The 124,729-nt window shown below is 42.2% G+C and overlaps 6 protein-coding genes across 10 annotated transcripts; 4 read left to right on the plus strand and 2 right to left on the minus strand.

Annotated features, from left to right (window-relative positions):
- Nucleotides 1-4,047: 4,047 nt before the first annotated feature.
- On the minus strand, nt 4,048-38,688 carry trpc5a (transient receptor potential cation channel, subfamily C, member 5a). The gene is made up of 17 exons (XM_088348431.1): nt 38,232-38,688; nt 23,049-23,090; nt 22,621-22,974; nt 20,557-20,673; nt 20,425-20,487; nt 20,228-20,365; nt 19,914-20,120; nt 11,727-11,864; nt 11,449-11,647; nt 11,010-11,149; nt 10,315-10,515; nt 9,909-10,030; nt 7,956-8,151; nt 7,679-7,888; nt 7,269-7,310; nt 6,724-6,813; nt 4,048-6,204 (listed from the first exon to the last, which is right to left on the minus strand). The coding sequence occupies exons 2-17, from the start codon at nt 23,079-23,081 to the stop codon at nt 5,239-5,241; spliced, it is 3,216 nt and encodes a 1,071-aa protein (XP_088204557.1). The 5' UTR covers nt 23,082-23,090; nt 38,232-38,688; the 3' UTR covers nt 4,048-5,238.
- A 3,558-nt stretch (nt 38,689-42,246) lies between these two features.
- LOC148356465 (uncharacterized) lies at nt 42,247-44,035 on the plus strand. Its single transcript, XM_088348150.1, has 2 exons — nt 42,247-42,387; nt 42,462-44,035. The coding sequence occupies exons 1-2, from the start codon at nt 42,265-42,267 to the stop codon at nt 43,290-43,292; spliced, it is 954 nt and encodes a 317-aa protein (XP_088204276.1). The 5' UTR covers nt 42,247-42,264; the 3' UTR covers nt 43,293-44,035.
- Nucleotides 44,036-44,739: 704 nt separating this feature from the next.
- Nucleotides 44,740-63,594, plus strand: LOC148356466 (GRB2-associated-binding protein 1-like). 3 transcript variants are annotated; one of them, XM_088347242.1, is made up of 12 exons: nt 44,740-44,913; nt 49,723-49,851; nt 49,929-50,100; nt 51,126-51,267; nt 51,871-52,331; nt 55,367-55,449; nt 55,515-55,624; nt 55,691-55,920; nt 59,909-60,005; nt 62,023-62,152; nt 62,234-62,368; nt 62,434-63,594. In XM_088347242.1, exons 1-12 carry the CDS (start codon nt 44,839-44,841, stop codon nt 62,614-62,616), a joined length of 1,947 nt encoding a protein of 648 aa, XP_088203368.1. In that variant the 5' UTR covers nt 44,740-44,838; the 3' UTR covers nt 62,617-63,594. The 3 variants fall into 3 exon arrangements, with proteins under 3 accessions (XP_088203368.1, XP_088203367.1, XP_088203370.1); XM_088347241.1 differs by having other exon boundaries at nt 51,871-52,376; nt 62,434-63,592; XM_088347244.1 differs by lacking the exon at nt 49,723-49,851 and having other exon boundaries at nt 51,871-52,376.
- A 2,717-nt stretch (nt 63,595-66,311) lies between these two features.
- On the plus strand, nt 66,312-70,228 carry LOC148356467 (FH1/FH2 domain-containing protein 1). The gene is given in 9 exon segments (XM_088347487.1): nt 66,312-67,041; nt 67,044-67,213; nt 67,288-67,470; nt 68,844-68,963; nt 69,041-69,202; nt 69,277-69,527; nt 69,597-69,807; nt 69,880-69,988; nt 70,059-70,228. Coding segments are annotated over 9 exon segments (1,878 nt in total). The 5' UTR covers nt 66,312-66,398; the 3' UTR covers nt 70,088-70,228.
- A 2,317-nt stretch (nt 70,229-72,545) lies between these two features.
- On the minus strand, nt 72,546-93,225 carry aco1 (aconitase 1, soluble). Of its 3 annotated transcripts, XM_088347556.1 has the most exons (21): nt 93,164-93,225; nt 90,026-90,159; nt 89,687-89,855; nt 89,470-89,607; nt 89,335-89,404; nt 87,390-87,573; nt 87,154-87,293; nt 86,004-86,175; nt 84,112-84,212; nt 83,914-84,030; nt 83,131-83,290; nt 82,924-83,059; nt 82,763-82,847; nt 80,508-80,664; nt 79,364-79,488; nt 79,195-79,299; nt 78,714-78,856; nt 76,908-77,055; nt 74,789-74,911; nt 72,841-73,026; nt 72,546-72,769 (listed from the first exon to the last, which is right to left on the minus strand). In XM_088347556.1, exons 2-21 carry the CDS (start codon nt 90,132-90,134, stop codon nt 72,653-72,655), a joined length of 2,685 nt encoding a protein of 894 aa, XP_088203682.1. In that variant the 5' UTR covers nt 90,135-90,159; nt 93,164-93,225; the 3' UTR covers nt 72,546-72,652. The 3 variants fall into 3 exon arrangements, with proteins under 3 accessions (XP_088203682.1, XP_088203680.1, XP_088203681.1); XM_088347554.1 differs by having other exon boundaries at nt 87,154-87,573; XM_088347555.1 differs by lacking the exon at nt 93,164-93,225 and adding an exon at nt 92,526-92,545 and having other exon boundaries at nt 87,154-87,573.
- A 5,911-nt stretch (nt 93,226-99,136) lies between these two features.
- Nucleotides 99,137-120,550, plus strand: frem1a (Fras1 related extracellular matrix 1a). The gene is made up of 34 exons (XM_088347391.1): nt 99,137-99,412; nt 99,546-99,640; nt 100,631-100,923; nt 100,998-101,188; nt 102,741-103,064; nt 103,148-103,256; nt 103,959-104,090; nt 104,167-104,511; nt 105,355-105,497; nt 105,566-105,762; nt 105,866-105,965; nt 106,061-106,228; nt 107,169-107,377; nt 107,445-107,538; nt 108,624-108,876; nt 108,998-109,189; nt 109,260-109,445; nt 109,579-109,775; nt 109,847-110,048; nt 110,230-110,374; nt 110,550-110,691; nt 110,777-110,972; nt 112,564-112,828; nt 113,542-113,956; nt 114,037-114,241; nt 114,298-114,442; nt 115,261-115,390; nt 115,605-115,677; nt 115,883-116,032; nt 116,118-116,290; nt 116,581-116,712; nt 116,794-116,906; nt 118,156-118,241; nt 119,202-120,550. Exons 1-34 carry the CDS (start codon nt 99,137-99,139, stop codon nt 119,402-119,404), a joined length of 6,279 nt encoding a protein of 2,092 aa, XP_088203517.1. The 3' UTR covers nt 119,405-120,550.
- The last annotated feature ends 4,179 nt before the right edge of the window (nt 120,551-124,729 follow it).

Below are 124,729 nucleotides of genomic sequence, written 5' to 3' on the forward strand. Positions count from 1 at the left end.
CACCGTATCTCGTTATCACACTATTTTTACTCAAGGTATCAGAAGCACTTATTTGCACGGTGCATTCTGATAGGTTAAACAGTCTGTTCTCTTCTTTACCTGTGTGTCAATAACCTGTCATGATTACTGATGTGACTCACCTGTGCCCACTCATTTGGCGCCAACCGCCGCGGATTCTGATTGGCTCCCTGTCACTTTTTGAACCCAGTCCTGTCAGTCCCCTGTTGTCAGTCCATCTGTGAACCTCGGTGTATACTAGGCAAGCCTTTTTCGACCCTGACTCCCACATGTCCCATTTTTGCTTTCGTCTGTCTCCGGCTACGACCCGTTTTGATCCTGACCTCGTCTGCTCTCCCGTCCCGGCTTATGACCTCTTTTTGTCCCTGACCACGTCTACTCTCCCGTTCTGGCTCACAACTCGTTTCTGACCCCGACCACGCCTTGCTCTCCCAGTCCCGGCTAACGACCCGTTTTTCCGTCCCTGACACCTCGCTACGGAAGATCCACATCCGTGTTCAGTTCACAATCCGAGTACGAGAGCGACTTGCTCCCCGCGTCCAGCGAACACCGGATCGTGGGCGTAGCCCTTCCTCTTTCCTTCAATAAATCTTGTGAGAAACGTAACGCAATTGGATCCTGTTTCCGTTCTGGTCCTGACATAACCTCTCGGTTAATTTAAGTATACCTATGTGAAAGCCTGTGTAGTATTTTGTTGAAAAACTATGTTTTCTGTTTATGCCTTTTGCAACATTATTGACTAAGTGAAGTGGTAGGGCTGTTTGTCTTGTCAGAATGCACTGAGCAACTGTCCTTCTGGCATCTTGAGAAAAAAAAGAGTTACAATGAACTAAGCTCTAAAGCATTTTCATATTTCATCTGTACCACTTGAGATCAAGTGGTAAAGTGCCATCGCCACCCAGAATCTCGTTGCATACAATAAATTGCGATTTGGACCAGCAATGATAAGCAATTGATCAATCATTGCTCAAATACGGAAGAATACCATAGAACCTGAAGGTAACGCACACCCAAAAAAAAACTGCATACATTTCCAATCGTATCTGCTGTATAAGGCGCACTTTCAAATTTCTGGCCAGTTTGGGGTTTTTAGGTATGGCTTAAAGTCCGGAAAATACGGTTGTTTTCATTTAGCGCAGGGTCTATTTAAAATACATCCCCCCAAAAAATCATAAGAGTAACAATAACCAGACATTTTTAAAGGATGCCTTTATTAAAGAGTCAATAACGTGCGCCAGCTGTCCGCTTCTAGAAAAATAACAATCGTACAATCTTTCATGTGGAAAAAGATAAATGTTTTTGTCTCACTTTTAAAGCTAGAAATCCCCCTTGAGGTCGGATAGAGCAACCTGACACCTCCGTGTGTGTGTGTGTGTGTGTGTGTGTGTGTGTGTGTGTGTGTGTGTGTGTGTGAGCGTCGTTGTGATTTGGTAGGAGAGAGCTTTGCTATTGCAAAGGCTGAAATTTTGACTTCAGAAACGCCACATTTTATGCTTTCGATATGGGTCCTGGTAAGGGAGGGGTGGGGGGCTGTAATAGAGATCTAAACATATATATTTATGTTACTACTTATTCATCATAAGTAAACACACACTTTTCACTCGTACACACACTGGTTATTGGTCCTGTGTGAGGCTGTTTTGTTTCTTCATTTCGTAGGGACATACATTTTCATTGGAAAATAAAGATACTGTCCTCTGTGTGCATGTGTATTTTTAAGAATGTGAAAGAGAGTGGGGACATGCGTGTTTGTCTCAGTTTTTATCCGCACTGTACTTGGCACGCCCCCCAACAATTGTTTTTTTCATATAGTAGTCGCACCAGATTATAAGGCGCATGGAAAACAAAACTATAGTAAAGGCTAGGGTTGCACAACAATTAAAAAGTACTTAGTCAGTCGGAATCTATGACTGATCACAAATGCATAACATTAGATGCAATGGGACTCAAACCCGGGTCGCAGCCGGAAGTGCGCCAAATTCTATCCACTAAGGTAATAGACGACACATGAAAAGGCATAAGGTTTAATCTCAACATCAAACTGTGTATGTTATTGTCTGAATAGAATAGAAGAATAGAATAGAATTTACTTTTATTGTCATTCTTTGTAACCATGCACACAGAACAAAATGTCGACGCACCGGACCAGTACAGTTAATCTGTAGCGAGCCGATGCAGCCATTTTAGTCATTAGGTGACCTAGCCCCTCAATTCCAACCCTTAATGCTGAGCGCCAAGCGATGAGTACCAATGTTGTAAGTCCTAGGTATGACTCGGCCGAGGCTTGAACCAGCGACCTCCCAGTCTCGGAGCGGGCGCCCTACCCCTAGGCTACCGAGCTGGCCCAGTCATTGGAATATTGGGTTCCTAGTAGAAAAAAGGTTGGGGATCACTCAACTGCGATATTGTATTGCCGACTCGCAGTCTTTATGAAGGCCAGAAAATTCTTAACTGAATGAAGAGCAGTGCAGGATGTTTTTCGGTTGTCTTGAGAGATATAAATAAAATGCCTCGCTGCGCTTATTTAAACGTATTTCACCTACAAGGCTTAGTTTGAGCTGAGAAAAAGTACAAGATTTTACACTGATTTTTAATCGATTTCTGTTTTCCCATTTCTCTAAGATATCTGGTGCCGTGACTAAAAATTGTGTGATAATGAGATGTGACCGAATGCCTTGTCACATGTCATTTGTATACCTAATGGTCTTCTGGTAGGATCTGGCGCTATCCAGGTTTGATTCCTGTTGAATTCAATGTGATGAAACTGTGAACGGTCTAGTGGTCAGGAGATAGTGCTTACCATTGCCACAATTGTTGCGTAATGGTGGTTAGCTACGATTATAAGGAGAGCATTCAAATTCTCTGGCTATTTTGGGGATTTAGGTGCGTCCTACAGTAATGAAAATACTGTAGATAAAACATGACGAACCCTCTACCTAGAGACTCAGTGTTGTGTCACTGAATGAAATTTGTCTTGTCTGAGAAACAGATGAGACAAAACAAACACACACACACACTGAAGTGCAGGCGTCAGGGAATCAGACATCCATTACTAATATTGACCCATCAGAATGATTGAATATCAGCTTTGTTCGCCCGCCAACCAATTAAAGGAGTTTCTACAAGCGATCGCTCCTCGTCAATAAACATTTTCAGCGGCATCCAACTGAGCTGTAACACGCTAATGTACGCTCGCTGTGGTTATGGCACGCTTTGTGGCATGCCGCTGTGAATGGTTTTGAGCTCTAGACACCATTGCAAGTACATTTGTTTAAAGGATATCGGCTTTTAATTCACCCCAATTATTCGTAAAAAAAAGGTTTATAGTTGCCTTTAAACGTCTCCAGTTGACAGCCAAACATTACATGTTATTAAACAGGACTGTTATGTGTGTAAAAGAAGCTCTTCCGTCTTCATACCATAAGAATCGAAGCAATACTTTTTAGACAGAAGTTTGGCCCGAATACAAAAACAGCAAATGGATCTCGCAAACAGGGATTACTTTAGCAGAACAAATATTATAAATTCACATAAATTTAGTAGGTGTAAAAGGCAAAAAATGCTGCGGAGTGATTACATCAGAGGTTATTTGGGATAAGGATAAAGTAAACTGCTACATTTTATTTTATTTTTTATTAATGATATATTGTATGCCTATGAATTTTGTGGTCAAATTGTTGTTTTGCATTGTGATACTATACTTATATATAACTGTTTGCCAGGTTATTTTTAGTTGGGTCACTTGTATCTCAAGGTAGACCGAATCTTTTGGCATATTCTGGTTTTAAGTGACATGCTTTTCTTATTTTCGATGCACGCTACTTCCATTCCATGAGTGTGTGTTGTGTGATGCGGTCAATCATGCAATACTTGATCTGCTCCATGCTGCTAAATTTGCTGGAACTTCTGATTACCATGTAACATGACCCTTTGGGTTTTGGTGGAAGAAAAAGAATACAAATATATATATAGTTTCCACTGGCTGCAGGTTCACGCTCACACCCTTCACATCACCATTTCCTGTCCAAGTCCAACAAAGTTAATTTATTGAGCAGCTCCTCGAGGGACAAAGTCAAGAAGAAGCTGTCTGAGGAGCCGCAATCATGGAGGCAACCCAAGAAAAAGAAAAAAAAGACAAACCAGGCTAGTCCTTAAGAATATTCATATGATTATTATTATTAGTGTAATTATTACTAGTATAAATGTTATTGGGGTAGAATGTCGTTCCTTGGCCCTGGTGGGTGCAGAAAGAAAAAGGGAAAGGGTGCAGGTTTTCACAACGGTGTGGTGGGGATGCATGGGGCCGGCGGGTCCCTTTTGTCCTTTTAGTTCTTCTCTTCAGGCTACGTTCAAACTAGTCCCGTTACTTCCTTTGCCTTGAATCCGACAGGCCCTGTGAGTGGTTAAAGGGAAATTGGCCTCATTCTTGTCATTCCATTCCTTCCACCTTCTCTGGCTTTAACTTTGTCCACTTTGCACTGCTCACACAGAAGTTACGCTCATCAATTTCTGTCTTATTTCCCATCAAATCTAAGAAAAGCTATTCCGTGTGTATTATGCAGTGTTATTGCAAATTGAAACATTAGGAAGCCAAACTTAAAAAAAGACAAAAGATGGCAATCAGTTATATGCTTATGGCAGGCACATGCACTGATATGATGATCACGGATGTTGGTAGAACATTTCACAGTGTAGCTCTTCAATGGCAAAACTGCAGCTACTCACAAAGGCTGGCTTCACTCAATGTGACTGAATTACAACAGTTTTGGCTTCCAAGTGTCATAGAAGAGGAGAAAAATGTATGGAATGAGATATGAAATCAAAATCGGGCTTCTGTGATATCTGCCAATGACTTAACAGCTCTGCCGTCATTGATTGATGAGCACGAATACGTTGACAAAAAACTGGCTTTTAAGAACAGTAAAAGCACAGATTGTGGAATATAGGGCATGATGTAAACATACTGTACATTTGCTATGAGACATTGAAGCGTGAGTTAACATGCGTGTGCAGTGTGCGCATGCGGGTTGGTCATGTGTTCAGTTATTGTAAACACAGTGAATTAGGGTATGTAAATAAATTGATGCGATTTGGCCATTAAACCCATGAACTAGGAACCGGGCACATGTACCCACAGTGGAAGTCAAGCTTGGGCTGTTGGACGTTATCCCTGCGCAGCGTGCTGGAACAAAATAAAAGTCAGTTCAGTCAAATGTGGCTCTATAGTTGCGTGCTGACTGAGTCCTCGATGACTTCGCAGCTATCTTCAATGACATCATCGCAGGGTCCTACCCACCCGCCCATCATCATCATTACCCTACCACCACCTGCTGCCTCCAAGCTACCACCTTGAAAAATATCCTCGCTGGAGTCCAGGAGGTTCGAGCTGGACTCAGACATGTTAGAGGTGCAATGCAGTGACTGGCAGGGGCACGGTGGTGGCGGGGGTAGAGTCAGAATGGCATCCCGGCCATTGCTTCTCCGTGGGGAGAAAGAGGAGCTGTTGGCGTCCATAGAGTGGCCCACCTCGTTCAAGTGGGTGTCGCTCATGGTCACGCGGTCCAGTCCCAAGTCCGAAGGGGCCTCCCGTGGGAGGAGCAACCCGTCAGAGATGGTATAGGAAGGTGGGGCTTCGACGGGCAGGGGTGAGCGCTTGGAGCGGGAGAAAAGGAAAGAGAGACGTTTGAAGGAGTCTGTCTTGGCCGCCGGTGCAGACAGACGCTGCAGGTGGCTTCTGGTCCGAGCAATTGAGGTGGAGAATGAGGAGGAAAATGAGGACGGAGACGGAGAATGGTAGATGCTGCTGGCAGAAGGCGGGACTGCTGCACTCTTAAGTCCGTTGCTCTTTGGTTTCTCTTCCTTTTCCTGGCCCCAGCCCACATCTTCCTCCTCCCCAATTTCACACTCGCGCTCCACCCGGCTCATGCCAGAAATTGAGCGCACCAAGGCAGAGACACCGAGCGCAGGCGCCGGCCGACAGTCCTCCTCTTCCTCCAGCGGCACAGTGAAGGTGACTTTGGATTTCTGTCCGGAATCACCCGGCTCACTGTCATCCTCTGAGGCGGCGCCACCACCATCATCACGTGTCATGTCACTGGATGAGGAGTAATGTCGCCGTGGAGGGCGCCGGTTGCCGAGGAGATCGAGAACCTCGTATCGGAAACTGGAGATGTCCTGCTTCAGCTCCTGAAATCACCCACAAAGAAATTTAACCGAAATTAAAACATTGTTATAGAATAAGTGAAACCGTCTCCATGAGTTCATAACTTTTAGGTTTCATGATTCTGGACAGAAAATATATTTTGCTTAAAGATTTTCCCCAATTTTGTATTTATCACTTCAGTCATTACTATTTGGGCCACATAATGTTAAACCTAATTATTCTTATCATTTTTTACCACGTTTGATTATTTCTGACGTGTGATAATTTGTTGTGATTAATGATACTCAAAATTTTTTGTTTTAAAACCTGATTACATGACATGTGAAAAGTGTTCCGGTTGTTAAGGAGACAGGAACAGGATAATCTCTGGGTTTTCCTCCCTGCTCTTTTTTTTTCCTTCTGCTTTGCAAATTGTTAATCAAAGCTGTTTATTTCAACTTTTATAACATCGCATATGATGACCAGTGGGGAAAAAAACCTCAATCACTTGGCCTGATGTTTAGGTTATTCACCAGTTCTACATTGAAGGTAATGATGCCCACCTTAAAATTCTCCTCTGTCAGGCCCTCGTCAGTCTTGGCACTACGAATCATGGCTGCCACGTATCTCTTCACCAAACTCCGGATCACTTCCTGTTGAAAGCTGTGTTTTAGTGTTGAGTGACATACGCGTTTGCCGCCTTTTGGTACAATGAGATGTCCAGTGTGCAGTGAATGACTCTTGTTTGAGGTATCTTGCCAGGATTTTGGGAAAGTGGGCGGACAATTGCAAGTTCGACCTCAGCGACAATGTAATCGCTGGCCCAGTGTCCTCCCACAAGCAACACCTGTATTGGCTGAGCGATCTCAGCTCTCCGCCTCTGTCAGAATGCGTGGCTACACGCTCATCAGCCACCAGCCAAAAAGTCTTTGAAAACATGGCAGCATTTCAATGCGGTACCGCCAATGACAAGGTACAGTTGCTTGAAGCCGACATTTGGGTGATAAGCTTAATTTGTCAAGCACATCATAGCAAGAATCTCAGCATTTTTTGTGTAATGTAGGCTGCTTTGTGGGAAAATATGCTTTATGAACCTTAAATCGCATACCTGATAATGCTGGTTTTGCAGTAAACAGTCGGCGTGACGTTCCTGCAGAAAGACAGGTCAATTGAAAAAAAAAATGGAATGTTCTTTGTTACATTTACTGCTACAGTTTGTACGGCAGTTAAGGCATGCATGGTTGGATTGGTTTAAAAAATGCAGGAACACATTTGAAAACACACTCACACACACACATACGAACACTCGCAATCAGATATCTGCAGTGCTCTGTGAACTTATGTGGGCTGTCTGGCTTATATAACACAGCCGACTTCAGATGAAATGAACATGCCTTTGCGAAGAGAGGCGGGAGGCGGACTGAGCAGCCTGAGAAACAGGTTCATTTGGACTCGTTCAGCTGATGGCCACTGACGTCCACTATTTCTGTAAAAGCTTACAGCCTTAGGTCCACTCACCGTAAACTCCCGCAGGTTCTCGCACTTGTGCGGGTCTTCCCTGGGCGGCTGGCCTCTGCCACAAGTCTTGTTGTGAAGCCACATGAGCAAGTACCAGATTGACTTGGGGCTAGGAACGATGTTGAATGGAGGCGGCAGTGTTCCTCCTTCGTCAAAGTAGCTCATCCACAGCTTGGTGCGGGCAAATTTCCACTCAATGTCGGCATGGTCCTAACCGGAGAGAACGCACTGAGATGTATTGTATTCGCATGCACGGTCTGTAAGCATTAGGACTCACAGCAATGAGTTGGTATGAGTTGTTCATCATGGCGATGAGCATGTTGAGAAGGACCACTAGCGAGATCACGTTGTAGGTCCCAAACATGGTGGCCCCCACAAACTCTGTGAACTCATGGCGGGCCTTCACATTGGTGACGTAGAGGTTGAGCAGACCGAAAATTGACCAAAAGAGCGACTGCAGAGTCTCAAAGAGCCTGGAGACGGAAAAAGAATATTTAGTGCCTCAAGCTGACGAATCCAAAATTTCCGGGTGTTTTTGTGCTATAAGCTCTAAAATAAACAGACTTAAATAGACACAGAAATTGTGACAGCGCTCTGACGAAGGAAACAATGACTCAAAAATATCTGACTCCCTATTGTAAAAAACCCCAAGGCATTTAAGTTCAGACTCCATTATTACCAGGTTATGAGGAGATATGTGTCCTCAAGCGAAGACACAAGAAGAGAAAGTTTATTACCCAATGTGCGAAATCCACAGATACATCCTTATTATTTATAGACCGGGCACAGTCAGTTCCTTCTGCAGGGCAACTGATGGTTTGTGTCTCTGATAGAATAAAGCTTAATATACTCCACTTTGCCAGACTCCAGGATTTATCCTTTACAGAAATAGTGGACACTGAAACTACTGCGACAGACCAAACATTGTTGCTCTTTTGGACACATAAAGACTGTAACCCTTCTCACTTTTTTTTCTCCTCAGTATTTGATCCACATCACCGATTCTTCCATCATTTCTGGTCGCCTGCTCCCCCCAGTGAGGACAGCAGATCGTTGAATCTTTGATGAAGCAACAATTGGTGGCAGCGCTCGTCCTCGTCTCAGAACCAGTGAGTGAGGGTTGGCCTGCGGGTGCTTATATTTGTGCTGCATTAAATATTCAGGAGCGACATTTATTCTCATGGCAGCTTGTGCTCGCGTGTGTGTATTTGTAACCAGTGAGTGTAAATGAGAAGAGGAGTTGACTGGCCATGAAAGAGGCAACAGAGCGCGACTCTACGACAATGTCATTACTGTGAAACCAGAACTGAGCAAAGTGATGAAGAGTTGGCCTCTCCTCAATTTTGTGAAATTATCCTCATCAGGCACCAGAGTCCAATGTGTTTGCTGCCGGTAGCGTCATCCGTCAGTCATGATGTAGGTGTTCTCTAAGCCAGTTGTTTTCACGCCTCCCCGTGTGCGACTAACGCAGATGCGTTGCATCACAGTGTTAAACGTTTCAACACATTCATGCGAGCCGTACAGCGTGATGGACAGATGAGATGCGGGGGTTGTTGCACACCTGAAGGCACCCGGGAATACAAAATTCTCTCGTGTTTGCATCCCAAACAATAACAAAAAGGATGATCTTCGAGCAACGAGGAATCATGTTGTCTTTAAGTTGAGGAATGCTCACAGACAGACAATGTATAGCAAATAATGCATGCATCGTAAACAAACACAGCCCTCTGGGCCATCATAATTCTGTTGCAACTGTTCTACTCGTGAACATTTGGATTTCTGCACAATGAGAGTTGTGTTAAAGACCACTTCAAACAAGTCTAAGACACTTTGAGGCAGGGATTTATCTACTTTTAAAGATTGAGACTTAAACAAGTTCAAGATCAAGATCATGCAAGATCAAGACTGATTCTATCAAAGAAAACTCTGACACGTTTGCCAACTTCTGAATAATATTTCTCCCGGCAGGAGGCATAAAACAACAAGTGACACCAGGAAGGCAAAACACCGCTGGCATTTTGTGTTTCTCACTGTTTTCCGACCACAAAAAAAAAAATGTCGACTGTGTCTGAGACGAGGACAATATCAAGGAAAATGCCCGAGAGATTCAGATGAAAAACCAAAAAATATGGTTTTGAAAGCAGCACCACTCTGAAATGTATTCCTTTCCTCTAAATGTGGTTCCAGAGTGTTATTATATCACGTTTGAATGAATTGGAACAGAGCTTACGTGGAGAAGGCATTGTTTTGCCGTTCGCAGCGGATCCCCTTGCAGTTGTTGGGCTCTTCCGAAGCTGTGGTCTCGTAATAGAAGTAAAGCTGGTTCAGGCCGTTGGCAAAAGCCAGCAACACCTGCACAAGGAAATGCCAAAATGTGTTGTTGTTCACCTTGAGGTGAAACGAGGTGTAGCACGGAACGAGTAAAGATGTTGCCTCCCCGAGATTGATTTTAGGACTTGATGTCAATTGTGTAGTGGGAAAATAGCTCCCTGGAGTGTTAGGGTTAATGAGTTGTGATGTAATGAAATAGGCCTGTAATGTCCTAGCCTGATGAAGTGTAGCGAACACTCCCAATACTATCACAAGGAACTGTGTTACCAGTTTTTGTTTCAGGCTAGAGAAACCTCTTTAGTTACCAGGCAATAGATGAACAGGAACTTGAGGATGTCCAGCAGCATCCGCCCCAGTGAGATCTGCAAGGGCCCCAGGTGTGAGTTTGCTGTAAACAGCGAGATGAGTCGCAGCGAGCTGAAGATATTGGCAATGGCGAACAGCGCCTCAGCTATCAGCGTCGGATGCCACATCTCCCACTCCTCCCTGGGTCGAGACGAGTTGTACTGGCAGATATTTGAAAGAGTCAACAGCACGGAAAATTTAGAGGCGGACCCATCTAAATCTTCCTGTGATGCGCATGACCTCTCAGAGGATTTTCTGGTTGTCAGCAAGGAAGGCAAAATTATCGCAGTAGGTGACAGATAACCAATGACATAAATGCAGTAATATGATATCACTTTACAGGTTCCATAAAATCAACTGGAAAGTCACGAAACGGGGGAAAAGCACTAAATGCTGCATTTGTATCTAGCATGTATATACATGATGTATGTTGCACATGTGTGAGCGTAGGAAGATGGCTCGGGATGATCAGTGGCTCACAGATGCTGCAGATGGCATCGCGTCTGGTGATCCACTGCGTGCTTGTTTTCTTGAAGGCAGGGCAATAATACAAAGTACGCATCCAACAAGCAATCACATAATTTGACTAAACTGTCAAGCACACAGGGACCGTGGTTGCTGACAAACACAAGCACACGCTCGCTCTCGCCGTTACCTTAACATAGGCTACAATTTTTAGTGATATGGTGGCCAGGTAGAGAGAGTTCATGGCAAAGTCCATCAGGTTCCACCAGTCGTGGATGTATTCAGTGAACCCTCCGTCCCACATCTCCTTTATCTCTGCCCAGATGAAACCTAAAGCACAAATGCACAAACACAAATCTAATGCTAAATATCCTAAATCCATCTTTTTTGGAACCGCATCCTCTCTAGAATCATAGTTAAGCGAACCCAACTAGCTTTGGGAATGGCTGGAGAACAGCATTGGCTGGATGTGATAACCTTTCACATCTATGAAAATAAGTAGTCCGTCTGTTCACTTATAGTTCAGTCCCTTAAGTAATACTTCCAGCTAACTTCCAGCCAAATGCACATTTGTCCAAGTATGCATTCGGTTGTCACAAGCGAGTCTGGAGCTGTTCATATGCACGTACCCAGCACCCACGGCAGAATCATCCACTCCACAATCGTTGGCGGTGGGCCCTGCATGTGCAGATTAGTGCGGGCGATGTGCTGCGAGGCCAGCAAGAGCATGAAGAGGAAGGTCAGGTACGAAGCCGTGTGGCAGATGAATTTAATGAAAGGCTTCTTGATGAAGCGCCCTATCGCGCCTTTGGGAGCCAACAGGTAGATCTGCATTCAGGAAAGAATAAAGCAAATGACAAGAATAAGCACGGTATAAATACCCCTGGAGTCCGCCCGCCCAACTTACCAGTGAGAAGACAGGGAACAGGAGTCCGATGATGAAGCAGGTGACCAGCTTGACCACCCAGTGGCGTCGCCTCCAGCCGGGGAAGCCATCGTACCACAACGTCGCCAACAGCTGCTGGCAGTTGGGCTGTGCCACAAACTGTAGAAACGCACAGCGGAACGTTATGCTGGCACTCATGCTCGTGTGTCTCACACTCACCCAGACAGGAAATTGGATCACTTCATCCTATTATCAGCCTTCGTCTTCATCCCACCCTCTCATTAACCTTAACTTCAACCTTTTTGTTGGAAGCCCTCTAACGGGAGAAACAGGTCACAATAGCTGCACAGAATCAGGTTTCCTCTTTCGCCCAGATTCTTGACTCCAGGCAACATAAGGGCTATACAAATGAACATGACTTGACGTGACTAGAACGACATCGTAAATTCTGAACATAGTGCACATAAGATGGAACTAAGCAAGTATTCATTCCTCTTTAAATGACGCTTCAAATTTAAATCTCTTTTGGTTGACCATGGCATGAAAAAAAGGTTGATTCATCAGCATGATGGGCAGTCTGTTAGTCTCAATGGCACTTGATGATTTTTGCATTCGGTCTATTTTGCTTGCTTAGCTTTTCTTGGGTTTCTGTCTCAAGTCCCCCAGTTAGCCGCCGTTGCTTTTTTGCATCTCTCGCAAAGGCTCCGGTTGAGTTTCCTGTTGCTATAGTGACTATATGCTAATGAGGGTGCCCGTTTCTCGGCTCCTGCTCTTTTTTTTCCTGGTTTTCCGTTTCACTTGGAAATTGTTAAGTTCAAAAAGTGTTAACAAAAGTTGTGTCTCGGTCTGCCACTGAACGATCGGAAAGCCAGAACCAGGAACGAACCTGTTCGCTTGAATTGGCTCACACAGTGACCGTCAAATCGGAGCTGCTAGCAGCCAACATTGGAGCGACATTTTAAATAACACGTTCCTGAGCACACACGAGGATGATTCAGAGAATTAGAGCATTGCCAGTCCAAGAGCATGAAACGTTTTTGGTTGCAAACATTCCCGGCAGCCAGTTTGTCAGCCGCAGAAACAAAGCAGAGTGGATTAATTTGTCCTCCTTTGAATAACTGTAATTAATAAAAGCACCCAGCCGTCATGCCATGACTCCAGGGAGTCGTATCGGGCGAGAAAATGAGCTAAGTGGAAAAGCTGGCTCTCTGTTGATGGCCAGAACTCACTTTTATTCTTCTGGCCTTGATGACTGGTGTTAACCTACTGACATTTCTTCTCACTTAGTTGCTGAGTAGGCATGTTAACTCAGTTTCCTCCTTACAAGGAAACACAAGATTGAGTCTGTACAACGAAAGCAGGAAAATGATTACACACCTTTGAGTTTCAAGGACCTGTTCATAGACTTTTAAAAAAGATAAATCAGCGCCATAATGTTAACTATGTTACACCGGTTATTACTCTTGGCTAAAGCAAATCTTGTTTCTCTTTAGTACCTTAGGGTGTCAGAACCAGAACGGAAACAGGACCCAATTGCGTTGCGTTTCTCACAAGTTTCATTAAAGGAAAGAGGAAGGGCTGCGCCCACGATCCGGCGTTCGCTAGGAACGGGAAGCAAGTCGCTCTCGTACTCTGATTGTGATCAGAACACCGAAGTGGATCTTCCGTAGCGAGCGATGGCGGTGTCAAAAACGGAAAAACAGGTCGATAGCCGGGACAGGAGAGCAAAAACGTGGTCGGCATCAGAGACAGGTTGTAAGCCAAGACGGGAGAGCAGATGTAGTTGGGATGAAAAATGGGTCGTAAGTAGGGACGGGAGAGCAGACGTGGTCAGAATCAAAACGGGTCGTAGCCGGAGACAGACGGGAGCAAAAACGGGACAGGTGGGAGTCAGGTTCGAAAAAGGCTTGTCTAGTATACACTGGGGTTCGCAGATGGACTGACTAAAGGGGACAGATAGGAGTGGGTTTAAATAGGGACAGGGAGCTAATCAGAGTCCGAGGCAGTTGGCGCCAAAGGAGCGGGCACAGGTGATTCACGTCGGTAATTATGACAAAGGGTTTTGGATCTGTACACATTCAAAAATATTAACCTTGTACTATGGTCATACATTAAACTACAATAGGTTTCAAATCTACATAAATAAATCAGAGTAACTTTTGGGATAATTTTACCCCGAAATATTATTCCAACACAACCCATTACAGCATATTCCTACAATTATTGAGGTTGTATATTGTTATATTTGTTGATAAATGTGTTCATAACCAGTTATTGAAGCTGGGGTCAATTCCAGAAATGTTTTGTTAGAATTAAATTCATGTTCTATTTCTGCAAAAGAAAATGTGGCATTCCAATAATTGTTTCATTTGTGGAATAGGAATTGAGAAGCAAAATTCACATGCTGTATCTATCTTAGAGTGTCTATTTTGATTTTTGATCAATATTCTTGGTCCTCAGATAAGGACCAATCACTGTTCTGCTTCAGAAAAAAAGTAAACTGTGATTTGTTTGTTTTGGGGTGAATATCATACAGTAATTTTTTTTAAATTGGTAATTCTCAAAGCTAAACAAATTTAACGGGATTCTTTCTCGTATCCCGGATCGGAAACATGGCTCTTGGACCGAATTTAAAAATAGCGTGATGTTAGGCATACTTTTCCTACTCATGGTTAAGTCGTAGCTTCTTTCCAGCTCATTTGATTGCTAAGCCATTCAACCTTAAGCAAGCACTATGCTAACCGAGGCTACCCGTGTGGCTCTGGTCAACTCAATTACACCTTGTGGTACTTGACACCGCAATAGACTGAGCCAAAGCTATGCTAACTCTTACTCGAGTTAGTGATTTATATGCAAATCTGAACGATGCTCTTTGGGCAGCTAGACGTCCGCACCGCTATCACTATAAGAGGCATTCAAAGATTGCTCACTTTGTAGTCTGATGATCCTTCAACAATATTATAGAACTTGTGTAGATAAGAACATTCATGATGCACTTGTGTCGACACAAAGTCACTCACCCACACCTCATGAATAGTTAAACAGCTAACATTCATTGGCTTAAAAACGAAAAGAAGACATATTAAATAATTTACACACAAACACTGTATGTATGCACGAGAGTTTGATGATGGGTTAAATTCATGACAATTCGTGAGTACGGACGTGGAGACGCTGGACTGTCAATCAAAACGTGTGCATTTTGAGAAAGACATGCAAAGTTATAGTCGGGCCTTTATGCAGCAAGCGTCAATTTGACCTCCACTTAGTCTTGCGTGTATGTTTTACATGCGGCTGTGCTTATCCGCCTTATGACCGCCTTAATTATTTAGATTGAAAACACAAACCAAACAACACGGGCATGAAAAATGCTTAACCCACATTGTGCATGTGTTCAGTGTCGGACATTTTTTCCAAAACTCAAAAGTCGATCCACCTCTGTGTGTTTAAAATACTGGCGCTAAACATGAAATAACTCGCTAAATAATATTATAATCTCATAAGCGTCCCATTAAATTACTGTCGGATCCTTGTTAGAAGCCTTATGAATCATGATGTTGATGCACACAGGAAAAAATATTATTTGGGGCTGTTTTTTGTTTGTTTTCCTTTTCAACACATTTGATTTTGTTCAGGGGAAAAAAGAGAAGCACATCTTATCCGATTGTACAAAACGACATTAGCTTATTGGAAATATACAAATATATGACACTTAATGCTTAACTTTAATTAATGCTTGACTTTTCAACAGTGGGTATCTTGAATGAAATTACTAAATTTTGTGCAGGCCTGGGGAGTAACGGAATACATGGAACGGCAAAAATGATGTTGGCAAGCTGTTTGGATTTATTTTCATTTTGTTTCTGTCGCATTTTATGTTAGTTTTGCCGGAGATTAAAGTGGTCAAAGCCAGGAGAGAAAGCTTACAACGTGTTGTGAGTCATCATTTTATTCATATTTAGTTTCTTTTGTAAGGGCAGCATGGCGGCGCAGTGGTTAGCGCTTGTGCGGCACAGTTCATGTCATGGGAACCTGTCGTGGGTTCAAATCCAGCTCCAGACTTCCTGTGCGGAGTTTGTATGTTCTCCCTGTGCTTGCGTGGGTTTCCTCCGGGCACTCCGGTTTCCTCCCACATTCCAAAAACATGCATTTCAGGTGAATTGGCCGGGTCCAAATTGTCCCTAGGTGTGAATGAGCGAATGAGTTGTCTGTCCCTGTGTGCCCTGCGATTGGCTGGCAACCAGTTCAGGGTGTCCCCTGCCCACTGCCCGGAGATGGCTGGGATGGGCTCCAGCCCCCCCGCGACCCTAATGAGGATAAGCGATACGGCTGATGAGATGAGATGAGATGAGTTTCTTTTGTCTTTTATTAGCATATTTGGTATTGGAGTAATCCAAAAGTAATTGAAAGTAATCAAGTTAAAGCAACCCTACCCAACCCTGTTTATATAGAAATAGTTACACTGAGATCAGAATTCTCGCTTTTGAAGAAATCTATCCATCCATCCATTTTCTGCACCACTTATCCTCACCAGGGTCATGAAGGGGCTGGATCCCATCCTAGACATGTTCCAGCCAGTCGCAGGGCACACAGAGACAGACAACTCACTGGCTCAATTATACCCAGGGACAATTTGGACCGGCCAATCAACGTCACATGCATATTTTTGAAACGTGGGCGGAAAACGGAATCACAGGGAGAACACGCAAATTCTCCACGGGGAGGCTGATAGCTGAAAATTGAACACTGGACCTCTGCACTGTGGGGCTGACACGCTAAACACTCAAGGGACGTGCTGGCCTCTGCTTTTGAACAAATCAAAATAATACATTTACATAACATAACTAGTTACACATGTTAATAATCCCACTGAAAGGGGCACGGTATGAGTGACGTCATTACAAAAGTACATGTCATTCCCACATTCAGCCTAATACATTTAATAAACCACGATTTCATTTATAGGACAGCAAAGCAGCTGAGAGGTTTGCACGTCAGCCCCACAGTGCAGACATCCAGGGTCCAATTCCAGCTACCGGCGTCCCCTGCAGACTTTGCCTGCTGTCTCTGTACCTTTGTGGGTTCTCTAGTTTCCTCAATCATTAGAAAAAAAGCATGCATGTTAGGTTAATTGGCCAGTCTAAATTGTCATTTAAGTGTAAATGAGCGAGTGATTTGTCTGTCCCTGTGTAGCCTCCAAAGGACTGGAAACCAGTTGAGGGTTTGTAAACCCTTGGCCACAATTGTACAACTTCTTTTTAAAGTAACATAAATAGTTACTGTTGATGGTAACTATTTATTTTTTCTGCAAAGTAACTTAGTTACTTTTTGGACAAAGTGGTGTGTAATTTTAACTAATTAGTTTCAAGTAACGAGCCCAACACTGTATTTTAGTAAATTCAATTTGTTTTTGTAATACAGTGGAACCTCGGTTCTCGACCATAATCCGTTCCAGAACCCTGTTCGAAAACCGATTTGTTCGATCACCGAAAATCGTTTTTCCCATTAAAAGTAATGTAAAATCGTTTTAATCCGTTCCAACACCCTGAATGTTTACCATGAACGTAAACAAGCTAACCCAGGCTAATCGTACGTTCACGTTAGCGTAATCTTCCGTCCGAAAGATTACGCTAACATGAACGTGTAAAAATAAAAAATCGGGCCGTTTACAAGTCATTTAGCACCCGGGTCTCCACAAAAAGTGCTGAGCGGTTCATTGAAAAGGCGGCTCCGTTCCAACTCCCTGAATGTTTTACGTAAACAAAGCTAACCCAGGCTAATCGTACGTTCGCGTTATCGTAATTTTCAGCACGAAAGATTACGCTAACATGAACGTGTAAAAATAAAAAAAAGGATAAAGAAAAGAATTATGAATAGGATTTCTTACCTTTGTGGTGCTCAGCAGAAGCCATGCTGTATGTATAGCAAGATCGGAAACTCGCACACCTTTCATATTTAGCTATTATCTCATCTCATCTCATCTCATTAGCTGCACCGCCTATCCTCAGTAGGGTCGCGGGGGTGCTGGAGCCCATCCCAGCAATCATCGGGCAGTGGGCAGGGGACACCCTGTACTGGTTGCCAGCCAATCGCAGGGCACACAGGGACAGACAACTCGCTTGCTCGTTCACACCTAGGGACAATTTGGACCGGCCAATTAACCTGAAATGCATATCTTTGGAATGTGGGAGGAAACCCACGGAAGCACGGGGAGAACATACAAACTCCGCACAGGAAGTCAGGTAGCTGGATTTGAACCCACACAGGAGGTTCCCAAGACCTTAGAACTGTGCCGCACACGCGCTAATCACTGCGCCGCCGTGCTGCCCCTATTTAGCAATTATGTCTTTCTTAAAAGCAATAGTTGTACGAACGACTTTTGTTTTTTTCACCTGTCCTGCTTGCACCGACCTTCTTCAGAGGCATAATTAGGGGCTAAAACACTCCGTTCACCGATATTAAAAGCGAAAGCGAAAAGAAGTGCGCGCGCACGTGATAACAGTTCTTCACGAGGGGTGGGGGCAATCTACACGATCTACACCCGTACGCCGCTCAGCATCGCACCCTAGCGTACCGGCGTTCGAACTCCGATTTTTTGAACAAAAAGCGAAGCAAGAATTTCTTGAAATTTTTGGTCGAGAACCGATCTGTTCGAACTGAGAGGCATTCGAAAACCGAGGTTCTGTAGCATGCAGTTCTGTAATAACTGTAATTAATAAAAGCACCGAGGTTCCACTGTACAAGATCTAGGTTTAATGCGGCTCCTAGGAAATCGACAAAGGCATTGGACAAGCCGTATTACCATGAATGATAATTCCGCTAATGAAAAGAATAACTCAAGTCTTTCAATCAGACCTCCAAATCAGAGTATTATCTGATTGATGTGGCCTTGCAAAACCTAAATATTGTCCTCTTCCCTCTTTGTAAACATAATGAGTGAGCAATGGCTTAGTATACATCTGCCCGAAAATTGAAAACTCTTCAAGCTACAATGAGTGCATGAAAATGTAAGAGAATAATAAAGCGTTCTTTCCTGCATTAAAAGCGCATCCTCCACACTTGAATAAAAGTGTCCAGGTAGATGCAAAGCACGGTAGAATAATCTATGCACACAATCACAATATTGCATAAACCCCATTTGATGGCGCCACTTAGCGTGACCTCGTAAACAAGCTTCCGTACAAATAAAAGGGATCCAAAACCGAGCGGTGTTGAAATGAAAGCTCACAGCGGCAGATAAATAGACTCGCGTGGTCGTAGTGGGGGTTAGCAACGGGGGTCCTGATGTAATATCCCTCCTTGACAAGCCAGCATGCTCACATCACCGAGATTAGCCCTCGCGACAGGGCGTATCCAAAAACAAGGGAAGCTAATGAGGCATCTGTTTACCAACATGCATCACCATGGTTACGGCACGAGACATCCCGCCTGCACCCGCTTCCACCGCGAGTCTGCCTCCACCCCAATTGTTACCTCCCCAAGGCAGTGCTTCCGCTACATGGGGATGAAATATGAATTCTTTATAGTCTCAGTGCTTGCTCCTCGCTCCCTTAGGAACGGCAGCTACAGTACATTTACCCGAGATCACGTTTACCCATGCTGATTTCTCAGGTGACAAATAAGCCCAAGCCCTTGTCTCTGTCGTATCAGTGTTTGTTTTCCTAATGACCGACTTCCTTTCCCGTCACTTGAGAGCTCTATCATACTCTTGACTGCCTGCTCTACCGTCGCCCACCCGCCTCATCCCCTCTGCTGCCATCATGTCTTTCTGCTTTCATCTGTCTGGCAGCACCCGTCTGCAGTAGGACGCTGCAGGCGGCGGCAACGGGAAACATGCTGACGGACCAAGACATGCCTAGGGCGCCTTCTCTTCACACCGTTAAATCTTCCCTCTTGCTCGCTTGATCCCCCAAGCTCTCGTTTTTCTCTTCCTCTTTCTGTCCCATTAAACATCTTTCTCTTTCAATGGAAGTGCGCCAGATGCAGCTTGTTAACACACTATGTCCTCAGCATCACCGCTTTACTGCTTCATTTCTTCCTGCTACACTTGCAGAAAACAACATGCTTTTCTCCAGGGTGTTACTGCTTTTGTCCATTCCACACGAGTGTAGAGCAGTGTGGCAAGAAATCGCAATTAGGAATCCAAAGCAATTCATCTAGCGGTTCAAGACTATGAAGGTTATCAGAGGCAATGAGGTTTTACTGCACCTCTTTTTGGTGGTATTTGATGGCCAGTTTCAGCTTGGCCAGGTCGTGGCACTGTTGAGGGTCCAATTCCTCACTCTGGTCGTTGTCACGGTGGTTCAAAATGGTCTCTAGCTCTCTGGAACTCCTGGCCTGGTCTAGGAGATCTTTGGCAAAACGTTTGCACTGCTGCGACAGCTCTTCGTACTCCTGGCGGAACTCATTCTCTACCTGCAGGGAAAAGGTTTTTGTTAATTGTGGACTTGGGCAAAACAGTTGAGACCCAATGAGCCCTGGAGAGTCATACCAAGAAAAGCAAAGTAAAAAAGAAAGCAAACCTTGCTGAGTTCTTTCAGTTCCCAGCCTAGTCTGAAGGCAGTCAGTATCGGGTCTTCACTAGAGAGTGCGATGAGAGAAGGGGACGCCAAAGCTTTGTAGATGTTGAGCCGAGACCGCGAGTGTCTAAGGCTGTCCACCTGCGGCCCAGAAAGACTAACTTTAGCTTGTGTATTGTATGCTTGCCATTGTGACACACCTCTGAGCTAGAGACACACTCCACACAGTCGCATCGAATCTGGTGAGGCCTGGGAATGGTGACCTGGGAGAACACACATGTAACAATCAAACACAGCTACCTGATTTGCTCAGGGTGCTTGGCTACCATTACCTTTCTCTGCACCAGCAGCTTGATGATTTCGTAGTTGTTGGTATGGGCAGCGAGCATGATGGGAGTGATATCAGGGGTGAACTCTGAAAACTGGCTGTCCATCATCAGTGAAGGAACCTGCAAGACAGCCTGAAACTGAGTCTAAAGTGTGGGTCTGAAGAGTCTGAGTACCAGCATTTTGCAAAAGAGAGTGCGGAAAACATGCTTGAGGAAGGGAGCACACATAATGATCTCTTTCATCTTTTAGAAAGAGCATCAAACACCACCACTTGGAACTTTTCATCTTATTGCCACTCGCTCTGTTTCCTCCTCCTCTTTCAGTGTCCCACTTTCTCCTTGTGTCTGCGTCATGTGTTGTCCTCTCCACAGCCCTCTTGTCACCCTGCAATCGACGCTTCCAACCTCTCCTCTTCTAAACCTTCCTGTCAGCTCGTCTCTCTGGCAAATCCCTTCTTTTCTTATCTCATCTTGCACTTTTCTCCGGATGTGATAAGGAGTCTGAGAACAGCTACCCCCAGTGGGCACACAACACGCACACTCTTGCACACATACATTCAATAAGCCCCTTGATGGAAAAGTTTTCCTTGTCAAATTTCCAGCAAAAATAGATGTGCATTTGCATATACAAACACATGCACCCACTTTTCACATCAAAGACAAATGCGGGGCTTCACTCATCTGCCTCTATCCGTTTCTCCTCATAACTTGTTCTCACTTTTTCACACTTTCTGAATTCTCTCAATTCGTATCTCCGCCATCTTCTTACAGTGTATCTGTATTCACTAGTTTTATCAAATGCTTTGCCTCAGTCCCACCACCCTCGTCTTTTTATATGGATTCCAAATACTTTGCTTGGAAGAAAATGCGTTCGAGACCGTTTGTTGGCATGTCACTATGATTTATGAACTGACAATGTCGCTTATTTACATTGTTTGGTGGTAAAAATAAAAATAAGTCGCACATGGTAATATGTTGTGTTCCCTCGCCAAATCCTGTGTTGTGCGGCCGACTTAGATGCTTTTGCTAGTTTTCAAATGTCTTAAGGGTCTTTAGCTATGTTATCGGTCTGATCTGCTTTTATTTTATCAGACTCTGCGGTCCTTAAGGTCCTCTGGCATCAGTTTATCAACTGTTCCAAGAGTAAAGACCAAACTAATGGTGAGGCAGCATTCAACAACTTTGGTCTGCGCCTTTGGAACGGTCGGCAGGAGAACATGAGGCCCGGGAGGACCCTAGATATTTTTAAGAGGAGGCTCAAGACACACTTTTTTAGTATGGCTTTTAATCAATCATTTTTATTTCTATCTATCTATCTATCTATCTATCTAACTTGGTCATATCCCTCAAGAGGGGTGACCGACAGCAAGACAAACATACAATAACAAGGAAAATAAAAAAGGGAAAAAACACACACAAACATTTTTGGACCATGCCCAATCTAAATGCCCAAACACACAAACAAGTTAGGCACCGCGGCACCTAAGTTGGTCATACTTTCGCCCCTCCAGATGAAACGGGACACGAGAAAGCGGCCATGTCACTCGGGTCAGGGTGGTGACACAACACACTCTTTTGTTCAACAGCAAGGCCCGACAGCTTTCACTGGTTTACCCCTGCTGCATCATATACATCTTTACTGTCACAGCTTTTTACTTCCATTTCACAGTTGTAATTTTTTATCGTCACTAGTCTTTTGTTATTTTTATTCTTTATTTTTTTAGCTTTTCCTCATTTTAGGCCCACTGGTCGGGCGTTGTTCAATGGCTGAAAATCCTTTCCAGAGGCCATCTGCTGCCTTCTCTATCAGTGTGGCTCAGCCTCATTCAGGTCCCTTTCCTCACATGGTTAGTCTGGTCGTTGCCATAATTGTATTTATTGAATTATTTGTTCATGTATTTTTTGGTGTTTCTTGTTGTACACTTGATGTTTTTATATGGCACTTTCAGTGGCAATTCATTGGCTAAAATTTGCTTTACAGATACATTTTGAATGGTTTTAGAGTGATAAAAAGCATAGAAGCAACAAAAAAAAAAAAAGTACAGGCAGGCAGGCCGGCGCAAGCACCTGTTTTTCTCCGCTCGGCCGCCGGTGCGACAGCAACAGCTCCACAGCACCCACCACCTCCTTCCTGATAGCGTACAGCAGGGCGTCGCCGGTGTGAATGCCATGGTCCAAAAGCAGCTCCATGATCTCTAGGTTCTCATTCTCGATGGCGATGAGCAGTGCGCTGCGGCCCAATGGGTCCAGGCAGTTGACATCCATGTTGTAATAGACCTCGGCCTCGCGAAGCGCATGCTTGACGCCCGCATAGTCGCCCTTTTCCACCGCTGTGAGGTAGGCACGCTCCTCTGCCGACAGCTCGACTTCTGCCCGCACTATTTGTAGCGGAATGCGGTCGCGGTACGGCGAGTAGGTCGCCTTTAAAAAACAGAAACATGAGCGGGACCGGTATTGATTAAGGCATCAGATGATGTCCATGTGATCACCCTCACCTTTTTGTAGTAGAGCTGAGTCATGGGATTCATTTGGACTATCTGTTGAAATAAAGTGCATCTGATTAAACAATCCTCGCGCACTTCACACAGTAAACAATCACATCCCATTGTATAAAAGGCGCTGATCTTCAAGCATTAGATGAAGCAAAGGTCCTAAATGTAACAGATCTGGCTGGAAAAGATCAAAAAGTAAAGTGCAAGGATTCTTTCTACTTGATTGTGACAGCCCGACAGTGGATGAGGTTACAAGTGAATAGAGTGAAGATCCAAAGGCTCCCGCAAACACCTTTACTACCTTTGGTGTGTTCATTTTCACCTCCTACACTGATTGGAACTATGTTGACGTGTTTTTACTTTAGATTTCTTGATTACTACATATTTCTTATCACTGAAAGTAGATTGCTCCGCATGAAAAAGTGGAGGAGATTAAGATCTGCACTCGTCTGCATGTTGGTGAAAATCCGCCAAGCGTTCTTCACCGATGGTTACTGAAAGGCGGCTTTGCCAGCACAGAATCACGGAATCTGCATGCTGTGGGACTTTTTATGCTGACGATGTTACACTCTGCCGTACAGCAAAGCAGATAAACTCTCCACTTGCATTCCATTCCCAACATTAGGTCATCTTTCTTAAAGAACTGCATGCTTGCCTGTATAGGACTTTGGAGTTGAACATCAAATAGATCGAAGAAATGCTGTCACCTTTGGAGCTCTTATCTGTAAAGATGCGGGTAGATGCACTCATGATCATTTCCACTAAGCGGTGTTGAACTTTTTTGAGTGTGCGTTACTGACTTTGCAGATGGGCTTTAGACTTGCCACGGCACATCTTTTTTATCTCTTTATATCATCTGTTGCGGCTCCATCACCCACTGCCATCATCCCACTTTTCCCACACTTTAAAACTTCCACACTCCCCACCTTCTCTTCAATCTTAATCCAATGAAATCTTAGCCTGGGGGAAAAGGGGTGTGTCTGGGCATTATTTTCAAGTTTACCTCGTTCATTATTATCTTTTGCATTCTCGTCACAACCCTCCTCATGGTTCGCCCAACATTTTCCACTTGATAGCTTCACATGAAAAAACAAAGCAGCGGCAAAATACTCTCCGCTCGACTGATTTCCAATCGAATTAAGAATCTAAAGTGGCATAGACAGAATGTACGTTTGCTAAATCATCCATTTAGCCTTCGAGTCATACTGTTGAAGCGAATCCTCATAGCGTCCTGTCTGTCCCCTATCCCGCGCGCAAGATGAAAAATTCCGCCCAAACAAGTGAATAAATAAAATGACTTTGACGCGTCTCCCAGTACTTGCCGCTGATTATAAACAAACATTTTTATGAGCAGGGCCAACAGATGAAAATGGGTGAGGGAATAGCAAAAGTACGTTGGCAGATGATGTAACCCTTTTGTTGTGTAACGCTCTAAATTTAGAACCGAAAGGCATTTGGGGAGACGAGGCCGCCAGCGGAACTGAAGATATTGCAACCCCACCGTTACCGTCAATTCCTGGGGGGCGTCGTCCTCACCCCCACTCTAATACTTCCATGAAATGGTCGCCCCGAATAACTTACTTTCTTTTACCTTTTGTCTTATTTCTCAGGCAACGTTTGCCCTTTGCATGTCCTTCAAAGCTTTATGACACTTAAGAGTCTGAGACTCCTCCTTGGCTGGATTCTATTCCACACTCGTAGCCGTCCTCTGCCGCCTTCATCTTTGCCATATGCTCTCTGTCATATTCGTTCCTATGGCGCCTGATCCCTTCTTCACCTCTCCCACACCTTGCCTACCCCTCTCCCTCATAACTCTTTAATTCCTCTCCATTTGTGCTCTTTGAACCTACAAAGAAAATGACACTAGCTGAGATTGTGCAGTCGTCGAGGCTCCCGGGTCTTTAACAACTATTGTGTCACCGCTTAGCTTACCCTTCCTTCCTTCTGTCCTTCCTGCCTTGCTTCTTTTTTTCCCTTCTTATCTTTTTTCCATCCTTCCTGTCTTAGTTCCTTCCCCTATCCTTCCTTCCATTCTGTCTTCCTCCCTCAGTTCCTTCTCTTTTAATTTTTGCTTTTTTTTACCCTTCTTTCTTTTATTCCTTCATCTGCCCTTTCTTTCTGTCTCATACATCCCTTTTTCCTTCCTACCTGTCTTCCTGCTCACCTTGGATTTACTGTTCTAGAATGACGCAAAAGGGCCATAATTGAATTTGCCACGCGACATCAGTCTTTTTAATTGTCCTCTTTTCCATGTTTAATGGTGACACGTTATGTGGCTTTGAATACAAATGTGAACGTGTGTGTTCTCTGATATCGCAATTTAATCTGCATTGCCGAGATCTGACAACACACAAGTGCTGTTACTCGCATCGAGGGAATTTGCTCCAACGACGATAATGTAACCATTATCAAGTTTGTGTTGGCAGTGTGTACCTGTGAGTAGCACTCTTACATTATTAACGCTCACGTGTAAACGTATTTGCGCGCGAGCACTCGTCTGTTTCTGGCGGTACTTAGTCATGACAGAACGAGGCACAGGCATCACCATGGTAACAGTACTAAGGTTTGGTTGCAAGCTCCCTCTGCAGCGGGTTAAAGGTTAACGTGGCTGGCCTGCATTCACGAGTCTGCTTGTTCGAGTCCTTGGAGGAACTAAAAATTCCCAAGATTCACAAGAGGGGCAATTATGGCTGCAGAACATGAGGATTCCTCCAGGCGATGAATGTGAGGAAGCAGTTAAGCATTTTGAAAATCTGTTTATGTCAATAGCTGTTAAGATAATATTAAAATCATTACTTCTTAAACAGATGCAGCACGGAGGCTGAGTGGTTAGCGCGTCTGCGGCACAGTTCTGAGGTGATGGGATCAAACCTTTCTGTGTGGAGTTTGCATGTTCTCCCCGTGCTTGTGTGGGTTTCCTCCGGGCACATTCCAAAAAACATGCATTCCAGGTTAATTGGCCGGTTCGAATTGTCCCTAGGTGTGCATGAGCAAGTGAGTTGTCTGTCTCTGTGTGACCTGCGATTGGCTGGCAACCAGTTCAGGGTCTCCAGGGCCCACTGCCGAGGACAGCTAAGATGGGCTCCAGCACACTTGCGACTCTATTGAGGATAAGAGGTGCAATAACGGATGGATGGATTTCCTAAACACACATTTTTTAACTTAATGAGTAGAAGTTGAGCTAATGAGCGCTTCTCTGGCAATTCATTTTTGATCCGAGTAACACAAGATATATGGTAACTTGCATAACTGAATATTCTCAATTTGATTTAAACTACGTCTTTGAAGCTGAGTGTTGGTAGGTGTGCTTTCGGAACACACAGCTGAACATCAAAAAAATGCAAAGAGATAAATTGCGGGCCCGACTTAACAAAGTCAAGCTAATTGATCTTCCTAAGTAGTCGGTATTCTATCTGTGTGTGTGCTCGGGTTAATAAGCCTTGAAGCCAGCTAGCAGATGTTAGATGGCTCCGTTTGATCTGACACCACTAAGTAGTTCCCAGGCGCGCAAACTTTCTAATGTGGCGAGTTCTGTGTTGTGTTTGCGTGCAAAGGGTCGAAGTCAGACGTAGGCCGGGAGAATTCTTGAAAAAATGAAGAGGAAGCGCTTTCAAAAAAGTTAGGTCGGTCAACAGAAAAGAACAGCCAAACGCACTCAAAAGGAGCGAGATGCAGTCGGCGGACATTCGAAAAGACGAGGGATGCAATGGCAGAGATGGTGACAGATGGAGACGCTCCTCCTCCTCCTCGCATGCTTTAATAAGTGTGAGTACATAAGCGGGACATGGCTTCAGTGACACACAGCAAGTGTAAATATTCATGGGGCAACGTTTGGCAGCCAGCCAACACTTTAGGTAAAACTCGAAAACACGCTGGCCTGACCTTCCTTTAACATCCCGTTACATGTAAGATCATGAAATATTTCAAAGAATTCTCGCTTCTAATCGTTTGTTTTTTCACGACTAAATCATAGTTGCCCGGAATTCAAATTCTAAGGCTCTTCCCTTTGCTGGACAGTCATTCTGATACCGACCACGACAAGTTGTCAGGCTATGACACATCTGGCACATACTGTAACATGATTGGGAGCCAGCGATAGAAGACATGGCCCGATAAATATTCCAAAAGGAGTCTGTCGGGCGGTCATGTGACGTCATCAGAGCTCCCATGACGCTACGAGGCGGGCACGGTAGGTTGCACGTCATTCAAATATGTCCGCTGAGGACGCATTCAGGCCTAAAGGGGCGTCACATTCAGTGCTTTGCTAATGATGCTTGAGGGGACTGTGGTTTTTTGAGGGGAAGACGGGGGGACATTTTTATATCGTTTTTCCTATTTTCTAATTTTTGTCAAAGCTGAGAAAAGACATTGTCTTCTTTAATTCCATCCAATCGACTAAAACAGGGATGGCCAACCCGGTCCTCGAGAGCCGCATGTCTGCATGGAGATTATAATTCATGCGTTTGTTTTCTCCCGTCTCGATTACTGTAATGCACTACTCTCCAGTCTCCCGAAGTCCAAGATCAAGAGCCTTCAGCTGGTGCAAAATGCTGCAGCGAGGCTTTTAACTAAGACAAGAAAGTTTGATCACATTACCCCGATTTTAGCTAACCTGCATTGGCTCCCTGTTAGCTTAAGATGTGATTTTAAGGTTCTGGTGGTAGTATACAAAATCATGCATGGACTTGCTCCCTCATATCTTTCAGATTTAAAATCCCCCTATGTTCTGGTCCGGAGCCTTGCTCTAAAAATGCTGGTCTACTAGTGATCCCAAGAGCCAAGAAGAAATCTGCAGGTTCGAGAGCGTTCTCCATTCGGGCCCCGGTGCTGTGGAATGCTCTTCCCCTCTGAGATTCGATCTGCAACCTCAGTGGAAATGTTTAGATCTAAGCTTAAAACACACTTCTAATCTATTGCATATGAATAACTTATACTTTGTGTCGACAATATCTGTGTATTATTTGCCCTCATGTAGATTTTAGATCAGGGGATGGTGTCATAATAATCTGCAGTTTTAAATAATCTGTGGTCTGTGCAGCCCTTTGAGACTCTTTGTGATTAAGGGCTATACAAATAAACATGACTTGACTTGACTGCATGTCTATGGAGATTATCTGCTCCAATACAAGTGATTCCAATCACCTGGATCATTATCAAGCTCTCACAAAGCTTGCTAACTAGCGGAAAATTGGCATCACCTGTGTTGGAGCAGAGAAACCTCCAAAAACATTCTGGACATTCGGCACTCGAGGACCGGGTTTAGTCACTAAAACGTCAGAGTTCTGAGCTCTTGCGCCCAATTGTGAGGCAGAAAGAGCAGTCCTATCTTCCTCTGACAAACTCATTCTGTCCTCAACCCGTGCAACATGTTTGACTCGGATCAATGTTGGGAAGATCTCTTAGCACCTGAAGCACTAAAGTCATTCTGACATGTTCATGAGCCGTGAAGAACCCCGATGCGTGGCTAAGGAAGTCGATTCAGTCCAATTAGGACGCAGATGCTCTTTTTATGGTTTGATCATCTCGTTGAAAATATACTTTTAGAAAAGACTTTAGCAGTTATGCAAAAGGGGAATTTTACTATTTTGCCATATTTGGAAGGTAGCTGAAAGAGAAGGCTCATGATATGTTGTAACATAGTGCTTTGCATTAATGGAAAAAAAGCCCGATTGTAAAAACAGAATCCAATTTGACTGTCAATTGGTCATTAATCGTTTGCCGCCCCGTTCGATAAGAATCAGGTCACTGTCAAGCAGACGTGGCGTCGGAACTGTCAGACGTTCTTTTTCACATTTGTGAACGATGTCCTTGCTGGAGAGCTCATTAAAACGGGAAAGCGATGAGTGGCCTTTTAATCATAGCCACAATTGATCCCGAGCTTTTATCGCCAAAAGAATTGATATATTTGCTTTTTATAGCTTTTCAGACACAGAACATTTGAGTGACCAGTACGAAGACCCTGTGTCCCAATCGGGAATATTTTGGTGCCGTTGTTTTTTCTTTAACTTTTCCAGATTTATCCCCTCATCATGGTTGTCACACTGTTTGTTCCGAGCTGTTAGCTTCTTTTATGCAGATTCTGCACAAGTGTGTTACTTGTTTGTTTTTGGTGGCGAGACAAACGCAAGAGCTATGATTGCGGGTTAAAATACATTCAAACTGCAAAGCCTTCGAACAGGACTTTCTATGGGATATTGATTTCCCTACTCCGGCCTAAATTAAATGCCTTGCTCCAGCTCACTGTGATGGACTACTACTACAAAAAAATAAAACAACAACAGCTCCAAGTGCATTTTCTTCCCATGTCAGCACCTTGCCTCTCCTCGACTCCTACTGCTCAGTGATGACGTGGAAGACAATTGTAACATTTTACGCTAAATCAGGAGCTCCTTTTATGCAAGCTTCATTTCCAGCCGCTATTTATGTCAAGTTGTACAAGCGTCCAAGCTTGTCTCCATGGGGATAGCTTAACGCTCTATGTGGCTTATCCTCTGTGCTGGGAAGGAGCATCAGCGCCAGCACAATGGACCGTGTACTTTGAAGGCTGTTTGGGTCCAATTGCCAGAGCCTGAATCCTTTGCGGCCAAGGAAAAAACAGAATCGTTATCCCGTAATTGCTTAAAGCGTATATAAGAAGACAAAACTGGATGTAAATCAGCCTTTTGTCCGTATGAGCTCACGGCAAATGACCAATAAAAAATTGAATTGCTTCTGAAACAGTATAAACTCTTGGGGGAAGGACAAGGTAATATTTCTGGCAGTACAAAGTTAAGATCTAAAAGAGGCTGAGTGTGTTTGTGTCCTCGCTTTTCACACCTCTGGATGAGCAGCTGACACAAGCGTCTGGCATGTAAACCGCCTGCGCGACCCAACAGCGCCTTTTTGTCAATTGGATTAAAGAAAACTTTATTGATCCCTCAGGAAAGAATGGGCTACTGAGGGAAGTGCAGTAATTGGATTCAGGGAGGGAAAGAAAACAATATGAGGCTCTCAAATAGAATATGAAATTGTCAGCCAAAATGAGAACGCTCAGTTTGGAGCATCTGGAACATGTTTTTTTTATCATGTGCAACTTCTTTAGCACTCCAGTGACTTTTGCACGTTAAGTGTTTATTAGGTAATGAAGACGGTAGGAATGAACTTTTCAGTTAAGTGTGCTGCAGATGATGACGTCTTATCACCGAAGGATAATTCATACTTTTGCAATGACTAATTAAGAAAATAGGTTTTCATGGCTTTCGAGTTCACGGGTCGGACTGTGCAAGACGTCCTTGTTGTTGGCTGGCGGCCTAGATGGAGATGAGCTTAAATGTGAGCCTCCAGCTTCTACTGGGTCAAGATGGTGTCCTCTATCAATTACCAGAGAATTTGCAGCTAATAAATGCGGGCAAAAACGAAGCTCTGGCCATAACTAGGCCTGGTTTTGTCGATTGTTATTTTATTTGGGGGCCGTGGGTGATCTGGACTGGAGACATCACGGGATCTATACTGTCATATAAGGTTCTCTACAGACACCCAGGAATGGCCATTTACAAAAATGACCCAAAATGTCCCTATGTTCTGTAACCTTTGTAGAGTTGCTTTATCGTCTTAATGATTTGAAATTAACATTCTGTTGGCACTTAAGTGCGGAGCCATCCAGGGAGCGACGTGACCCTCATGCGGACGGACATAGGACGATACTTTTGTCTTCAAACGGAAGTCAAATGGTATCTCGGATTCGCTTTTGAATCAAAAGGACAAGTGTGCATTGAGGGAATTATACGAAAGGATGAGGCCGGCCTAATGGAGAACACGGACTCCAATAATGCTTGTTCATTATTTGTGGGACGTACTGATTTGCTAGAGTGGCACGTCATCAAAGTGGAATGTCGTCATCCCTGTTGCTGTGTAGCTCAGGGAAAGGACCAGAGTGCAGTGCCGAATCATCCAATTCTTCGCCGTGTTTACAACAGTTTCAGCTCCCAAGGGTGGTCGTGATCAGATCGATCAACACGTAACAACCTAGAGCAGAAATCCTGAAGCTTACCTCCTACGACCCATTTTGCTTTCTAACCTTGAGCCAATCTTACTGGGGCAGAATTGAAGATTGCTATCTCTGTGACAAGTTCTACCGCTGGCCTCACAAATATAATTTCGGTTTTTCATTGAGCCTTTCATTTATTTATTTTTTAATATGGAGAATTTGTGTCATTCTACCTTGTAATCATAATGAGCTCACCATGTTTCCTAACACTAAACTATCACTTTACAGTGAGGATTTGTTGCTCTGAGTTCATGGGGAAAAGTATTTTAATGCTGATACCGTCACTGCCATCTTTTAATTATGGAGCCCATCACTAGTAGAAGGCAACAACACAAATACTTGATTTGTCAGCAGACCTGTCAACTTCTCCTTATATATATATATATATATATATATATATATATATATATATATATATATATATATCATCTCATTAGCTGCACCGCTTATCCTCAGTAGGGTCGCGCGGGTGCTGGAGCCCATCCCAGCAATCATCGGGCTGTGGGCAGGGGACACCCAGAACTGGTTGCCAGCCAATCGCAGGGCAAACGGGGACAGACAACTCACTCGCTCATTCACACCTAGGGACAATTCGGACCGGCCAATTCACCTGAAACGCATGTTTTTGGAATGTGGGAGGAAACCGGAGTGCCCGGAGGAAACCCACGCAAGCACGGGGAGAACAGACAAACCCCGCACAGGAAGTCCGGTAGCTGGATTTGAACCCACACAAGAGGTTCCCAAGACCTTGGAACTGTGCCGCACACGCGCTAACCACTGCGCCGCCGTGCTGCCCGCTATATATATATATATATATATATATATATATATATACAGTTAAGAAATTAAGTATTTGAACACCCTGCTATTTTGCTATTTCTACATCTTAGAAATCATGGAGGTGTCACAGACCAGGAACGGAGACGGGACCCAATAGCGCTCGTTTTCTCAGTTTTTATTGATAAAAGAGGGAGAGAAAGGCTTGCTTCCAGGATCCGCGGATCGACGAACACAGGTAGCAGGTGGCGGGAACGCAGAAGTGGCACTTCTGTGTCGAGTGAGGAGGATCGGAGACAGGCGGGAATAGCAAGTTGTTGGCCAGGGCTGGAGATCAAAGGCGGTGTCGAGTTCGAAAGCGAGGTCGGTAGCAGGAGGCAGGCAGATAACGGGGCAAAAGAGGTCAGGTAACAGGCAGGCAGAACGGGGCGTAATCAGGTCCGGAAACAAGTCACCAACAAAGGTCAGGCAGAAAAAGCAGGACAGGAACGGAGTCGGACAAAAAGGCTTACTGAGCTGAAGGCAACAGTTTGCGTAACGATCTGACGGCTTCCTCTTGGAAGCCGGGGGTTTAAAAAGAGAGTGACAGCCAATCAGCTGTCCGGGCTGTTGGCGCCATTAAGCTGCCGCAGCTGCGCTCAATCGGCAATTATGACAGGAGGGGTCTGAGATTTTCATCGTTGGTGCAAGTCCACCGTGAGAGAGATAAAATACAAAGAAAAATCCAGAAATCACAATGCATGATTTTTTAAAAATGTATCCGTGTGATATAAGTATTTGAACACCTGTGTATCATTTAGAATTCTGACTCTGAAAGACCTGTTAGTCCGCCCATTAGAAGTCCCCCTGCACTCCATGTATCATTCTGAATCAGAGGAACCAGTTTGAGGTCGTTATTTCCATAAAGACACTTGTCCACCTCATACAATCAGCAAGACTTTAGGGCATGGTCACAAAGCCTTTCACGGGCGTATCGCAGCTGAATCACGGCCAGAAGTTTCTGCCCGTGAAGCAGACGCGGTGGAAAATGTGCAAAATTGGCTAAACCCGCTGTTTACCCGTGGTATGCCCGTGAAACAGAAGCCAGCGACTGTTCCGCATCCTTATCGCGGGTAACCGCGGCTGCATCGCGTTTCACCGTGCTTACATGCGGTACACACGCTAATGCACGTGATAACACCGCGATACAGGCGCAGAACAAACATGCTATGACTGTGCTCCACCCGCGATTACCTGCTAAAATTTCACGTCCTACCCGCGTGTAACCACGTCTTGGCCGCGGCACGTCCTAGCACGTTCGTACCGCATCTTTACCTCGTGTGTACCACATGTGCCGCCCGCGGTTACCCGTGGTCTAAAGTTTTGAGCAGCGCAAAACTTTTTCGCGCGGCCAACCGCGTGTGAATTTCTTACCGCGTGTAAAGCACTGCTGTATCTCGTCTGTATCGCGATCTCAAAGCGTCCAACAGCGTCCGCTTCACGGGCAGAAATTTCTGGCAGTGATTCAGCCTTGATACGCCCGTGAAAGGCTGTGTGACCGGGCCTTTAACTTGTAACATGGCGAAGACCAAAGAGCAGTCCAAAGACACCAGAAACAAAATTGTACACCTCCATAAGGCTGTAAAGGGTAACAGAGCAATTGCTAAGCGGCTTGCTGAAAAAAGGTCTGCCTTTGGAGCAATCATTAGAAAATGGAAGAAGCTAAACATGACAGTCAATCTCAATCGGAGTGGAGCCCATGCAAGATATCACTTGGTGGGGTCTCAATGATTCCAGGAAAAGTGAGGAAACAGCCCCACAGGAATAGGTTAATGACGTGAAAAGAGCTGGGACCACCTTTTCCAAGGTCACTATAGGTAATACACTAAGACGTCATGATTTGAAATCATGCATGGCACAGAAGGTTTCCCTACTTAAACCAGCCCATGTCAAGGCCCGTCTTAAGTTTGCATTTGACCATTTGGATGATACAGAGGAGTCATGGGAGAAGGTTTTGTGGTCAGATGAGACCAGAATAGAACTTTTTAGTCATAATTCCGCGAAGCGTGTTTGGAGGAAGAAGAGTGAAGAGTACAATCCGAAGAACACCATCCCTACTGTGAAGCATGGCGGGGTAGCATCATGGTGTTTTTCTGCACATGGGACAGGACGAGTGCACTGCATTAAAGAGAGGATGACTGGGGCCGTGTATTTTGAGATTTTGGGGAACAACCTCCTCCCCTCTGTCAAAGCATTGAAGATGGGTCGTGGATGGGTCTTCCAACACGACAACGGCCCGAAGCACACAGCCAGGAAAACCAAGGAGCGGCTCCGTAAGAAGCATATCAAAGTTCTAGCATGGCCAAGCCAGTCTCCAGACCTGAATCCAATCGAAAATCTTTGGAGGGAGCTCAAACTCTATGTTTCTCAGCGACAGCCCAGAAACCCGACTGATCTAGAGAAGATCTGTGTGGAGGAGTCAGCCAAGATCCTTTCTCCAGTGTGTGTAAACCTGGTGAAAAACTAGAGGAAATGTTTAACCTCTTTGATAGCAATCAAAGGCTTTACCATATTTTGGAATTCATTTTCTCAGGTGTTATTTGTAACTATATCACAAAAAAAATCATGCATCGTGATCTCTGGATTTTTATTTTTAGCTTGTCTCTCTCACAGTGGACATGCAACTACGATGAAAATTTCAGACCCCTCCATGATTTATATATACATATATACATATATATATATATATATATATATATATATATATATATATATATATATATATATATATATATAATCATCATCATTCGCTGCACCGCTTATCCTCAGTAGGGTCGCGGGGGTGCTGGAGCCCATCCCAGCAATCATCGGGCAATGGGCAGGGGACACCCTGAACTGGTTGCCAACCAATCGCAGGGCACACGAGGACAGACAATTCACTCGCTCAGTCACACCTAGGGACAATTTGGACCGGCCAATTCACCTGAAATGCATGTCTTTGGAATGTGGGAGGAAACCGGAGTGCCCAGAGGAAACCCACGCAAGCACGGTGAGAACATACAAACCCCGCACAGTAAGGCCGGGAGCTAGATTTGAACCCACGCAGGAGGTTCCCACGACCTCAGAACTGTGTCGCACACGCGCTAACCACTGCGCTAACCACTGCGCCGCCGTGCTGCCTGTATAGAGTCAAGAACACATTCACATTTTTGACTCTGGGAGACTGATACAGAGGAGGGGATTCCCAGCCCCCTGGCTCAACCCAACTGATGTATTGCAACATCGTTGGGAGTCATTAGGTGACCAAACCTCCCGATTCCCACCCCTAATGCCGGGCTCCAAGCAGGGAGCCAATGGCTACCAATGTTGTAAGTCTTAGGTCCATGATTTCCAAGTGGGAGAAATAGCAAAATAGCAGGGTGTTCAAATACTTATTTTCTTCACTGTATATTTATATATTTATATATTTATTTATTTCTTTGTTTGTTTGTTTGTTTGTTTGTTTATCCTACCTGTTTTTTTTTCTTTTTTGTTTGACCGATCTTGTCTTGCCCATTTCAGCTCTAATCCAAATTGCTTGGTGTTGCAGTATGCGTAGTGTGTTGCTGTGAGTAATTAGGTGCCGTGTTGTTTTTGTAGCGTTTATTATCGCTTAATAAGGGGAATTGCAATAATTTATAATCATTCTATCGGCACTTGTCATGACATTTTAAGCTTTGCTGAACAACTGGCTGAGGTTGAGTGTGGTAGACTTTCCATCATTTGGAGCTTTTCAGAACTAATGGGATGCTAGAAGGCCTTAAAAACATTGACGAAATAGACCCAAGCACACCGATCTGGAACAACATTGAATGACGTGTTGACTTAAACAAAGCAAAATGTGCCACCCTCCCGCCAAAGGTAGCAAACCCGCACCCATCGGCATTTCGTTCCGTGTTTGCTCTCCAAATCTCAAGCAGACGATGGACTCAGCAAGAAGGAGGTGAGTATTTACTGGAGAGAATCCCGCGCTTCAATGAGCTCATGTCATTTCAAGCCTTGCTTGACAAATGCGGAGATTGTTGAAAAGTGATGAGATTCCGGCGGAAGAACACAATCGGCTCCGCACGGGGGCCTTTTCTTTTTCCGAGTGTTTCTTAGCAGGTAGAAAGCCGGTCAAGGCCGTCGCGTTCCAGCTCAGCAAAAAGCAGCGTTAAAGCTTTTTCAGTTGAGCAGTCGATGATGAGATTAGTTTGAGATATTTTTTGTCCCTCGCGCCCTTGAGGCTCACACTCGCATTGATCCCTCTTGAGGAAATGGCAGCACGCCAGCACCGTAAAGCATGATATGCGGCAAGCTCCCCCCGGGGCCGCACGTTATGTTAACGACGTACAAGCGGCCGTTTTTGTACGCATGCTAAAAAAAAACTTTTCAATAGCAAACCCGTTACTCCCTTTTCCATCGGCAGCAAACGATTCACTGGGACACTGTCAGACATTTTTTTTCAACAGTTTCCCGAAGTAACACAAGCTCTCCTTCATTCTGAGATATGACACAATTCTGCATGAGTCATGGTGACAGACATGTCAGTTTTAGTGACCCGCGATAGTGGTCAAGATTCTCAATGACATTAACCATGATGTGAAAAGAGCTTTGGCTGTTTTTTGCTGCGTCAATGAATTCTCGCCCTCAAATTTGACTTTGATCGTCCTCGTGAGCATGACATCACCGCTTGATTACAGAAGTCCATTAGCCGTGGGACCCAGGAACCTCCACAGAAGCCAAATGGCCATAAAATCCGTCTAAATATCTTTAGGAAAAACATAATCGTTCCTAATCAATATTCGCCAAAAGTCAGATTTTTGGAGTCAGGTAAGGTGTTAGTGTATTAACTGCAGTCACATTTATTGGATCATGGAGTTGTGATGGAAACAGGCCACAGTTGGCTCCCTACCGGTTGTTGTCTATGCTTAATGACGCTCACTGGCATCCTGATGTCCGCCATATTTCCTGCCTCAAAATCGAATTAGCTAATGCTTCCCGAAAGTGAACGCGGAAGGGGAGTAAAATAGAGGTGAGGAGGCGGCAGAGCGATTTAACCGCCTTAACCTCCATCTGAACTTGTTTGGTATTAGTGTAGTGGCGGCTTCAACTAGGAAGCGGGAAATGAAAGAACCAGTTCCAGGCAGACAGAAATTGCGCACTGGTATAAGGGTAAGAGATGAGGAAATGAGGTGAGGAGCACAAAGTGGTGAGGAGGAAATGTCACATGACATCAATTTAAGATGGAAAATCAAGGAGGCTGCGAGGAGAGGAAGATTAACCGCAGGAAGACACAGAAGACTAGAGTGGAAGACGGACTGTTCCGCTGAAACAAACTAAATCATAAAATGCAGAGTGGAGGAGGGAGAAGGTGAGCGAGAGAGAAAAGAATGGAGGAGAGAGCCTTGAAAAGCAGTCCTCACCCACTGGGGTCAGAGAAAAGTGCAATCGCTCACCGAAAAAAGCCAACAAAGGAGTTGAAACTTTCTGCTGAGCCAGATACCCTTAACAAAAAAAGTCAATACGAAATGGAATGAAACCGATAGCTTTTCCATACACGACTGGGCTGCAGGAGCCAGGGAACACGCAAGTTTGTGTATGCCGTCCCAGCAGACCACACTCAATAAACAGCAAGTGGCTCAATGGCCATTCTGGCTGCACTCCAACAATTTCATCAAACAGAGCAACTCTTAATTTGTGGATCGCGATGACCACAAAACCTTCTGCAGGAGATGGCCGGCCTGAAATGTCCGCATCATTCATCGTGCTGACGAGTCCCTTTTAAAATGAAGATCAAACGGTCTGGATCTAGGCCGTCCTTTCTCTCAAAGGCCATTGGGAAGTAGAGACAAGAAAACACATTGCAGTCTTGAGGGTCCTCAAGTCTCTTGAAATCTAACATTTGGTTTCTTCAAATCTCAAGACAATTTATGGTTGCACATGGTGGTGCCCGCGCAAGCGTGGTGAGAGCAGGTGGAAGTGAATATTTGAGGGTGTGTGTGTGTTGGGTTGTTATGTCTGCATGAGTGGGCTGACTCCGGCTTTCATGTGCAGCCGAGACCAAGACGGGAGTTCTGCAGCGCCATTCATCATCCCTGAGTGCCCACTGTGCGCCCGTGTCAACTGCAGTGGCACGCACCAGGCTGCTCAACGGCCATCTCTTGTGCAAAGCCCAAAGACCCACGCAAACTATGCACCCTCCCCTGATTGAGGACTGGTGTGGAGGTGGCGCATGAAGCACCCATCTCCCTCTTATGCGCTGAACCCAAATAGTTGCTCCCTTACGGTGGAAAGGTTTTAGCAGGCATCGGGCTGCGCTCCATCCACGCACCGTCAATGAATCAATTATAGATACCGACAGGTCCTAGCAGGAGGCGTCTTACCTGTTGGCGGAGGGATGTAAAGATCCTCCAAGCAAGTCCCCTCTGAAACCTCTCACGTGCGTTGCTCTAGGTCTGTCTGTCAGTACGTGTCTCCTTTCTGTGGAGCCTCCTTTCGTCCTGGCTCCCCCTCACTCCTGCACCTCCCGTTCCGCTCTCTACCTTTGGCTTTCCGCGGGATCAGCTCGTCCGGGCCGCGCCGCCTGGACGGGGACGGAGCGGTGCTCGTTGCTGGCGATACGGCTGCGACCGTCTCTCGGAGCGCGCCATCCTTTCTGTGTGAGGAGCGGGGGATGCGTCGGGGGGCGCATGCGTGTGTCGGGGAGCGGCGGGCGGCTACAGGTGACGACGGAGCCTTCTTGCCATTTCCAAAACAGCGTCTGTGCTGCTTCTGCTGCTGAAGATAATGATGCTGCGCCTCCCAGTGATGTTGCTGTGTGAGACCGCGCCAACCAGGTTGCTGCATAAACACCACCACCCACCCCCCTCCCCTTTTACACACGCATCCCTCATTTCCACTCACTGTCTATTCGGTTTCAAGACTGGCATTGCTATAAAGCAGGGGTTGGAAAACTTTTCGAGTCCTGCTCCTCATTGGGTTAAAACATTTGACAAGAAAGCCGCAGCGGGAAAATTACTGATTTGACTTGATGTATCCCATACCTGTCAACCTGTGCGTTTTTGCCGTACAAAGTACGTTTATTATGTATTTTAAGACGTGTACGACGTACAAAAAAACTGTACGGAATCACACAAATTTGTCAATGATGGGTACCATCCGGTAAACACCGACTTTCACGAAATGGCAAATCAATCAAGTCAAAGGAGTTCAAGTTGTATAGTGAATTGAAGTCCGTCTCTTTTCAGAGAACGGGCTTTTTCGCCTCAACTCATTAAAGAGAGCCGGCTCTAAAACGGCTCACTTGCTCTGATGCGTTATATTACGAATCATGATGTTGTATAAAGAAGTTAAGAAAAAAAGGAAGTATAAAAGGAGAAAATGAAAAAAGACAGGTTTGTGGTCATCCCTTTAATCAGTATATTACCAACAATAATTTAATGCAAAAAATGAATTCATAATTTGAATAAGAAAATGTATTATTCGACTTAATTATATTTGCATGTATTTTTTCCTTCTACAATGAACGTCCAAGCGACTTCATTTTTGAACTTTTTTGTATACTAAACCTCATTCATGTCGAGCAACTCAGGATCTCACAACAAAATGTTGATTAACTATATATGATATAACGAAACACATGTACAATATAACATGTTAAACTACATAAATAAACACGTTTGAAAAAAAAATATGGTGTAAGATTTTTTTGTATTTTGTAAGGAAAAATACAATATTTTGTAAGAGCATAGAGCAGGGGTGTCAAACTCATTTGAACTCGGGGGCCACACGATAGAACAAACATTCTGTCGGGGGCCGGACTAGTAGATTAAAGAGAAAGAAAAAGAGAAAGAAAAAAATAAGAGACAGAGGGAGGGAAAAGGAGAGAGACACAGAGAGTGAAAAAGACAGAGACACTGGGAGAAAAGGGGTGGAAAAGAAAGAGAGAGAGAGAGATACAAGTACAGTGTCTTTGTTCGAGGCACCTGGCTTTGGCAACATCACATTGACCTATTTCAACCTGCAGTTTGTTTTTCTCTTGCGCTTCTCTGAGTGTCATCTCGCGGGCCGGATTCAATCCCTTAGCAGGCCTGATCTGGCCCGCGGGCCGCCTCTTTGACACCTGTGGCATAGAGCCTTGGAGCTTGACAGGTATAGTATCTGTAACTGTCAACTTACTTGTTTTCCCCAAATTTTCCATGTTTGATTTTTAATCATAATAAAATTTCAAATTGATACGTGGGAAAACGTAAGTGGGATCTCATCTTGCCCATTATGGCTCTAATCCAGACCGTTTCAGTCAAAGGTAGCAGACAACGACGTCATTGTAGACTGCTAAAATTGTCGCGGTATACTGGCTAAACTTGTTTATTACAAATGATCTTTCTTTTTATTCTACTTAGTCTGTCCTGCTGTGAGTAAATATTGTGTTTGTAAGGTTGATTATTGCTTACTAAGTGGAATTGCAATCATTAATAAGGGGAGCAATTAGCTGAGGTTGAGAGGTATGTATATTTACAGATATAGTCTCAAATTCAGTTTCTCTGCAATACATGAGGGAAAATCTAATGCATGCCTACACAAATCATCTTGTATTGTTTCTTCCATTTTGTAATGAATTATTTCAAACTTTTTTAATTAAAAAAACTATGGCTTTTTTGCACATTCCAATCGGGCAAAAATAAAAATTGACAAAAAATTTAGATGAGTCTTGTTAAAATAGTAGCGACTGTATGCCTTTATCAATAAACAAATATTTCACTAGTATGTGTACAGGTATTTCTTTCTTTGGCCAAAAATTGGTTTTGAATAGCTCCGAAATGAGTCAAGTCAGGTCAAGACATGTTTATTTGTGACGGCCTTAATCACCAGGAGTCTCAAAGGGCTGCTGTACAGACCACAGTTTATTGCAAAGTACAGACTATTATGACACCAACCCCTGATCTAAAACCTACATGAGGGCAAGGAAAAACACAAAGACCTGAGTATGAGTCAAGTCATGTTTATTTGTAATGCCTTTATTGATCACAAGAAGACTCAAAAGGCTGCCTAGATCACAAACTATTGGAAACTACGGACTATTATGACACCATCCCCTGATCTAAAACCTACATGAGGGCGAGGAAAAATTCAAAAACCTAAGGATGAGTCAAGTCATGTTTATTTGTGGCGGCCTTAATCACGAGGAGTCTCAAAGGGCTGCACAGACCACTGACTATTACAAACCACAGACTATTATTACACCATCCCCTGATCATTTCTCGTTCTTTTTCTTTGACTAACTTTCTCTCTGCGTTTAGTCTCTTAGTCTCTTGCTCTCTCCTTTCCTCTTTCATCCTTCTCTTTCTTTCTCTCTTCAATCTCTCACTCTCTCTCTCTTTTCACACTGTCTCCCTCTCCCTTTCTCTTTCTTTTCATTTCTTTTTTTCTTTTTCTCAAATCTTCACTTTCTCAATGTTCTCTTACTTTTTTTTCTTTCTTTCTTTCTTTCTTTCTTTCTTTCTTTCTTTCTTTCTTTCTTTCTTTCTTTCTTTCTTTATCATTTTCTTGCTTTTCTTTATTCATATCTTTCTTTATCATTTTCTCTCTTTCTTTTTCTTTCTATCTTTCTCTCTTTCTTTAATTGTTTTTTTGTTCTTTCTCTCTCTTTCTCTCTCTCCAGCTTTCTTTTTCTCTCTCTCTCTTACTATCTCTTTCTTTTTCTCTCTCTTTCTCTGTAATCTACTAGTCCGGCATGGAAGAGTGCTTTTTTGGCCACGTGGCCCCTGAGTTTATCTGAGTTTGACATCCCCGAATTAGGACATTTTCATGGGCCTGCAAGACGATCTGGCCGTCTACTTTGACTTGTTTCTAATTAGTTTACCCACAACAAAGTGAAGGAATTTCTAGTCACGACTTTAAGTGATGATATAAAGTGCAATCTTTCAGTCAAAAGCTGTGTCAATGCTTTCCAAGCTTCCTTTTATGTCAGAAAGCATGGGGATTGTTGCTTAAGCGATGTCCTGCTGTGTGCTGAACTGGAACAAACAGAGCACGCACACTGGTTTTATCACCCTGGACCGTATGTGTGCATGTATGTCCCTCGTTTAATATTTGAGCACAGTCATTGGATAGCTGTACTAAAAGAAGAAGTGATTGTCGCCTTCTGGTGGCATTTGGGTGTATTTCTACTTAAAGGAAGATTGACGTACAGTGCAAGTGATATAGATTAAACTTACATTTTGGCAGGAGATACAGCAAGTAAATCGACCAGGAAACACCTCCTTAAGCTCAGCAAATTTCCATCATGTAAATAAGGCCTTTGCTCAGCATGTAATCTTAAAGTTGCATAGAGAACTGAGGTGTTTGGCCCCTTCCACACCTCAGGAATGACCCAAAACAATACTGGATTGACATCCTCTGAGGCGTGTCCTCAAAATGTTGAGAATTTGCGACCACGGGTCGAGTTACTGTTTGTACAGAGGAGAAATGACATGCAAAGCGCTCGCCTTCAGAGATCCCAGTCAGAAACATTGGAACCTCGAAAGGGCTGATGACAAGGTAAGTCCCTCATCGGCGCGAAAGAGATGCTAACTAAAGATTTGTGCAAAAGTACCTGACTTGTTATATTGCAGATGGTAAACGACACAATGGACTGCTTCCTGTTGGATCCCATGCGTCTCGTTTTCATGTCTTTCAACATCAGTAACCTCTTCACACTCCCCATCTTTATCACCATCCTGTACATCGGGTACCGTCAGACCTCGCGACGCCACTTGGCCAACAGTGGCAGTGGTCATTCGGACATTTTCATGTTCCACTTGGCAGCCATGGAGGTGTTTGGCGTGATGACAGCCATGGTGCGGACTTACGGACTCTGTCTTAGGAATGCCAATCTCATCAGAAATGGTTTATTTATGTTTTACTTCATTTGGTACGGTGAGGTCTTGTTTCACACCTTGACCTGCATGGATCGCTATATAGCTGTGGTCCATCCAATCGCTTATGTGGGCCTGAAGCTGGGGCGAGGCTTGCAACTGCGGAATGTCATCATTGCATGCGTTTGGCTGATAAGCATCTCCACCACCGTTGTAGCATATTTTCAATTTGTACCGATCATTGAACTCATCTTTCTCTCCCTGATATTTACTGCCATAATCTTCTGCAGCCTGTCGGTGGTGTATGTCCTTATTCGGCAAGGACCAGGCTCAAAGATAGTGTCCAGGTTCGACCACAAAAAGAGAAAGGCCTTTAAAACCATGCTGATCATCCTTTCGGTGTTGACGTTGAGGTACCTGTGGGGCGTTATGACGTGCATCTACTCATTGTTTGGCTTTGTCACTGACACTCTTTGTTTGATGATGGCAATGGAAAGATTGTTTTGGATCCCTTGCGCGTTGCTGTTGCCCCTCCTCTTTATGCACAACAGACGACCACTCGTCTGCTGTACACGCAACACACGCTGAATCTCGATAAGGATTGTTAGTCCTTTTTTCACTGAGGAAAAATGTTGTGACATCGCTTTCAAAAACACTCTATATGTTGAGAAACTAAATCTGTAATCAAATCTGCTCTGCTGTTTACATTTGTTTGTGGAACTTTGTATGTGTAGCATTGTGAATAAAAACCCAAAACCAAAAACACACTGAAGTTGAACTCATCCCTCAAAAGACAGAATATGAAAAAACCCTTCCTAAACTCATTTTAATATGTGTAATGAGTTATAGGTGTGTTTATGCAAATATTCCGGCCACACCGGTGTCGAGAGCCGGTTCGTCCATAATACAGAAACTGTAACTTAATGCAAGAAGCGCTTTTGACGTTTCTATCCATGACTTATTTGATCTTGTCTTTTTGAGGAATGATTCAAGAAAATGTCTCCTACGATAATCACCAACTTCAATCATTTTTCTGATCCAAAAATAAATAGTATGTAAATTGTGTAGAAGTTGGCTCACTTTTAGTTCTTCTCAGTCCTCTGTTGGCCTTTTTCAAGACATGATCTTCACCTAACTCGGGGGTTCTTGGCATTGAAAGCAGCGATATGCCCCCGATAAGTATACAAAAGCTCAAGGTTCTATGGATCCTGAGTGAGGAACCCTGAGGTGAATCAACTGGAAGATTGATGGGTCTAACACGGAAAAGAATCAGCTGAGTCTAAGAGAAAGGTGACCATCCCAAGCTTTCCTCCAGGCACATGAAGAGAGTTTTCATCAAAAGAACACTCTTGCATGGCACATGATCGAGATTACTTTTTGTCAACTGGACTCCATTTAGCCAGCGTTGCTTCTATCAGCATGGAGATAAATTAGAATAGGAACTGTTTACTGTGCCTGCTGTCCCACCTAGGAAACGCCCCAGGAAACACTCTAGATATCTCATTACCTTGCAGCCCAGTAAAAAAGGATATTTTACTTTTAAAACTGTCAAGGGCAGAGAGATGAGGGAGCAATGCTGGATCCACCGGGAACTTGAAAGAAGTGGCTTCAATTGTTTCTGCCTTAGCAACCCAGCCCCAACCAAGAATGGAATAGATGTATGGATGGACTTGCCTTCTAAAGCAAATATTTAAAAGACACCACCTCTGTGCTGCGCTACATGGACAATGAAGTATGTCTGCAGGTCGTATAAAATGCGGAGACATCGATCCTTCGAGTTTCCAAGTAAGCCAACTACAGTTACATTCAGGTCAAGTCCGTTGTCTCACTGCATCTCCTTGTGAGGACATCTCAAATAGCTCCTTTTTCTGTTGCAGGGAGGGGTGGAGGTCCAAGACTACAAGCGGGAATAGAGGGAGGGGAGTAGTCCTGGAATGTCCCTGTTTTCTCTGGGATAGAGGCGGGGCCAGTGGTGGGAAGGGGAAGAACGCAGGAGAAGAGGTGGGACTCACTCACTGTAAGTGAATTCCAGCGGACTTCAGAACAGCTCCCTGACGGACGTGCCGCCGCCAAGGGTTCGGCTCAACGGGTGACACCTGATTGGCTGTTGGACGGAGGATACACCACGGCCGGGATGAGTGTAGCTGCTGAGGTCGTTTGGGAAGGATGGCTGAGAAAATCACCACCGGAGAAAAAGCTTCGGCGTCATGTGAGTTGCGGCCTGAGAGACAGACTTCTGCTTGCCTTTACTTAGTGATCAACTAAGAAGATCCCTTTTGGCTTTTGCAAGTAAACTATACATTATCACACTGTCACAAAAAGAAGGAATCTTGCACATTAGCACACGCTGAATTTGGCATACTTGTCAAGTGCGACATGTCAATATCCATTTTAGTTGTGCAAAGTTAATGAAACTCGGTATCTGTTATTAGATCATTAAAGGTTTTCTTGAATGTAAATGAAAAGGTTGTCTATCTGCCCTGGAGACCATTTCTGGGTGTCCAGTGAGGAAGCTGGAATAGGTTCCATCCCACCTAAAATCCTAATAAGGATGAGCACTAGAGGAAACAGATGATGGCTTGTCAGAAAGTCATCCGTGAATTTTCAAGTCCTTATGCGTCCGTTGTCAACACACGCACAAGTGCCTTGTGACCGCCTTGGCAAAAAGTGTGTGTTCACGTGAAGATTTGGGCGAAAGTTCATCACACGCTCCCTGAGAGTGTGTGTTATGTAATCCATTCTAATCGCTTTCAGCTGGGCCTTCTTGAAAGATTTGGAAAGACTTGCTTGCAAAGGGAATGGAAAAAGAACACAACCACACGCACACGTTGAAGACCTCACAGGTCATCCCGGAAAAAGTCCTAGAAAGACCGTACCGGTGACCACACTGGGTAGGTGCAACAGGAAAAACAGAAAGAGACATCCAAAGTGAAAGGTCGGAAGGGATTGTTCAAGGTTTGGTGTCGTGTTTGGTGGACAAAGAAGCGCTCGCTCTTGAACCATTGTGTCAGCTTCCTGTCCAACTGGGTGGCGGTCAAGAAAAACACAAAAGGAAGCGGAAGGAGGGCTCCCCAAAGTATTTTGTTACATTTCTCTTGCATAACAACATTCTTCCTCAGGTAGAATGGAGAATGGCTGGATGCAGCTCTAGAAACGTGCTCTAGATGTGAGTTCAGTTAATTTAATGGATGCAAGAAAGTGTGCTAGGGATTGACGTGAATCGCAAAGGATAGTTAAGAATGACTGATACCGACGCATATGATGCAGAGGGGGTAAATCAGTGTATGCTGTCAGGCCTCTCTGCTGATGAAGGGTTGCATACAACAGCAACTCACCCCTTTGTTGTGCTGTGGGTTTAATGTTCGGTGTCAGGTTGGGAAGTGCAAAGTGGAATCAATGTTTGGAGAATATGAGTGTGTTCTTGACTCTATGCCGATAATAATTTCCCTATTTTGGGGATTGTCTTAGGACAATACTTAAAATGCCTTAGGAGTATTACAATTGACATAGTAAGCTTACCTCTGTCTGACAAACAAAGCTCAGTTATGTGGTTTTTGTGTTGCAATGTTGTTGTTGTCTTAGTCATTTCATCAAAAATAATGAATCTGACATTTTCACAAGTCAATGGTGGGCCATTATTTCCGGGCAGAGCTTGTCAAAAGGTACTGTAATCCCTCAGTTATCACGGTAAATAGGGACCAGAAGAGTGAATATCCGCAAAGTAGCGATGCCCATTCATAAAAGCACCCAAGGGTCAAATTTATCTCAAAATGAGGTCCTCACCGACTGAGAGGAAACAAGAGTAATAAAATAACTATAGATCTACAAATAAAATCAGAGAACACAGAATGTAAGATGAATGAATTTACTTTCTTGTTATTATATGAAAGAACAACTGAATTGGAGGGTTGCTCATTTCAGTGTAAAAAAGGGACTTAGAGAGCGGCTGGGTAGCTGCACGCTCACATCAGGTATCCTGGGCCAGGTCCCAGCAATGATTAAAATATAACCGTCCCAAATGTAGTGGTAGCTCCAGGTTATCAATTTTATGGCTAATGGATCTAGCATTAGTGAGATTGAGGCTCAGAAGGGGTGTCTTGTTGCAGTTGTTACGTAGCCCCAATAGGCTGGACCTGCAGCTATTGCCTTCTTTCTCGATACCACTTCAGTCGCTAAGGGGCCGGTCACACAGACATTTGCGGCTGAATCACGGCTAAAATTTTGCGGGTTTTTTTTGCCCGTGGTTGCCCGGGATGGAAAATGCGCAAAATTGGCCAACCCGCTGTTCATCGGTGGTATGCCCGCAAAACAGACGCCGGCGACTGTTCCGCTTCCTCATCGCGTCATTTTCTCGTGTGGACCACGGGTATAAAAGCTCCCGAGCCGGTGTTGTGCCCAAATCCGACTCCTACGCAACAACCCCACCCCCCCACCCCCTCGCGTGAACGCGCATTCTGCTGCGATCGCTTTTGTTGTAAGCGTTGGTGACTTTTTCATCCGCGTTAACAAACGCATTTTGTAGAATACGATCGCACTTTATTGTTTAAATAAACGCGTTATATAGACTAGGATGTCCCAATTGTTATAATTAGCTCGCTTTATAGTTTTAATAAGCGTTTTATATAGAATACGATCGCTTTCGTTGGAAGCGCAGCAGAATGCGCGTTCACGCGAGGGGGGGAGGATTTACCGTTCGATTACGTTCACAACAAAAACAAAGACGGAATGGTTTAAGTTGTATTACATTTCCAACAAATGCAAGACGAAGTGGTTTTGGTTATATGTTCGCCATTACATTCCCTAAAAGTAAGATAAAACGAGGTAAAAGTGGTTGTAGTAGCGAGGGGATGCAAATCTCGGCACCGGGCTGTAGAAATCATAACCGCACAAGACACCGTCCCGTGAAGATCAAGATTTCAAGCTATGGCATCATTTTTATTTTATTATCTTGAAAAGAAATGTCAAGAAATAAAAATGGATTAAGACGAGGTCACTACGCTGACGGGGATCCATGTTCACCCCCTTGACGTCTCGAGCACAACTGACGTGTGCTCGGCATTCGCGCTGTTTATACGCGGAGAAAGGCGTTTGACCGTCACACGCGTAACACGCTAATTTCACGTAATAACACCGCGATACAGGCGCAGAACATGCTATTACCATGCTCCACCCACGATTACCCGCTGAAATTTCCCGTCCTACCCATGTGTAACCACGCCCTGGCCGCGGCCAGAGCACGTTGTTCCGCGTCATTTCCGCGTCATTACCTAGTGTTGACCATGTGTGCGGCACGCGGTTTAACACGTGCTCAAACTTTTGAGCAGCTCAAAAGTTTTGAGCGCGGCCAACCACGTGAAAATTTCCGACCGCGAGTAAAGCACTGCTCTATCTCGTCTATATTGTGGTCTCAAAACGTCCAACAGCGCCCAACAGAAATTTCTGGCCGTGGTTCAACCTTGGTACGCTCGTGAAAGGCTGTGTACCCGCGCTATGAAGAATTGAGCAGCGCAAAACATTTTCGCGCTGCCACCCGCGCGCGAATTTCCGACCTCGTGTTAAGCCCTTCTGTATCTCGTCTGAATGGCGATCTCAATGCGTCTAATAGCGTCCGCCTCAAAGGCAGAAATTTCTGGCCGTGATTCAGCCGCAAATGGCCGCAAATGTCTGTGTGACCGGCCCCTTAGCAAACCGGATATTAATCCATTCAGCACCATTTCTTTGTGCTCTTCTGACTTTCTTCAGAGTCTGATGAATTTCTTTTCAATGTAATAGCCGCTGAAAGTAAGCTGTGTCCATGCTTCTCAGTTTGTATTGGCGCAGTGTTCTCGTTTGCCGCGTCCCTGCGTCCTAGACGCATCACTTTTGCTGGGGACGCATCGTGTCAAATCAACGTGCGTCCCCGGAGCGCAACTTTTTTGACACGAAATTGTCATTATCATTTTTTAACAAAGATTTACCGCACTCCAAACTTTTCGTGAGGCAGATCCGCCATTGTTGTTTTGGTCTCGCGGTTCGAGTTTTCGTCTGCACGCCGATCTCCAGTTCGAGTTGTGTAGTGAAAGTCCGTTTCTTTTTAGAGAACCGGCTTTTTCGGCTCAACTTATTAAAAAGAGCCGGCTCTCAAACGGCTCACTTGTTTTGATGCATTATATTACGAATTATTATGTTGTTGAAAAAAAGGAAGTATAAAAGGAGAAAATGAAAAAAGACAGGTTTGTGGAGATCCTTTTAATCAGTATATTACCAACAATAATTTAATGTAGAAAATGAATTCATAATTTGAATAAGAAAATGTATTATTCTACTTAATTAAATTTGCATGTATTTTTTCCTTCTACTGTGAACGTCCAAGCGACTTCATTTTTGAACTTTTTTTTTATAATAAACCTCATTCATGTCGAGCAACACAGTGTCTCACAACCATAATGTTCAATAACAATATATATGATGTGAGGAAACACATGTACAATATAACATGTTAAACTACATAAAAAAACATGTTTGAAAAAAATAGATTTTTTTGTATCTTGTGAGGGAAAATACGACAGTTTGTAAGGGCATGGAGAACACAAAATTTTGGGGACCCATAGATCTCTGTTGGGACCCATAGATTTTTGAGCATGCGAGTCCCCGGGACCCATCACTTTTCAGAGGTAAAATGAACACTGATTGGCGGCCACATTGACTCGTGCACACGCCCCCCTGCTTGACTGACAGCATATACAAGCCTATCACAGATGCAAACACAGGGAGAAAACCTACCAACCCTCACACATAAAATCTGCTCTTGTGATAACATTTGCTGTCTGCACAATGAAATGATATAAATGACAATAAAGACAATTCAATTTGAAATTAGCGAAGCAGTGCACCAGTGATAACTGAAGCGTAGTTGCGAGTGATTACTGTACTTTGTAATAAAGAAAACAAGTCCGTGAAATATGTGATAGAACGAATAAATGGAAAAACATTTAAGTAAGTGGCACTCAAAACAATCGATCGCCGTGTTTGCCCGCAGGCGTGGAAGAAGCGCTGGTTTGTGTTGCGCAGCGGCCGGTTGAGCGGAGAGCCCAACGTTCTGCAGTATTACAAAAATCCGAACGCCCGCCGGCCCATCAGAACCATCGACTTGAACCTGTGTGAGCAGGTACACAACGCACACACACACGACTTGTAAGGAACGCTGAACAGTCTGCCGGTCTGATCGGTACTTTCCTTGTCCAGGTGGATGCCGGCCTGTCGTTCACCAAGAAGGAATTGGAGAAGAGCTTCGTGTTCGACCTGAAGACAGACGAGAGGACATGGTACCTTGTGGCCGAGTCGGAGGACGACATGAACCGCTGGGTGTCGTCCATCTGCCTGCTTTGTGGCTTCAACCCGACACAAACAGAACGGGGTACTTGCTGACCTTTTCACTTTACTCTGTGGAGTTAAGACCATTGCAGTTTTGTACTTTGTCTCCCTGTAGCTTCAAGATCTTTGTCTTAGACAAGCAGGGTAGGGGAACCTTTTGGACTAAAAGAGCCATGTAAACAAAATATTTTGACTCTTTCTTTCAGAACCACAAAAAAGTTCAACAAAACCGCCAAACCCCCTGTCCAAACAAAATCTACTTCTTCAGTGCATATGATTTCACTGTGTGACATTAGACAGTTCCATATCTAGCACCTGCTGTTGAACGCAATTTCTTTGCACATCACTGACTTTCCTCAAAATCCGATTGATGAATTCATTTTAAATGTAACAAGCTGCTAAAATTTCTAGCTGTTGCCATTCTTCCCAGTTTGTTTTGGGTAAACTCATTGACTTGTGCTCTCGCCCCCTGTTTGATTGATAACATACACCAGCTTATCACGGTCACGCCCACCCAACACACAAAGTCCTCCCTAACCTGCCTCTATGATAGCATTTGCTGACTGCTTTTTTCTGTCTGCTCAGAACACTATGCTCGATGCGTTGATATCAATGACATTAAAGACAATTAAATTAAAATTCGCGAAGCAGTGAACCAGCGATAACCAAAGTAGCGAGGAGTCTCTGTACTGCACACAAGGAAAATACAGATGTATTTACTTTCAGCTACAGGATGTGGTAGTACTAACCCTTGGGATCGAGTGGTCATTACCTATCCTCCTTTCCGTTTTATTTATGCGAATCTTCGACCTGTTCGAAATTTACTGAATTCATAGTCAGTCCTCAAGCGTGGTGTTTGTTCATTCTTTTATTCATAGCTTGCGCAAACTACATGCAAACTCCCAGCCAAAATGTGTTTAAACAATGAATTTTAGCCAGATATACTCATGAAAAGAGCCACACCTTGCTCATAAGCCATATGTTACCGACCCTTGCACTAAAGGTTGACAAACACGGTTCTGAATTGTGAAACAACATAACTTAACACTCACATTTTTGAACTACCAGTTTCTGACAGTCCTCCAGTTACCACGGGAACAGCATCCGCCACAACCCCTTCACCGCCCGTGGGGTTGCGCCCCCAAGAGGCCGACAGCGTTTATGTGGAAGAAGATTACCTGTGGCTGGCTCAATGCCAGACCCTGGTCAGGTAAGTCCTATGACACATGTGTCAAACTCATGCGCCACATCATTTTATGTGGCCTGCAAGACAATGCTGAGAGAAGCACAAGAGAAAAATGAGCCCCAATGACTTGCAGTTTTAATTATATCCACTGGATGTCGCCAAAACCGGTTGCTACTGCAAAGCACCTAATATCGCTGTATTTGCTGACTAATAGACCAGAGAATTTTGAGGAAACTCTTCCCAATATTATTTTACAACCTTGGTTAAGACAGTATATCCACAATAATCCACCCATCATGGTTCTTTGTTTTTCTTTGTGGATTCAGTCCCCATCTCCGGCAGCTCGTATCGTTGCGCTTAGTTGGGACTGAATCCATGTTGTGGATCCTCCACTTCTTGAAACAGAGAAAAAGACACAGGGAACAATGATGGGTGGATACATACATATCTTTAAAAGTCAGTGAGAGAGAAACACGGCCCTCTCAAATAAATTATAAAAATTCTGGCTTTCTCCAAGCACAGTCCCTCAAATCAAGTTAATTGGATGAGCTCAGGCACGGTTGGGCTTTAATACGACCAGGTTGGATAGAGCTTGGTTAATCTTACCTTTAATTGCGATTTTTACAGGCCCCATGAAGGTTCTCCCCATTCTCTTGAAAGTTACCACAAGGACCACATAGTACATCCTACATCTTCAGTTTCATCGTCATCTTCCTCCTCCCCTTCCATATGCCTCCCCCCTCCTCGTACTGCCTCCCGAACCGCACCATGGACAACCAATCCCCTCTCCAGCGGTCTCAGCCAGTCTCTGGACTCAGGCATGACTCCTCATCTCCACAGGGAAGATGGGAAGCCTCGATGTCACCCGTCCCCTCACCCAAAGAAGCACACTCTGGATTTCCGCCTCCGCCCAGTGGCGATGTCTCCCGAAATCACCCGCTCGGCCCCCAGATCTCAACCGGACCCCTCTCAGCGCCCTTCGTCCACGCCTAGCGTAGCAACCCTGAGTCCGGCGGAACTCTGTGCATCTACCCCGACCCTGCCTCCACCACCACGTCCCCCTAAACCTGTTGCCATTGAAGCACAAGGTGAGGCTCCCACCGGGGGTCACTTGCATGGACGCTCACTGTCAGGTGAGGCAGCCATCCCCAAAATTGTTCTGCGTGCTAAAAGTTTTTAAAAAGTGAAACAGAGGTACCTCTACATGCGAGCTTAATTCGTTCCAGGATCATGCTCGTGTCATGAATTTTTCCTCTATGAAAGTTAGAAATTATTTTATCTGTTTTTGACTCCCCAAAAGCATCCGAGTTAATCCTTAATAGCTATAAACATGTTTTCCTGATCACTAGAAACACAGATAAATAGCATTTAAACATGAAAATACAGTAAATAAGATGATATTAATAAAAATAAAAAATGAGATTATTATGAGCACTTACCATAGAGCAATTCGCTGTAACAGAGGTGTATGCTTGAAAATGTTACTGTAACTTTAAATGAACGTAGTCACAAAAATATTTACGGCACAATTTGCAATTTCTTTCTTTCTTTTTCTGCCTGTTCCGGTTTTTACCTTTCACTTTTGCTCTTTCAGCTGAATTCGCAACTCTGTCTCTGCCTCCCCTTTAAAATATTACAGAAATGCGTAAGTCAAGGTCAAAGTCAGCTTCATTGTCAATTCTTCAGCAAAAACAAAGGATTGAAATTGTGTTTCTCTCACCCCTTGGGGTCTAGAAAATAAAAAACACACAAACACTATGCTAGGACACACTACACTAAGACACACTTACTTTCGGAACCCTGACAGACGGTGGACCCAGATGCGTAACAGTCATGTGCAGGAACACAAACGCCACCGAGTCCGCGATCGCTTGGGAGAAGAGAACAAAACGGGATCGATACCAGATACAGGATACACGAGCAGATACCAGACAGGACGGGACAGACGGCATTGATACCGGATACTGGATACAACAGCAAGATACCAGACAGGACGGGACAGACGGGATCAATACCGGACACTGGATACTGGAGCAAGATACCGGACAAGACGGGACTGATGGGATTGATACCGGATACTGGATACACAAGCAAGATCAGACAGACAGACAGAATCAATATTGGATACTGGAGACTGGAGCAAGATACCGGACACGACGGGACAGACGGGATCGATACTGGATACTGGAGACTGGAGAAACATACCGGACAGGACGGGACAGACGGGATCGATACCAGATACTGGATAAACGAGCAGGATACCAGACAGAGTCAAAATACAAGTCTTGCAAGTGCAGAGGTTCGTTAATGGACTGACAAGGAGTGAATGAGAGTTTAAGAAGGAGGGAAGCCAATCAGGCGACGAGCAGCAGCTGGTGCCAAACGGGCGGGCCCAAGTGAGGGCAATGGGCAACCGTGACACACACACATGTAGACAGTATGACAGATTAATAGACTCTGCACACACAAGTCATAAAGTGCATAGTGGTACCTTGAAAACAAAAAGTACTGAGTTGTGCAAAAAGTTATGAGTTGTAAAGCAAATGCAAATGATTGTGCAATGAGCAAGGTTAGCTTATTTTGCTGCTAAAGTGTTAAATTGTCAAAATGATGTAGTTTCCTCGTGGGTGTGTATCCATTTGTAGGCAAAGCGCTCGTCTTGGGATCAAGAGGTCGCAGGTTCAATTCCCAGCTCCTCCGTGTAATATGTCGAAGTGTCTTTGGGCAAGAATTCGTAATGCCCCTGATTAGCAGGTGGCCTTGCATAGCTGACGCTGCTATCGGTGTTTGAGTGTGTGTGAATGGGTAAGTGTGAAGTACATTGTAAAGCGCTTTGGGAGGTCTTCAGTGACTTGAAAAGCGATATATAAATGTAGACCATTTACATTTAATTTTAAAAAGGGGAGAGGCTCTGGGTGTCGCAGGCAATGGGGATCGAGTGGTTGTGAGGAAGGATGGCAGAGCAGAGGGTTCAGCATCCTGGCAATTGTCATTAAAAAGAGGGAAACAATCTCGTCCAACATCGGATTCCGGTTGGGGATCGAACCCTTTGACTGATATAACAGAATGTGTGGGATCGGGCGTCTGATGGCGGGAAGCGTATGCAATATCTGGGACGAGCTGATCCTGGAGTGAGTAGTCTTGAGCGGTCTCTGTTGGTAATCTCTGGGAATGCTTGTAACTTGGACTCTCCGCCGCAAGATTTTTTTGTTCAAAATAAATCTTGCGTAACGAATTTCTTGTGTCTGGAGGTGCTCGTATGTAGAGGTATGACTGTATTATTTCATTGGCATTGGATTTCTCATGGTAACATACCTGTCAACATGTACGTTTTTGCTGTACAAAGTCCCTTTATTATGCATTTTAAGACGTGTACGACGTACAAGAAAATCTCTACGGAAAAACACAAAGTTGTCAATGATGGGTACCATCCGGTATACACCGACCATCACGAAACGGCAAATCAATCAGGTTAAACGAGTTTGAGTTGGGTAGTGAAAGGAAGTCTGTCTCTTTTTAGAGAACCGGCTTTTTCGGTTCAACTCATTAAAAAGAGCCGGCTCTCAAACGGCTCACTTGCTCTGATGTATTATATTACGAATTATTATGTTGTATAAAGAAGTTAAGAAAAAAAGGACAGGTTTACCAACAATAATTTATTGCAGAAAATGAATTCATAATTTGAATAAGAAAGTGCATTATTCTACTTACCGGCAATTATATTTGCATGTATTCCTTACTTCTACAGTGAACGTCCAAGCGACTTAATTTTTGAACTTTTTTGTATACTAAACCTCATTCATGTCGAGCAACTCAGTGTCTCACAACAAAATGTTCATTAACAATATATATGATATAACGAAACACATGTACAATATAACATGTTAAACTACATAAATAAACACATTTGAAAGAAAAAATATGGTGTAAGATTATTTTGTATTTTGTTAGGGAAAATACGACAGTTTGTAAGGGCGTGAAGCCCTGGAGCTTGACAGGTATGTAGTAATTATACTCTTCTAAGCTGTAGTATTTCATAGTACGGACTACGTACCCTAAATTTGTTTTAAAGGCAAAAATAAAATGTGCCTATTTAATAATTGGTACATATCTTGTCTTTCAGGCTGCGAATCACAATCCTCCGCTAGCTCGCTTTCGGACCGAGCGAGCATGTTTGACTTCAGCGACAGCTTCAACAGCTATTTTGTGAGTTTCCGAATTTGTTGGGTTTATTCGGTTCCGACCTTGAACAGGCTGCTGTCTGCTCTCAGTTCAAAAAAGGAATAGTACCTCTGGGCAGCGTTTGTTCTGAAGACAACGACGTGGACCAGAACTACGTTTCTATGAGCGCCGCCACCACGGAGCCGCCGCTCACCATACGGTTCGTTTTTATCGACTAGCTTGTTATTGTGTCTCGCTGGCGGCCGTCATAATTCCCTCCTTTCAGACCTTCGGAGGCATTCGATCCTCCGCGTGAGGCCAACTATGTCCCCATGACCCCCGTTAGTACTCGCCCTCCCGTTTCGGCGGATCCACCCTCTTTCGGGAGGCGGGTGCCGCCCCCCGCTCACACGGGCGTCCTTCATACCCCCCTGACATCCGTCACGCCCTCGGATGAAGGGGAGCGGGACGCAGTACCGCCTCCTATTCACCGTGATCTCAAGCCAAAACCAGGCGGTGAGCATGCAAACTGCACTACTTACGAACGTTCCGGACGAACGTTCGTACGTTGAATTTGTTCCTAAGTTGCTTCAGTGCTATATTTTGTATGTTTAAGGTTTATATAACTATGTTTAAGGCTTTTATATGTAACCGCGGTGTACCTGTCCCACCAAAGATCCACATTCACGCTGGACTGGATGATGAGGTTTTTATTACAGTTTCTGCAGATGAAATGAGTCACAACATTTGCTTCTCTGCTGGCTTTGATCTCTTTGATCTCGTTGGCAGCTCGCTCTGTAGACTGCCCAAAGCATATCAAAGAGCTTTCTTTTCAATTTACATAAAATACATTTTAGAATATCACAATACATTTTTAAATCCTTTTTAACAAGATACTTTTAACAAGAGATCGTATAGTGGTCTTTTAACGTTTACAATGAATTCAACATATTTTTCTTTAGTCTGAATTTTAACCAACATCATCCTTTTTATATATATATGAGAAAATAGAAATAATAACAATAATGAGTATGAAAACGGATACAATTTACCTACAAATGAAATTAGTCACAACATTAGCTTCTCTGCTGGCTTTGATCTCTTTGATCTCTATAAGGGGAATTAACATTTTAGCACAACAGAAACAAAACGAAAATAAATCCAAACAGCTTGACAACATCAATCACATTACTGTGCATGTTGAGAGATTTGTCAGCTGTGGTTATAATGTTTAAAATTAACTTTTTTTTGTGGAGCACCAAAAGATGTGTCTCTCGCTCTGAATACTACCAACAAAACCCCGCCTTCCGGTCACATGTCAAAAGCCAAAACAAACCCTACCCCATACCGGCAGGTGGCACTGTTGGACTCATCATTGACCAAAAACTATACACATATTTCAGCAGGAATTTCAATGAAACAAAAGTTATTATTACACCCATTACATATAGATAACCTGTATTGTTTGGTACTGAAAAAAAAAAACATTTAATAAGATAATATGCTCTATAAACATAAATAAGGTTACGTTTAACCATTGTCGGAAACACATGACAAAAAGTTACCGAACACCAGGGCAGACAACTCTGAAAAGTTGCCTGCCCAGCCATAAAGTTGCCTGCCCCATGTTCCCCAACTTGAAACACAATAAGACCACTCATCGCAAAAAAAACCCATTGTTGCAAAGTATTAAGGATTGATAATCAGAATATATACCAGAACAACACTTTAAAATTAAGTTTATTATAAATCTACTTAGAACATTCATTGCAAGTATATGACATTGCTGTTTTCCATCTGCCATCAGTATGTACCTGTATTTACTCATCTTCATACATGCAATCTTTGCGTTGCGTCGTCTGCGACAAGCCACGTGAACTCCTCTTTCCACAATGCTTTTAATGTACGTTTACGTTTTGGAGCGTCATAAGTTTTGTTAGCTTCTTTTGAATATTTCTTCTGGGGCCGAGGTTTTGGCTTGATTCCTAACCACTTCTCCATTTGTCTTGTGTTTTCTGTGTGTCTACCTTGGAAAATGTTATGCAAAGGCACAACCTTATAAGGCTCGGGAAAGTCCGGAAGCACGAAGTTATTCGATGCAGGCTTCTGATTGGCTGACGAGTGTGCAAATTGCCAAACAATTTCCAAACTGAACGAAGATTTCGAAAACGGAAAAAAGCAAACGTTTGATTTGAAAAAAAATAATCTTTTTTTTTCTTGAAAAAGTTGTTGGCCACCCGGGCGGAGACATTTTGTAACTTGTACGCCCGACGTAAAAGATGCACGCCCGGGCGTCCGGGCAGACGTTATTTAAGACACTGGTTAACTTACTTTTGGAAGTTGAGCTTAAGAGTTAGGCTACTTCCTCCTCCGTGGTAGAAAGTGGACGAAAAAAAGCGTTCTGACCATTTTCTCAACCGCATCAATCTTTCATATTCCACTTTCATTTTAAAAGAAACGGCTCGGCTCTTCTTTACACTTTACACCAACCATGTCAAATAGATGCACGCAATAGTAAACAATGAAAATGTCAAAGTTCTTAGCGCGTTGGAGGTACAGTATAGAATGTTTAACACATTGTTTTTATGATATTGTTTTAAATGCAGGTTTATTAGATCTGTAATCATTATTGGTGATACGATCCAACCACAACGCACAAATAGCATATGTGGACAAAACCCGTACACAACTCTCGGTTCGATACCTACACCCAAAATCGAAAGGGTTACTGACAGTAATCCGATACAGTTACTAATTACCTGTTAAAAATGTAATCAGTAACGCAATCGGAATACAATATTATTATTCCAATATTTTTATTTATTTTAAACATTATTCCCAAAAAGTTATATAAATAAATAATAAATAAATAATATAAATAAAATTACTATTTCATTAAATTTGGGTTAAGATAAACATACAATGCAACCTTGAAAAAAGTATTGGAGGAAACCGATGTCAGGTAGTTATTTGCTCGTGGTTCTACAAGAAATATTTCAATTTTAAGCGGTTAACATTAAGCAAAACTAAACCTTTTTCTTTCGCATGGCAGACAAGATATACTTTGTTTAAGTTTACGTTAAGAGAAGAGGAAATTAAGAACCAAATATAGCTTTGACCACACCAATTGTTCACTTTCTAAATTTCCAAAACACTCTGGGATGTCTTGAGTCCAAATTCAAGTTTGAGTTGTTTGAAGTGGGGATGCCAAACCGCTTGACAGTATTTTCATTTACTAGGCTCAGTAAAACATCATTACAACATAAAAATACAGTGATCAAATGGTGGATTTTGAACAACAACTGCGTATACAAGAATAGACACAATCAATCAAATTTACCAGATGCCCCTGAACGCATCACTAGCGTGTTACAAAACTGCGGGTTTGCGCCAATTCAACAAAATGAGTGCTACCTAGGGCAGCACGGCGGCGCAGTTGTTAGCGCGTGTGTGGCACAGTTCTGAGGTCGTGGGAACCTCCTGCGTGGGTTCAAATCCAGCTACTGGCCTTACTGTGCGGAGTTTGTATGTTCTTCCCGTGCTTGCGTGGGTTTCCTCCGGGCACTCCGGTTTCCTCCCACATTCCAAAGACATTCATTTCAGGTGAATTGGCCGGTCCAAATTGTCCCTAGGTGTGAAAGCGCGAGCGAATCTTCTGTCCCTGTGTGCCCTGCGATTGGCTGGCAACCAGTTCAGGGTGTCCCCTGCCCACTGCGCGATGACTGCTGGGATGTGCTCCAGCACCCCCGCAACCCTACTGAGGATAAGCGGTGCAGATAATGAGATAAGATGAGATATATCCATCCCAGCAATCATCGCGCAGTGGGCAGGGGACAACCTGAACTTGTTGCCAGCCAGTCGCAGGGCACACAAGGAGAGACAACCCGGACACACTTGGGGACAATTTGCACCGGTCCTAGGTGTGAATGCGCGAGCGAGTTGTCTGTCCCCGTCTTCCCTGCGATTGGCTGGCAACCAGTTCAGGGTGTCGCCTGCCCACTGCTCAGAGATGGCTGGGATGGGCTCCAGCCCCCCCGCGACCCTAATAAGGATAAGCGGTACAGCTAATAAGATGAGATGAGATGAGATGAGTGCTACCTAGAAGGAGAAATAAAATACAGAAACAAATAAAAGGGATTTTACCTGTAACCCAGTATAACAAACGCTGTGGTCAATAAGATGGCCTTCTGTGCAATCTGCCAGCAGATACAGCTCGTCAATTGGCGCATTGTGGCTCTGTAAATGTACTTTTAAATTAAATTTAACGTGTCAAATCCTTATTTCAACTAAGTAGAATGTAATTTTAGTATGTCAATTTTGTTCTCAGTTTTTTTTGGGGGTTCCTAATGACATAACTCCATTACATGTATTTTGTTACTTCCCAAGCCTGCCCAGTCATCTGAACCAGGCATCTTAGACATTGGCTTTACGATACAAACGATGCCTTCTGTTTTGTTATTTTTCTGGTGTCAAATGTTATATTTTATTTTGTGTCACCCCCCAGGAAAACCTGCACCTTTGAACCTTCCTTCAATTCAGCCTGAATGGCAGGAAGTCCCGCCTCCTGTGCGCTCGCCTGTGACTCGAACTTTCACGAGACAGTACGTGTCTTCTGAATCTCACCAAAGAATAAAAGTAGTATTTTTCTTAGGACCTTTCAACATTAATCCCACAGAGTTGTGTTGCAAAATCCGTGAAGTAGAATCCTGTATTTTTTTTATCATATACTCTTAAACATCCAAACCAAAGAACAAACCTTATTTACAAGCTCAAGCATTTGTTTAACAAGTAAAACTACTGTATTTTATAAATAACTTGTGACCGTACTGTGTAATTATAATATTAAGTGTAATCTCACTGCTGTCTTCCATCATTGATTCCAAATAGCATTAAAAATGCTTTTAGCACCCTATTCACTTTATTACTTCCGATGATAATTTGTCGCCACCAAGTGGAGATTATTGTAAAGAAGAATGTGGTAAAACACATATTAGTGCTAGAAGAAAAAGACCCGCAGATGGTGAAGCCCGATTGAGCTGAAACAATAAACTTGATTTTCAGGACCAAACCCGAAGCAAACTCGAAATCCCAGATTTTGGTTGTGAGGACTCGGGAGGAGGAAAGGTGATCTATGATAACAAATTAAAGCGCCTTTTGTAACGAAACAAGTTATCTGTAAATGTTACATTAAGCCACAATTATTTTTCATTGATGGATGTTGTTAAGAGTTGAAGGGAAAATTTTAAGGCCGTTTGTCATTTTGACAGGTTAAAAATTGGGCCTTAAACCAAAGCAGAATGTCTTAAGAATCTAGCGTGGCACTTTAAAAGAGAGAGAGAGGTAAACAGACACAGAAAAACAATGACGGGTGGATAACAGACACAGGAAGGAGTTCTTTGAATTGATATAGCAAGGATTTAGTACACTATGTGTTGAGGCGTCATTGGTGTTTCTGTGGACCACAGTTTCTCATGGCCTAAACTACTCACACCTCAAGGCACGGTTAGCTTATCAACTCACAATTAGCAAGATAGAGGCCCGACCCAAACGTAATGATTGACATTTTATGCCCATTTCAGACCTCTAATCAGTCGGGACAACCCTAACCCTAACCCTTGTTATTTTTATATTTTTAATTTGTTTTTTATTTTATTTTTTATTTTCAATTTTTTATTTTTTTATTTTTAAAAAAAGATTTTAATAATATTTTTTTAATTATATGACCCTAACCCTAACCCTTGTTATTTTTATATTTTTTATTATTTATTTATATTTTTATTTCTTATTTTTTGATTTTATTATTATTTTTCTTATATATAAAACCCTAACCGTAACCCTAAGCCTAACCCTAGCCCTAATCCTTGTTATTTTTATATTTTTCATTTTTGATTTATTTTTTTCTTTTCTCTTTTCTTCTTCTTATTTTTTTAATTATATGACCCTAACCCTAACCATAATCCTAAACCTAAGCCTAACCCTTGTTTTTTTTATATTTTTCATTTTTGATTAATTTTTTATTTATTCATTTATTTAAATTATTTATTTTTTAATGTTTTTTTTTGTTTTATATTTTTTGATTATACGTCCTTAACCTTAAACCAAACCCTAACCCTAACTTTATTTATTTCTATTTATTTTTTATTTATTAATTTTTATTTCCTAATTTTATTGTTATTTTTATATGTGTGTATACAGGTATATGTATCACCCTAACCCTAACCCTAACCCTAACCGTAGCCCTAACCCTAAACCCTTGTTATTTTTACAATTTTTATTTTTTATTTATTTTTGATTTTTATTTGTTTATTTATTCATTTATTTATTTGTATTTTTTTTAATTGTATGACCCTAACCCTAAGCCTAACCCTAACCCCTGTTATTTTTATATTTTTTATTGTTTATGTATTTTGTATTATTTTTAATTTTAATATTATTTCTTTTTTTTGTATATATAACTCTAACCCTAACCCTAGCACTAACGCTAACCGTAGCCCTAACCCTAAACCTAACCCTTGTTATTTTTATAATTTTTAAATAGCGAGGAGATACTGTAGTTAAAATTGGTAAACAATACAGTTAAACTGCCTCTTGATGTGCCCGCTCGCTTGTTCATTTCAGCCCCTCCGGTCGCCAGTCAGCCGGGCCGACCTCCTCGCATAGTTCATCCCTCTCCTCCGATTCCGACGATCCCGATGACAGCTACGTCGCCATGACGACCGGCAGTTTCAGCTTCAGCGCGGGCGAATCTGTAAATAACCCACTCCTCCTTCCCCGTATTGAATTCCTCCTCCCTTTTAACCACATTTCCCCCCTTTGCGCACCCTCACAGTTTCTGAGGCTCATGCTGCACCGGGCCTCCGAGGGCGGTGCCAGCAGCCCGTTGGCTCGGCGAGCCAGGGGCAACAAACAGGTGGAGTACCTGGATCTAGACCTCCACACGGGGTCTTCGACACTAACGAGACAGGTAACAGCACCTTGAGGGGGGAAACTGAGCTGTCATTGTTTTGACTTGGAGTTGTAACCCTGCAGAAACGCTGCCCGGAGGACATCGACGGGAGAAACAAACAAATTGAGGGAGCGGAGGATCGAGGCCGCGGGGAACGCGTGGACTACGTGGTGGTAGACCCTAAGAGGACCAAAGCGCTGAGGAGCACCCGGGAAGCCTGGCATGACGGCAGAAAGTCCACGGAGAAGTGTCAAGAACACAGCTAAAAAGAAATATTTAGTGCCTCCTGGTGGTACAAGAACTTAACATTGATTTGAAAACCAGGCAAAAATACATGAACCCTTATCCATCCATCCGTTTTCTCCACCGCTTATCCTCAGTAGGGTCACGGGGGTGCTGGAGCCCATCCCAGCCATCTTCGGGCAGTGGGCAGAAGACACAGAGACAGACTTGCTCATCCACACCTAGGGGCAGTTTGAACCGGCCAATTAACCTGAAATGCATGTTTTTTGGTACGTGGGAGAACATGCAAACTCTGCATGGGATCGAATCTTGGACCACCGCACTGTGGGGCGAACCACCCATCCATCGTGCTGCCGAGAACTATCAAACCAGTGTTAATTTTACAGAGATATACAAGTTGAGAAATTTGAATTTCTTTTACGTTGCAGAATCCACACCTGATGGTCGCCGCCAGGTTTGTCTGGCATCTTGCTGCAACACTGTGCTTATTTATTACTGGTTTTCGTCCGCATTGAACAATACAGTGCCATCTAGTGGTCAAATCTTACACAATGTACCTTTTAAACAAGTGTGTAATAGCCTAGCAGCAGCGCAATGTTGAGGCAGAACAGTGGAATTCACCTACGACTATACCAGCCAAGCACAAAGTATGTGCAAGCAGCAAGATAGAAACTTTATTTTAATGATTAAAATCAACTTTAAAAAAACGTTCTTTTGATTGTGATTGTGTGAGCCACCTTGTGGAGCTTTTGTGCGTGACATTTTCGTCTGTCCATATCAATGAGCAGGGTCGGGTAGGGTTACTTTAACTGGATTACTTTCAATTACTTTTGGATTACTCCAATACCAAATATGCTAATAAAAGACAAAAGAAACTAAATATGAGTAAAATGACTAAATTTTGTGCAGGCTTGGGGAGTAACGGAATACATGGAACGGCAAAAATGATGTTGGCAAGCCGTTTGGATTTATTTTCATTTTGTTTCTGTCGCATTTTATGTTCGTTTTGCCGGAGATCAAAGAGATCCAAGCCAGGAGAGAAAGCTTACCACGTGTTGTGAGTCATCATTTTATTCATATTTAGTTTCTTTTGTCTTTTATTAGCATATTTGGTATTGGACTAATCCAAAAGTAATTGAGAGTAATCAAGTTAAAGTAACCCTACCCAACCCTGTCGGTAAATAATGTGAAATTCCAGTTTATGTCAGTAAGTTAAATTGACAAAACAGTTGTTTAGATTACCAGTTTATATTTACAGTAACTTAGGTTATACCTACAGTATGTGTGAACTAGGAAGAATTGAATTTCCTTGGATTAAACCCACCTTAAATACATCGTCAGTGTTGATAGGATCAATCTTAAACATAATATACATTCATAGATTCGGAATATTACGTTTGGAGCATCCATTCTATCCATAAATAATAGAAAATACAAAATTCACAGAATAAATATCCAGAATTTATTAAACCCAAGACCCATAAAAAACCCAATAAAACATTGAAAGTGCAGACATGGTACAGTAATAGCTTAATAGTAGCATAATTAAACAAGCCAATGTTAAAGGGCAATTATGTCCGACTGTCATCGTTATTCACTAGGGAAGAAGGGTGGAAACACAATAATAATAATGTTAGTATTATCGTAAATATGCTAACGTTAGCATAGCGCTAAATCTCCTGCCCGCTGCTATCAATAAACAGCAGCTTGCACACCCCAACGGAGCTTTATCGTCGACGGCGACTTTAATTGGGCATGTTCATGGACTGTACTCCCAATACTCCCAATTGTGGACTGAGCAATTCGGAAAAACACTGGACTATGTGTAATGTGTAATGTAAGATCAAACATCAAACATTCCGGTTGTATCCAGCAACTCTGTTTGACCCTCAACCACGTATATATCTACCTACACACAACACCCGGACATGTTGTTTTTGTAAATTGCGACTCTAAAAACGAAACTCAACATACAAATCTTCTCTCGCTCTATTCAAACTCGTACCGGTACTCCCGCTGTTTTGGTTCAACAATGCGCACGCATCCTGGCTGGAAAGGGGTCCGTAGAAAAGTTGAGTGACGAGAAACTTGACTCAGAAAGTCAACTATGAAGCTTTTAGATGGAGAAGAATATTTTAGGAAGATTCTCACAACATGGATTTTATGAACCTTTTCGTACAAAACGTGATTGAATAAATAATTTATCCAAGATCGCCAATCAACATTAAAAAATAATACTTGAATGATTCGAGCCATTTTTCATGATTTAGAGTCAAATTTATGATCATATTACAGGGTGTCAAACTCATTTTAACTTAGGAGCCGAATAGTAAAGGAATGGAACAAAAGTGTGCCGCAGTTGGAGGGCTGGGGGTCTTTTAGAGGCTCATAAATTCAGGCATGTAAGATTTGATTATAAAATGATTATTGAGACGTTGTTTTTCCTCACTCATCTCATCTCATTAGCTACACCGCTTATCCTCAGTAGGGTCGCGGGGGTGCTGGAGCCCATCCCAGCAATCATCGGGCAGTGGGCAGGGGACACCCCGAACTGGTTGCCAGCCAATCGCCGGGCACACAGGGACAGACAACTTACTCGCTCATTCACACCTAGGGACAATTTGGACCGGCCAATTCACCTGAAATGCATGTTTTTGGAATGTGGGAGGAAACCGGAGTGCCCGGAGGAAACCCACGCAAGCACGGGGAGAACATACAAACTCCGCACAGGAAGTCTGGAGCTGGATTTGAACCCACGCAGAAGGTTCCCAAGACATGAACTGTGCCGCACATGCGCTAACCACTGCGCCGCCGTGCTGCCTGTTTTTCCTCACTATGGTTTAAAAAACAAACAAAAAAAAAAACAAAAACAAAACAATTGAATTAATTTCCACTAGTTTATTTAACCCGAGGAAACTCACGCAGACTAGAAAGTGAAAAAAAAAAGCACACGAACTCTAATTTAAAAGATTAATAATAACAATTTAAAAGCCCAATGTCTACCTGTATATAAGAACTTCAATGTTAAATTCAATATCTGTAATAGAAGCTTCTTTAAACTTCTGCAACGACACCTAGGTGCCTCTTTTTAGTCTTTGCATGTTAGATTTTCCCCAAACAATGTATCCTTGACTTTTGTTTTAAGTATATTAACATTGGGCTTCCTCAAAGATCTCTGGTAGATTAATGGTAGTCAGCAAATTCAGTTACAGTGAGTACTTTGTGACTGGCGCCTGGCTTTGGTGACATCAAGTAGACATATATAAAACTGCAGGTCATTGTGGCTCATTTTTTTCTTATGCTTCTCTCAGCATTGTCTCGCGGGTCTTATCAAATTATGTGGCAGGCCACATTTGGCCGGCGGGCCGTGAGTTGGACACAGGAGTCATATTGTTTCAACAAGTGTTGCAGTTGGAAATCAAAACACTCACCGTTAACTTGGTCCAAGCTTTTGCTTCAGTAGCTCAAGGCCTTTTGGTCTGAGCGTCCCTCGGGAGCTTCTCTGCAAACAAGATCTAACGTGATGAAGGGAGGCGACATCGTTATGTCTGCAAGCCGAGCGTGCAAACTACACTAGCCGGACCCGCCTTCGAGATCGCGCACGTCGTCTTTCCTGACTCAATTTTTAGGATCTTGCAACAGACACGAAAAAAAAGATCCACGTTCGAGACCAGAGGATCGTTCAGTGGAAAAATGTCTTCAAACTTAATTTAATTGGTTGAAGTACTAGACAGCATCCAAGAGAAGCTTGTGTGTGTGCAAGCAGCAACGCAATCCAAACAGGAGATATAAACCTGATAAGGAAATGAAGGGAAGGGCGCAGCATGGATTAACTCCACCGACAGCACTGGCTCGCTTTCAGAAGGAAGGCGACCAAGTGGATGATGTCCCTAGGAGTGTTACTGGATCCGGTCTGAATCGAAGGGTCTGGTGCAGATTGGAGTACGACATGCAACACAGCATGATTGACTCAGAGCAGACGGACAACTGTCCCCCCAATGGATATTTTGCCCAAGACTGGCCGCTGAAACCTCTTTACATTAACTCGTTGGACTTCACGGACCTCTGGGATGATGAAGACCTGGAACCAGAAGGTCCTGAAGAAGAAGCAGCAACCAACTTGAAAAAGCGAGAGCGGTGCGGTGTCTTGACACCACATACTCCGCCGCCGCCTCCTCCTCCTTTCGTCCCCAATATCTTCATGGACTCCCCAAAGAGAGACACCAGCAAGAGCGTAACATTGAAGCTCCACTGGCGAGCGCTGAAGAGCCTGGCCCCTCTTCCCAGAAGAACCCGTTTCGGGACACAGACCATATGGACTGCGCTGGAACCAGTCCGCTTGGATACGGCGCGTCTCAAGATCCTGTTTCAGTGGAAAGGCAAGAACGCTTGCTCGGGTGTCCCTTTCCCGCAGCGGGTAAGAGCTAACCTCAAAACATCTAAAGAAGTCGAGTGCTGAGTTTCTCCACTTTCACCCAGAAACAAGCTTCAGTCTCTGTGCTGGGGATGAAGAGAAGCAACAACGTTACAATCACCCTGAGCCGCCTGCCTCCCCCTCACCTCCTCCCTTCTGCGATATTCACCATGGACTGCAGCGTTCTGGACCGGGAGGATATTCAGGTGCTCTTACGCTGTTTCCATTCTTCATTGACTCCCAAGGTTGTCATTTAGCCAAAGGTTTGCTCTCCTTGCAGCGGGTTCAAACTCTTGTTCCGACGGAGGAGGAGCTTTGTCTGATCAAGGAGGCAAAATCCCAGAACCCCAACTCCCATCTTGCCCCGGCTGAGCTCTGCCTGCTGGCTTTGGGGGAGATCCCTCACCTGGTCATGAGGCTTCAGTTGTGGGCTTTCGTCTTAGATTTTGATTCCTTGGAGCAGGTGAGTCAAGAAAAGTGTTCCTGAAAAACAATAGTGCAGTTACCGGTTACTTCATTTAAAAATGACTTCCCTTACCCCCTGGATTACTGATACTCAACAGTAGCATGTTCTAGTTAGAACATACCATATATACTTGCATTGAAGCTAACTGACTAAAACTGCTTTAAAATAGCAACATAAATAAAATATGCAAAGGGCCACGCAGCGAAGGACACGTAAAGTCTGTCCTTTATAGTCTTGTTTAACTTGGATATTGTTATAAACACAGACTATTATAAATGACGGTGGATTATAGTGTTTTAAAAAAAAAGACGCATAGAAATTTGGCCTGAGCCCAACGTATTGACCTAGCCTGAATTTCGGCTTCCATCTGAAGATCTCACGTTTAGGCTGAAAGTGGTAAACAAAACATTTTGCTTGCTTGCTTTAGAGTTGTTCGACCTTTTAGTATTTAATCAACACGAAAAGTTGTTTTCCTTCATTAGATAGATAGATAGATACTTTATTCATCCCCGTAGGTAAATTCACACTTCCAGCAGTATTCTTGTGTTGAAAATAAAATAATAATTACATTTTTTTTAAATTAATGGCTGTTGGCGCGACTGCTTTGGTGGAGTAACGCCCTCCAGCCATGATTTGTAAACGTGGTGAAGTTTCGAGGGGGCTTTCAAATGCTACCTCGAAATCTGATAGTCAAAACCAACAGCTCTCTCAAAGACCAATTTCAAAGGCCAGGGCCTTCAGAATCTTTTTTGAAGGCCTCCGGGCAGATTTTTGAACCTGGCAACAAATAATGGCTGATATGTGTTGGTGAAATGTTTAAATATGAAAGCACACATCTGGAAGCAGTACAGGGAGAAACAATGAAAGGAAGCTGACAATTTGGAATTGTTTAATATGTAGTGGACAAATATGATAACCATCACATGATTTTGATATTTTTTTTAGGCCAGCAGACAAGGCCTCGCAGGCCAGCAAGGTCCATGTCTATTTATTTCATAGTAGGGCTTTAACGCAAGTATATATGGTAGGGAGAATATCTCTGTGAAGACAAATTCAGCGTTCTAGTTCACTGTGCTTGAGACAGAGCCACTGTAACTATTCAGTTGTACTAAAACACGCCCCCCTTCTTAAGAGTTGTTGGCAGATCGAGGGTTTTATGTTACATCCTCAACGAAGGAGGAACAGTTAGCGTTCAGAGGTTGTTTTTCAGCTGAGTAACCACGAGTTAAGTTACGACATTGTATTAACGCCTTACAGTACTCGTTACCGAGAGGAGTAATTGAGTTCCAGGAAGGCGTTCCTTTGTAATAGTCCTGACACGATATTTGACTGCGCTCATAGTTCTCAAAACGTTACCCATTATTCATTAGGAGATCGCCAAGCCGCTCTTTTACCTGAAGCAGGCCATGGAGCAGCTGGTGTCCAGCCAGACCTTCAGACACGTTCTCGCAACTGTTTTAGCCATCGGGAATTTTCTCAACGGCTGTAAGGTGAGCACTACCCGAGAAAAGGCTGGTGGAAATATGTTCCTTGTCAGGACCTTTTCTTGGCATCTGCTGCACTCCAGGCCCGCGGTTTTGAGTTGAGCTACCTAGGAAACCTCTCACAAGTGCGGGACACGAGTTCCAGGCAAACTCTTCTACATCACGTCTGCGTGCTTATCCAGCAGCTCTACCCGCAGGCCTCGGACCTCTACTCAGATCTGACAACAGTGAGCAAAGCTGGCAAGGTGCGGTTTCGTCCCTTGACAAAGACAAATTTCGCCATCAGACGTTTCATTGCAGTTCAACTGCATTTTTACAGTGTGACTACTCCCTGGTCCTAGCCAACCTGGACCACCTGGAAGTTCTGACCAAGGGATCTTGGGTTCAGATGAAAATGTTGGTTAAAGCGGAAGATTTGAAATGGACCAAAGAGGAGAAGAAAGGAATCGTCACAGGAGGGGAAATTCCTGGGCTCGACGGCACTCTCCGTCACAGGCTGCCGGAACTTTTGAAAGAGTGTGAAAAAAGAACGAAGATCCTGAAAGCCGTACACCGTCGGGTTATAAACAGGTGGGTTGGATTTTTGGGGCAGCACTGCCGCCTTCAATAGATACTACATAAAAACGTGAACATTTCCAGGTTCCATTCCTTGCTCCTGTTTATGGGTTACTCCAAAACAATGGCGCGAGAAACAAAAGCTGAAGACTTCTGTAAAATCATAAGTAACTTCTCCCTGGAGTTCCGGGCCGCTTGGCAGACTGTCCTCCTTCAGAAACAGAGTGCCGCTAAAAGGCCAGCTCTGAACATTCCCAAAAAAAAGGGAAAAAGTCAACCATCCCAGACAAAGATAGTAAGTAAACACACACAAAGAACGCTAATCTAAACAAGTGATTTCTGACTGGATCTGCGATGGGTTCACTAGGAAAGTGATCAACATTGTTTGCTGGTGGAGGTGCTGAGAACGCCCGAGTCCACCCCCAGGCTGGATTCCAGTCTGCCTCGGAACCGCAGGAAAATGCCGAATAGTCCAGGTGAGGCTGCACTGCTTCTCTAAGTCTTATATTTCAGCCTTATGGTAATATTTTATTTTGTCTATGCCAGGTCCAGTCTTGACCAAATTGAAGCGCTGATTCCAAACTTGCGAATGGAGATGTTTGCAGTGCCGTTTCTCACAATGGCACGAAAAAACTAGATCTTCTCAGAGGGTCCTTTCCCAAACTTGAAATGATTTCTTAAAAGTGTAAACGAAGTTTCTGTGACATGCTTATTAAAATATTGAAATGTGATGAGGTTTGTGTCCTGTGAAGAAACAGATTAACAGGTAAATTAACCTACATTGTATTCATCACTTGATTGGCAGGGAAATAAAGTAAAACTGTGTGTTCCAACAGTCTTGAGCCAATGTTGACATTAATATTTTACAAACTATTAAAGGTATTGCAAAAGACCCTTTTTTTTAATCGAACGTGTAGTGTTCCTCACCGCAAGCGTGCAGATGTGATGTTCCATATTACTTCCGGACTATAAGCCGCTACTTTTTTCCCCAAACTTTCAACCCTGCGGCTTATTCAGTGGTGCGGCCAATTTATGTAATTTTTCTAACGGCTGCCAGCGGCGCTCGAGTACAAGAGGTAAGATTTAGACTGCAACTTTTTAGCTTGTGCACAAATTAAATTAGCGTAGACATATCTTCATCATGCAAATTGCAAAAAGAAAGGCACGTGACGCAACATTCAAGCTAAACGCAATCGGGCAGTCCGATATAGAAGGCAACAGCTTTCGCGCGCAAACATTACTTTGCAAGCGGATAAAGGAGCGTGGAACGACGTCTATATGACAAAGACGCTTTCCCAGGCTAAAGGAAGACGACTTTGATGACGTCAACTATAAGGAGGAAGATGAGGACGGCTTTTTAACATAGCTGTTTTGCGAGCGTGTTCCTAGTAGCGTTTTGCTACCCTTCACAGACACGGTTTGGGATGAAAGTTATATTATTATTAAAGCTTTGAAAACTCTCTCGGTGTACCGTCTTTCTTTGTAAATATGTGTAACCATGTATAATATGTATTTGCAACTGTATATTTTTGTAATGTATTTATTTTAGAAACTTCTGATGTTTTGTACGAGCAAATGAGAAAGAAGGGGCGGGGCAAACGCGGGCTGACGGAAAGTGGAGTAAAGGTGAGACGTGTTTGTGGATGCGGCCGACAATAGTGGATATATATTTTTCCCACCCTTACCTTTGGAAATATACACTTTTTTCCTTGGATTACTTTCAACGGGCACCTGGACTCTGCAGGTCTGCAATAAATGTTAAGTACCGGTATCATTTTCCGTTCATTTTGACGGCTGTGTTTTTTTGGACTGTATCGGGTATGGATTAATTTCGTGTTGATATTGCGTATTTTCAATGTGGGCGCATGCGGCTAATGTACAGGTGCGGCTTGTGTATGTACAAAATCGGTTTTCCCCCCGAAATGTGGTGGGTGCGGCCTATAATTAGGTGCGCTCTATAGTCCGGAATTTACGGTAGTCCACGCGCAACTGATTCCGAGGAATTAATACTCAAAGTAGACCGTTGGACTTAATATCCCCTAGAGCTGTGATGTCACCGCGAGACAAGGAATCAAAATAAAGGCAGATTTCAATGGAAAACAGACGACAATTGTAGTAATCTGTGACTGCATAGCACAAATTTTTGCTTGGAAACATTGGAACTTTGCTTACCTTGTCGCTGGGGAACTTCTGTTTTGTCCAAGTTGCCTGCTTTGATCCGTAAAAGCTGCATGAGGTACGTTCACCTACCATGGTTTATATGGCGTGTGTTCTTTTTTTGCCTTCGCCCCCTTTTTGGTTTATGATTGTGACTTTTGTTTTTTTTCGTCATGTATCTTGCAGTTAATATAATATTGTCCAGATAGCTCCCTTGTTAGCATGCAGGCTCCAGAAGGAATCCAGGTAAGCCCCGTTAGTGGTCAGCAACCTGGCTAACCTAGCGTTGTAATTCCCCCCCCTGTCTGTTTGTTGCCATAATCATTTTTTGTTGTTGGCTCCGGGTTATCCAGGCTGCTTACTGCATGTTTTTGGTCAGCCAGCCTCCCATTTTTCCGCCAAGCGGTCACAATTAGCCATTTTTAGCAGCCAGCTAGACTGCCATGTTCCGGCTGGTTTATTTTTGCCAGTTGGCCCTATGTACAAGTATAAGGAAGGTACACACTTGTTTTCTGTCTTGAGTGTAAACAAAATGGCCACATGCACACAACACGAAATCAAGCCTTTCTTCTGCAATAGTTTATAAATGTGTGAGGTGAGTAAAACTAAACGTATGAACTCCAATGTTAAGGTATTGAAAGTTAGGAATTAAGGGGGGGACAAAAATGTTGTGTTTACATGTGGGGGCTTTTTGAGTTGACTTGAAAATATCGTCCATTTTACACTTAAACCAAACGTAAAAATAGCCCAGGTGTGAAATATATATATATATATATATATATATATACGTATATCTATCAGGAGTAAGTAGGGTTTTAGAACTGTGAATACAACCAAAAAGCAGCTACAAACAAGCAGTGACCGAAGGCAAAGAAATGCAAAGAGCAAACAGGTGTCTTTATCATATTCTACCAAAGACACAGGAATGATTTGTTGGTTTGCATAATCCAAATCAAAACAGTAAGCTAACTGTATCTTCGACATTAATTTCCAGCCATCTTGCGAATCATGTAGTTCAGGATGCCTCCATGGTGGAAATAGGTCAATTCCACGTCCGTGTCGAACCTCATACGCGCTTTAAAGGTTTTTCCTGTGTCGAGCTGTAGGCAGAGGAACACCGGAATATTTAATATATTGAAACGTGTGCCCCGATGAGAACTTATGAGCGTACCTTCACATCCACCAGCATTCTGGTGGTGATGTTTTCAGGGATGTCCACGTGGTAGCGCTCCTTTCCAGTCAAACCGAGACGCTCGGCATTATCTCCTGGCAAAAACTCCAACGGGATTATTCCCATCCCCACAAGATTGCTCCTATGGATGCGCTCGTAGCTCTCGGCAAGAACAGCCTTAATACCCTGAAAAATCATTGAAAAAGAACCGTTGTTGACATGCATAGAAAAAATGTATGTACCATATTACCTGGACTATAAGGCGCACCAGATACCCCCCCAAAATACTATTTTGAGATATTTCTTTATATGGATTCTATATTATAGAAGGCTATGAGTTATATAGAATAAAAACAACAGGAAGGCTGCACCAAAAATACAAAAGTACTGTATTTTGCATTGAGTGAACAGTCAAATCATATCTTTGATCTTGATTGCATAACATTGGATGTAACAGGAATCAAACCCAGAACACAGCAGGGAGCGTGCCACACCCCATCATCTAGGCCACTAAAGTAATAGATGACGCATGAATCATCTTCACTATTTTATGTCATGGTACCAAATCGTGGATGTTATTACATGGCCGGTATCGCCGACTCACAGTTTTTATGAAGCTCACAAGATTCTGAACTCAAAAAGAAAGGCATTGTGGGAAGTAATTCAATCATTTTGGACCGAATCAAGAGTAGGGAATTGTGGGAAGTAATTTGGTTGTCCTGACAGATGTACATAAATGCATGATCATACATACTTCAAACGTTTGTCATTTGCAATGCTTAGTTTGAGCTGAGAGAAAGTGAAACAAAATTCTCTAACGTAGCTGGAACTCTGACTCAAAATAGTGATAATGAGATAAGATATTTTAAAACTTATCAAACAAGTCGAATAAAAAAGGAATTATTTGACAAATTAAAATATATATTTAAGATGAATTAAGAAATAATAAAAGAAAGCAAAAAGTACATTTTATGAACTAAAAATGGAAACATCCCAAAAATAAGTCAAGAAAAATTTAATTGAAAAAAATGAAAAAGACTTGAATGATTTAATTAACTTACAAATGAAATGAAAATATTTGAAAAAAAATAAAAAAATAAATACTACATAAAGCAAAAAGTCAAATAACCAAATAACTATAAAAACTCGAAAAATACAAAATAAAAAATATCAAGAAAAATAAGTTATTACAAAAATGAACAAATTTAGAAAAAAAAAGCCAAAAATATGAGATTAAGGAAAGCAAATAGTTAAATCAGTATAAAGGATTCACGTATGAAAACTGGAAAAAAAAATCTAAAAAAAAAAAAGTTAATAAAAAAAAAGTTAATTTATTCCCCCCCAAAAATTGAAATTTGGGGATCATTTATTCCTCGATTCCACTCTTTTGGCATCAATGTAAACACTTCTGTGTAATGTCACTTTACGGGTATCTTGTAGTTGACAGGCATTTTGGGTAATATTGATTTTGGTAAAAGACCTCTTTTTGTACAATCATTTTTAAACCATCAAACATTTTAATGTTTTGCAGACCACATGACATGATTTAGGCCGTGGGTCACAAGTGTGACATGTGGCATAGTGGACAGGCTCTTTCCGCTGTGATCTGGGTTCGATTTCCGTTGCATTCAAAGTTATGCAAGTGTAAACAAACCATCCGTTTCCCGAGCAGCCTGTCCGTCAGGAAACGGTGCTCTTATAATTGCTTATGCAATCGAGGTCAACGATAAAAATGATCGACCTCGACAAAAATTGCACTGCGATAATGCATTGCAAATTTTGTGTGCACCAGATTATACGGTGCACGTTGAAACTTCTGGCCAATTTGGGAGTTTTGAAAATGAAGTGAATAAAACAGGCCTTTTTGAAGCACACTGTAAAGCGCTTTGGGAAGTCTTGACTTGAAAAGCGCTATATAAATGCAGATCATTTCATTTCATTTTCTTACCAGTAATAATGGACCTTTGGCTGCCCAGTCTCTGGAGCTGCCAGAGCCATATTCCTTCCCGGCAAGAATGAGTAGAGGCACGCCTGACTGGTTGTATCGCTCCGCAGCATCAAAGACATCCATCTTGTCACAACAAAAAATAAGATTATAGAAACCCCTAATTCATAGAAATACAGTGGTACCTCTACATACAAGCTTAATTTGCGCCCATATCTCAAATTGCACTCCAGTTGGCAAAACAACTCAATATACAAAGTATTCACCTCTAAAATCCGTTCAATACTGTCTCAGTCGGATGCGGAAATTATAATTCATGCGTTTGTTACCTCCCATCTCGATTACTGTAATGCACTACTCTCTGGTCTCCCGAAGTCTAGAATCAAGTCTCTTCAGCTGGTACAAAATGCCGCAGCGAGGCTTTTAACTAGGACAAAAAAATTCGATCACATAACACCGATTTTGGCTAACCTGCATTGGCTCCCAGTTAGCCTTAGATGTGATTTCAAGGTTCTCTTAGTATTATACAAAATCATACATGGACTTGCTCCCTCTTATCTTTCAGATCTGATTTGCCCCTATCTCCCGGTCCGAAGCCTACGATCTGAGAGTGCCGGTCTTCTGGTGATCCCAAGAGCAAAGAAGTGTTCTGCTGGTTCGAGAGCGTTCTCCATCCGGGCACCGGTGCTGTAGAATGCTCTTCCCCCTGAGATCCGATCTGCAACCTCAGTGGAAATGTTTAAATCTAAACTTAAAACTCACTTCTACCCCATAGCATATGAATAACCTACTCTTCTCGTCGGCTGAAAAATAGTCTGTGTAATATAGTGTAATAATCTGTGAAGCCCTTTGAGACTCTTCGTGATTTAGGGCTATACAAATAAAAATGACTTGACTTGACTTAAAATAAAAACTATACACAACCGGGATTTCACACTTAAAACTGTGTTCCAAAACTGTGTCTTAGTGTGTTGATAGCTTTGGGTAAGAAGCTATCCCTCAGTCTGTTTGGGCGGTTGGTTGGGGTGTAAGGAGTGCTTCAGAATGTGTTTAGCTGGCACTGTTCTGGCTGGGCTGGGGGCAGCCAGTGATCTTGTTGGCTGTGTTTATAATCCTCTGTGGGGCTTTCCTGTCCACTGCTGAGAATCCTGCTTACCACACCATGATGCAGCATTTTAGAATGCTCTATATGGTGGCGTTATAGAATTTCACCAGCAGATTCTCCTTAGGGTTGTTCCTTCTGAACACTATCAGAAGATGGAGTAGCTGCTAGGCCTTCTTTATCACAGCCAGGAAAGGGCCTGGGTTAACTGCATGCATCAGAAGAAATGGATACTTTCCAGGCAGTCCCCATTGATGTGAAGCGGGCTGGTTCTGCTCTGCCCTTCTTAAAGTCCAGGATTATCTCGTTTTTCTGGTGTTCACTAAACACCGCATCTTTAGTCTTTTGACTTAATCCCTGTAGTTTGGCTCATCTTTCCCTGAGATGAGTGGGACCACGATGGTGTCAATTGATGATGCTATTTGAGGGATGGTTCAGGATGCAGTCCAGTGTATGGAAGGAAGAGAAAGGGACTCAATACACACCCTTTTGGAGAACCAGTGCTGAATGCGATGGTGAAGGAGAAGTGATTGTGGATGATCTCTTAGGAAGTCCTTCTTCCACTCACAGAAGGACGTGGAGAGGTCCAAATGTGACAGTTTTTGGGATGATGCCGTAAAAGGCTGAGCTGATATCCATAGAAGAGCAGCCCCACGTAGCTACCTCGGAGCTCCAGGTGGCTACGTGCAAAGTGGAATTCTATTGGAATGGCGTCATCTGTTGATCTATCTGCCGTGTAAGCAAATTGGTGGTGGTCCAGAGTGGGTGGCTGACAGGCCCTGACGTGTTGGGAGACGAGTCTCTCAAAAGACTTCATAATAGCAGATGTAAGTGCTTCCGAGCTGTCTCTAGTGGTAATCTCTGGGAATGCTTGCAATTTGGGATTACCTGTCGTATTTCGAGCAAGGTTTTTCTGTTTATCAAATGTCCTTTTCTAGTAGTGCACATCTATAGAGGCATGTCTGTATGAAAGGTTTGCAATGTATGGTTTGATATCTGTTGACAGTGCAGCGTATTTACCACTTCTCCGGTCGGCAGGTAGACGGTTTGAGGTGCCTGTTTGTTGAGGAATTTGTTGAACAGGCGGATGTTGGCAAACGTTCCCCGGGCCATGACTGCATCGTTACCTCGACGGGAGCCGTAGGAGTTAAATTCGCGAGGGGTTACACTGGAAGTATGTCGATCAGAAAAGTAAAATATTATTTATACCATTGACAAGAGCCTAACCCATTTAGGACAAGAGCCCATTGGCACTTTTCTCTTATTAAAGGGACAATGTGTGTTATTAAGCGCCACCGGTGGCAACGAAAAACTTTCATTTGCCACTTTATGTTCCTGTAATATTTGCCTAAAATCCCAGTCAAGGACGTACCCAAAGTAAATTAAATGCTGTTGTTGAACCCTTTAGAGAATCTAGACGATTTTGGTCTCTTTTGAAAGGTAACACTCTGAAATTATTATTAATTAAGTGCTACGAACACATTGAGTAAGGCGAGTTGGAACACACAAAAATAGAAGGATTTTATTCTCGGCTGAATTGTATTTTTTGTAATCAAATGCCTGCAAAAGAGTGCGACATGGGCATCTTCTCTTGAAAACAGCTGGGACAACAGCATGAGGCCTTACCTTGTCCCAGGTCAAATTTGATGACAATCTGAAAAACTAAACATAGTAGTTTACACACTTTTCTAAAGCTATGTCAAAGCGTTTCCAAAAGTGGCCATTTGGAGACGACCAGTTTACAGCCCTAAAAACTGTTTATTTCACTTTGTCTGAATTTTAGACGTTGTGAAAGAGTTGTAAATGTGTAACCTCTTTTTCCAGAAGCCAAACCAGGACTGTGCACATGCATGATAATTGAGCGTAAAAATGGATCTCGGGGTACAATTCCGCACATTTAAATTTGGCTCTGATTCCAATGCAGCTTGTAAAATGCATAAAAGTACATTGGGGATTTCATTGGTTAACTAATGTGTCCAATCCACATTTGAATCAGTCACTATTGGCTTAAGATTTTTATAAAGGCCAAAGTGGGTCATGACGTTTTTTTCTTCAATACAGGCCCTCATAGTTTGTCACAGACTAAGGACTGTGAAAAAAAGCTTGCAATTGACCGAGAGTGGTGTCAATCAAAAGGTCAGAGGCTAACGGCCATAATGGAAATCATTTGATGAGTGATAAATAACGTGTTTGAGAACTTTTAAGACGCAAGTTAGTGGATTTCCAAGATTTGTATTTATTAAACGGAACGGAGGGAGAATAATGACCACTCAGTTCCTTACCTTACATAGTGACCATGTGACATAGCTAAAGGTAAATACATACATATCCTTCTTGTTTTTAGTATTTTGGGACATTTTTACAAAAGAACTCTGCCTGCATCTGATTTTGAAACCAATATTGACAAATATGAGCCTCAAAGATGTTAATAACAGTTGGAGGGAGACTAATTTTAGGTGGGATATTTGTTAATATGGGACATAGGCTCTGGCATTATTATTATTTCATAGATTTTTCATCAAACGGTGAAATAAAATTTGCTGAAGAATTAGCTTTTGTCTGGCTTTCGGGGTTTGGCGGGTCTGTTGAAATATGTTTTAAGCCAAAATATTTTGCTTTCATCGCTCTTTGACTTAATGTTCCCGAAGCCTGCTTCAGGGGATGAGTAAGCAATGATTGTTCAGGCATCGACAATATATTACAGTATAATGACAAAAGCCCTTTTTTTGTGGGTGTGGCCAAAGCCAATCTCTTGTGTGACATTAAGTGCCAGGCTCGTTAATCCTTGATGAGTTAAAACATTATCGCAACATTGTGGTCACTTACCCTCTGCTTGAAAGGTAGCGAGCTGCAGAGCTGGTTCTGGTGATGTTCCCTGCAGGGGAAATGTGGTCCGTGGTGACAGAGTCACCCAAGTTCAGCAGAACGTAGGCGCCGTCTATGGACTGTGGCGGATTTAACTGCATAGTCTGAAGAAAAAACATTGAGGCAGAGGGGATCAGGCTTTTCCTGAGGCAGCCCCTCCTAAATCTTATAATTCTGTAGCTGAGCCCTGGCGGTAGCCGAATGAAGTATTGGTGTAGTGATGGAGTGAAATCCTTGACTAATGTGTTTTCCAGTCGGAGGATGTATCGGTTATTTAGTTCGAAGAGGTTGGGTGTGGGTTAGAGTTGAGATCTTGCACCAGGGAATATATAGGGAGCAATCAAGGAGGATGGGTTGAACAACGCGATGGTACAGTAGGAACAGGAGGTGACTTAACAATTCTGATGCATTCCTATCAGGAAAAAAACGAAAGGTCTTTTACCAAGCCATCAAAGAAGGGAGGGGACTTGATGTAAGTAGACTTCGCATCCCAGGGATACAGCTTGTCCGACGAGGCCACCAAAGAGTTCCAGCTTTCGTTCATTTTCTGCAATAATTGTCACACATTATCTTTCACCTGTACGCCTTTAGAAACGCTAGTCCAAACGCACCTCAATTTTCTCGTAGACTTCTCGGAACATCGATGGAATGACAAACTTAGTCTCTTCGCGCTGGATCTCCTCCCGTGTGGGCCAAATGTCCTTCAAGAAGACTTTGCGACCCTCGGCATTAATAGCTAAAAACACACAAAAAGCAAATGTTGAAACATTCTTTCCCTCCTTCCTCTCACATTTACATTCAGTATTGGCTGACCCCCCCCCCATCCCTCTCCAAGCCAACATACGTTTCCACCAACCTGGGACCTAACGCGTGATAGGCAAATGTGCTAACCAATAAATTGTGGTCAGTGCATTAGGAGTGCGCGTGCACCAATCAAATTGCTTTAAGTGCTTTGCAAAAGCTTTTGGGTGTTTAAAGTTTGTTTTGTGGCTTTTAATCATAAAGTGTCTCAACAATGAACACAAGATTGTTCAATAAGCTTCCGTATAAAAGATTATATCGCGTTTTACAGCCAACGCTGATGTGATACCTTGACTGTAAACCGTAGTTAAAATGGTGTCCTATATATATACTGAACCGAACCATTTATAAAGTCAATATTGTTTCGTCTTTGCAAGTGCGACAATCAGCTCCTCATGTTACAATACAATAGATAATAGAGCACAGTTTATTTTATCTCCTAGCCATATGTATTGATAAAAAGAGCCATATAAGGCTCACAGGCAATAGCTCCCAAACCCTGGTCCATACACTTTCAATTTTCGAATACCTTCCTTTCATGTCATTATCTGCATCGAAAATCCCACTGAAAAGGGAAGCTGAGTTGTTGCTGTGTTGTATTTCTTAAACAATTCTACACATTACCTCAGTTTATTGTTTGTGTAGACTACATTTTGTGTATTGTTACCCAATGCAACATCTACTGCAGCCTGGTCATCCTGGAAAGGAAATTACCACTTGTGTGGCCCCTTTCTCAAGGTTTCTTATTTTTCTCATGATGAGGTTTTTGAGTTTTTCCTTGCCTGTATGCCGGTTTCAGATCAGGGGTTGGGGTAATTGTCCCCTATGCAGTCCTCAGAGACATTTTGTGATTAGGGCTATACAAATAAATGTGACTTGACTTTTAAGGTTTTCATTAGGCCCTACAAAAAATTATGAAGAAAATTTTAATCGTGCCACCAACACTTTTCTCACCAATAGGCTCAGTTTCAAAGTCGATCTTTACAGTCCCAGCTATGGCGTAAGCGATAACAAGGGGCGGCGAGGCAAGGTAGTTGGCACGTGTGTTCGGGTGAACGCGACCTTCAAAGTTGCGATTTCCTGATAGGACGCCCGCTGCGACCAAATCGCCCTGAGGAGCAAAAAAAAGAGAGTACTTGTGATGAACTAGGGTTGAGGTGACACGCGCAGATGTATGATTATTTGCGCAATGATTGATCTGTCGAAAATATTGCTGACCACAATTTCAAAACATTGAATGCAACCACATCCCTCGCCCACAAGACAGTCTATTTTTAGTGATAGTATCCAAATCACTCGTGTGGATGGTCTAAAATGAAAAGTCGGTATAAAATGTTGTTTTCCTTTTTTGGCTCAAACATCCTGAACATTGTACGACAAACGTTGAATATGTGAAGCCATTATAAAAATCGTTTATTGTGTCTAGAAAACGTGTTCTAGAAAACAATACCAAAGTAAAACTGACAATACTTATTCAATGTCCTTCAGCGTCTGATTTATCAGATACACTAAAGAGTTGTTTTCCCTCGTTGTTCTTTTTTGGTTTTATTGATATATTTCAGCACGACTTGAAGTTTTAAGATTTTTTTTCTGGTACTGACAATTTTCGGCTAACTTCTTGATATCCACAAAGTCCAGCATGATCGGCGTTTCAGAGCTCAGGAGAAGAGTCACAAGCAGAAAGGTACCAATATATCAACAGTTAAGGACGACTGAATTGAAACTCAGGCAGCACGGCAGCGCAGTGGTTAGCACCTTCCCTGGGTGGAGTTTGCATGTTCTCCCCGTGCTTGCGTAAGTTTCTTCCGGGTAATCCAGTTTCCTCCCACATTCCAAAAACATGCATGTCAGGTTAATTGGCCGGTCCAAATTGTCCCAAGGTGCAAATGAGCAAGTGAGTTGTCTGTCCCTGTGCGCCCTGTGACTGGCTGGCAAGCAGTTCAGAGTCTCCCCTGCCCACTGCCTGAAGATAGCTGGGATGGGCTCCAGCACCCCCGCGACCCTACTGAGGATAAGCGGTACAGATAATGGATGGATGGATTGAAACTCTAGATGTACAGAAAAGCCTAATTCACCTTTCAGTGTGGACCAGGCGAGTAAAGAAATGAAAAAGTGCCATTCCTCTGCGCACGAGCTTCAATGAAGCTTTGGAAATACATCACCATGCCTAGAAAAGATCTGATTTTACTAGGGCATGGCGTCTTGCCATCCGACTCCATTAGATCAGCGACTTGTACGTCATTTATCGCTCTCACTTTCTCGGGGTCAGTCCGAATTCCATCCTCACTGACGACATGCCCAAGAAATTTCACAGTCCGTCTGAGGAAAAAACACTTTTTGGGTGCGAGCTTGAGGTTGTGTTCCTTAAGGCGAGTAAACACCATCTGCAGGCGTTGGAGTGCAACTTCCTCTGTGGGGGCAAACACCATCAGATCGTCGAGGTAACATAATAGGCTCATGAAATTCTGATCACCAAATATTGACATCATCATCCTCATAAATGTTGCTGGGCTGTTGCAAAGTCCCTGAGGGAGCCGGTTGTACTCGTGAAGGCCGAATGGTGAGGAGAATGCCGTGTACTTTTTGTCGTCAGGGTGCAAGGGGACATTGTAGTAGCCTGACGTCAGATCCATTGTGGAGACTGCCCATTTTGCGCATCTGGTTAGCTACTCTTCTTGCACTATCGGCACTATGGTAAAATACTATACGTAGCCAAAATACAATACAACATTATTTATATCTGTACATTCAAGGAAACTGTGGGGGTCAGATGCATCGACATTTCGTTCTGTATACACGTGTACTAGAATGACAATAAAGTAGATCTGAATCTGAATCTGAATCATATTTATTATAAAATGTTACTGAAACGCAAGTGATTTGAATATTGTTACTAGCTATAGACTGTAGGTGTATTTTTGGTCGAAATATGTGGTTGCATTCAACATTTTCCAATTCTGGTCAGCGATATTATCGATTGATTGCGCCAATACGGTAATATACTACCGTATATAATGTGCACCAAAAATGCGCATTATAGACAAATAAATTCAGTAATTCTCTGTTACATATATGTGTTATACACTTCCGTGCATTGTACTCGAAAAAAATAGGGTAAACATTTACGTAATGTATTTGAGAATAAGAAAAAAAAAACTATCAGTACCCCTTATGATAAAAAGCAGGGGGTTCAATGTACTTATTACTACCTGAGTGATGGCTTCCACTACTGGTTCCGGGAGTGGGCCGCTGTTGCCTATACATGTCATGCAACCATAGCCGACAACTTCAAAGCTGAAAATGTAGCAAATACATCATCAAACAATAAATAACCTTGAAATTATTTAGTGGTGTACGTTGAACCGCTTACCCTAACTGAGACAGGTAGTCCATCACTCCGCTTTCCTTCAAGTAATATGTCACCACTCCGCTACCAGGTGAAAGGCTGGTCTTTACGTAAGGCTTCACACTCAAGCCATGCTCTACTGCCTTTTTAGCAAGGAGTCCTGGAAATAAATTGTGAATATGAAAGCGATGCATGAAGGACAGCAAGAAAAATGACAAGCCAACGACCCACCAGCTCCAAGCATCACAGACGGGTTGCTGGTATTTGTGCAGCTAGTGATGGCTGCAATCACGACCGAGCCGTGGCTTAACGTGTACTCCTTTCCGTCAAACTGGAAGGGGATCGTCGCACTTTGAGATTCCGGAGCCACAGCAAATCCTTTAAAACCTGTCTAGATTTTAGGCAAAATGTGGACAAAAACACATTAAAAAAATAAAAATAAAAAAGGCTAAAGCTAAAACATCAGTGGAGGAGCTAACAGGAAGTTGGAATGTGCTTCAGTAGTGTTATTTCTTCAAATAAAGATTCAAACAAAAATGCTATGCAGATACGAACGGGTATTTTAAGACTGATGAGGGAAGCCATATTAACCAAAGAATTTTATTGGAATATGATCACAAGTGCATACACCAGGGTTTCTCAACTGGTGGGTCAGGACACAAAAGTGGGTAGCTAACCCTTTTTCGGAGGGTCCTGGACCTTTTCTTTGGAAAAGTAACGCCAAGAAGAAGAAAATGGACTCCTTAACTGTAGATGTCGACAATCCCCTGCTCAATCTCTTCCACCTGTTTATTTAATAAGCGCGTTTGAGAGGAACCGCATTTCATTATGTTGTGATTTTGTTGGTTTTATTCCCTCTTTCTGGCGATAATAATGAGTCCCAAGAAAGTAGGAAGAAAAAGTGGATAACAGATTTTTATTTGCATTTTTGGATTGAATGATTCAACTATATCAAACCAAATTTTGGATGCTACTGCTACACAAATCATAACAATACAAAGGAGTCAAACTCACCTTTGCTCCGAGACAACTTTCAAAGTCTTGCTTCATCTCTGAAAGAGGAATTTTGTCTTGAGGTCTTTTTGGGCCGCTACAACACGGAACCACAGTACTGAGGTCCAACTCCACCACCTTCAGAAGAGACCCAAAGCCAATCATTTATTTTGGCTTTTATTTTTTATGTGATGTGCCTTACGTTGTATCAGGACCAACCTGACTGAAATCCGGATTCTGGGAGTCATCGCTGTAGTCGCGAAACATTGACACGGCTTTCAGGTACTTTGTGATGTATGCCAGCTTTTGTGCCTCCCGCCCTGATTTAAGATGAAACAAACCACAGGGTATTGTTAATTTAGGCCTTTCAAATATTGGATAGAAGACTTAACCTGATCCGCTAGGTTGCTATGACTTTTCCTTACTTGGTGCCCTCCTAACTATAAGCACTCCTGCACACATAATACACTATAAACCTGATAAAACAAGGATTGGCAACCCAAAATTTTGAAAGAGCCATAGCAGACCCAAAATAAAAACCAAAAAACATATGCCTGGAGCCGGAAAGTTATTAAACAGCCTTATATAAACCTATTTTTTAATTGAAAGAAAAAGGGGATTCAAGCAAAGTATGTTATTCAATATTTATTCTAAATATTTTTCAAGCAATAGGCGGACCAACTGGAGGACCCACACCTGTTCCTCATCACGCACACCTGGCTTTAATCAGGAACTTAGTTTTGAAGGACTGCGCCAAAAGCAAAGACTGTTTTTTGAATTGTTTTTTTGCCCTTGATGTCCATAATGTCCTGCCTAAGTATATCTATAAATTAATTTCTGAACTTTGCCAGCCGTAAGAGTTTACCAGATTTTATTTATTGTGTTACTGCTTTACCCCCGCCTCTAGTCAATTCCCCAAATAAACTCTAGTCAGTCAGGTTGTGTGTATGTGCTTGGGTCTGCCTCACTAAAATAAAGAATGTTTGTGTCATGTGTGACATAAATATTTATTTGTCAATCCCTTCAAAAACTTTAAAACATTTCTGGAAAAGTTCCAGGTAGTTAGTAGTCATTAGTGTGGCGCTAAAGAGCCACAAGTTGCTGACAACCAAGTTTAGACCATTTAGTGACACATTGGCACATTGATGAGGCAGAGTTGTCATTTATTCTGAATATGAATTAGTGCAAGGCTTCCTAATTATTGTCAATTGTTGTCAGCGCTGTGTTTCCGACAGATCGAGTGTCACAATTGTAGTCTCTATAATGTGTTTATTAAGGAATATTGATTGGCGTGATAAAAAACAAAACAAAAAAAAAACTGTGTGCATTTGTGAGATTCTGCACGGAAGTCACAGAACGAGTCACGCCAAAAACACTCAGTTTATCTACTGTAGCTAAAATAAAAATGATAAATCATTTGCGTAGCTTTCGATTACAGTCTATCTGGGATTTGATGGCACCCTGGATAAAACATTAGCATACACGGCTAACGTTAGAGTCTTACCTTTGCAATAATGAGTTGCCTGCCTGTTTGAGTGAGCAATTCATACTGGTAACCCAACCAGCTATGAAGAATTGGTAAGCATCAAGACTTTAATAAGCTTTTAGATCAGCACCAATGTATGGGGATACTCCATTTACAATGTATTGTTATAGAGCGTGTGGACTGAAGTCAGGCAGACTAGAGGATCCGGTTAGATGTGTGAATATGTCAGGAGGAAGACTGTATAGGTCAGCAGCTAGCATTGCTAATGCTATTGTCAGTTTCTCTAAATAGCGCTGTTTGTTGTTTTTGACTTCATCTGACAGCTGCACAACATTCATTTGACTAGTCACTGCCAATGCTGTTGAATAGTATTGTTTTTGTTGTTGTACTAATTTAGTGTTTACTGGCCTCACCCACTGTTTACTACAGTGTACTGCCGTCCGTCATTGTGCCGTCATGTGTTTATGTCACGTGTGCGCAGGGGGTCAGTATTCAAGCTTTCTGGCATCCGGTAAATGGTTAAATGAGGATAAGCCATGTGCAGTTTCTTAAGAACTGAGCGGAGGTTTAGGCTGAATTTTACGATGTCGTTCAATGCTTTCAAAAGTGTTGTTCAGTCGCTGACCTGTCTGTTTGAGGTATTCGATGCTGACGTTGTCCACCGGGAAGAAAGCTGCCGTCGCTCCGTATTCCGGACACATGTTGGAGATGGTGGCTCTGTCCGCAATGGACAGTTGGGCCACACTGGGCCCGAAAAATTCCACGAATTTGCCCACTACGCCCACTTGACGTAGGTGCTAAAGAACAAGTTTGGGGTTAGTGAGGGTGTGAGGACGACAAAGTCATTATGAGCATATTAGTGTAAGTCACAAGAAAGCGTGAGAGTTACATCTCGAGATTGACAGATTGTGATGGGTAGAGACAGTGAAAGTGAGCATATTTGTATGAGTGAGAGAGACAGAGAAAGTGATAATCAGCATGAGGGAGGCAGATGGATTGAGAGAGAGTAACTAAGAGCATGATAGTGAAAATAACAGATTGTGAGAGGCAGAGAAAGTGATTGTGAACATGATAGTAAGAATGAGAATTAGTGATCATGAAAGTGGCAGAAAAAACGACATAGAGACAAAGATAGAGAGAGAGCATGACGGAGTGAGAGAGACAGAAATCATGAGTGATAGAGCATGAGTTACAGAGAGCATGACAGATTGTGAGAGGCAGAGAACGTGATTGAGTGCACGATTGTAAGAGTGAGAGAGAGACAGGAAGTGAGATGCAGAGAGCAAGACAGATTGGGAGAGGCAGAGAAAGTGATTGAGTGCACTATTGTAGGAGTGAGAGAGAGACAGAAGGTGAGATACAGATACCATGACAGAGTGACGATGACAGATTATGCAAGGCAGAGAGTGATAGTGAGCATGATAGTAAGAGTGGGACAGTGCGTGTGAGAGGGTGAGTTACAGAGAGCATGACAGAGTGGGAATGATAGATTGTGAAAGGCAGAGAGAATGATAGTGAGCATCGTGGTATGTTTAAAGGAGAAAATGACAGTGTGAGAGTGACAAAGAGAAAATGGGACAGCGAGTGTGACGGACTGAAACGGAGCGTGACGGAGAAAAAGTGACAGAGTGTGACAGAGTGAAAGGAAGACAGATTGAGTGATACAGAGATAGTGGCAGTGAGAGTGACAGGGTGAATGAGAGAGTGACACTGACGGCAAGCAGGCATAAAAAAAAAAAAAAAGAGCAAGATTGCAAAAAAATCCACCCGATTACTTTGGTGACGGTGAGGACGATGTCTGTGGAGGTGATGAACTTGTCGGGGCTCCCAAACATTTTGTAGCCTACCACCTCTGGGAGAACCATGCTGATTGGCTGACCAAGCATAACTGCTTCTGCTTCAATGCCACCCACACCTGCTCGAAGAAAAAGGGGGGAACAAAAAACAGTCAACCGCTTCTCTGGATGATGCTTTTGGTTAATCGAAATGGAGCACAGGAAGCGAGACGTACCCCAACCCAGAACGCCGAGGCCATCGATCATGGTTGTGTGGGAATCCGTGCCCACCAAGCTGTCAGGGTAGAAAAAGCCTTCGTGGTTGAACACCACACGGGCCAAATATTCCAAGTTTACCTGGTGGACGATTCCCGAACCGGGTGGGATGATGCGCATGTTTCGGAAAGCTTGGGAGCCCCACTAAAAATCAAATCCAGATGTTGAGAAATATTTGCGGGACCTAACGTACAAACATTAGTAAAAACGCATATACTTTTCTAAAGTACTGGATATTGAGTTGCACGTGCGTGGGTGTTATACTATGTTCATTTTTGGGAGGTTTCAAAGAGAATAATTGCTCTGGCCTGATCCCAGCGATTTGCTTTATCTTGTAAATTATTTACCTTCTTGGACATTTTCTACAAAGGAAATTCAAATAATACAGTAAACACTTCGATCTGCAACCTCAGTGGAACTGTTTAAATCTAGGCTTAAAACACATTTATATTGTATAGCTTATGAATGACCTATATTTCACGTTGACTATATCTGTGTATTATTTGTGATTGCAACATCCATTGCAGCCTGGTCATCCTGGAAGGGGGATGACCTCATGCGCGGTCCCTTCTCAAGGTTTCTTCATTTACCTCATGTTGAGTTTTTTTAGTTTTTCTTGCCCTCGTGTAGGTTTTAGATCAGGGGATGACAGAGTGTGGTTTGCGATTATCTGTGGTCTGAGCCCTTTAAGACTCCTCGTGATTAAGGGCTATACAACTAAACATGACTTGACTTAAACACAGGGATTCTGTTCCAAAAAGAACCCATGGTCGGCAAAATTCTCAATTTATTACAGATTAAATGAATACTCTGTTAGGGTCTGTTTAGCCCATTCGAATCCAGAACACGATGAATAGAGAAAATCCGTGTAGCAGCGAGAACGTGAAAGGTGAACCACGCTAAAGCGAGGGATAATTGTATATAATTTTACATGCAGGGATTAAAATGAAATCATTTTTAACAAAATAAGTGACGGATTAATTAAATAATAAAATGCTGTCATAATTTATTGGGCCAAATCAAGTGAACACACATTGTCTTTTCAGTTAGCAGTTGTTCCCACCCAGGGTTTGAACATCCTTTTGCATGGCCAAATTCAAACAGGAATTTTCCCATTTCTCCAGTACCATAAAAAAACAAAACGGTGATCCACGAATATAGCCGTGATATACTCGCGTCTTCAAATCCTCATACATATAGGCAAACTTCAGATGAGTTTTTCAGGTCCACAAATATATTCAGGATTTACTTATGCGATTTTTAATCATGCGTGTGCATAAATCAAGACAAATGATTCTTAGATCATGAGTTGATCGCAGATATATTTGTTTTTGAGACAAATCTCTCCTGATGGGTAAAAATGACAGTTGCGGGAAGTTCTTCCTGTTACAATTTACCACTGGAAAACTCAAAATTAATTTCCCGTTTAGGTCTAGCATATAGCACAGTTAGCAAAAAAATTCCAGTTAAGCTAGTCATATGACTGGGGAGAGCTTACGCGCCTTTTGTTAAGTGTTAGCTCTCTGTTTTGCATACTTTGCAGCATAATGTGCATGGATTTGTTCCATGTTTGAACCTTTGTTTGTATTTTCTTGGCCTGATGCAGCTGTCCTCTTGGACGTGACACTAGGGGGCGATGACACTTCACAAGACAACGCCACACAAAGTATTTCCAGCTGCCGGAAATCACGAGAGAAGAAGAAATGCAATGGCAAAGCGAAACCACCAGAGCTAGCGTCTCAGTGTCACTTTTCAGCAGGCTTTTTAAAATTTTTCTTTATTCAATGTGAGGTCTATTGAGTTAGACTGCCGAGAAACATGGCAACAAATTCACCCAAAATTAAAGCGCTTTTCAAAATGCAAGAATTGTCAAGGATTCCAAGCACCTGTACGATCCCCGCCTACCTTAAGAAACTGAAATCTCTCTCGGTTGCGCTCAAATTCCAAGTTTTGATTCTTCTGGAGGCTATCAGACCTTAAATAGAAAAAAAGAGTAAGCAGCATTTACAATTTTGAAAATATAACATTTTTAACTCGTACTTTTTATTAAAGTCCACTTGGACGGAATGATCAATGACCAGGTCGGCTGGGCAAACCGGATTGATCTTCTCAGGATCTCCACCTAGTTTAATCACCGCATCGCGCATGGCGGCAAAATCCACTACGGCGGGTACGCCGCTGTCAATATGGAGGAAACCAGACAACGAGAGTCAGTCACAAGATCGAAGGTTTTATAAAAATTGTGCCGTGATCATACGTGAAGTCTTGCAGGATGACGCGGGCTGGCATGAACGGGATCTCCACCGTTTGAGTCTGGGTTTGCTTCCAGTTAAGTATATTTTCAATGTCGGACTGCTTAACCAGGAAGCCGTCACAGTTCCTGACTGCTGACTCCAAGAGAACTCGGATGGAGAACGGCAAGTTGCCTGCAGAACAGATTGAACTCGATTGAATTTTGACTTTTAGCTATCATTTTTGTGACCAGGAAGGTTTCAATAGTTTGACTCTTTATTTCACGAGGAGCCAAATTTCACTAACATTTAAGAATAGTGTTAAAACATAGATGGATGTGTTAGTAATAGATGATTTCTCTTACCATATCTTGGATCTTCAAGTTTGGAGAGATTGTAGAACTGCTGGCTTGCCACCTGGGGATCCAGAGGCTCGACTAAATGTTGGAATGGATTAGACGTAGTTGTGGCCATCCTCTCCTAGTAAGTTTGTGCAAATCTATAAATATAAAAGATGGAAGTCAATCCTTTCAATTTGTTAAAAATGGACATTAAAAATAAACATATATTTTGAAGTGATGTGCATTAAGTGGAGGCTGCCTGAGCTGTGATCATGGAGATATAAAATTAAAAATATATTAAATAGTTAGTATGTTGGTTCTACAATAAAATTCTATCTCATTTAACTTCATAAGTTTTGGATGTTCTTTTTTAAAATCGCTGAATTTCCACATTGTATTGTGAATGTTACTAACATGTATAACTTTGCTGAGGATCTGCAGATTCAGAGTGAGGCACGTAATTTTCTTTTTCAGTAGTGAGACCAAGGACTCTGATTTTTTTACACACCATAGCCAAAAACAATAGAACATGATAGGATTAGCGAGGAAACAGCAAGTCAAGCCATCCAGTAATTATTTTCCCGGTTGCATGGAGGTTTTTCACAATGGAGGATTACCCATCCATTGATGCTTTTATTCCAACGGAACAGTACGTAACGCATTACAGAGTATCTACAGATGCAGAGTGAGGCACGCAATTGTCTTGCCTCAAGGCAGAAGTCGATAGTGAGACTAAGGATTCAGATTTTTAAACCAAAAGGCACAGTGTGTATTAATTAGTGCTCGCTAGTGGTACAAAAAACATTTATTCAGTTAAAAAAAAAAAAAAACATTGATTTGAATAATAGGCAAAAATACCTGAACTATCATACCAATCTTAATCCTTATAAATTTGTACAGACGCTCCCCTACTTACGAACATTCGAGTTACGAAAAAGGGTAGATACAATCCTTTTATTCGGGATGTCGGAAAATATCCGAACATTGCCGTGAGTAAGATTTTGTACTGTGCACCTTTTTCCGAGTACATTACGGTAGTGCTTCTTTCCGCCGCTATCGGCGTGTGGCGCTGTGAGAGGTCACCCGGCTTCAACTGCGAAAAAGAAATCCGGCTTCCTCTTCCTAGTTCGTGTGTAAACATACTTTACTGTATCTCCAGAGCATTTAGAACTATGACATTTTTAATATTTAATATCTCGTGCATCCATTCAATATGGATGGTGTGAAGTGTAAAGAGGTGAGCAGTTTAATTTGAAATAAAGGTGGAATAAGAAAGCTTGACACGGTTGAGGAAATGGTTGGATTTCTTTTTTTTCCGGCCTTTTCTACCACTTTATAGAACCAATTATTCTATTAAAAGTTTATTTTTTTAGTACAAAACCATACAGGTTATTTGTACAAGTCTTAAACATACTTATACAAACCATAAACATACAAAATATAGGACTGAAGCAACATACGAACAAATTCAACTAACGAACGATCGGCCGGAACCCATTTCATTCGTAAGTAGGGCAGCGTCTGTATTTCTATTACATAGCGGAATCCATGCCTAATAGTTGCCGCCATGTTTGTCTGGCATCTGGCTGCTATGCTGTGCTCATTTGGCAATGGTTTTCGTTCGCATTAGACAATACAGTGCCAACTAGCGGTCAAATATTACACAATTAAACTCTAAGGTAAGACAAAAAAACGTTAATTCTATGCCGCAGTTTATGTACAGCATTGCTTTCTTTCTCTGCCAACCAATTATAAATCCGAATGTACCTCACCATTTTTAGCTAAATAAAAACAGTTAACACATTAAACATATCACTCTCCTCAAGTGTAGTTCCAGCAGCTTTTAAGTACGCGGTTATCAAACCTACACTGAAACGACCAAACCTTGATCCAGAAAGCGTATGTAATTTAGACCTGTGTCAAACCTACTGTTTCTTTCTAAAGTACTTGAAAAAGTTGTGGCACAGCAGCTGAATGATTTAATATCTGAGAACAACCCTTTCGAATCTATGCAATCAGGATTCAGGGCTAACCACTCTACTGAAACAGCCCTGATTAAGCTAATCAATGATCTTCTACTGGCCATGGACTCCGGCGCTTCATCACTCTTGCTGCTGCTGGACCCTAGTGCTGCCTTTGACACTGTGGACCATAATATCTTACTGGAACGGTTGGAAAAATGGATTGGTCTCTCAGGAACCGTCCTCTTATGGTTCAGATCCTACCGCTCAGATAGGATGCACTGTGTTGAATATAGTGAAATGACATCTGAGCCCTTTAATTATACCTGTGGTGTTCCGCAGGGTTCGGTACTTGGCCCCCTTCTTTTCAGCATTTATATGCTTCCATTAGGTGATATTATTCGCGAGTATAACATCAGTTTTCATTGCTACGCAGATGACACTCAACTATATCTTGACTTGACATTAAAACATAAAGAGAATGCTGAACAGCATGTCGAACATGTTTAAAGAAGAGTTTTAAAAACAGATGGGAAAAATATTTAAATTTAGAAGAAAATTACCCAGGGAGTGTCTTATATAGTACGGGTACTTTATTTACTTTCCGCTATCCCGCAGGTGTTTCTAATCAAGTAGCTTAAAAAACCCTGTCCACCTTTTAAAGGTAAAGATGACGCCATATTATCGATTGTCGCTTGATTTTGGTGTCATTTCCAAGCAATAGGGACTTAAAAAAAAAAAGAAAATACAAATAATGTATGAAAGTGGTTACCCACTGACAAATACTTTTAATTAAAAAACAAAAAAAATAGTGAACCCTGACCGACTCACTCCTGTCAAAGTCCAAAGTCTGCAACACGGCCATTGATTAGCATTAGCCACCTGCTTAAAAACACGTTTTATATTTTGACGGTATGGCAATAACAGTTTCATGCAGCATTACATTTTCAACTTAGGGGTCGTCATGTCTGTAATGTTTTCATTGTTTTTTTTTTTTTTTTGTAAAATATATTGGGTGAATAGGTGCAAGACAGCCCATCACACAGGAGACTTTTACAGTTTTTCCTTCGCAAAAAAATGATAATAATAATTTCAAAGTGCAATTGAATGTTCGCGCGGCTTGTGTGGAAAATGACGCTAAACGATGCATCAGTTTTTTTTAGGTCGGGTAAAAAACAAAACCTTAAGACATTATGCTTACCCAAACTGCATACGGAAGTCAACTGCGAGTCAGCTTGTACGGCAACTCCACTTGGACAAACCATGATATGGTTAATATATTTTTCGCGTATGTTTTGTTCATATTCCTGTTTCTTTTATTCAGGTACAGCAAATAAAAAAAATACATAAATCAATAATTAAAAGCTGAAAACAATACATTAATTATTTTTCTCTTTGCCAGTGCTGGTACTGAACTCCGTTACCACTGCTGGTGATATATCCATCCATTATCTGCACCGCTTATCCTCAGTAGGGTCGCGGGGGTGCTGGAGCCTATCCCAGCTATCTTCGGGCAGTGGGCAGGGGACACCCTGAACTGCCAGCCAGTCGCAGGGCACACAGAGACATACAACTCACTCGCTCATTCACAGATGGGGACAATTTGGACTGGCCAATTAACCTGACATGCATGTTTTTGGAATGTGGGCGGAAACTGGAGTGCCCGGTGGAAACCCACGGAAGCACGGGGAGAATATGCAAACTCCACACAGGAGGTTCGATCTCATGAGCTCAGAAATGTGCCGCACACGAGCTAACCACTGAGCCGCCATGCTGCCCTGGTGATCAGGTTAATCAGCGACTGAGTGTATCAATTATCACATCGAGGTGCATTACCATATATATATATATATATATATATATATATATATATATATATATATATATATATATATATATATATATATATACCCAATATTATTATTATATTATATTATGGTTGTCCAAGATAGATTGACTGTCAGAGAGGAGTGCAAGAATGGCTCGGTCTGCTGAGGAAATTTAGATATGTTGTGATGGGTAAAATGCTGCGAAAGTCATTGCTGTAGAGCAGGGGTCACCAACCTTTTTCAGTCCGAGAGCTACTTTTTGTTTCAAATACGCGCAAAGGGCTCCCAGTTTGATATGCATTTCTAATATAATAACTTATCATGGTATTACTATGTTGTTACAATTAAATTACCAGGTTAATTATTGGAAGTAGGGATAAATAGACTTAGTCGATCACTAAGAAAGTCATTTTACTAGGAAATAACGATGACCTAGCCATATTTTCAGGCCATTTCTGCGGGCACCTCTACTGTCCGTAGGGGCACCTCATTGGAGGCGTCTGGTGTGGAGTGTACAGGAAAGGGCTCAGCACACATCCCTGTGGAACCCCTCTGTTAATAATGAATAAAGGAAGACTCGTGAGATTTTAAAATACGAATGCAAAATAACTTAAATTAAAAGAAGTAAAAATTTCTATATGCGCAAAAAAGTCAATGTCATAAACTTTTATCTCATGTTCTTTCGCTTCGTACATTGTGTGTGACTCTTGTATGGGTTCCCCACCCCCTCGTTTCAGAGGTGGAGATTTTATGACACTGTGGCCCAAAACAAACGTTGGAGCCGAGGACAGGTGTACTTGAGCCGTGCAGCCAAACAGAGCGGGCGAATCATAGAGTAGCGAAGGAAGGGACATACAGGTAAGGACATGTCTGGATTTCTACACTTCAGTCCAGTTATTATTATTTTTAATGCTAAATCCTTCAGTCTGCTTCTTCAACAGTTTCCCAGCTGCTAACACTACTGGGGAATCCATTTTTTTATTTTTTTTATTTTAGTTTTCTTTTTGATTGCATTTGATATTTTTTAATGTCTGCTGGATTGATGACAATTTGTTTTCAGGATAGAATTTAAAAAAAAAAAAAAAGTTTTGGGGTACAGTTTTTTAACAACGTTGTGCAAGAGATCAGCCAGGTGAGCATCAAAACTTACAGGACTGTCTCTAAATTAGAATGTAGTGTTAAAGTCATTTCTTTTCTGCAACGCGATTGAAAAATAGTCAGACTTTCTGTACTCATTGCAAGTTAACTGAAATACCGCAGTCCTTTTATTAATTTAATAATGCTGATGTGGTTTACAGAATACTGTTATACTTTTTCATTATATTGTATTATTTCGAGATAAGTTATTATAGTTTCCGGTTGATTCGTGATGAAATTTAATTTTTTTAGATTGCATTACAAAGAATAAAGAACTCCATTACAATATTCCAATTTTTCTGAGATAGTCTTTCTGTTAAATTTCATTTCAGTTATCATAGAATCTTTATATTACCTGTTAACCTTTTTTATGATTTTCTTTATACAAGCTCCTATAAATTACATGTAGAGCTTTTAATTTTGTGAGTCTGGACAAGGTTGATTTTGATTGATTGAGCTTTCCCCCCTGCTGTTAATCAATTACAAGGTTGTAATTAATTAAAAATCCATCCATCCATCCATTATCTTCGCCGCTTAACCTCAGTAGGATCGCGGGGAGCTGGAGCCCATCCCTGGACACCCTGAACTGGCTGCGAGCCTGTCGCAGGGCACACAGGGACAGACAACTTACTCGCTCATTCACATAGGGACAATTTGGACCAGCCAATTAACCTGAACTAAATGTTTTTGGAATCTGGAGGAAACCGGAGTGCCCGGAGGAGACCCACGCAAGCACGGGGAGAACATGAAAACTCCACACAGGAAGGTTCGATCTCATGACCTCAGAACTGTGCCGCACACGTGCTAACCACTGCGCTGCTGCGCTGCCTTAATTAAAAATCAACAACTTTTATTTAAAAGAATATAGAAGGGAAAACAGGACTGACAGGGAAAAGCCAGAGCTTATCTAAAAAAGTGAGTTTCCTCCGGGCACTCTGGTTTCCTCCCTCATTCCAAAAACATGCGTCGTAGGTTAATTGGCCAGTTCAAATTGTCCCTAGGTGTGAATGAGCGAGTGATTTGTATGTCTCTGTGTGCCCTGCGACTGGCTGGCAACCAGTTCATGGGTCCCCTGCCCACTGGCCGAAGTTAACTGGGATGGGCTCCAGCACCCCCGCAGCCCTACTGAGGATAAGCGATGCAGATAATGCATGGATGGATGTTATCTAACATGTTGGTGGAGGCTGCCTGGAGACCCTGTGTGTCCATATGCTTCAAAGCAAATCATCAGTTGTGCTATTGATTTTGAAGGCTGATGTTGTACAGTATATGTGATATATACAGTTTGAGATAACCAATTATGGAAAGTCTTTGCGTTGTATCATCTTTTTTGTTTTCCGTATTGTAACAAGGACTTGGTTCTGTTAATACAAGAGGTGGTTGCTTGGAAGTAAACGGTGCTTTTGAAGGTGAATAGCCGTAGTGTTCCGCAAAAAGATGCCCCCCGGGTTTCCTGTCTGAACAAAGCCACTTTGTTGACTGACACTTAACATTCTTTCTCCGCTGCATAGCCGGTAGTTCTTTTTCTTTTTTTTAATAACTTTTTATTTCTCACACACCATTCACAACAGAGAGTTAAGTCACCCACCGTACAACAACACAAAGCAAAAATATATACAAGTGACATTCTCATAACCAACAAAAGAAAAAACAACAACAAAAGTTGCTAATAAAAGAAATCAAATTAAAAGGTAGGGCAGCACGGCGGCGCAGTGGTTAGCGCGTGTGTGGCACAGTTCTGAGGTCGTGAAATCAAACCTCCTGTGTGGAGTTTGCATGTTCTCCCCGTGCTTGCGTGGGTTTCCTCCCACATTCCAAAAACATACATGTCAGGTTAATTGGCTGGTTCAAATTGTCCCCGGGCGTGAATGAGCGAGTGAATTGTCTGTCCCTGTTCTCTATGATGTACATTTTCTTTATTTCGTATCTCTCTTTTTTTGTCAGGAGGTTGTGGTTTCAACCGGGAAACTGGGATAATTTTCTTTGCTACCAGAAGCATAAACCATAGTACGGTACATATTTGTATTGACCAGTCAACAAGTCTTCTGGCAAAATTCCTACATACATAGGTAGCTGGGTCCAACCACAACTCCCAACCAATAATCAATTTTATTTCTGTCTAAATACTTCTCCAGAAATTTGATATCTCTGCGCAATCCTAGAAAATAAGAGTGAAATCCCCCACCCTTCCACTGGTCCGCCAACATAAATTGGATGTATTCTTATATTTTGAAGTTATAGAGGGTGGATAGAATTTCTATTCAAACTCCTTCCTTGTCAGATTGCTAGTTTTTTGTGTCCCTCTTTCAAAGTGTTCTCCCAATCGTCATCTTTTATCACTACTGTACATTAGCTTCCAGTCGGGACTTCTTTTCTATTCATGGAGCCCTTGTATTGGAAGCCCCTGAAACCTGTTGTTGTTTGGGGACAAATAACGTTTTCTTTATTTCTGTCTGTTGCTTTGGTGATAATAGAATACGATAGAATAGAAGAGTCTTTAAAGTCATTGATAACAACATAGTGAACATTGTCTGCAAAAATATTAGACATGGCACTCCAGGATAAACAAGCTAACATATAATAAAGACTTAAAAGAGAAACAAGAGGTAAATGAATGTCAGTAAAAATGGGCAAAAATATTTACATGGTAGTGCTTGGAGACTGGCCCGAGTCGTAAGTGCAATTCTCTGTCGTAACAAAAGTGCGATGAATAAAAAGTTGATCGTAATAGTGCAACAAAACGTCGTCTAATAACACTGAGCAGCAACAAAATTTGTCGTTTAATTAAGTATGAATACCTATTTTTCTATACATAGGTAAAATATATATTTTTCACAGTCTCGGAGCACCTGCTTAGGGTGTTGATGGCCCTAGGGAGGAAACGGCCTCTGAGCCTTTTCGTTCTCAATTTAGGGACGTCTAACGCCTACCAGAGGGCAACAGGTCAAAAAGATGGTGGCCGGGGTGAGAGGAGTCCTAGATAATGTTGTTGGCTCTGTTTCGGTATGGCAAGATAATTTCCTGCAGAGTGGGAAGAGAGCAGCCAATGATTTTTTTGGGTTATGTTGAATAATTACTCTCAGTTTGTTTTGTTTTTTGGACAAGGTAGGAAAAATGAGCTTTACTTGGCTTTGAAACGAGGCCAAAACAGCACGGTAGGAAGCATTGAAATTGTAAGGAAGACTTGAAGCGTGCTTTGCGTATCTGAATGAATCGTTGACGAGAACAAGCTAGAGCTTGAATGGTCTAATTACAAGGGGGGCCTGCCTGGCTTCTAGCCACTCATTCTCTGCCTGGTCAAGCCTTTTCATGTTGGGATTCACCATCGTGATCTGTATTTTTGTTCCCTCTCCATAGCTTGGTTCCAAACTCTCCGAGCTTCAATCCATGAGGTTTCTCGTCAAAAGGTAAAAGGATCAAGAATGTCTCTTTTGAATAAATGAATGACTGAATGGAGGAATGAATGAATGAATGAATGAGTGGAGGGCCTTTATTGTCATTATATTAGTGGAATGAAATTGTGGGGTTTTTCCTTTCGATGGATGTAAAAAAAATAAAAAAGGTAATCAGAGAAAGAAAACAGGTGAAAGCGTTAAAAGCTGTGGCAGTCATACAGCTCAGCATACTCATAAACGCTGTAGGTAGGAGTTTAGGGTAGTAATGGTTTTTCGGAAAGAAACATTTCCTCTTTGTTTGTTCTTGCTTTGATACACCTGTGGCACCTTACAGAGATCATCAGGTTAAAGAGCCAGGCACCTGGATCTTACCTATCCTTGATGATGTTTTGGGCTCTGAAAATGCACAGAGTGGAGTAAATGTCCATCAGGGAGGGGAGAGGGCAGGCAATAATGCACTGTGCTGCTTTTACTGTCTCCTGCAACCTCCCTCTGTCCGCAACTCTTGTAACATGTGGAAACGCAGTAGCTTAGCAGGCTCTCGATGGATAAGTTGTAGAAGGCCGGCAGCAGCTTCCTATCAAAGTTGTTCTCCCTAAATACTCTTGGGAATTGTAGACGCTGCTGGGCCTTCCTATGATGGCTGTGGAGTAGGCTGTCCAGGAAACATCATCAGAGTTTAGGACTCCTGGATCACTCCTGTAATCCACAATGATCTCCTTATTTTGTTGTGTTCAGGGCCAGGTTGTTTTCAGAGAACCAGGTCATCAGCCCCTGGACCTCCTCTCTGTAGGCTGCCTCGTTTCTTGGGCGATGGTCAAAAAGGACGTTGAGACTCAAGGTGGACTGCGAACAAAGATGATGTTGAAAGTTCAAATCTTGGCCTTGCTCCCCTTCCTGCTCTGTGGTATGACTTGCCACGCTTCCATGGTCAAAGGCAACATGACTTTGAAGGTCAGACGGGGTCAGACAACCTACCTGCCAGAAAATTACCTCCACTTCCTCGCCCCGATACAAAAGAACACATGCAAAGTGGAAGTGGTGTCAAATGAACCAATCACTCAACGAGTGGGAAAATTCCTGCCGCAGGTAAAATGGAACATCGAGTACAGAAACGTTGCCAACTCTTGGCGATAGCTCGGATGGCTGTTTTTAAGTGCAAAATCCTTTTTGGCACACTCAATGCCACTTAGTGACATTTATGTTTTCATTACCCCCTCAGGTATTCAACTGCCATTATCGGGAGAAGGAGGTCAAGTACGTCCATAATGGCTCACCACTTTTAATGAAGGACACAGTCAGGCTTCGGCTCTATTGGTACATCACCTTCATGCAAACACACTTATATTAAAAAACTGGTTTAAAATTAATTACTTGGATCTACTTGATCTGGATTATATTGTGAGAAACAATCTGATTTTAGGTTTTTTAGTTATTATTATTTTTTTTATGTTACCATTTTGGGACAAGTTGTTTTGCACAACAAAACACAATATTTTCGTTTCTTCTAAACAAAATGACATAGTTGCTGGCTTTTGTTTGTTTTCGGGTCAACGCAAAATATTTTTCAGGATTGTTTTAAGAATGGAACCTGTTATTTATAGCAGAAAAAGCAAAATGGCCCGGCGTTCCCAGGCCGACAGAAGATTGGATTGGGCTGCTTGGAGGGGTCCTTGGTCGGGAGCTGCAGTACACAATTTGGCCGCCAGAGAGCATTTGAGACACTGTGAAAGAAGATATTTATACATTTTGTTTGTATTTATTGGGGTTGGTTAAAAACAAGCTAAAGAACAAATGTGTACATTTTCATTAAAATCAGTTCTGCCGTTTCAAGACCTATAAGGCACATACAAACACACACACCCCACAACACACAAATTAAGATTTAAAAAGTAGTTCAGATGGATAGATTTTTAAAGAAATCAATTTGCAGCTTTTTTTTGTACAAAGTAAATCAAATTAAGGGTTTTCAAACAAATCACCTAATTTGGGGGGCGGGGATCTTTTTTTTAAAAATCAATCAAGTATTCTGTGGTTGTTATGTTAAAGACAACCATTTTTAGGGGTTGTTTTTAGCCAAACTACCCCATTTTTGCAGCTGTTTACCAAAAGACCATTTGTGAACCCGAAATGTTTATCAATCCACTTTTGACGCAAATTGGGTTGTTTCTGACCTAGCAGATTTTTTCCAGTACTGTGAGTTTTTATGTTGCTAATCATTTTGCAATTTGTGATAAATGGGGGTTTGCTGTACTCTACATGTTATATTTTCGAGGTTTGTAATACTCACGGTGCGTTTCTTCACAGGTTTACAGAGAATGACACATACACAGAGGTCTTTTCTCTCCATGTTGAGATTGTGGATCCCAAATGCAGTATTATCAAACTCGGACCTAAATTGTTGCAAGTTCCGTTGTCTGGCTTCTCTCCCGATATTGATGGCAACGTGATTTCCCTCCGTTATGAAAAGCGGCCCAGTTTAGAGTGCAGCATTCATCTCAATACCCACGACTCTCACCTGCCAGCTCATGGTCTGCTTATTACTGGAAAGCCGGAGGAAACTGTTAAGAGAGGGGATGAGCCACTGCGCTACGTTGAGGGTAACCGATGGCCTTCATGCAGAAAGCCTTCTCTCTATTGCCTTTCAAAGCTAACGCGAAATCGCATTTTCCAGGAGATCCAGCGAGATGTCATTCTGAAGTGTGCCTGAAGGGGGTGAACATCATCAGGTTCTTCAAAGTGCCCTGCGAGGACTTCTTGGTTATGGGGCTGAAGTATAAACATATGACTCCACCATCCCCTGACATTGACTACATTGCCATCAGGCTTGACCTCAAAGATACCAGGAGCGGCAACATATATCAGGCAATGTGCATTTCATTGTATTTACAATTATTTTGCAACATGAGTGCACTCAATCTGGGAGACTGCGTTGTAAAGATCAGACTGACGTGGAGTAGATATGGGGCAACCATAACAGTGATCAGAATACACACTACAAATAAGCAAACAAATAAATAAATAAATGTGGTTGCTTATTTGAAATATTATTTGATTAAAAAAAAATACAAGTAGTGCATTAAAGTAATCAAGACGGGAGGTACCAAACGCATGAATTATAACCTCCGCATCCGACTGAGACAGCATAGGGCAAATTTTAGCAATGTTGCGAAGATGGAAAAGGCTGTTCTAGTAATATTTTATCATGTGTTTGAAAGGACGGATTGGGGTCAAATATCTCATCTCATCAGCTGTACCGCTTATCCTTATTAGGGTCGTGGGGGGGCTGGAGCCCATCCCAGCCATCTCCGGGCAGTGGGCAGGGGACACCCTGAACTGGTTGCCCGTTAATCGCAGGGCACACGTGGACAGACAACTCACTCGCTCAGTCACACCTAGGGACAATTTGGACCGGCCAATTCACCTGAAATGCATATCTTTGGAATGTGGGAGAAAACCGGAGTGCCTGGAGGAAACCCACGCAAGCACGGGAGAACATACAAACTCCGCACAGTAAGGCCGGTAGCTGGATTTGAACCCACGCAGGAGGTTCCAAAGACCTCAGAACTGTGCCGCACACGCGCTAACCACTGCGCCGCCGTGCTGCCCGGGGTCAAATATGACAACTACATTTTTGACTGAGTCACTCTGGGTGATATTACATTTGTCAATGTTCAAAGCGGTTTTTGAGAACAAGTCACAGCATTTAGATGGACCAATAACTAACATTTCGGTCTTTTCAGAGTTAAGGCACAAGAAGTTGAGTGACATCCATTCTTTTATCTCAGTGAGGCAGGCCTCCAAATTTTAGTTTGTGTGGCAGATTCCTCTATCGGAAGATAGAGTTGAGTGTCATCTGCAATGTGCATATGATAATGTATTTATATATATATATATATATATATATATATATATATATATATATATATATATACATACATACATAAAATATGAAAAAAAACAATAATGTGCATATAAATAAATACTATTTAAATGACTTTTTTTAAACCTTAAAACAAGAACATTTTTAAATTATGGCACATTGAATCCCTAATCAAATAAATCCTTAAGCATTAAATCAATCTCCAATGCCCCTCATCCCCACCTCTTTGCTGCTTCCTATCAGTTGTGAGTCCCAAACAGCAGTGGAAATTTTTTAAAAAAGCTTTTCTTTCTTTCTTTCATTCTTTCTTTCTTTCTTTCATTCTTTCTTTCTTTCTTTTTCTTTCTTTCTTCCCTTTCTTTTCTTTTCATTTCTTTTCTTTTCTTAAACTGAGACTTTGGAAATGGAAAACAAAAGGGTTTTAATCAGAGTTTCTTTTCAGCTTATCCTCATAAATGTAGAACGAATTATGTATGAGATTTAAGAATAAAATTATTTCTTGATTTTAAATAAGTGCTCCATTTTTTTCTGAAGTCGGAACAGATTTGGATTCCGGTGCAGATCACAGGCGCTCTGGTCAATCAGGCCCCCGCTGCGTCATTCATGTCGACATTCATCCTGGAGGTGGACCAGTTCATTCTCACCCCACTGTCCACTGCCACATTAGATGGCGAGGATGAGGAAACACCACAAGAGAGGCTGATTTTTAACATCACAAAAGCGCCTTCGGACGGCTTCATCGCTCACCTTTCTGACCAAACGCGCCCAATCAATTCCTTTACTTGGTTGGATTTAAACGGGATGCTCATTGCGTACCAACCACCTAACTCTTCTCATACCCAACGCAAGAACTTTGAGGTAGTAATATTTATTCATCCTTTTTTGTTGTTGCGGTATGATCTATTGTGTCTGAATGTTTTAAACTAAATCTTACCCTACAGATGGAATTAGAGGTTCATGATTTTTTCTTCAAAAAGAGCCCACCGGTGACTGTGCACATGTCGGTGCGGACTGCTGACACCAATGCGCCCAGAGTTTCTTGGAACAAGGGTACGGTTAGTTGATTCAAGTCATTTAGTTGTACAGCCCCTGGTCCCAAAAAGTCTCAAAGTACTGGCTAGGCCACAATTACAACATCCCCTGATATGAAACCTGCATGCGGGCAAGGAAAAACTATAAAACTATAAAGCAAGAGGAAGATAAGGAACCTTAAGAAAGGGCCCCACAAAAGTTAATCCCCCTTCCAGGATGGGCGGGCCTCAATGGATGTTGATAGGGAAGCAACACATAAAATATAGTCAACACCATCAATTGACATAGTTAATAACTAAAATTGCTCGAGAAGTCCAGAATGGCAACGACACAGATTCCCATCCTATCCAACAGGTCAATGCAGATGATGACATGTCTCAGGTCCAGTGTATTTAAGTCTAGATTTAAACACTTCCAGAGCATTCTACAGCACCGGGACCCGAATGAAGAACCCTCTCGAGCCTGCAGATTTCTTCTAGGCTATTGGAGTCACAAGTAGACTAGCATTTTTCGAGTGGAGGCTACAAGCAGGAACAAAAAATTTCAGAAAGATAAGAGGGGCAAGTCCATGCAAACTTTTGTGTGTGAGTAACGGAACCTTAAAGTAACGTCTTAAACGGACAGGAAGATTATAGATTGTTTTATTATACATCTTCATATTCAAAGACTTGAAGCTGTACTTGCAGGTGAGCAAACCTCTCTGAACAATTTTTCATACAGGTCTCAGCCTGTTGGAAGGTCAATCTCGTCCAATAACGTGGGAGCAGCTCCAGATTGTGGACAATGACAACATCGGCGTTGTCCGTATCATAATCGTGGACGGCCTTCTGCATGGACGACTGACTGTCAGAGGTTTCATCTTGGTCTACTTATTATTTATCATTGCAATAACAATGACTGAATTGTTAAATTTTCTTTGCATTATTAGGTGGGAAGGCCTTTGTTTTCTCCGTGGAGGACATCAAAAGCGGGACAGTCCTTTATCACCACGACGATAGTGACTCCAAAGCCGACTTTGTCGTCTTCCGCATCAGCGACGGTCAGCACCAGACACGGCACAAATTCCCCATCAAGATCCTCCCGAAAGATGACAGCCCTCCTTTCCTGGTCACCAACAAGTTGCTAGAGGTCTCCCAAGGCCAGACCAGTCTCCTGAGAGGCACCTTCCTGCAGGCTTCTGACACAGACTCCAGCAGTGATTACATCCTGTTTAACATTACTAGGCCTCCACAGCTTGGAGAAATTATGAAGTTTCCAGGACCAGGCCTAATGGGTAAGAAACCCTAATGCCTATTCAAAAACTGGTAAGTTAGAAAAAGTGGAAAATCCCCCAAATTGGGTCAAAAAATGAGTTACTTGGATCAATTTAATCAAACTTTCTTGGTTGTTTTGTACAGATGTTCCAATCTTCTCGGTTCTTCTGAGCAAAATTGTTTCTGTGATTTGGGAGTTGTTTCAAACAACATAACATCAATTTTTAAGTTTTGTTTTAAAACAATGGGCTCAGTCTTGAAAAGGATCATGTATTTTTGCTTGAAGCCACCTATTTTGAGGAGACTTTTAAACAATGAAATAATTTTTGAGGTGTTCCCCATAAAATCTCAGTTTTACCTATTGTTTTTGACAAAATTACCCAGTTGTTTGTTGGTTCTTTCGAATAAACTAACCTAATTAGAGTTACTACAGAAAAATAATGTAATTTTTATTGTTCTTTTTCAATACCAAACAACAAGTCAAGTCAAGTCACATTTATTTATATAGCCCTTAATCACAAAAATGTCTCAAAGGACTGCACAGGATTACAATTACACAATTGCACAATTACCTGATTTTAAACCAGCATGCGGGCAAGGAACAACTCAAAACCTCAGTGTGAGGAAAAAAGAGAAACCTTGAGAAAGGACCTCACATGTGGTTATCCCCCTTCCAGGATTGACCAGGGTGAAACAACAAATATTTGTGGGATTGTTTGTGCAAAACAACCCATTAATTTGGGTGATTTTTGACGCAATTTGTTTTTTTTGTGCTGCTTTAAGAGTTTTAGAATGAGCTGCTTGCTTGCCTTTTTAGTCAAAATTGTAAACATGCATGTAAGTTTTTTTACTTGTTCCCTTAGGTTACACAGTCACCACTTTTTTGCAGCGGGACCTCTCTCAGTCCACTGTTTATTATCGGCACACGGGCAGCGAAGTGTCCGATGACTCCTTTGAGTTTGTGCTGTCGGATTTCCAAGATCCGCCAAACTTATCGGATCCTCAGGCATGCATCTTTGTATTTTTCTGTTGGGTGTGGTACGCTGAATCCTCTGAAGCTGTTTTTCTTCCCAGGTGGTCACGTTGCACATACGTCCGGTAGCAAGCAGACCACCTACGGAGGTTCCCGGTACCAGACGGTGTCTTGTGGTTAAAGAGACTGAGGTGGTACATATCACACAGCAACACCTTCACTTTGTAGACAAGGACTCTCCAGACAGCAATCTGACCTACAAAGTGACGACACCACCCTTTTATAGTGATTATCAGAGGTCAGTATGGTTTGGTTTGGCACTGCAAAAACTGTGTTTTTGTGCCAACAACCAACAATTTTCTGTAAACATTCCTTGTGAGCTTTGTTGTATTGTTTTGAAGTCAAACGGACAACGAGGACCCAGGGAGGTTATTCCTCGTAGACAGCATCCCCAAATTTACCAAAGACATAAATGCGCCTGTGTTGCAACTATTCACACAGGTAAAACAATTCTGTATTTTTGGGGGGCTCTTGCAATAATATCATCTGCATCTAAATTCAAGTAAACCTCATCATCATTGTTTCTCTTCTTTTAGAGTGCCGTCAACTTCATGAAAGTAGCCTACACGCCTCCGATGATGGATATTGGCCCTTTTCCTCGCTCTGTCCAATTTGTTTTATCAGTTACCAATGCGCAAGAAAAAACACTTGATGGGATCTGCTTTAATATTACTGTGATGCCAGTGGACAACCAAGCTCCCCAGGTACAGTTTGGCAATGACCAGGGCTGAACATTGGCCTTCTAACAATGCTTTCAATACTTTTGATTGTTTTTAACCGTTATGGTCAAAAAATAAGAATAGAATAGAATAGAATATACCTTTATTGTCATTGTTACAAAATGGGTTAACATATTGTGACAACGAAATTGGGCCAACTTGGGTTGAACGTAGAGTGATCCACTCCTTGGGTTAATTTGGTCAAGCTTCAAAATACATGTCAAGACTGGTTGGTTTTGAAAACGAAAACACCAAAATTGATTCATCATGTACGGACAAAACTAATATTGTTTTTGTTTATGAAAAAAGGGGATTATACAAACAAACCCCTTCCTTAAAAAAGCTAGAATGATTTGTTCGGAAGTGGGGTGGGTTATTTGAGGTGTCCTTTAAAAATTAAAAGTTGAATATTTTCTCTATTGAATGTGTGTTATCAATGCCCAACTGAGTTCAAAGAGCCCTCATGCTTTTTTTTCCATTGTGCCACTGCTTTTCTCTTACTCTTATCAGAAATGTCCGAACACATTAGGTGCAAGGGAGTGCTGGAGAGTGATGTTGTCCTCGCCCCCGCGGATTTCTTTTTTTATTTCTATTTGTCAGAGGAGCATGAAAATGGCGAAAGTCAGAAAATGCCTATATCAAGTAGAGTCCAAACGTCAACCCAAACCTAAAGAAAGATGAAAAAAAGAAATGCAAGTACTTGCATGCGCATCATGAACAAGCTGCCTAAGGCTGCAATCGTGATTTCAAGCCAGCAGATGGTGGCAAAGAATAACTCTTTTTCAAATAGCGCACCCCACATTTAAATAAAGTAATTTCGTACAAAACAACCGATCAATTAAATTAGTTAGAGCAGTCTATTTTTTACCTGATTGGAATATTTTTGACTTAAGTGTTTTTTGAAGTGTATAATGTATTACTGCAGGTCATTGCCAACCCACTAACGGTGGAAGAGGGTGGCGATTGCCGTCTCGGCCCAGAACACCTCCTGCTGTCAGATGTAGACTCTGTGCTTGCAGCCTTGCAAGTGGAGCTTCTGAGTGGACCCCATCATGGAGCATTACATCTTAACAGCCTACCTCTAAAACCAGGACAACATTTTACTTGGAATGACCTGACCCACAACAGAGTTAGGTAAGACATTAGACCTTGTACTCTGTTAAAAATATCTCACATTAAAGTTGTGTTGTCGTTAATGTAGGTACAGTCATGACAACTCAGAAACTGTTGACGACAGAATTGATTTGGCCGCAACAGACGGTGCCAATCGAATCACATTTGTTCTGCATGTCAACGTAAGCATTCACTTTGAAAAGAATTACAGTATTGCAACTAAAAGCACAGCAATTAGTAGATCAATTGACTGATCCTTGATAAAATATTCACCAGCATAATTTATAATCGCGAGTTTGATATGGATGCTACCTCCTTGCTAATTGGTTAGGCAAGGCTCAAATTTCACACGCCAATGTTTTGAGATGGATGTACTTCTGCACAGGAATTTTCCTGGTTTGACCAATGACAGTGACTGTAAGTTTAAATAAGCTGATTCGATTAAACAAAGTGATTTACTTAAATCAAAAAGCGGAGCGAGGGGCTTCTGGGATGTGGGAGAAAATGTCGTTGCTGTTGAAATGAAGTTTAAAGGTCGGTGGATAAACCTTGCAGGTAAGTTTGGATCAGTTTCTGCCTTTAACTAAGTTTGTTAGATGTTTCCACTAACATATTTTGTTTCATTCATTTATGCTATTTTATATTTTCTCCCAAAATGCAGACTATTGGTCAGCCTGCACGGGCTCATCTTATTTTTCTGCTGACTCTTTTACAAAACATTGTTTAAATGAAGCCATTTTTATTTTTTTGATTCAATAAATGTGGGGGTGTTTTTTGGGGTGTCCTTAAAAAGTTGAAAGTAGAATATTTTCCCACTGCGCCTATCAGCTTTTATCCTCCTTTAAGCAGAGCTGTTCCGGCTACAGAACAGATTAGGTAGCAGGAACGGCGAGCGAAGGGTGGGTGGAGAGCAAGTTAATGCTTGCCCCTGCATTTTTTTCTTTTCATGTATTAGTGTAGCATGAAAATGGTAAAAGAAAGAAGTGGCCCATTTCAAGTATTGTCCAAAGGCCAACCAAAAACCCCAAGAAAGATAAAAAGCAAGAGATTTTTCAAGCACGTCTAAAAAAATGCATGTACTTGCACGCACATCATAAACGAACTGGCTCAGGAAGCAAACATGATGTTTAGCCAGGCGACGGCAGCAGAGAGTTCAAAAATTCCAAATTTTGTACAGTTATTTTACTTATCAACAAATTAATAAAATGTTGTTTCGTTGCCATCCTATAGGCTTCATCACCAACCTAATATTGTAATTTTCTTTTAGGTGATTCCAGTCAATGATGAGGCACCGGTGATGGTTGCTGGTTTGAGATCTGTGCTGAACTGCTCCGAAGGCCAGGCAACGCTTATTTCTTCCGAGTACATTCGCGCTATCGACGCAGACACTGAAAACGACAGTCTGGCTTTTTTGATTGCACGTCAGCCTCAGAGTGGGCTGGTCATGAGAAACAGCGTTGTTGTCGACAATTTCATTCAGGCAGACATAAATGCTGGCCTGATCAGCTACAAGCACACAGGTAAGTGGAAATGGCTGAAACAGTTTAGGTAATACATGGTGGGACACAGAGAAACAATGTGGGGAGAATACCAGTAATTTAGATGATGAAAGATGAGGGCCTAACAAGTATGTGGTTTTAGGGAAGGAGATAGGACTCACTCCGCACCATGACACCATCACCTTTGTGATTTCTGATGGAGAAACAGAAAAATCTGTGCTTTGCTGCAGTGGAAGAAACTCAACCAATAAAAAACGGGAAACTAACCTGCCTGTGTATGACCTCCACGTCACCATTTTCCCAGTCAACAGCCAGGCACCCTCGCTTACAACAGGTGGATCACTTTCAGTCACAAAAGAGCATGGCATCTATACAGCAACATATATTTTTTGTTCGTTTTTTAGGAGAGGTATTTGTGGTGGACGAAGGCAAGAAAGCCCCGATAAAAGCAAGTCATTTGAAGGTGTCCGATTTGGACACGGTTGTGGATGATCTAGTACTTATTTTGGTAACTCAGCCTCAGTTTGGCTACCTTGAAAATATCCTACCGAGACCTGGTTTTGAGAAAAGCAACATGGGTGTGAGCATAGGTAAGCATTCCGCTTCCATCTGGATTTGTGGGCAAACATGCAGAGGTTATGTTTGACCAGTCAAAAGTCAGACTTTGTATGAACAACCCCAAACCTTTTTCCCTAAAAAAACATCTTCTTCACTCCCGCCCAGATTCCTGTTCTTATACAGATATCATTGCTGGTCACATAAACTATGTCCAGTCTAAGCACCAACAATTGGAACCGACAGCCGACCAGTTTAATTTCTGCATCTCAGATGGCGAATTTAGCTCTCCTGCTGTGACTTTTAACATTGTCATCAACCCAGAAAATGACGAGATTCCAAAGTTTGTGGCTCGAAACATGACGGTGAGATTTAGGCTTTTTCTTTTTGCTGTGGTCTCTGTCCCACAGTTCATAAACTATTGTATTCTGTTCAGGTACATGAAGGCCAAATGAAGCTTCTGGACTTGTCTGTGCTAAACGCAACAGATTTGGATGTCCCCAAGAACGTCTTGCTCTTCCATGTATTGAAACACCCTCAGCATGGCGATATCATCCGTCTGCAAGGAATTGAAGCTCACCAGGATGCCCATTTAGAATCTACTGCGGTTGATTTCACAATTACAGAACTAACAAATGGTGTGTGGAACAAGAAGATTACATGGTAACGGTTTGTGTCTGCACTAGGTTACCATTCGATATGGTAATCATGAGCAAACAGTAGAAAATAAATACTTTTCTAGAGACTGAAAGTGGTCAAAGGAATCAAATCTTGGGCTTTATTTTTTCTTTCCTCTATCACATTTACATTATCTGGCAGGCAACACAGTGGCCTACAAGCACGACGACTCTGAGCATTTGGAGGATAGCTTTACTATTCAGTTAACGGACGGCAAACACAAGATTCAAAGACAGGTGATGGTGGAAGTATTGCCAGTCAATGATGAAAAACCCTATTTGATAAGGTAAGGGTTCTCTTTTTTGTGAGCCTACTCGTGACAGACACAACTCTTGTTGCTAGCAGCATTCACCTGTCGAGTAAATAATGTCAACAACAAAATTATTGGAGACCTCAATTGATCTGTTGAAAATAAATGCTCAGAAAATGTGATAACAAACACGTTATGCTCCCTGTTTTAGAAACAATGGGCTTGAAGTGGAACCAGGTGAGGTCCGACTCATAACCAGTGTAACCCTTTTCGCGCAGGATCATGACACTCACCCATCGCAGATTATGTACATTTTTAAAAGTATACCTACGGAGGGACTCCTCCAGGTTAAGGTGTGTGTGTACTAAAAAAGAGAACGTTTTCTACTGTTCTTAAGGGTACCAGCTATTCCGTGAGTCTCATATTCTTATCCTGCAGCGTGTTACCAAATGGCTTTCACTGGAAGCTGGAGAAAACTCTACCCAAGAAATGGTGGATATGAATCTTCTGCGATACGTTCACCGAAACCCTCTGGGTACTACAATGCAGGATGGGTTTGTTTTCTACTTGTATGACGGACGAAATCATTCTCCTTCACAGCAGTTCAACATATCCATTAAACATGTAGAAAAAGGTATTTTAGTGTTTCCTAGAATAACTGATTATTTGTATGTGTATTCTACCTTTCTATTTCATACCTCTCAACCTCAGCCAATTTCTCCACTTAATAGTAAACACGATTCCCCTCACAAAGGTTACAATCTCATACCTGTCACACTCATCCAATTGCAATTTCCCTTAATTACTGATAGTAAACCTTACAAACACAACCTATTTACTCTCTATTTTCTCAAACCAAGAAAGACTATGTAGACAAAATAGTTTGTGTAAACAAGCCGATTTTATTTACCTATACCTTTCAAACTCAGCCATTTGCTCCCCTTATTTATGTTTGCAACTCCCCTTATTAAGCGGTAAAAAACACAAGGTGGCACCTATTTACTCAGTGCAAGACAGACTTTGTAGAATACCGCGATAATATTAGCCATCTACAATGAATTTTTTTTAATTCTCACAAAATTCGTGTTTTTGTTGTATTACTGTTAATATTCCGGTACCTCATTCAATTGTTAAGTCATGGGCGTCTGCGACTGTCTTTTTCGTTTGGCACTTTATTGGCTTCAGCGCTTGCCGTAGCTTCAGCCAATTTGCATCGCGCTGAAAATTATTGCAGTCGTGAACAGATGCCCTGACTTTTGTATTATTTTGTTTACTGAATGCAGGCAATAAACCGAGTGACTGTGAAACCTTGTGTCGCGCATGATTGAGGGTCGTTACATACAGCATAGAAAATTTGAAATTATCAAAAAACTTATAAGTAGACAAGTAAATTACCAAATAAATAATTCATTGACGATCATTTGCCAGTGTACTGCAACAATATTAGCAGTCTACGATGACATTGTTGTAGTGACAAGAAGATCTAGGTTACAGCTGAAATGGGCTACTTCCTCCTCCGTGGTAAATGGCCGAAAAAAAGCATTCCGACCATTTTCTCAACCGCATCAAGCTTTCTTATTCTACTTTCATTTCAAAAGAAATGGCTCGCCTCTTTAGTTTTTACACCAACCATATTGAATGGATGCACGAGATATTAAACAATAAAAACGTCAAAGTTCTTAGCGCACAAGCGATTTAGTACACGTTGTTATTATGACGCACGAACCAGGAAGTAAAAGCCGGATTTCTTCTTCGGGGTGGAAGCTGGGTGATCTTTCACAGCGCCACGCAGTGGAAAGAAGCACAACAATACTGTCCTCTACTCTGAATAACATGCACACAATACAAAATCTAACTTACAGCAATGTCTGGATATTTTTTGACGTCCCAAAAAAAATCTTAGTATCTACCATTTTTCGTAAGTCGAATGGTCGTAAGTAGGGAAGCGTTTGTATGTCCATTTGATTTGTCCACTAAAAATATCGCTATTGATTCAAATTGAATGGTTAACTTTTAGTATTTATGTAACCCCGTACAAAAGAATGGACACTTTCCCCACTTATTTTATTTGTATTTCTGTTTTTTTTTTCTTCTATTTTTACGCTGGCAATGTAAGAATTTCATTGTGCAGGGAACTGTGGTTCTTTACTGTGCATATGACAATAAACACCTTAAGTTTTTCTGTCTAAAATACCAATTGGACTTTTTTCTGCTAATTTTCCCAGGAACCATTTCCGTTTTTGTCAAGCCTGTGACAGTCAACCAAGGCGGTCGCGTGGTGCTCACCACTGACACACTGCTTGCCTCTGACCACACGAACCGGCCTCAGGAGTTAATTTTTGTCGTTAAAATTCCGGCAGCTCGTGGGCATTTGGAAAACACCAAGTTTCCAGGGATCCCCGTCTCCTCTTTCAGCCAAATGGACGTTGCGGCAAATCGTGTGGTTTATGTGCACAACAAGCAAGCCAGCGCCCCAACAGAAACCATAAAGTAATTCTACACCCTATATACAGTTGGGTTGCAAACACCCCCTTTTATGTTAGTTTGATTTGGACTAAATTCCTCCGGTGTTTTTATTAACCACTTCCCAAAAATGAGTTTGAAATTGGGGCCCATTTGTATATATGTTTGTATGTAGTATGGTACCATTTTTGTATTACTGTTGTGGTATTTTGTAGTATTTCTGCTGAAGTGTTTTTGAAGTATTTCCATACAGTACTAGTATTTTTGTTGTAGTTCGGTTGTATTTCTGTAGTAATTTTGTAGTTTTTTCATAGTAATGTTCTTTTGGTATTTATTTAGCATTTTTCTAATACTACTGCAGTTCTCTTTTTGGAGTTCTTTGTTGTAATATTTCTGTGGTAGTATTTTTGTATTATTGTATTAGTGTAGTTATATTTTTGTAGTATTTCTATAGTGTTTCTCTCTTTTCAGAAGGCAAAATAATATATAAGGTCCCTGTTTTTAAGCACTTAATTTGATAATTAGTTTTGTAGAATTTTGTGGTATTTTGGAGTACTTATGTAGTAGTAATTTAGTTGTAAACACACAAAGGGACAATGGGGACATAGTTGGCACCAAAACATTTTTATTATGTATTATTATTTATTCTGGATTGACCATTTTCATTTGGCGGGCCGGATGAAAAAGCCTGAGTAGTTTGCCCCACCCCTGATCCAAGGTTTTTTTTCCTGTTGTGACAGATTTGTTGTTAATAACAGCAAGACAAGCCGAGAGGGAATCTTGGAGGTGTCAGTTAACATGATGGATCACACCCCCCCGTTGTTGTCCAACAAAGGCCTCGAGCTCACCCAAGGTTTTGCCATGACCCTGACTCCCGACTGCCTTAGCTTGAGCGACCCTGACACCCCGAGCAGCCGCCTAGTCTTCAAACTCCTGCAGCCGCCACAGCACGGCCAGTTGTTATTACAAGGCTCCACACTCATGGCGGGCTCGAACTTCACCCAGCGACACATTGAGGAGTCAGAAATCGTGTACAAGCACAGCGGAGGGCAAGCACTTATTGACCGATTTGAGTTCACCGCCACAGACGGCACCCATCAAGGCGTACTATTGGATGGGAAGATGCACACAGAACCGTTGTCTTTTGTCATTCAGGTCAATGCCGCAAACATCCAAAGCATGAATAAAATATATTTTTGCTCTCGGACAAATTTTGGATGTGTGTCCAATTGCAGATCAAGCCTCCGCACGCCCCATCAAAACCTGAGATGGTAAAACTCCTCCAGCTTTGGAAGGCCGAGCGCTTAGCCGATGGACGATTCGGAATCTTTTTGTCATCACGGGAACTGAAAGCCACAGATACCAACAGCAAAGATGAGGACCTGACCTTTTCCATTGTGCGTCTGCCCTATTTCGGTTACCTGGAAAATACCACGACAGGTAAGGAGAGTCTTTCGTATAGTTGTGTCACCATCTAAAGCTTGGCTTTCTCTTAGGTGGTTATGCACGGAGGCACATCTCACAAATGGACCTGAACAGAAGAACAATTGTCTATATCATCAATCTGAAGGCAGAATCTCTGTCCGACAGCTTGGAGTTCAGAGTATCAAATCGACATGGAAACAAGGGCCCATCTAATATGTATGACCATACATTAGGGGTCGGGAACATATGGCTCTTTTTATGAGTATATCTGGCTTGGAGATCAAATGAGGACCACTGCAATCTTCTCTGCGATGATTCAATTTAATGGAATTAGTATATGCAAAGCCAGACTGTAGTATGCGATATGTTTGATCCAGAATATATTAGGGCAAAGTTTCAACTACAGTGTACACTCGCAATGTTGCTCCAATCGATTCAGTTTTGGTCGTCTCGAAGGAGTCTATGTTCACCGTTGAGACACTTTATGATGAAAATCCGCATAAAAAACTGTAAACATCCAAAAACGTCAGCCAGGCACCCAGAGCAATTTGATTGAGTGAGTAGTAGGGGTGCACACATAGCGCACTCCCCAAATACAACTGTATCCTTCTCGTTTGCAATATTTTGTGACATCTTTACAAACAACTAGCCCTGCACCTTTTTTAAAAAAAAAATATTTATAACAAAAATGCAGATCAAAATCTTGAGTAACTGCAGGAGAGTAACAAATGAGAGAGAAGTGTTATATTTAGTAATAGGGTACATGGGTTTTGGCATTATTATTATTTCATAGATTTTAATCAAATAATCAAATGTTACCCAGTGAAATAAAATGTGCCAAAGAATTAGTTTCGGTTTGAAGAGCAGGTTTGTTTGTTTGCTTGAATTTTCTCTTCAAATATATGCTGTGGCCCTTCCCCCAAAAATCAAAATATTTTGCCCTTTAGTCAAAAAGGGTTCCTGACCCCTGATATAAATGATACACATGATTGATACAGTTTGGCTGTTGTGATCATCTTTCATTTTCCTTGCAGACTTCAACTGAACTGGTCCAGCCTCGAGCTGTCCCAGGCCCAATACTGCGTCAACGAGAAGGACAAAAGAGTTTCTGTGGATATCCTCCGAAAAGGGTATCTAGCTGACTCTTCATATGTGACTGTCCAGGTTTGCTCACCGTCTGTAGAATGTTTTTGATCCGTTCGGAAAATGTTGATCTCAAGAAAACAAAGACAGACAGACAGGAAATAATTGTGAGTTATTTTCTGTCCGTCTGTCTTTGTTTTCTTGAGATTAAGAAAAAACAAAACCAAAAAAAAAACAAAAAAACAATTGTGAGATCTCAGAAACCTAAGATTTGGCTCTTGCTTCTTCATGACAGGTGAACGAATTGACTGCAACTCGAGGAAAAGATTTCCTCCCGACCTCATCTTCCCTTATTCAGTTTGATCCAGGTACAGTGCTTTTTTAATTTATAATGAAATGGTTTTGATTCAACTCAAAGAATTTGCTGGTACTTTTGAAAATGTGCATTTTACTGAAAGCCACGTGACTACTACTGCAAAAATCAAAAATGTATCCTTGTTGGTTTGCAAATTTAAAGCAACACATGCCAATAATTCCAAATCGTGTGGTGTTTTTTTTTACTGCCTGGTGAAGGTGTCTCGAGAAGAACCTGGAACAGTGAAATCCTTCCTGATCAGCTTGAAGAAGCAGATGAAGTCTTTCAAGTTGTACTAGTTCTTCCAGAAGGCACAGTTATCGGCAGCTTAAACAAAGCGCGAGTTATCATCAAGGACCGGGGTAAGGGTGGGTACTTCTGGTCATTATTTTTCTATTATGCATCAAAATATCATGTGCATATTCTGGTTTTATTTTCAAATTGGAACTACAGGACAGTGCAAGAAAAATCAGAAACATTTAATCAAAGTAAAGACCATCTTGCCTGATAAATACCCGCAACATTCCTCGAGAAGGCTTAGGAAACTGTTCCTTGGCACGCAGTCAACCATCCAAGGAGTGGTCAGCCCCAGAAAAAACAGCAAGCTCGAATGCAAATTGAAGCCTGCAAGTACCTGGAATTTCCATTGATCTCCTCAAGTTGATTTGAAACATTTTCATTACGTTTCTGCACACTAAGCAGTTTTATGTGAGGAATGACAGATTTTCATTTTTAGGAGGGGAAAAGGGTAATTCAGTCAAGTCGTGGCAACCCAAGAACATTCAACAACCAAACAAAAGGTGGAAACGTGAGTGGAGTGATGGATCTTTTTACTCTTCTCAGACTGGATTGAGATATCAAACATTTACATTTCAGATGAATTAATAACAGACCACTGTTTAATTGTGTCCCACAGGTGGCAACTGATAAGTTTGTCCCCAGGCCATGTTTGCCAGAAGTGATGGGACTCTTGCATTTCAACCAGACGTCCAATCGGATCTTTCATTGCAATGGTGTCTCTTGGACATCTTGGAAGCCAACTGACCAGGTTTTTGTTTCAGTGGGATTAAGTTGATTTAAAAGAAAATGCATGCTCAGAAGTACCAAAAGGTCATGTGTCCCCAAACAGTTGGTTTCCCCGCTGTGTCCTCAAAGCTGGACCTTTCACAGTGGTTACTGCTACATCCTCAGCAAGAAGCACAAAACGTCATGGAGTGGAGCAATGCGCAGCTGTAGGGAAAGGTAAAGGACACTTGAGTGCAGCTAAATGACTAAGAAGGAATATGCAGTTAACTGCAGGTTATCTTAGAAATTGTGTTCCTGAGCCATTACAACAGGGGTGTCAAACTCATTTAGCTTGTGGGCCACATGCTAGGCCAGACTATCATAAACCAGACTATAAAATAATGGCCAGACTAGTAAATTAATGGCTTAAAAAGTGTGCCATAGCTGGATAACTGGGGTTATTTTCAAAGGCTCACAAATAATGATTCAGGGAGGTAAGATTTGATGATAAAGCAATTACAGACGCCTCCCTACTTACGTACATTTGACTTACAATTCCGGCAGATACGATCATTTTTTTCGGGATGCCGAAAAATATCCAGACATTGCTGTAAGTTAGATTTTGCATTGTGTGCACCTTTTTCCGAGTAGAGGACAGTACTGTAGTGACGTTGTGAGAGGTCACCCAGCATCCACATCGAAGAAGAAATCCGGCTTCTACTTCCTGGTTTGTGTGTAATAGTAACAGTGTGTACTGTATCGCTAGCGCGCTAAGATCTTCGACGTTTTTATGGTTTAATATCTCGTGCATCCGGGCAGCACGGCGGCGCAGTGGTTAGCGCGTATGCGGCACAGTTCTAAGGTCTTGGGAACCTCCTGTGTGGGTTCAAATCCAGCCACCGGACTTAAACAGCGCGCCTGTGACTTTTATTTCTTCGGCATAGATTTTCTCAATGTTCTGTGTTTATAAATGGTATTCAGCAAACATAGTTTTTGGAATTGCACGTTGCTTTGGTGAAATCTAGTTCTCATCTCATCTCATCTCATCTCATCTCATCTCATCTCATTAGCTGCACCGCTTATCCTCTGGAGGGTCGCGGCAGTGGGCGGGGGACACCCTGAACTGGTTGCCAGCCAATTGCAGGGCACACAGACAACTCGCTCATTCATACCTAGGGACAATTTGGACCGGCCAATCCACCTGAAATGCATGTCTTTGGAATGTGGAAGGAAACCAGGGTGCCCGGAGGAAACCCACTCAAGCACGGGGAGAACATACAAACTCCGGTAGCTGGATTTGAACCCACACAGGAGGTTTCCAAGACCTTAGAACTGTGCCTGAAATCTAGTTGACATATTTAAAAACCTTAAACCATTGTTTGACTCTCATTTTTCTATTTAGCATCTAAGCAGGCTACATTTGGCCCATGGTCCATGATTTTGCCGTATGTGTCTTAGAACATTACTTCCCTTCTCTTTTTTTCAGATATAAAGGTACGCTGGCAAGCGTTTTCTCGAAAACCGACATGGATTGGCTATGGGACTTTGGCGGGAGGAAACCATTTTGGATAGGTGTGTTGTGGGAAACGACCCCCCTCTCCATGTTTATCATTTTGTTTTACATGTCTTTTTATATGTTGTTTATAGGGAGGGTGGGTGGCTAGATCCTTTAACCACTTGGGTTGTAGGGGCACTATTTCCTGTGGTGTGTCTTGGGCAAGTACAACCTAGTGGCGCCCATTCCTCGCCTCCTTTTCATATTGTATTATTGTACAAAAAAAACAATACAGTACATGAAAATGAAATTTAAAAAAAAACAAGGACCTTTTATGAAATGAGATGCTGCAATTCAAGGAGCTATCCTTAAACAAGTGATATTGATAGTACATGTCTTTTCAACAGTCATCATCAACATTCAATATAGGTAATAACCAGGGTTGGGTAGGGTTACTTTAACTTGATTACTTTCAATTACTTTTGGATTACTCCAATACCAAATATGTTAATTAAAGACAAAAGAAACTAAATATGAATAAAATTATGACTCACAACACGTGGTAAGCTTTCTCTCCTGGCTTTGATCTCTTTGATCTATGGCAAAACTAACATAAATTGCAACAGAAACAAAATGAAAATAAATCCAAACAGCTTGCCAACATCATTTTTGCCGTTCCATGTGTTCCGTTACTCCCCAAGCCTGCACAAAATGTAGTCATTTTATTCATATTTTTTTTTTGTCTTTTATTAGCATATTTGGTATTGGAGTAATCCAAAAGTAATTGAAAGTATTGAAGTTAAAGTAACCCTACCCAACCCTGGTAATAACAGAAAAACAGTTGACACCTTCCTGCCCCAAAAATCTTGACCAATGCAGCAGGTTCTGGTGTACATCAGGTCCAAGTGCCGAAACGTTGGCTCGGAATGCATGCGGCGTGCAGATTTACTTATGAAACATTCATTTTCATGTTTGAAGTCCATCAATAGCAAGAATTATTCAATTTGACCTATTCTGACACCCTTATCTGTCTCCAGGCCTTAACAACAGAGACACCCAAGGTTCTTGGGTGTGGGCAGATGGGCAGAGTGCCACCTACACTAACTGGACCAAGGCATCTTCTATCTCCGCTGGGAAAGGGAGAAAAATGTGCATTCTGGTGTGGAAGAGGGCAAAGTGGCAGAGAAGGGACTGCACGACAGGACGAAGTCACAGCTACATTTGTTCAATCAAGATTTGAATCCATGCCAGAGCATTTCATTCATGCCTCAAATGAACTAAAAACATAGAGAAACCTCAGGGGAACTGAAAAGCCTCCCAAATGTTCATGCAGGATACCTGTCAACATCAGCTAATTGCTCTTCTTACTAATGATTACAATCGCTCATATCAAAGGGACAGTGTATAATGTTTAGTATCCCTAGTGGTACCCAAATACGTATCCAGTGATAGGAAATAACATTGATTTGAATACCATGAATATCATGAAGTTTTCTTTTTAATTTCCGCACAAAAATTATGATACAGCATACAAAATTTGAAACGATCAAAAGCCATTCAGAATACGGGGAAATGCTTAAGTTGACACGTATGAGTATTTTTGTCTATTTATTTCACTTATCATTACTTTACAATTACTTTACTTATGTTATATTGTACATGTGTTTCGTTATATCATAGATATTGTTAATTAGAATTTCGTTGTGAGATACTGAGTTGCTCGACATGAATGAGGTTTATTGTAAAAAAAGTTCCAAAATTAAGTAGCTTGGATGTTCACTGTAGAAGAAAAAAAACATGCAAATATAATTAAGTAGAATAATACATTTTCTTATTCAAATTATTAATTCATTTTCGGCATTAAATTATTGTTGGTAATATACTGATTGAAGGGATAACCACAAACCTGTCTTTTTTCATTTTCTCCTTTTATACTTCCTTTTTTTCTCAACTTCTTTATACAACAATAATGATTCGTAATGTAATGCATCAAAGCAAGTGAGCCGATTGAGAGCCGGCTCTCTTTTTATGAGTTGAGCTGAAAAAGCCGGTTCTCTAAAAAGAGACGTACTTCCTTTCACTACATGACTACCACATGAAATCCGAGGCGGCAGATGCATCAAACCGCTTGCTTTGTTTGCAACGAAAAAAACGATACAGAGATAGAGGCTACCGCGGCAAACTCGTTTGACTTGATTGATTTGTAGTTTTGTGTTAGTCGGTGTTTACCGGATGGTACCCATCATTGACAAATTTGCGTTTTTCCGCACAGATTTTCTTGTATGTCGTACACGTCTTAAAATGCATCACAAACGTAGTTTGTGCGGCAAAAACGTACAGGTTGACAGGTATGTATATTTTTGTGTCCATGTTTTCATGTATTGTAATAAAAACTATAAAAATACCAGAGTGATGTTTTTTATTTTATTTATTTCTTACTAGAGGAGGTATGGTAGATTTTAATTTTCTTCAATATGATATTAACGTTGCGTATTAAACACACGTCATACACGTCTTAAAAATATATAAATATTTGATTTGAAAAAAATTGATTTGAGAAAACACAAAGTTCTTTGGATTTTTATTCACACGTAGAAATGAGTAACAAGAATATAACGTTGTTTCTCCTTTCTCTTTTAGATTTTATAATTTTACTGTAGAAATTACATGTACGTATACGCCTTTGTTTTAAACAGCCCTCCCACTTTGCTATAACCATTTGTCAGTTTTATTGATTGGCATCTTTTTTGGCCAATCACATGTTGAATCAAATCACTTGGTAATGTCCTGCTAAAACAAGACCCGCGAATTTTTGTTCAGTTGTCGACGATGACGAATTTCGGAAAAATACAAAATATTTTTAAATGAAATGTAAAAGTCCTTTACTTTTAATACGCTTCATTCCTTGTCCGGGTAATATTCACTCTCAGCTTCAAACTCGGGCTGATTATTCTTAACGTAAAATAAACCTTTATGACTGCAACATTCGGTGTTTACGTTTAGGTGATTAAAAGTAGTATTATTGTACAATGTTTGACAACTACATAATTGTAGCGTTTACTACGTAAAGGGACAGTGTGTAATATTGAGTGCATCCTAGTGGTACAAAAAAGCGTTCACCTAGTAAAAAAAATTGATTTGAATATCAGGCAAAAATACGTGAACTATCACATCGTTGTTGATTTTTTTTTAACTCTTAGGTTGAGAAATTTGTATCTCTTTTATTCTGCGGAATCCCCACTTACCGTAAATTTCGGACTATAGAGCGCACCTGATTATAAGCCGCACCCACCACATTTTCAGAGGAAAACCGATTTCGCACATACACAAGCCGCACCTGTATACAAGCCGCATGCGCCCACGTTAAAAAATTGTAACACAAACATCAAATTTATCCAGACCCGACTTCAAGTCGCGCGGTTGAAACTAAATGTCCTTCATTGAAGTACACAGTCCAAAAATCACAGTCGGCAAAATGAACGGAAAATGATACCGGTACTTAAGGTATGATGCAGACCTGCGGAGGTACCCGTGGAAACTAATCCAAGGAAAAAAAGGCTATATTTCCAAAGGTAAGGGTGGGAAAAATATATATCCACTATTGTCCGCCGCGACAACAAGTCTCACTCACCTTTACCCCACTTCCCGTCAGCCCGCGTTTGCTCCGCCCCTCTTTTAATTCGCAAAACATATCAGAATAAGTGTCTCAAATATATACATTACAAAAATATACAGGTGCAAATACATATTATACATTGGTTACACATATTCAGAAAGAAAGACGGTACACCGAGAGATTTTTCAAAGCTTTAATAATAATAATAATATAACTTTCATCCCAAACGGTGCCTGACAGGGCAGTTAATGGTAGCAACACGCTAGCAACATGCTCGCAACACAGTAAACGGGTCTATTAAAAAAAACATACCGTACTTGTAAAAATCACGGTAAACCGTCCTCATCTTCCTCCTTACAACTAAAGCCATCAAAATCGTCTTCTTCAGTGTCGGAAAGAAACAGTGTCATATAGATGTCGTCCCACGCTCCCGCAGCCTCACTCGGGCGGTCACTGTCGCTGGTGTGCCCTCCTCTCTGTCACGGCTTTTCAGAACCCGTTGGTGATGGTGGATTTTTTTTTTTGCTGCCCCACGCTATCAGGATCCACTGGCGAGCTTGCGAAAAAGTTGCCTTCGCATGCGGCCAGTTTTAGTGAAAGATTTCTCGCCGCTAGTCAAGCCAAGAAGTTGCAGTCTTCTTCGGCGCATATATTCCACCGGTCTAAATCTTACCTTTAATACTCGAGCGTCGCTGGCGGCCGTTAGAAAAATTACATAAATTGGCCGCATCACTGAATAAGCCGCAGGGTTGAAAGTTTGGGTAAAAAGTAGCGGCTTATAGTCCGGAATTTAAGGTAAATTGGCGCCATGTTTGTTTGGCATCCTGTCGTCACAAACTAGCATGTATCACTGGCCCTCACTCGGATCAAACCACACACTGCCATCTAGTGGTCAAATATTGAATATTGGGGCTTTGATAAGTAGCTTTATGAGCTTGTGATCCTTAATTTATGTTAAAACTGAGTTAAACTCAGTCTACATGTCTGCCGTGTTTTTAAAAAGATATATTTTTTCATGGTTTAAACCTTCTAAATGTAATGTTTGATTCTTTTACTGGTAGTGTTGTAATCAATGATTGTTCGGAAAAATACATTTATTTTGGGGTAGGGGTAAGCGATACCGTGTATTTTAGTATCGATCCGATCCAAGTAAATACATGGTGGTATTGAACAAAACCGGTCCGATACTGATGCATTTTGCTTGGAAATGTCATGATTATTAAATAATTGAACCCTCCCCCTTAAGTTAGATCATATTTATGATAAACACGGCACAAAGATTTGGGGCACTAAAAATGTTTAAACTTTTGTCAAAGTACTACAATTTAACAGTATAAAAACATAAATCGAAAATATTCTATTGCATACGTTTCAGAGCCAGGAGAGTCAAATAAAGAAGCAGCAATGTACCAAAAACACAAATTTAACAATGTCAACATGTCAACTACACTTTCCATTGCACAGTATTTGAAAAATAAAGTCAGAAAGCGCAAATACTGCAAACAATACAATCAAAAAGACCTTAACAGTATACAAATAAAATACTTCTACTACAACAACTGTTACTGGGCAAAAGTGAAGAGTCAAACAAAAAAATCAGCCCTTTTGACTCTGTTACCATGGTGAAAACAGATTTACAGGTTTTTGTTCAGGAACAGTAACATGGTAAAATTTTGGGTCGCTGCGAGTTGATCTCTGTAGGGTGACGTTTTTTCATGTGTTCATGTATATTCCCGCAGTAACGGACGACTTTACCACACAAATGACACCTGGAATTGTCCTTTTTCTGTTGTTGAAAGCAAAGTCCACACAGCCCTGCGCGCCTCATTCATGTTTCGCTTCTGATGGGGGTGCACGTGTAGATTTGGCCCTCTCCTCTGCCTGGCAGGAAAGATGCAGCAGCAGGCCAGGTAAGTTTGCTAAACGTGTGCCTGGTATGCACACAAACAGGCATACATTTAGAGAGTGGCAGAGGGCACTTGGTGAGAGAGAGAGAGAGAGAGAGAGAGAGAGAGAGAGAGAGAGAGAGAGAGAGAGAGAGAGAGAGAGAGAGAGAGAGAGAGGACTTAACTTTCTTCATATAGAAGCGACCCTACACCTTCATATATCAGTCCAATGCTGAGTAACTGAAACAGGTTTTACCTGCTGTATGAGACATTAGCAGTAATGGTATAATGTAGCAATTAGTAGCAATTTAGGGTTATTATTATTTTTTTTAACTTTTTTATTTTTTATTTATTACTATTATTTTTGTTATTTTTTTCTTACTCTTTTTTGTATGTTTTTTTTTGTTTTAGAGGCTTAAAAGTTTAGAGGGGGTTGCTTATTCATGAATATTGGATATATTGCATAATTCCGAAGATTGAATATAACAAGTTTTATTATTTATGTTTTCTTTGCAATAAGGAGAAAAACAAAACCTATCCATCCATTATCTTCACCGTTTATCCTCAGTAGGGTCGCGGGGGTGCTGGGGCCCATCCCAGCTGTCTTCGGGCAGTGGGCAGGGGACACCCTGAACTGGTTGCCGGCCAATCGCAGGGCACACAGGGACAGACAATCACTCGGTCATTCACACCTAGGGGCAATTTGGATCGTCCAATTAACCTAACATGTATGTTTTTAGAATGTGGGAGGAAACCGCAGTTCCCGGAGGAAACCCAAGCACGGGGACAACATGCAAACTCCACACAGGAGGTTCGATCTTATGACCTCTGAACTATGGCACACTCGCGCTAACCACTGCGCCGCCGGGCTGCCCTAAAACAAAACCATGTACCTGTTATGTTGAACGATTTTTTTGTCTATCAAAAAAAAGAAAAGAATAATAATAATTTTTAAAAAAGAAGCGGCACTTTGAGGAAATTGGTGGAGGGGTTAAGTATCGATCAAAGGACAGTGGTATTTATTCGATCCAAGTACTTGCTTAATAGTCGATGATATCGATAT

The sequence above is a fragment of the Urocampus carinirostris genome, chromosome 11, assembly GCF_059441175.1.
Source record: "Urocampus carinirostris isolate Australia breed hairy pipefish chromosome 11, RoL_Ucar_1.0, whole genome shotgun sequence".
Taxonomy (NCBI): Eukaryota; Metazoa; Chordata; class Actinopteri; order Syngnathiformes; family Syngnathidae; genus Urocampus; species Urocampus carinirostris.

What these genes read in the sequence shown, in the direction of transcription:
- trpc5a (XM_088348431.1), bottom strand. Translation starts at nt 23,081, where the DNA reads ATGAATCCCATGACTCAGCTCTACTACAAAAAG. An exon ending in AAATTGTAGCCTATGTTAAG is followed by an intron (nt 10,516 to 11,009) that starts GTAACGGCGAGA and finishes AATATCTGCCAG; the next exon opens with TACAACTCGTCTCGACCCAG. An exon ending in ACTCATACCAACTCATTGCT is followed by an intron (nt 7,889 to 7,955) that starts GTGAGTCCTAAT and finishes CTCTCCGGTTAG; the next exon opens with GACCATGCCGACATTGAGTG.
- LOC148356465 (XM_088348150.1), top strand. Translation starts at nt 42,265, where the DNA reads ATGTTGAGAATTTGCGACCACGGGTCGAGTTACTGTTTGTACAGAGGA. An exon ending in TCGAAAGGGCTGATGACAAG is followed by an intron (nt 42,388 to 42,461) that starts GTAAGTCCCTCA and finishes GTTATATTGCAG; the next exon opens with ATGGTAAACGACACAATGGA.
- LOC148356466 (XM_088347241.1), top strand. Translation starts at nt 44,839, where the DNA reads ATGAGTGTAGCTGCTGAGGTCGTTTGGGAAGGATGGCTGAGAAAATCA. An exon ending in GCATGGACGCTCACTGTCAG is followed by an intron (nt 52,377 to 55,366) that starts GTGAGGCAGCCA and finishes CTTGTCTTTCAG; the next exon opens with GCTGCGAATCACAATCCTCC. An exon ending in GAGCCGCCGCTCACCATACG is followed by an intron (nt 55,625 to 55,690) that starts GTTCGTTTTTAT and finishes CCCTCCTTTCAG; the next exon opens with ACCTTCGGAGGCATTCGATC.
- aco1 (XM_088347554.1), bottom strand. Translation starts at nt 90,134, where the DNA reads ATGGCCACAACTACGTCTAATCCATTCCAACATTTAGTCGAGCCTCTG. An exon ending in AGAATCCGGATTTCAGTCAG is followed by an intron (nt 84,031 to 84,111) that starts GTTGGTCCTGAT and finishes TCTCTTCTGAAG; the next exon opens with GTGGTGGAGTTGGACCTCAG. An exon ending in TAGTGGAAGCCATCACTCAG is followed by an intron (nt 80,665 to 82,762) that starts GTAGTAATAAGT and finishes TTTGCTCCTCAG; the next exon opens with GGCGATTTGGTCGCAGCGGG.
- frem1a (XM_088347391.1), top strand. Translation starts at nt 99,137, where the DNA reads ATGGTCAAAAAGGACGTTGAGACTCAAGGTGGACTGCGAACAAAGATG. An exon ending in CAGAGTTTCTTGGAACAAGG is followed by an intron (nt 103,257 to 103,958) that starts GTACGGTTAGTT and finishes TTTTTCATACAG; the next exon opens with GTCTCAGCCTGTTGGAAGGT. An exon ending in CATTAAACATGTAGAAAAAG is followed by an intron (nt 110,973 to 112,563) that starts GTATTTTAGTGT and finishes TAATTTTCCCAG; the next exon opens with GAACCATTTCCGTTTTTGTC.